Source organism: Emydura macquarii, unplaced genomic scaffold (genome assembly GCF_026122565.2).
Source record: "Emydura macquarii macquarii isolate MOO-44397 ecotype Brisbane River unplaced genomic scaffold, CSIRO-AGI_Emac_v2 contig_746, whole genome shotgun sequence".
NCBI lineage: Eukaryota > Metazoa > Chordata > Testudines > Chelidae > Emydura > Emydura macquarii.
Window position 1 is genome coordinate 291,915 of NW_027130883.1, and position 117,406 is coordinate 409,320.

The 117,406-nt window shown below is 64.0% G+C and overlaps 8 protein-coding genes across 9 annotated transcripts; 4 read left to right on the plus strand and 4 right to left on the minus strand.

Moving 5' to 3' along the window:
* The first annotated feature begins 326 nt into the window (after positions 1-326).
* Positions 327-13,934, plus strand: KIRREL2 (kirre like nephrin family adhesion molecule 2). The gene is made up of 15 exons (XM_067542973.1): positions 327-571; positions 7,226-7,375; positions 7,559-7,708; positions 7,847-8,004; positions 8,270-8,420; positions 8,535-8,640; positions 8,871-9,019; positions 9,421-9,548; positions 9,692-9,818; positions 10,124-10,224; positions 10,381-10,579; positions 11,069-11,179; positions 11,955-12,067; positions 12,347-12,430; positions 12,781-13,934. The coding sequence occupies exons 1-15, from the start codon at positions 520-522 to the stop codon at positions 13,186-13,188; spliced, it is 2,187 nt and encodes a 728-aa protein (XP_067399074.1). The 5' UTR covers positions 327-519; the 3' UTR covers positions 13,189-13,934.
* A 7,975-nt stretch (positions 13,935-21,909) lies between these two features.
* Positions 21,910-37,604, plus strand: APLP1 (amyloid beta precursor like protein 1). The gene is made up of 17 exons (XM_067542885.1): positions 21,910-22,347; positions 26,176-26,343; positions 26,925-27,054; positions 27,184-27,296; positions 28,116-28,294; positions 28,473-28,720; positions 29,250-29,380; positions 29,616-29,690; positions 30,123-30,281; positions 30,630-30,758; positions 30,871-30,970; positions 32,493-32,657; positions 33,164-33,187; positions 33,275-33,345; positions 33,715-33,783; positions 34,229-34,372; positions 34,689-37,604. Exons 1-17 carry the CDS (start codon positions 22,282-22,284, stop codon positions 34,785-34,787), a joined length of 2,070 nt encoding a protein of 689 aa, XP_067398986.1. The 5' UTR covers positions 21,910-22,281; the 3' UTR covers positions 34,788-37,604.
* A 1,202-nt stretch (positions 37,605-38,806) lies between these two features.
* UPK1A (uroplakin 1A) lies at positions 38,807-43,146 on the plus strand. The gene is made up of 8 exons (XM_067542887.1): positions 38,807-38,831; positions 39,727-39,823; positions 40,187-40,387; positions 40,654-40,728; positions 40,986-41,093; positions 41,720-41,899; positions 42,194-42,277; positions 42,586-43,146. The coding sequence occupies exons 2-8, from the start codon at positions 39,761-39,763 to the stop codon at positions 42,628-42,630; spliced, it is 756 nt and encodes a 251-aa protein (XP_067398988.1). The 5' UTR covers positions 38,807-38,831; positions 39,727-39,760; the 3' UTR covers positions 42,631-43,146.
* Positions 43,147-43,869: 723 nt separating this feature from the next.
* Positions 43,870-63,285, minus strand: ARHGAP33 (Rho GTPase activating protein 33). Its single transcript, XM_067542886.1, has 22 exons — positions 62,931-63,285; positions 60,410-60,504; positions 58,925-59,009; positions 58,313-58,399; positions 57,784-57,921; positions 57,440-57,532; positions 56,328-56,450; positions 55,920-55,997; positions 55,568-55,634; positions 55,146-55,214; positions 54,683-54,832; positions 54,349-54,451; positions 54,038-54,182; positions 52,687-52,769; positions 52,325-52,432; positions 51,961-52,106; positions 49,307-49,496; positions 49,014-49,129; positions 48,470-48,544; positions 47,517-48,164; positions 46,664-47,004; positions 43,870-46,214 (listed from the first exon to the last, which is right to left on the minus strand). Exons 1-22 carry the CDS (start codon positions 62,934-62,936, stop codon positions 45,027-45,029), a joined length of 4,134 nt encoding a protein of 1,377 aa, XP_067398987.1. The 5' UTR covers positions 62,937-63,285; the 3' UTR covers positions 43,870-45,026.
* A 7,760-nt stretch (positions 63,286-71,045) lies between these two features.
* On the minus strand, positions 71,046-79,102 carry PROSER3 (proline and serine rich 3). The gene is made up of 12 exons (XM_067542951.1): positions 78,932-79,102; positions 78,709-78,809; positions 78,199-78,449; positions 77,952-78,094; positions 77,714-77,757; positions 77,355-77,443; positions 76,357-76,487; positions 75,894-76,066; positions 72,786-73,679; positions 71,681-71,864; positions 71,255-71,336; positions 71,046-71,127 (listed from the first exon to the last, which is right to left on the minus strand). The coding sequence occupies exons 3-12, from the start codon at positions 78,375-78,377 to the stop codon at positions 71,046-71,048; spliced, it is 2,001 nt and encodes a 666-aa protein (XP_067399052.1). The 5' UTR covers positions 78,378-78,449; positions 78,709-78,809; positions 78,932-79,102.
* Positions 79,103-79,842: 740 nt separating this feature from the next.
* Positions 79,843-90,124, plus strand: LIN37 (lin-37 DREAM MuvB core complex component). Of its 2 annotated transcripts, none has more exons than XM_067542889.1 (10): positions 79,843-79,931; positions 81,314-81,368; positions 84,969-85,044; positions 85,347-85,397; positions 85,808-85,837; positions 86,696-86,781; positions 87,042-87,208; positions 87,599-87,745; positions 88,234-88,307; positions 88,452-90,124. In XM_067542889.1, exons 2-10 carry the CDS (start codon positions 81,335-81,337, stop codon positions 88,531-88,533), a joined length of 747 nt encoding a protein of 248 aa, XP_067398990.1. In that variant the 5' UTR covers positions 79,843-79,931; positions 81,314-81,334; the 3' UTR covers positions 88,534-90,124. The 2 variants fall into 2 exon arrangements, with proteins under 2 accessions (XP_067398990.1, XP_067398989.1); XM_067542888.1 differs by lacking the exon at positions 79,843-79,931 and adding an exon at positions 79,940-80,007.
* Positions 90,125-92,360: 2,236 nt separating this feature from the next.
* Positions 92,361-94,402, minus strand: HSPB6 (heat shock protein family B (small) member 6). The gene is made up of 3 exons (XM_067542974.1): positions 94,163-94,402; positions 92,690-92,812; positions 92,361-92,558 (listed from the first exon to the last, which is right to left on the minus strand). The coding sequence occupies exons 1-3, from the start codon at positions 94,358-94,360 to the stop codon at positions 92,361-92,363; spliced, it is 519 nt and encodes a 172-aa protein (XP_067399075.1). The 5' UTR covers positions 94,361-94,402.
* Positions 94,403-104,121: 9,719 nt separating this feature from the next.
* On the minus strand, positions 104,122-105,681 carry PSENEN (presenilin enhancer, gamma-secretase subunit). Its single transcript, XM_067542975.1, has 4 exons — positions 105,552-105,681; positions 105,362-105,449; positions 105,001-105,105; positions 104,122-104,471 (listed from the first exon to the last, which is right to left on the minus strand). Exons 2-4 carry the CDS (start codon positions 105,420-105,422, stop codon positions 104,332-104,334), a joined length of 306 nt encoding a protein of 101 aa, XP_067399076.1. The 5' UTR covers positions 105,423-105,449; positions 105,552-105,681; the 3' UTR covers positions 104,122-104,331.
* Positions 105,682-117,406: the final 11,725 nt, after the last annotated feature.

A 117,406-nucleotide genomic window follows, 5' to 3' on the forward strand; every position in this document is an offset into this window, starting at 1 on the left:
AATGAGAGCGCTCTCTCCACCAATCAGTGCCACCCTGGGCGGGGCCTGCTGGCTGCTGGCCTCAATGAGTTGCTGTCCCCAGAGCTGAAGGGCTCCAGAGCATCAGCCTGGCTGTGCAGAGCCAGTCCTTAGGATCGAGAGAGAACCCAGGAGTCCTGGCTCCCAGCCCCCCTGCTCTAACCACTAGACCCCACTTCCCCCAGGGCCAGGGATAGAACCTAGGAGTCCTGTTGGCCACCCTGCACCCCTCTAACCCACTAGACCCCACTGCCCTCCCCGAGCTGGAGATAGAAACCAGGAATCCTGAGTCCCAGCCTCCCCTGCTCTAACCACTAGACCCCACTCCCCTCCCCGAGCTGGGCTGGAACCCCAGCGTCCCGATCACCAGCCTCCCCCGGTGGATGCCGAGGAATCCGGAGCAGAGCCGTTGTGTGGATTTACCGATCCCAGTCCCAGGGGCAGCAGTGGACCGGAACCGGGAGCCGGATCCTCCCGGGGGCTCCCCACTCCAGCATAGAGATGTCAGCCCTGCTGCCCTGCTTCCTGGCCCTCAGCTGCCTCGCCCACACAGGTAGGAGCCGGGAGGGTGGGGACCTGGGCTTGTGGGGTGGGGATCAGTTGGGTCACCCCCCGGCCATATCCCCCATTACCTCCCCAATGGTTAGTGATGGCTGGTTTTGGCGAGGTCTTAGCCTCCCATCCCAGGACTCTGCACTCACACCCCCGGTGAGTGGTCAGAGCAGGGGGGGCTGGGAGCCAGGACTCCTGGGTTCTACACCTGGCTTGGGGAGGGGGTCTACTGGGGGGGGGGGGGGCTGGGAGCCAGGACTCCTGGGTTCTATCCCCAGCTCTGCCACTGGCATCCTGACCTTGAACGAGCTCCTCCACTCTTTGCCATTCAGGATGATGGTGCCAAACTGTGTGATTGTGTCTGTGTCTGTGTGTGTGTGTGTGTGATTGTGTCTGTGTGTGGGGGGGGGGGGGGGTGCCTCGGTATGTGTCTGGGCGCGTGAGTGGGGTGGGGTCAGTCGGGGGGACAGGAAAATGATCCTGCTCTCTGTGCCCATCCCACCCCCTCAGGACCTTTCTGGGAAGGGGCCCCCGGAAGCACCCCTGGTGGGGTGCTGTGATACAGCCCCCGTGGGCTGAGGAGGGGGGCAGGCACTGGAGAGCTGCCCCCAGCCTCTGCTCTGCCCTCCCTCCCCCCATGGGGCGCTCCAGGGAAAGAACCAGATGAGTCCTGAGAGCCTGCAATTTCCCGGCTTGTCCCCTACAGACTGTTACCGGGGTTGTGGTTGCTGGGTTTTGTCTCAGCCTGGGAGGGGGGGTCTAGTGGTTAGAGCAGTGGGGGTTGGGACCCAGGACTCCTGGATTCTATCCCCAGCTCTGGGAGAGGTGTGGGGTCCAGTGGTTGGAGGGGGGGGGGTGCTGGGAGCCAGGACTCCTGGTTTACACGCCTAAATCTGCCTCAGTTTCCCTCTTTTGAGCCCCTTCCAGAGGCCCAGAGCATTGTGGGCCATCCTGCACTGGGGCTGGGGATACAGAGGGGAATGAGGGTGGGAGCAAAATCTCAGATCCAGCCCCCCCTTTCCTGGTGCCTCTGTCAGATCCTCTCCTCCCGTGCTGACAGGGTAAGCAGCACATCTGCCCGCAGGGCAAGCGCAGGAGTGCCCAGGCATGGCTGGGTGCCAATCGCCCCCCGGGGGTGTGTGGGCGTCGGGGGGGGGGGGGTGGAGGTGTCGGGGGAGCCGAGCCGAGCTCACACTTACACGCCTGGCTGGGCTGCTGGGCCCCCCAGCTATGAACTCCCTTTGCGGAAACACTAATGAATCCTGAGAGGTTCGGGGCAGGGTGTCGGGGGGCTGAAGGGGGGGGGGGACTTTGCCTTGGGGCATCGTTTTCCATCCACTCAGCTCAGAGAAGCTGGCAGGGGGCTGGGTGGGGTGGGGATGAGCGGGTTTGGGGTCTGACAGAGGAGGGCTGTGGGCCCAGAGGTTGTGGGGGGGGGGGTTCAGGGGCTGAGGGGTGGGTTGGGGCTATGGGTTCAGGAGAGGGGATTGTTCATGTTCCACAGCAGCTCGCCATGGGCCCATCCAGCCCCAGATCTCCCCCCCACCCCAGAGCAGACCCACAGGCCCTTCCAGCCTGGCATCTGCCCCCTGCCCCTTCCCTGCTGCCCAGGGGCCGTGTGAGGGGCTCAGTAACCAACCCACGCTGCGGGGAAACCTTCTGCAAGGATCAGAACGCCTGGGTTCTATGCCTGGCTCTGGGGTGGGAAGTGGGGGCTAGTGGTTAGAGCAAGGGAGCTGGGGGCCAGGATCCCTGGGTTCTATCCTTGGTTCTGGGTGGGGAGTGGGGTCTGCTGGGTTAGAGTGTGGGGCGGGGGTTGGTTCTGGGAGGGGAGTGGGGTCTGGTGGGTCAGAGCGGGGGCGGGGGCAGGACTCCTGGGTTCTAATCCCGGCGTGGATGGTTGCCCTTCCTCTGGGCGTGGGGGAGGGGCAGGCTTTGCAGACACACGAAATTAACATCTGTTGGCTGTTTGGAAGTGACCTAATTTCTGGGGGCCGAGCTGGTGCCCGGCCCTGCTGGCAAACCCACCAGGGGTGCTGAGCTCCTTGCCGGGCAGGTGGGGCATGTGTCCCCCCATGGGGTTATCAACCATGGGGTGCCCCGCAGGGCCTGGGGGGTGTCTAATGCCAGTGAGGTGCTGGGGGGGTGGCCCTCTGCAGCTGCAAGCTCCCCCCCCCCCGAAGTAAAAGGGGGATGGAGGGGGAGGGGAGAAAAAGTGCAGGGTTTGTTTGTCCATCCATCCATCCATTATCTGTCTGTGCATCCATCCATCCCCCCCACACTTCCTCTCTCTCTGCTACTGTCCCAATTAACCAGTGCGCTGCACGGGGCCAATTCTGGGCTGTGGTTTAGGACAGTGGGGTCACAAGCTATGGGGCAGGAGGGACCAGGCTGGTGGAGGTGGTGTGGGGGGGTGCAGGCCATGGGGTGGGGGGGGGCATAGGTTGGGAGAAACAGGGGCCAGTCTGGCAGAGGTGGGGGGTGCAGGCCATGGGGCGGAAGGGGCCAGGCCAGCAGAGGTGTGGGGGCCCAGGCTGTGGGGCTGCCGGCCGGCCAGTCTCTGAGGCAGCAGGCGGGGGGTGGCCAGGACGGAGGAGGGGGGGGGGGCGCTGAATGAGCCCTGGCACAAAGGGGTCCATTGTCGGGCTTGGCGACTCCCGCTCTCACAAGCTGCCTGCCCCGGCGTTGGGCGCCCCCACCGCTCCCAGCACAACAATGCCAGCTTTGTGTGGGCCCCGCGCTGACCACACGGCCCCCCACGGCCTGCCCTCTGTCTGCCTGTCCCTCCACCCCTCCCCGCCCCGCGGGCCAAGAGAGAAGATACCAGCCCCAGGGCTAACAGGGGAATTGGACAGCCTCCGTGGGGCTGCCCCCTCTGCCCATCACTCTCATTATCCCCTTTATGCTGTTGGGGGAAACTGAGGCACGGAGAAGCAACAGGACTTGTCCAAGATCACCTGGGCAGTACAGTACACAGATGGCAGAGCCAGGGAGAGAACCCAGGAGCTCTGAGTCCTAGCTCCCCCGGCTTTAACCACTAGACCCCACTGCACTCCCAGAGCGGGGGAGAGAACCCAGGAGTCCTGGCTCCCAGCCCCCCCAGGAGCTCACATGGTGGATTCATGTCTCCTGACTCGCTGTCCCGTGCTCTAACCGCTAACCCAGCCTGCCTCCGGCTATTTCCATCCCAGGAGGCTCAGCGCTGGCTGGCCCTTTCCCCCTCCCGGGTGGGGTGAGGGTTTTTGAGCAGTGGGGGGGGGGGGGTCTGGCCGGGCTGGGGTCAGCAGGGACCCGGTTTCTGCACAAAGCTATTTGTTGTGGCTGCGCAGCTTCCAGCGCCCGCTCCCCAGAGCCAGGCGCACAATGGGCCTGAGATTTCACACCTCTGAGGAGGCTGGAATCTCACGCTTCCGCGCAGCTTCCGAGCGGATTTGCTGCCAAGTGTGGAAATGCAGCTGAGTGTCTCTGGGCGCCGGGGGGGCGGGAGAGCTGACAAGTGGGGAAAGAGATATGGGGATAGAACCCAGGCATCCTGAGTCCCAGTCCCCCAACCACTAGACCCTACTCCCTCCCAGAGCCAGGATAGACCCCAGGCATCCTGACCCCCAGAACCCTCCCCCCACACTCTAACCACTGGACTTCACTCCCCCTATTTCCAGCTGTGGGCCAAGAGCGAGTTCTGGCCAGGACTCCTGGGTTCTATCCCTGGATCTGGGAGGAGAGAGGGGCTAGTGGCTTAGGGCGGAGGTGGGTTAAGAGCCAGGACTCCTGGTTTCTATTCCCTGCTCTGGGTGCGCAGTGGGGGGCTGTAGCAGGGGGTCTTCCCCTATGGGGGGTTCCCTGAAGTGCCCTGTATCTGCTCCCCCCGTGGTAGGGATGTCCCTGCAGCATGCGGGGGAAGAGGAGGGTTTGAGAGGTTGTGTCAGGCCGCCTGTGGGCATCAGCCCAGAACGGTGTGACTGTAGCTGTGGGTCTACGTCAACATCAGGGCGCGGGAGGGTCTGCGTCGGGGGGTGCCCCTGTGCCCCAGGAGCCTGGGGGTGAGTCCGGGTCCATCCACAGAATGTGTGTGTGTCACACTCTGCCCTGGCGCCTGTGTGAGTCTGTCTGGCTGTGTCCGGGTGTGAGAATCGGTAGTCTTGTTGATGGCTGTGTGGCTCTGTGTGTGTGTGTGTGTCAGGGTGTCTGGTGTGTGCGTGGGGGCCACAGGGGGCGTGTGATGCTGTGTGGGTGTCAGGATGGATGAATCTGGGTCAGGGTGTGCGTGATTCCTTGAGTGTATCTGTGTATGTGTCAATCTGGCAATGTCACGGAGTGTGTCTGTCAGTCAGCATGTGCTGGGGGGTGGGTCTGTATCTGTGTCACCAGCTACAGTGGAAAGAGGGGGGTGTGTGGGTGTCAAGCGAAAGCTCTGTGTGTTTGTGTGTCAGTGAGAGCTCTGTGGGTGTGTATCACAGCCCTGTGTGTGTGTGTGTGTGGCCCTGTGTGTCAGAGTTCTCTGTGTGTGTGTGTGTCACAGCTCTGGGTGTGTCAGAGCCTTGCATGTGTGTCTGTGTGTGTGTCACAGCTCTGTGTGTGTGTCAGAGCTCCGTGTGTGTGTACATAGCCCCTTCTGCCCTCCCTGGATGACCCAGGCCCCCCCAGCCAGCTGGGCATTGCGAGCGGGTGAGAATTTAGCACCCAACTGTCCCTGCTCCGCCGGCTGCTGTCCATCGCCCTGACACCTCGGTGTGCAAAGGGGGGGGGGGAATCCCTCACCCATCCCCCCCAAGAAATCCCATTAACTCTCCCTGTAATTACAGAGCCACAAGCTAATTAGGGTGGGGGGAGATTCAATATCAGTGCAGACAAAAACCAGGGAAGGGGTGAAATTAACAAGGGGGGCTGGAATTAACCAGAATATCACAGCCCACCCCCAGCTGCTGCCTGACCCCTCGCCTGCCCTGGAAACTTGCTGGGAGCCGGGACTCCTGGGTTCTGGGGTCAGAGGAGGGGGGCTGGGAGCCAGGACTCCTGGGTTCTAGCCCCAGACCTGGGAGGGGAGTGGGGGCTGGGGTCAGAGGAGGGGGGGCTGGGAGCCAGGACTCCTGGGTTCTGGCGCTGGGAGGGGAGTGGGCTGTAACGGGTCAGAGGAGGTTCTCCTGGGGCCCGTGTGCCGGGGGAAGCTTGGCATATGTGCATCTCCCTCTGTTTTGTTTGGTCTCGCTCCCTCCTGCTCTGCCCGCCCCCGCCCCCAGCTCCTCCTGACCCTCCTCAGCGGATTATCCCCTTATTCAGATCCCGGTTTATTGGGTAAACTTGGAAACAATCGGGACAAAGGGGCGCGTTATTGGATTGGAATTAAGAAGGGTTTAGCCAGGAGATCAGAGATGAGGAATCTCAGCCGCGAAAGGATCTTTCACCCTTCAGCCTCTAGGCTCCTTCCCTGCACAAATGGAGCAGTTTTTGTCCCCGGGGGTCCCGGGGCTGGGATACGGGGGGGGGGGGGGTGGGGCTGTGTCTCGGTGCTGGGGGGTCCCGGGGCTGGGATACGGGGGGCGGGGAGGAGGGATGGGGCTGTCTCTGTGCTGGGGGGTCCCGGGGCTAGAATTCGGGGGGAGGAGGGATGGGGCTGTCTCAGTGCTGGGGGGTCCCGGGGCTAGAATTCGGGGGGAGGAGGGATGGGGCTGTCTCAGTGCTGGGGGTCCTGGGGCTGGGATACGGGGGAAGGTCATGTCTCGGTGCCAGAGGTTCTGGGGGGCTGGGGTGTAACGCGGGGGGACAGGACAGGGTCACCTCTTGGGCAAGGGGGCAAGGCCTGGAGGGGGAGAGTCTGCACGGCAATCGGGGAAAGGAGGGGGTATCTGTAGTGGGATGCAGGGGAAGTTGGGGGATGCTGGGGGAGGGGGTGCCTGTGGGGGTTGGAGGCCCAGGGGAGGTGGGTCAGTGGGGGCTGGGCTGGGGGACAGACAGCCCTGTGGACACTGGGGGGGGGGGCGGGCTCTGATATCTGTCCCCTGACCCTGGCATTGTTTGGGCCCTGGCGCCTGCGCCCCCCTGCCAGCCCCACACAGAGACTGGCTCAGCTCTGTGGGGATCCGCACCCACGACGCCTTTACAAATGTGCTCAAGGCACCTGGGGAAGAAGGGGGCAGAGACCCCCCTCACTCCGTCATGGACTCCTCTGGGGGGGCAGTGCATGTGGACCAGACCCCCACTCCGCCAGGACCCTGCCCTGGGTCCAGATTGCAGCCGGCGCCCCCAAGGAGGGAAATGTCCCAGGCCCCAGGCCCCATTCCCTGCCCCCCCAGCCAGGCCTGGTGGCTGGCCTTCCATGCACCCCTCCATCTCCCAGCCCCCCGCCCCATTCAGCCCCCACAGAAAGGCCCCTCCTGCTGGGCCAGCCCCTCAAACAGATTTACTGGGGTTCTCCCCTCTCCAGCTGCCAGGATCCCCCCATCTCCCACCATTCAGTGCCCCCCACGCTGCCCCCTTCCCCATCCAATCTCCCCCCAACTTGTGCTCCTGGAGCCTTCTATAACAAACTACTCCACTCCCCCCCGCCCAGCTGGGAGAGAACCCAGGAGTCCGGGCGCTCCGTCCCCCACTGTAATCCCCGAGGCCCCCCAGCTGGTGACCTGGTTGGTTAACGCCTTCCCTCTCCCTCTCCGGCCAGGCTGCGGGGCGTATTTCTTCCAGCAGCCCATGGACCAGGTGATCGTGGCGGGGCAGTCGGTGACCCTGGCCTGCGTGGTCGTGGGTTACCGGGGCATGGTGCAGTGGACCAAGGATGGCCTGGCGCTGGGCGGAGAGCGAGACCTGCCTGGTACGTACAGGGCAAGTGGAACCCCCCCCCCCATGCTGCAGGGAACAGGCGGGGGGCTCAGTGGGGGGGGGGGGTTGTGCTGCAAGGGAGAGACTGGGGGGGCTGCCACGCTGCAGGCAAGGGACCGGGGGTCCCCGGGAAGGCGCCGTGGCAGCCCCTGACGTCCGTCCCCCTCTCCCGCAGGCTGGGCCCGGTACTCCATCGTCGGGGACCCGGCGGCCGGGCAGCACAACCTGCGGATCGAGGCCGCGGAGCTGAGCGACGATGCCGTCTACGAGTGCCAGGCGACGCAGGCGGCGCTGCGCTCCCAGCGCGCCCAGCTCACCGTGCTCAGTGAGTCTCCCCTCCCCCACCCGGGGCACTGCCCGGGGGAAGCTCACAGCACGGGAGCCCCCTCCCCGCAGCTGGGTCCCTGCACCCGGGAGGCTCATCCCATTGCTGACACCCTGCCGTCTCCCGTCTACTCCCTAGTCCCCCCCGACGAGCCCGTGATCCAGAACGGCCCCATCGTCCGGGTCCAGGCCCGCGTGCCCTACAACCTGACCTGCCAGGTGTCCGGCGCCAAGCCCGCCCCCGAGATCAGCTGGTACCGTGATGGGCAGCTGCAAGACGCCGCTCTCTACACCAAGGTCAGGGACCAGGGTGGGGCAGGGCATTCAAGTGGCGGCACAGGGTGTGGGTGGAGGGACAGGGTGTTAAAGGGGCAGCCCGTGGTGTGGGGGGCAGGGTGTTAAAGGGGCGGCCCGTGGTGTGGGGGGCAGGGTGTTAAAGGGGTGGTGGGATAAGAGCTGCCCAGTGGGGAGAGGGGGGTTCTCTCTCCCCCTCTCCCAGCCCTCTGGGAGCCATTGGGGGACGGGCCGTAGTGGGGAGGCCTGACCTCTGTCCCACCCCCAGGCCCTGATGGAGGACGGGAAGCGGGTGGCGGCCATCAGCACCCTGCTCCTCACACCCAGCACCCGGGACATGGGCAGCGCCTACACCTGCCGCGTCGCTAACCCGGCCGCGCCCGCCGGCATGCAGACCTCCGTCACCCTCGACGTGCTGTGTGAGTGCAGACCCCGGGAGTGGGGGGGGAGGGGGCTCGGCACGGGGCGCCGTGGGTGATCCCCACCCCAGAGGTGGTCGCATGTCTCTGAACATCATCCCCTTTCCTCCCCAGACCCCCCTGCCGTGATCCTCTCCGTCCAGCCCCAGACCGTCCCGGAGGGGGGCAAAGTCAGCTTCCTCTGCACTGCCACCGCCAACCCTGAGGTGACCGGCTATCGGTAAGAGCCTCTGGCGGACCCTGGCGTCCGGGCCACTTGGGAGACCCCGCTGGCCCAGCTTGGGGGGAGGCGGGGGTGCACTGCCCTCTGGTGGCTGCAGGGGGAAGTGCAGGCCCAGAGTGGAATCGCGCCCTCTGGTGGGCACAGGGGGTAACTGCACCCCAGCTAAGGCAGCAGCAGGGGCTCCCCCTAATTCTGTGTCTCCCCCCCCCCCTCCGGCCGTGGGGCAGGTGGGCGAAGGGCGGCGTGGCCATCGCCGAGGCCAACGGGGACAGCTACGAGGCCACGGTCGATCACTCCTTCTTCACCCAGCCCGTGTCCTGCGAGGTGGCCAACGCCGTGGGCAGCACCAACATCAGCACCCTGGTGGACGTGCATTGTGAGTGGGGGGCTGGGGCTGGGGCAGGAAGGGGGTGGGGGTGGAACCGGCTGGGGCTGAGCACTGGGGGGGAGAATGTGAAGGGGGTTGCAGGGAGGGTAAGGGGGCATGGGCATTGAGCGGGGCTGGGAATGTGGGGGGTTGCAGGGGAGGTGGGGGAATGGGATGGAGGGTGGGGGCTGGGCAGGGGGCACAGGTTGGGGGGAAGGGCACAGTGGGGTGAGCCAGGCTGTGATTGCTGCGGGGGCTGGGCACGGAGCAGGGGGAGGTAACTGAAGGGGGGGCGCACACAGGTACAGGATGGGGATGGAGCTGTCGGGGGAGGGGCTGGCAGTGTGTGTGTGTGGGGGGGGGGGGACCCCCAGCCCCGCTCCTGCACTGACCGGCTCCTCCCCCTGCAGTTGGGCCCCGCCTGGTCTCCCAGCCCAAGCCCCTCACCGTGGATGTCGGGGCCGACGCCTCCTTCACCTGCACCTGGGCCGGGAACCCGCCCCTCACCCTGGCCTGGACCAAGAAGGGATCCAGCGTGGTGAGTGGCCTGCGCCCGGCTCCTGCCATTGGCCCCCACTCCCCTTCCGCAGCCAGGGATGGAACCCAGGCGTCCCGGCTCCCAGCCCCCCCCCAGGCGTCCCGGCCGCCCCCCCGCTAACCCCCGCCCTGCTGTGGCTGCAGGTGCTGAGCAACGGGAACACCCTGCACCTCAAGGCCGTGACGCAGGAGGACGCTGGCACCTACGTGTGCAAGGCCATCGTGCCGCGCATCGGCGTGGCCGACAAGGAGGTGACGCTGGCGGTCAACGGTGAGGGCAGGGGCGGGGCATTGCCTTGGGGGCGGGGCATTTCCTGGGGGCGGGGCATGCAGGAGAACATTGCCTTGGGGGCGGGGCATTGCCTTGGGGGTGGGACATTGCCTGGGGGCGGGGCATCCAGGAGAACATTGCCTTGGGGGCGGGGCGTTGCCTGGGGGCGGGGCACAGTGTGGACAGGGCCTGGGTAGGTCCATCCCTGCAGGAGGTGCATCTTGTGGGGCAGGTGGGGGGTGTCTCTGTGTTGGAGGAGGGGTACAAGCGAGTGCCCCCCCTAATTCTGCCTCCCCCCGTTCTAGGACCCCCCATCATCACCACCGAGTCCGGCCAGCAGACGGCGCTGGGGGACAAGGCGCGGCTGGAGTGTCTGGTGGGGAGCACGCCCCCCCCTGACCGCATTGTGAGTGCTGTCCCTCGCCTGCCCCACTGCCCCTCCAGCCCCGCCACCTCCCCTCCCGCTTGCCTTGTGAGTGCTGCCCCCACCTGCCCCACCCACCCTCCCCAGCCCCCCAACCTGCCCCCCGCTGACGGGGCCCGTGTCTCGGTCTTGTGGCAGGTGTGGGCGTGGGGCGAGCGGGTGCTGGACGGCGGCTCGGACGAACGCTTCACGGTGGACACGGAGCTGACGGAGCGGGGGCTGCTCTCGGCCCTGCTCATCCAGCCCACGCGCCCGGAGGACTTCGCCCTGCCCTACAACTGCACGGCCTGGAACCGCTTTGGGGCCCGCTCGGCGGTCATGGCGCTGCGCCGGCAGGGTGAGCCCCACCGCCTTGCTCCGCCCACAGCCCCACTGGCCCCGCCCACACACACGCCTGCTGCAGCTGCACAACCTGGCACCACTTAGCCCCACGCTGACAGGATGGGTCCCATGGGTTCCACTGCCTACACCAAACCAGCTACCATTTACCCAGCTGCCCCACCAGAGGTGGCTGCATTTCAGCATCATGTGAGCCATCCCAATGCGGCGTTATGTGTGGCTGTTCCCCAGCTGTCCCGCCCCAGAGGTGGCTGCACCTCAGCACCATGCGACCCATCCTGGTGCGGCATTATGTGTGGCTGTTCCCCAGCTGCCCTGCCCCAGAGGTGACTGCACCTCAGCACCATGTGAGCCATCCCCGTGCAGCGTTATGTGTGGCTGTTCCGCAGCTGCCCTGCCCCAGAGGTGGCTGCATTTCAGCGCTGGGTGAGCCGCCCCCCATGCTGTAGCATCACGGGCCGCTCTCACCCAACTCTTCCCCCTGCAGAGGTCCTGCCCATCATGATTATCGGAGCCTCGGCCGCAGCCGCCTTCACCCTGCTTCTGGTCCTGGCCATTGCCGTGTCTGTCTGCTGCCTGCGCCGGTACCACGGGAAAGGTGAGTCATCGGCTCGTTCCTCCCCTCCCCACTTCCACCCGTGATCACCCGCGAGGCTGGGATCGGTGCCTTTCCCCCTTCAGCGCAGACATGTTTCTAACACGTGTTAATACACACGGGCTGATCCCTCCACCCCCCCCAACATGGTAACACACAAACCCGTGCTCCTGTGTGTATGGACACATGAGGACACACACAGACACACCCGGTTAGATACAGGCACAACTTCCAGGGCGCCGGCTGACACTGATCCACGTGTTGACTCAGACACGCACCCACGCGGGTCAGCGTTAGCCGTCTCCTGATCACCTGCACAGCCATGATGCCCCCATGAACACGCCTGCACAGGCATGAAATACATGTCCCATGTGCAGGGCGCACAAAGGTACCCCCATGTCGGTGAGCGGCCCCTTTAACAAGTGCCCCCCATGTGCACCTGGAGCCATGCCATGTCTCGACGTGGTAACCCCTGTGGCGTGTCTGTTTTAACACACGAGCGTGACTGGATGTGGACAACACGTTGGCTAAGTGGAGCCTCTCCCGCCAGTGGCTGGCGCACTTACAGGATAACAGCCCTCTACCGCTACCGGTTCCAGGGGCGGAGGCTGCATCTCAGCGCTAGGCAAGCTGTTCCCGTGCAGCGTTACGTGCGGCCGGTCCCCAGCTGCCCTGCCCCAGTGGTCTCCAGGCTTCCCCCCCCCTCGAGCCAGCGGTACGTGGGGTGCGTTGGGGAGCCAGGAGAGGCTCACGCCCCTGCATCTGTCTGTCCGTCCAGCAGCCAAGCGAGGCACCAAGCTCTCCAAGGCGGACGTGCTGGTGCAGATCACCACGAGCGCCAGCAGCCCCAGCCGGCCCAGCGACGCAGAGGACGACGTCAAGGAGCCCATGGTGAGTGTCGCATGCCCCCCTGCCAAGCCCCCCATGGCACGCCCCCTGCCAAGCCTTGTTCCCTGTGTCCCGGCGCCTGCACCCCCACACCTCCCGCCCGTCTCCCCGCGGCACGGCACCCCCAGCGCCACGCTGGGCAATGCATCCAGGGTCGGTCGGTTCGGGAGGGTGGGTGGGGGGTCTCCCTGGAATCTGGCTGCAGGGAGCATGGGGGGGTGATGAGGCTGGACAACCCCCCCCCCAAGACTCAGCCCCTTCCTCTCCCCATCTCCCCTGCAGGCCACGAGCAGCGAGTCCCCGGCCACGTCGCACACCGAGCACAGCGAAATCCTGGAGGAGGAAGAGGGCGGCCAGGACGTTAAGGTGGGCAGCGCAGACCCCGCCCCTGACCCAGGCTCCACCTCCTCTCCCCCAAGAGGAGGGGCAATGCCATGGTGCCTCCTCCCCCTCTCTTAAAGGCACAGAGGTCCCCCCCTGTGTTTCCACTGGGCCCCTCCTGCCCCACATAGAGTGCCCTGCTGGCGTGGGGCTGGGAATTCACACCTCATTGGGATGCAGGCAGCAGCCCCTCCCCAAACAGCGATGGGTGCAGGCTCTCTGCAGACTCAGGCAGCATCGGTCACACTCCGGGCAGCTCCCCCCATCTCAGAGGGGCAGCCCCCCAATCTCCCGTCCGGCTCATTGATGTCTCGCTCTCCCCTCTCCTCCGCCAGGACCCCACCAACGGTTACTACAAGGTCCGGGCCCACGAGGAGCCGCACCTGGCCGGCAGTTTCTCGGAGTACGCCGGGCCCCACGCCACCATCTTCACCTCCCCAGGGCCGCCCAAACTGTACGACTACAGCCACCACTACACGCTGGGGGCACCCGGCGCCCGCGCAGCCTACGAGCCCCACTACCCGCAGGAGAGGGTGTACGGGGGGGGCTACCTCATGGCCCCCTACACCCGGGCCTTCACCAGCTACGTCAAGCCCAGCGCCTACGAGAAGGCAGAGAGCGGCTACGAACAGTCGGACCAGGCCAGCAAGGGGTCGGGCGGCTCCCGCTTCTCCTACACCTCCCTCTCGCAACAGTCGGACTACGGGCGACCCACCCAGCAGCGCATGCAGACACATGTGTGACCACCCCCCCGCCAGCCCACGTCGAGCGGTGGGGGGCAGACGCCGAGGGGCGACCCCACTGGCTGGGCGGGGGCGTTGGTGGAGGTTCAGCTTAACCAACGGACGCAAAATGGCCGACGGGCCAGCTGACTTATCCGGCCGGAGGTCGGGAGGAGTGGCCAGCGGCCGGGGGCGTGGGTTCAAAATGGCCGACAAACTGGGTTCAAAATGGCCGACAAACTGGGTTCAAAATGGCCGACTCCCCAGTTGACTTTCGCTCCTGGAGGCGTGGATGGAGCAGTGATTGGCTGGGAAGGAGTCAGGGCATGGGCTCAAAACGGTTGATGTGGGGGTCAGAAGGGTTGAGGACCCCATCGACTTCCTCCGTTGGCCCCGGGGCCGGACTCCCCTGGGGCAGGGGAGAAGTCAAGAGGGTGGTTACGGTTGCGGCCACCAAAAACGGGTTCAAAATGGTCGCCAGGTTGGGTTCAAGAGCCGAGGGCCCGGCTGCCTTCTTCGGTGGGGCCGGGGCCTGAACGGCCGGGGGCTGGGCACGAAGTCCGGCGTAGCCCTGGGCCGTGAGGTGGGCCCACTGACGTCCTGAAATCGGCCGGTTGGCTTAGCCGGGGCCGCCACGATGGATACAGAACGGCCACGGAGACAGGCCCAGCATGGCCGCCGCCGGCCAGCCCGCTTCCTGCAGGGGCCAGTGAGGGAGGGGCCAGTAGCCGCTGGATTTCCGACCGGCTTCCCCCAGGCCCCCCCTCTCCCCCCGCCGGCCCCGGATCAGCCGGGCCTGGATGCAAGAGGGCGGCTGATGGTGCATTGCCCTCTCAAAATGAGCTTCCCAGTGGGGCCAGGCCGTGGGGCGCAGGGGGAGCAGTGGACCTGTGCCTGATTCCCCCCTTTCCACCCCCACCACCCCTGCCTGAGACCCGGCAGCTGAAACCTAGATGCTGCCCCAGGGCTAAATGGGGAACCCCCCATGGTCCCACACAGGGGTGGAGGAGGGGCACCCCCGTGGCAGCACACCACCAATGGGGGGGCTGGGGCTGGGGCTGTGCCCTCTGCCTCACCCCCTGCTGTGGGGCTGGGAGCTACCAGCTCCTGAGGATGCTGGGGGCGGCTTCCACCTCTCAGCATGAGGGGTACAGGCCCTGCAGACTCAGGCACGGGGGGACGGGGAATGGGGCACGGGGGCCTTTCCCCTTTAGGGGGGGGCCGGCTCCAACTCCCCACTCCAAGATCACCCGGGGGTGAGATGTTGCTGTTATAGACAGGCCCTGGCCCCAGCAAAATTGATCCAAGGGGCATCTGGGTTTTCCCCACCACTAAAAGCACCCTGCTCCCCTTCCCCTCCGGGACCCTGTTCCCCCACCCCAGGGCCCAGTTTCCCCTCTCTGGGACCTGTTTCCCAGCCACTCCCAGGTTCTGGGGTCCCCCGGGGAAGTTGGGGGGTCTCCAGGGAACCCCCCCGCCACTTGTCAATCTCCCGTCGTGAGCACACAGAAACAAAATAATTTATATTTAATAAAAAACATGGAAAGAAGCAGCGAGACGTTTCTTGGGGACCAGCCTAATGCCCCCCAGATCCGACCCCTCCGGCCTGGTGCCTGCCTCCTCCCGCTCCCTGGATGAGACCCCTCCCCCTCCACCCCCCCACCCCTCCGGATATCCCACCCCCTCCCCATCCCATAGATCCAACCCCCTGCCCAGTACCCCTCCGCCCCGGTATCCCCACCCTCCCAGATCCAACCCCCCTGGTACCCCGCCTCCTCCCTGTCCCCCCCAGATCAGACCGACAGGCCCATCCAACTCAGTATCACACCCCCCCAACACCTGGCTCAGACCTCTGGACCATCTACCCCGATATCTCCCCTACGCCCCCCAGATCAGCGAAATGGGCGCGTCTAGCCTGTTATCCCACCTCTGTACCATGGACTCACAGGGCCCTCTCCCAGCTCTGTGTGGTCCCTGGGAGGAGCCCCGGCCCCGGCCCTTAGCGCAACGCCCCCCGCCCCCCCCGGGAGTCCCACTAGCTCTGGGGTTAGGAATAGGCCCCTTGGCTCGCCCGCCTCCTGGGGCCGCACCTCGGAGCCTCCCGCCACCTGGCTCTCGCCGGGACCCCCGCAGCCCCCACACCAGAGGGAGTCACACCACCCCGCTCCCCAGCCAGCCAAACAGACGGGTTAGCGGCCGTCCGGACGCAGCACCCATGGTTCCCTCGAGCCCAGCACCGTCCGTCTGGGTCTGGCCCAGACCAGGCGGGCTCCAGCCGCTCTTTGCCCCCACAGCAGAGACTCCCCCCTCCAGCCGGCCCCCGGATCACCTTCCCCACAGCCCCTCCTCCATCCTGTATCCTCCTTCCCAGGTAAACCTCACCTGGGTCCTCTCTCCCCCACGCCCCTGGCCCGGACCGGCTGCCTTCCAGGATGGGGTGGGCCCCAGTTGCTAAGTCCCACCGGCTGCACCGCCAGTCCCCTCCCAACCCTTCGCAGCACGGGAGGAAACTGAGGCACACGCGCAGATCCCCCACTTCGTCACACCCGGGCTCAGACCCTGGGCCCGTCCTCCACGGGGGCTCTCCCATGCGTCATTCGTGGGCTGCCCAGGCTGCAGTGGGGCCAACCCCAAATGTTCAGACATCGGGAGTTGATCGGGGTGTGCGCGGGGGGGGGGGGGGGGGAGGGAGGGGAAGCAGGGGCATGCCCCCCCCAATCATCCTCGCGGTGTAGAACTCCTCCTGCCCCAGGGCTGAAATGGGGCGGGGAGAGCAGGCCCCAGGCCTTGGCGGAGGCACAGAAAGGGGTCACGTGTCAGTTCTCGCACATAGCCCTGCGTGAGTCTGTACAAATACTAGACTGGGGGGGGGAGTTATTTGCCTCCGGCTTTGTGAGCAGCTCTGGGTGCCACACCGTGACATGGCCTCCACAGCCCCGAGGGCTAGAAACGGACTTGTTCTTAAAGCCCGACGGCTGAAATCATCACATCTCCCCTGACTCCGGGAGCTGGGGCTTTAAGGAAAACATGAATGATCACGCGACTCCTGACAAAACTCCTGAGAGTTGACAACACCGAGGCCTGGCCACGCTGGGCCTAGCCACCTAATAAATCCGCCTGCTTCCCCCTGCCGGCTGGGCATCCCGGCACATGCTGGGGGGGTGTATGATCCCCTTTGGGGGTACACGTCTCCCTTGGGGGCCCCTCTCAGGTGGACTCGCTGGAGGGAGCTCCTGGCGGGAAGCAGGGGGCTGGAGGTGCCAGGGTTCAGTCCAAGGGGGCTGGGAAACCGAGTGGTTTCCCCTGGTGACAGAGTGAGACCCTAACGGGGGGCTGGTCCTCTGACAGCCCTCTGGGCACCAGACCTGGGGAGCCAGGACAAGGGGGTGTCCATGGAAGCTGTGGCTGGGTTGGGGGAGAGAGGGAAAGGGGGGCAGGACTCCTGGGTTCTGGTTCTTCTAGAGCTAAATAGAACCCACGAGTGCGCTGCCCACTAGCCCCCACTGCCCTCTAAGAGCCAAGGATGGAACCCAGGAGTCCTGGCTCTCAGCTCTACCCACTAGACCCCACTCCCCTCTCCCAGCCGCAACGGCACCCCAGAGGGTCTCTAGCCTTTCACACTGTAGCTGGGATTGGTTTTGATACCTCATTACCCCAGCATGGGGCAGACTGGAGGTAAGGGCAGGGGCGGAGACATCTTAGCCCCGCCCCTAGAGCGCAGGCTATAAAAGGAGGCCCATTGTCCCCTGCTGCCTTTCTCAGGGTGGGTGGGGCCGGTGCTGGCTGCTGAGGGGCTGTAAGGGGGCAGGCAGAGGTTTTGGGGTGTAGCAGTTGGGGGGCAGGCAGGGTGTGCTGGGCCATGGGGGGGGGGGGGCAGCTCCCTCAGGACTGGGGGGCACAGGAGACATCAGCCCAGCTTCTTCCTCCCCATCCTGAGTGGGGGCCTGGCCTGTGATATTTTGGCCCGTGGGGGGCTGGGCCTGCTCTCTTGTGGGGGTGGGGAAGGGCCTGGGAGGGGCCCCGCTCTGATGGTGGCTGTGGGGCTAGTGCTGGGTCTCCATAGCCCCATCAGCCCCCGTCTAATGGCCACGCCCTGTGGTCTCTGGGCCAGGCAGGGGCCTGGTGGGGTCCCTGATGGCACTGCCATGACGGGGGGGGAGGGGGCCAGGTGCCCCCAACCGGTCCTGCCCCGTCCCATTACCCTGGCCACCATCCTGGTCTGGCGGCTGCTCTGAGAGTAGCTGGTGGGGAGGGAGGCTGGGAGCCAGGACTCCTGGGTTCTATCCTGGCTGGGGGAGTGGCCAGGGTCTACTGGCTTGAGAGGGGTGTGGGGGTCCAAGGGGGTGTGTGTGTGTGGGGGGGGGGGGTGGCTTTGGTGGCAGTGGTTGGGGATCCCTGTGCAATGCCCCCTGCCTCACCCCATCACTCTGTCTCTGCCCTCCCAATAAACTGGCCCCGGATGCCAGGGTTCCCAGCCCCCCGGCCCCTCCTGCCAGGGCCCCTCTGCTGTACAGGGGCTGGTTGACCCTGTCTGAGCTGGGCTACTCCCCAGAGCTGGAGGAGCCTGGGTCAGCCCCCTTTCAGGGGCTGGCAGACTTCCTAGGACAGCTGGTGAGTGGCACCTCTGCCCTGCCCCCTCCCAGCCAGCTCTGGGGTGGGGCAGCTAGAGAACAGCCATGCATAACGCCACACGGGGATAGCTCGCCCAGCACCCCCTGGCAGGGCTTGGCAGTAGCTGGGACCCTTAGCCTGCAGGGAAAGGCTGTAAGATCCCTGCCCCTAGAAGGCACCACCACCCCACACATCCTACTGTGTGCCAGGAAGAGGGGGGTGAGTAGTTAAAGTTGGGGGGGAGGGACTGGGAGCCAGGACTCCTGGGTTCTTTCTCCAGCACTGGGGCTGGACTCTGACCCAGCTTCCTGTCTACCTTGTCCCCAGTTGAATGATACCTGACGCAGGGTCTCCGGTCGGTCTGCCTTCCTCAGGCCTTCTGTTGCTACAGCCTGCAGGTGAGTTCCCCTGCTACTCCACCCCAGAGCTGGCTGCATCTGTGCTGCATCTATCAGTGCTGCCCCACCCCAGAGCTGGCTGCATCTCAGTGCTGAGTGATCTATCCCCATGTGGCATTATGTGCAGCTATTCCCCGGCTGCCCCACCCCAGAGCTGGCTGCATCTCGGATCCATCTCTCCCTCTGTCTCCCAGTGAGGGCAGCATCCTCTGCTACTTCTGGATGCAGTTTGAGGTGCCAGCACCTGCTCCTGACCTCCTGCCCCTGGTCACGGGCTCAGCTGGATGCCCTTTTGGACCCCCACCCCACAAGCCTGCCCAGACTCTGTGCATTGCCGATGTCAGCTCTCTGGTGGGTGGATGCCCGGGCAGGGCAGTGGGGCTGGCATGGGGCGGGGGGGATTTGCACAGCCTCTGCCCGCTGGAGCTCGGGCATGGGTGCTTTTCAGGGTTAATCACTGCACCAGGACAGGGTGCAGTGGGGGGACCTGAGGGGCACAGTGTTGGGGGTCTCAGAAAGGGGGGAAATGGGGGAAGGATGGAGGTGCTTAGACTGCACCAACTGGGGCCCTGGGAAAGGGGGGGTGCCCAGATTGTGACAGGGGGGTCCTCTCTGGGATAGAGGGTTCTTCGGGGTTGGGGCTCTGCCAGGTGTGTGGAGGCGGGCTTGGATTTCTCTAGTCTGTGCATGCGGGGGGCAGGTTTTGCCGGGAGGAGGGGGAGCATTGTATTTTAAGATGAGCGGGAGGCTGCACCAGGGAAGGGGGGGTTTCTGGGTTCCCCCAGCTGAGGGTGGGGTGCCCCTGATGCCCCCTTCCTGACTTGCCTCCTCTCCTCACTGCTGACCCCCACACAGGGACATGGGGGCAATTCTACCCTAGTGGGGGCCCCTCCACAGGGCTGAAACTCTGCAGGGCCCCTGCCCCATTGGAATTGGGGGGAGGGGGCCAGAAGGGAGCCCCTTAGGATCCGGCTGTGCAGTGACCTTCCCAATGGCTCCTCCTGCTTCTTACTGGGGAGTCCCTGACCTCCCCCTACAAGAGCTGGCTGCATCTCAGTGCCAGATGCGGTGTTATGTGCAGCTGTTCCCCACCTGCCCCACCCCAGAGGTGGTTGCATTCCCCCATCTAAGTGGCCCTCTCTCCCTTCTGCAGCATTCTGTCTGTTCCGGCACTGGGCGGATCCTGCTGGCCAGAAGGGGGTGTTTTCCTTGGGGGGTGTTTTCCTCCGCTACCTGTGGGTGGCCCCCGGAGACATTCTCCATGTGGCCCCCAGCAGCCTCTGCGTGGCCCAGGACTGCGAGGCTGCATCCGTGGAGCTGTACGACTCCCTGGGCCCCAGCACCACCTCATCCAGTTTGGTGGGGGCACTGTGCTGGTGGGGGCAGTGGGGGCTTGGCTGGGGGGAGCCGTGCTGGGGGTCACCGTGCTGGTGGGGGTGCAGCAGGGGCTCGGCTGGGGAGGCACCGTGCTGGGGGGGCAGCGGCGGGGGGCTCGGTGGTGGTTTAATAAGCTATAGAAACAAACTCCGGATGGCCTGAAATTTCAGAGCTTTCTCCCCAAGTGTCCCAGTGGGGACCCAGGTGTCCGGGCTGGACGCTAGACGGGGCAGGTCTCTGCTCCCTCCCCAGAATCCCACTGAGGGCTGTGATGGAGTCGCACGTCGGGCTCGGGAACCGCTCGGGCGAAGCCAGGCAGGACGCCAGTGACCAGGGTCTCCCCCCAGGGAAGCCCCTCACCAGGGCAGCCGCCTCCTGGGCCTGGCCTCGGGGCGTTCGGGCCCCCCTGGTCCGCTGTGAGCCCCCTGCATGGGACGCCCGGGGCAGCCTCGCATGCCGCAGAGGGGCCCGTGGTACCGAGATGGGGAAGTTACAGCAAAGACCCTCTGGGGAGCTCCACAGCCCCCATTCCTGGGGTCCTCTCCCAGAGACCCCCCACTGGGGACTGACTGACTGACTGACCCCTCCTGCCACCCTGCGTCAGACACACCCCCTTGCCCCTGCTCAGGCCATTGCTCCCCCCCCCCCCCGCAAGGTGGTCGCCTGACTCTCCTCTCCCCCCTCCAGCCATTGTCTGTGCACAGGCCGCTAGAGTCAGCCACACCTGCCCCGTGGTGGCCACTACAAAGATAACACCCCTTTCCCCCAACACCCGAATGCCTGAATAATCCATAGGGGAAACTGAGGCACGCACGCACACTATTCGGAGAGAATATTAGCAACATTCCCACTTCGTCACAGGTGCCTCCTTTGCTTCCTTTCCCAAACTCCAGGCAGCTCTAACCCAGCTGCCCTGCCCCAGAGGTGGCTGCATCTCAAGCCATCCCCACAGCCCTTATGGCATATTGCTCAGTGGCTCACACCAGCCCCTGGTGTGGGCCGAATCTGAGTTGCCACCTGACTTCCCCAGGCCCTGCAGGCAGCAGCCAGCCTCCGCGGTCCCCCTCTCCTGCCCCCCGGCCACCATCTCCTCCGGTAATGTAGCCCTGGTGGCTTTTATCTCAGACCAGGGTTGGTCTCCTGATTTCCAGGCTGGGTTCTGCCAGGGGTCAACCCCCAGGTGAGGAAAACTGGCTTCTAATGGCTTGGGGGGAGGGGAAAGGGCTGGGAGCTAGGATGCCTGAGTTCTCTCCCTGCTCCTGGGAGGGGAGTGGGGGGCTGGGCTGGGGTCAGGACTCCTGGGTCCCATGTGTCCATGTCCCTTCTCTGCTCTCCAGGCTGTGACCTCCCCCTTGGGTAACCTGAATTCCCCAGCACCTGTCCCCTCAACCATCTGAGTGGCCATGGGGGAGCCCCCCAGCTGTCTTTGGGCTTTATCTCTGCCCCCCACCCCCCCAGCCTGGGCTCTTTCTCTGCTGCTGGGGGAGCCTGGCTGATCTGCCAGCCCCTGGACATCAGGACCAGGTGGGGCTGGGTTGCATTTGGGAGACCTCTCTGCTGGGGCTTGGAGTCAGGACTCCTGGGTTCTATCCTCGCACTAGGAGGGGAGTGGGGGGGGGTCTAGTGTGTCGGGGGGGGGGACTGAGGGGCTGTAACCCCCGTCCATAAGGCCGCGGTGCCTGTCACCTGCCAGGCTTTGCTCGGGTTCTTGGGCACAGCATGGAGCCATGCTGGCCTGTGGAACTCCCTGCCACAAGGTGGCTGGGCCGTGCTGGGCGGGCCCCGTTGCAGTGTCTGGGGCTTGTGGCCAGACTGCCCTGCTGGCCGGGGGGAGGGACATGTCCTGCCGTCTGTCTGGGCTGCAGGGCCTCCCCCAGCTGCCGGGCCGAGGTGGGACTTGGGCTGTGGTGCTAGGAGCTGCGTCCCTAGTTCCCAGCCCTGGGTCGGGTGGGGCTCAGGCAGCACCCCCTCCCCCCCCGCGGGAGGGGAGGGGAGGGCAGCAGTGTCTGTCTGTCTATCCTGCACAGGCGGGGCAGGTGTGTCTGTCCTATAGGCCCTGCACTGCACCATTCCCCGGCCTGGGGCTTGTCCCCTGTCTGTCCTGCTGTGTCCTCTGGTCCGGGGGCGCAGCCTGTCGGCGGGGGGGGGGGCTCTGCGTGTCTGCCCCTGCTCCCCGGCTGTGGGGCTGTCCCCGCCCCGGTCCCTGTCTGCCGGGGAGTGGGGGAGGCGGGTCCGTGCGTCTGTCCCTGCTCCTAGCGGGGGAGGGTGGGGCGAGGACGGTCTGTCTGTGTGTCTGACTGTCCCGGTCTGTGTGTCGGGAGGCGGAGTCTAGAGGGGGGCGGAGCCTTGGGGGGGGGGGGGGGCTGCAGCGGGCGCAGCTGGCGGCCCTGGCTCCTCCTGTCACCACCCGGCCGAGAGGGAGCCGCAGCGCCGGGGCTGGTGCGTTCGCGGCGAGCCTGGGGGAGAGAACCCGGAGGAGAGCGCCGCGCCGAGCCGAACCGAACCGAGCCGAGCCGAGCCGAGCCGAGCCCAGGCCGGGGGAGAGCGCCGCGCCGAACCGAGCTGAGCCGAACCGAACCGAGCCGAGCCTAGGGGAGCGCGTCGAGCCGAGCCGAGCCGAACCGAGCCCGGGGCGGGGACACCCAGCGCGGACGAGCCCGGCCCGAGCCCGGCGAGGCGAGCTTGCGGCCGGCCCGCGGGGGGGGGGAACTCGCCGGGGGCCGCGGCCATGGCTCTGCCCGCGGGGCTCTGGGCAACCTGGATCCAGCTGGTGCTGGGCGCCGGAGCCGCCAGCCAGGGGAGGGGGGGTCTAGGTGGGGGGGCAGGACCGATGGGGCGGGGGGCTGGAGGTGGGCGTGGGGTGAGCTATGTGGGGAGCTGGGGGGCGTTGTTACTGGGCACCCCCGGGAGGCCCGGAGTTGTGGGGGGATGGGGCAGATGGAGGTGGGGGGACAGCGAAGAGGGGTGTTAATCACCCCACTTTCCTCACCTGGGGAAGGCCACGCCATGGGCTGTGCCCCTCCTGCCCCCTGTGTGGTTTGGGGGGGATGTGTGTGTGTGTGGGGGAGGGGTTCTTACCTGGGGCTCTCCAGATGCGATTTTTATGAAGGTGGGGGGGGGGGAAACTGAGGTACAGAGGGATTTACCAAGGTCACCCTGTGGGCAAGAGAGAGAACCCAGGAGTCCTGGCTTCCAGACCCCCTGCTCTAGCCTACCAGACCCCACTCCCCTCCCAGAATCAGGAGAGAACCCAGGAGTCCTGCCTCCCTCCCCCCCACCTCCCGGGGCCTGCTGCCCCATGCCCTGTGGTGCCCCACTAGTGCTCTGAGATGTGATGGGGGCAGCAGTGGGCGACGCTCCAGACCTCCGGCTCCAAGCCTTATGGGGGCCCCCCCCCACCCCTGGGCGTTCCCACATCTCCATCCTCAGCGCCTGCACTTGGGCCCTGCAGACCGATAGCGTAGGATGGGCCCGGCCCAGAGCTGCCCTCTTGCCCTGCCTGAGACTTTCCCCAGGGGCCCCTGTACCCCATATCAATGGGGCAGCCTGGTGGCTGGGGGAGGGAAGCTGTAGGGAGGGGCCCCCTCTGGCCCTTGGGGGCCCAGCCCTGCATAGGGGAGCCCCCCCTCCAGCTCGTGCCCCCAGGAGCCCCCCATCTGCGGCAGTATCCCTGGCTGGACCCCAGGCCGGCCTGGTGAACGCTCATGTTCCTGGTGCCACCAGCTGGCACGGCGTGTGGGGCAGCGCCACGCTGGCCCTGCTTGTCCTGCTGCCACTGGGTGGGTGTGAGGGCCTTCTTCCTGCTGAGCTGTGGGGCCATCGGGGGCATCTGTCCCCCCCACACGCCCTCCTGGTCCCCCAGCTCTGCCCGTGCCAGCCACTGGCTCTGGCTTAAGCCGGGCAGGACAGAGGCAATCAGGGCCCAGGGAACATAGTGTTGCCCCCCCGTACCCATCATGTAAGACAGTGCCATGGGGCAAAGCCGCAGCTGCTGGAGGGGGGAGGGTGGGGAGCCCTCACTAGTGCAGGATGGGGGGTCCCCATTCCCTGCTCCGGCCCACTGGGCCCCTCCAGGAGCCAGAGAGAGAACCCAGGAGTCCTGGCTCTGAGCCCCCCTGATACCAGAAAGACAAACTGGAGAGAGGTGAGGAGGGCTGGGAGCCAGGACTCCTGGGTTCTATCTGCAGCTCTGGGAGGGGAGTTGGGTCTAGGAGTTAGAGCAGGGGAGCTGGGAGCCAGGACTCCTGGGTTCTATCCGCAGCTCTGGGAGGGGAGTGGGGTGGAGTGCCCATAGACTCCATTCCAGATGCTGTGTGGGTGGCAGGTGGGATGTTCTCCTATGGGGGGGGGTGCTGCCCCCCATTGCTACCTCTGATCCCCCCCCCCTAGATTTGGAGAGATCCCTCTGTCTGCCCCTCCATCCTGTGTGGTTGCCAGTCGTGTCCCCCCCCCCCCCCCTGCTTTTAGCCCTCACGACACAGGCTCTGGCATGCCAGCTGGTGCCTTAATGTACTGATGAGCATGGATAATTCATGGGGTGGGGAGAGACAGGAGCAAGGATGGTGCGGGGAGGATGTGGGGGATGGAGGGTGGTGGGGGAGGGGGAAGGGTGGGGTGGGTGGGTGGGAGGCATGGGGGGGAATTTTTGGGCCTGGCAGCCTCCGTTCCTTCTGTTGTCCCCTTCCTGCTGAAGCCCCCCCCCCCCCCCATCGGCTGCCCCATGCAGTATCTGCTCCCCACCCCCGCAGTCTCCCTCCACGGTCCCTTGCTGGCTGGGGGGCTGTAGAGGGCAGCAGCCCCCTAGGTGTGGCTGCAGCAGAGTCTGATTCTCCCCCCCCGAGCCCCCACCGCTGGGCGAGGCTGGGACTGACGTAGCCAGTAGCCCCCCCATCTCATCTCTGTAAGTGGGGGGGATTAGCCCAGGGCTCTGGCTAGTTTAATCTGGCACCAGTTGAGTGGATTTGTGGGTTGCCCACGCCCCAATGTGCAGCTTTGGGGGCCCCAGGCCCTGGAGGGGAACGGGGGGGGGGGGGAGGACAATGGGGAGGGGGCCCTCTGCAGCCAGAATCCCCCCCCTCACTGCTGTCTAACCCCTGCCCCCCTGACGGGCACTGGGCTGGGGGGAGCCGGCCGGCCGGAGTCGGCCCAGGCAAATTGTGGCAGCTGCTGAAAAGCCGGGAGTGAGCGGCTTAGCCAGGGAGAGCTGGGGTAATCCGGGCTGAGCCAGGGGGCAGCCCCCCCCCCGATAATCCCCCCCAGTGCCACGGCACAGGGCGGGGAATCCCGACCCACAGCCCCTTGCTAACCCAGCCCTGCCCCACCTGCTCTGCCAGTGCCCCATAGTCCTGAGCTGCAGCCCCCCGCTAGCCCAGCCCTGCCCCCCCCGCTCTGCTGGTGCCCCTCACTCTGGACCCGCAGCCCGCTGGCTGCCCCGGGGGGGGCCGAGAATGAGCCCTTTGTTGTTGTTTTGGTTGGGCCGGGTGAGGTTGTGAAAGGCGGTTTGTTAAAGGCCGGGCTGGCACCATGCCTGGTGGGGTGGGGGGCAGGGACGGCACCTGGCTCCTCGGCCCCAGGGCTCCGGGGGGGGGAGGAATTTCTACCCTCAGGCCCTGCTAGGAACCTTCCTCCCTGGGGCAGATTGGGGGGAGTATCAGGGGAAATGGGGGGCAAGGATCCCATGTTCTCAGCATTGAGGGGGGTAACAGTGGAGGATGGGGGATGAGGAGGTGAGGGAGCTGTGATGGGGTGTGAGGTGGAGGGGGCTGGGGTGGGGAGGGGGTTAAGTGGGGGGCCCAGTGGGGGGAGGGAGAGGATGATGGGGCGGAGGGTTATTTAAAATTCCTTCTGGGAGACGGTCTCCATGGCGACCAGGAAGATCGGGCAACTCCATGGGGAGCAGTTACCGCGGCAACAACATCCCAGTGGTTGCTGGGGAGAGAGAGATGGATGCTGTGGGGGGGGGATGGGAGGTGGGGGTGCAAATGTGTCACTGAGCCACCCCCCCCAGGGAACCTCCAGCTCTGCCAGTGTCCCCAACGTTGACCCACAGCCCCCGAACTGCTGACCTAGAGGGGAAAGGCCCCATGTCCCTCCCCCCCGAGCCAGCCAGCCCTCTGCAATGGGGCAGATTGGAGCCGATGCCCCCCAGAACGGAAAGGCCCCATGGTCTGCCTGCCCCCATCTCTGAATTGCTCCATCTCTGCCCGGGGGGGATGATTTTGGGCCCTCCCCCCAGCCGCAGGGAGTCAGCATCTCCTGCTCTCTGGGATGGCATGTCCTGGGGTGCAGACAGCAAGTGGGGCCGGGGGTGCAGTGGGATTGGGTGCTCAGTGGGTGCCTGGCAGGAGCAGGCAGGTTTGGGGGACCAGCGTGGATCTTGCCTGTTCTCCCCTTCGTCACCATCCCTGCTGGGTCCTGGCAGAAGCTGGGGGGAATCCCGAGGTCCCCCACTGTCTCCAGGAGCAAGGACCCGCCCCCTCCTGGGAATTGGGGTCATGCTGCCAGAATCACAGCCTGGGGCTGGGCAGGGAGAGATGGGGGCAGGCTGGGCTCTACCCCTCCCCCCATGGCAGGCACTGGGTGTGGGACAGGCCGGGCACTGACCCCTTGCCTTGCCCCATGGCAGGCGCTGGGCGTGGCGGGGGCGCCCGTGGCTGAGCCCCAGGTGGCCGTGTTCTGCGGCAAGTTGACGATGCATCGAAACCTGCAGACGGGTGGATGGGACCCTGATGCCGCCGGCGCCCGCAGCTGCTTCCGCAGCCGCCAGGAGATCCTCGCCTACTGCCAGGAGGTACCCGCCCCACGGCCCCCTGCCCCACAGCTCCCCCACAGCCCATGGCCCCCCCGCACCCATGGCCCAGTGCCCCACAGTGCCCCGACCCCTCACAGACCCCCTGCCTGCCTGCCCTCTGCCCTGCCAGCAGATCCTCACCTACTGCCTGGAGGTACCTACCCTCTGCCCCCCCACACTCCCTGATACCCTCCCACCCCACAGTGGGACTTCCTGACAGCCAGCCCCCCCCCCCCCACACACACACACAGCCTCACATTGGCCCCCTCCCTCCAGCTCCTTTTCCATGGTCTGTCTCCCCCTCCCGCCCAGTGCCAGGAGAGGGAAGGGGTGAAGTCTCCTTGTGCTGCGCTCCTCAGACAACTTTGCCAAGAGCTAAAAGATACTGGGGGGGGGGGGGGAGCAAATCAAGGGGGTGAGGAGAAAGGGGGGCAGACCTGTATTCAATCCCTGCTGCCCCATAATCCCCCCTCCCCCACGGTCCCTGCTGTCTGCCCCATCTGCAGTGGGGGGGAGTCCAGGGGGTTATACCCCTCTTGACCCCCTGAGGGTAACTCTGCCTGCCCCCCTCTGCCCTGCAGGTGTACCCCGAGCTGCAGATCACCAACGCGGTGGAGGGCACCCAGCCGGTCACCATCGACAACTGGTGCAAGAAAGGGCGTCCCCGGTGCAAGGGGCATCGGCATATCGTGGTGCCCTACAGGTGCCTGGGTGAGTAGGGGGCGGGCGCAGGACTCCTGGGTTCCATCCCCTGCTCAGGGAGGGTGAGGGGTCTGGGGGTTCTAGCAGGGCGGAGGGGCTGTGCTGACCCTGTGTTGTCCCGTCCCCCCTCCCCTGCAGTGGGTGAGTTCATCAGTGAAGCGCTCCTCGTGCCCGACACCTGCAAGTTCCTGCACCAGGAGAAGATGGACTCGTGCGAGAGCTACGTCTATTGGCACGGCGTGGCCAAGGAGGTGAGCACGGGTGGTGGGGGACCCCCATATCAGCCCCTGTGCTGCCACTGCGCCCCCTGCTGGGGGTCCCCCATATCACCCCCCGTGCTGCCACTGCGCCCCTGCTGGGGGAGAGCATCCCCTGCAGGCACCACTGCATCCCACTGCCTTCTAGGAGAGCTTTTTAAGGGGGAATGTCTAAAGAGATACCACTGCTATGGGTGGGGGGAGGTCTTGGGAGATACCATTGTCATCCGGGAAATGGAGATACCATTGGTATGGGGAGGGTGGGGTAATTCTCAGGAGATACCATTGCCACCTGGGGAAGGGGTTTTCGGGAGATACTATTCCCGTCTGGGAGGGAATTCTTGGGAGATACCATTGCCATTTGGGAAAGGTGGTCTCAGGTGATACCATTGCCATTGGGAGCAGGGAGTTTTCAGGAGATAGAGCATTGCTGGGGGGTGCGGCGGGGGCAGTTCTTGGGAGATACCACTGCTATTAAGGGAGAGATCTAGGGAGATACCATTGCCATCTGGCAAAGGTGGTCTAGGAGATACAGTTGCCATCAGGAAGGGTTGGTGGGGGAGTAAGTCTCAGGACATACCATTGCCATGTGGGGGGGGGGGGCTGTTTGCAGGACATACCATTGCCATTGGGCAGAGGGAGTTCTTGGGAAATATTACTATTGGGGGGTTGTCAGGAGATACAACTGCCATTGGGAGGGGGGAGTTCTCAGGAGATACCACTGCCCTAGAGGTAGGTGGGGGGGGGTGTGTGCTTGTGGAAATACCATTGCTGGGTTTTGTAGGGGTGTCTGATGTTCCCCCCCACCCACAGGCTTGCAGCAGTGAGGGGCTGGAGCTGCACAGTTACGGGATGCTGCTGCCCTGTGGGGCCGACCGCTTCCGGGGTGTGGAGTATGTGTGCTGCCCCTCGCGCCCCCTCTCCGTCCGGCTGGAGGAGCCCACTGCGGCCCCCCACAACATGGCCCACCTGAAGGAAGAGCCCAAGCGCAGGTGAGGGGATCTATAGGGTACTGCTATGGGAGAGCTCGCACCTTGTCCTCTTTGCTTGGGGCACTGCTGTAGGGGAAGCTCGCAGCACCCCCCTCCCCTGCAGCTTGGGGCACTGCTGTATGGGAAGCTCGCAGCCCCTCAGGCCATGCCTGACTTTTGCCCACCAACCCCGCTGTAGCGAGAGGCTCCCAACAGGCCGGGCCCCCACAGAAGAGGAGACGCTGGAGGCAGATGGGGAGGAGGAGGAGGAGGACGCAGAGGAAGAGGAGGAGGATGACGACGAAGGCCCTGGGGACAGCGTGGCCGACACAGACCCCTTTCCCGCCACCTGGGACGACTATTTTGTGGAGCCCGGTTACTATGACGACAGCATCACCCAGACCACCATCACTACAACCACACGGACCACTGAGGAGGAGGGCAAAGGTGAGGCCCCGACCCTGGGCAGGGCGCTGCTCAGGGAGGGTGTGGAATCCCCTCGGCTGGGGTGCTGTGGGGAGGGGGTGGGGGCTTCCCAGAATCCCCCAGGGCAGGGCGCTGCGGGTGGGGTAGCTGATGATTTGCCACATCCCCTGAGGTTGTGCACTGCTCTGCTGACGCTTTCGGGCGGGGAGGGGAGTTCCCAGGCGCTGGGGGGCTGGCAGAGCCTGGCACGGAGCTGATGCACCAGCGGGAGGGGTCGGGGGGGGGGGGCAGCTCAGCTGCTGTTTTCATCTCCACCCCATATCACAATGGGGCGTTTGTTCTGCGTGGCTCAGCACCCAGTCATGCCAGGCTCAGAGGCAGCTGCGGGAGACCAACCACCTCACCCAGGCTCAAGAGAAACTGCACGTGCCAGGGGGTGCCGTGGGGCGGGGGGGGGGGGGGAGGAGGGATGCAGCAAAGGGCGCGTGCTGCGGGGTGGGGGGGAGGGGCTCGTTAGGGGGCGCCATGCTGACAGCTGCTCTCCCCACAGCCACCCCCAGCCCGCGCCCCACGGACGGCGTGGACATCTACTTTGAGATGCCGGGCGACGGGAGCGAACACGCCAACTTCCTGCGAGCCAAGATGGACCTGGAGGAGCGCAGGATGAAACAGATCAATGAGGTGCGGGGGGGAGGGAGGGGAGCAGGGAGGGAACCCCGGCCCCCCACAGTATTCATTAAGAACAGTCCCACTTCCCCACATGCATGTGGGAGCGTGTGGATGGCGTGTCCCTGCATGTGGGGGCAAACAGGGGGAATGGGCCCCATCTCCAGCAGGACCATGGAGCTCAGGGCAGGCTGACGATTAGGAGGGGCTGGGCATGGGGCCACCCCATTCATCCCGGGTCCCCCCCCAGGTGATGAAGGAGTGGGCCGAGGCGGACAACCAGGCCAAGGAGCTGCCCAAGGCCGACCGGCAGGCGCTGAACGAGGTGAGCCCCCTGATCTCAGGAGGGAGCGGGGTGCGGCTGCCCCCCCTTAGAGCTCCTGACCCCGCCCCCCTCTCCAGCCGCTCACTCCTGACCCCCAAGGCCGCCCCTGCCTCACAGCCACCCTACGATGGGGCCAGGTCTGCCAGACGGGTTGGGGGACCCCACTCAGTTGCCCGGACCCCACTGGGGCCTCTGTTCCCTCCCTTGTGGGTTCCTAGTCCTGCCTCCACTGACTGGCCTCACCCCCGCTGAGCCCCTGGCTCCACCCATTCAGGTTCCAGGCCATGGCCCCACTGGCCCCCCCATTGAGGGTTCCTGACCCCACCCCCAATAAACCCCAGATTCTTCCCCCTGGGTTCTCAGCCCCACCCCTGCTCCAGCCGAGTACTTTGCCCCTCCCGCCCCGCTGACCCCCAGCCCTTCCTCGCTCAGCATTTCCAGTCCATCCTGCAGACGCTGGAGGAGCAGGTGGCGGGTGAGCGGCAGCGGCTGGTGGAGACGCACCTGGCCCGGGTGGTGGCCCTGCTCAACGACAACCGGCGTGTGGCGCTGGAGAGCTACCTGAGCGCCGTGCAGAGCGACAGCCCGCAGGTGAGCCGGGCAGGCCCCGATCCGGGAGTACTCAGATCCTGAAGGGGGCGGGTCAGCCTAGAACGGGTTCTAGAGCGGGAGGTGTCAATTGGCTGGCTCAGACACCTCCTGTCCCCTGGGATTGGCTGCCTCAGCTGGGGCAAGCATGGGGTGGGTTGGCGGGATGGGCTGGTCTAGAACAGGTTCTAGAGTAAGGGTGCCGATTGGCTGGGTCTGACTCCGCCTCTCTCCTGCGATTGGCTGGCCCAGCGGGAGCAAGTGCTGCATGGCTTGGTGGGGGTGGGCCAGTCTAGAATGGGTTCTAGAGCAGGGGTGCTGATTGGCCGGCTCTGACTCCGCCTTCCCCAGCCGGAGCGGGTGCTGCAGGCGCTGAGGCGGTACGTGCGGGCGGAGCAGAAGGACCAGCGGCACACGCTTCGGCACTACCAGCACGTCAGCGCCGTCGACCCCCAGAAGGCCGAGCAGATGAAGTTCCAGGTGGGGACCCGCCCAGCGCCCCCTCCCCCCCTCCCCGGCTGTCGGGGGAGGGGAGCGCCATCCTAACAGCCTCCCCCATGTCTGTTCCCCTCTCCCCCCCGTCTGTCCCCAGGTGTACACCCACCTGCACGTCATTGAGGAGCGCATGAACCAGAGCCTGGCGCTGCTCTACAAGAACCCCCGGCTCTCCGCGGGGCTGCGGGACCAGATACGTATGTACCCCCCCGCTGGCCCCCCGCTGTGACAGCCCGTTCCTCCTGCCCCCCTCCCCCCAATAACCTGCCCCAGCTATGTATGTACCCCCCCCCCACTGGCCCCCCGCCACGACAGCCCCTCCCTTCTTCCCCCCCCCATCCTCCCGACTACCTGCCCCGGCTCTCCACAGGCTGCGGGACCAGACCTCCCCGCTGGCCCCCCACCGCGACAGCCCCTTCCTCCTGCCCTCCTCCCCCCGACAACCTGCCCTGGTTACGTACGTACCCCCCCCCCGCTGGCCCCCCGCCGCGATAGGCCCTCCCCCCTAACCCCCTCCTCCCCCCGATAACTTGCCCCGGCTCTCTGCGGGGCTGTGGGACCAGATACATACGTACCCCACCTGCTAGTCCCCCGCCGTGACAGCCCCTCCTTCCTGCCCCCCCTCCCGCAGACAACCTGCCCCGGCTCTTACAGGGCTCTGGGACCCGATACCATCAGTATATACCCCAACATGCACCCCCCGTGACAGCCCCTCCCCCTGATAACCCCCCCCCAGCTTTCCCCGGGGCTGTGGGACCAGATATGTATGTACCCCCACAGTCCCCCCCATGATAGCCCCTCCCCCCGATGGCTCCTCCTCCCCGACAGCCCCCCAACTCTCCACAGGGCTCTGGGACCGGATACCTATGTACCCCAATGGCCCCCCGCTCCACGATAGCCTCTCCTTCCAATGCCCCCCGACAACCCGCCCCGACTCCTCACGGGGCTGCAGGACTGGATACAGACGTATCCCGATGACCCGCCAATGGCCCCCCCTCCTCGACAGCCCCTCCCCTCTGGCAACCCCCCAGCTCTTCGCTGGGCTCCAGGACCAGATACCGATGGACCCCGATGGCCCCTCCCCCCTGACAGTGCCTCCCCCTGAAAACCTCCCGGCTCTCCACAGGGCTCCAGGGCCAGATACTACGTAGGTACCCAGACAGCCCCCCCGACGGCCCCTTCCCCCCAGCAGGTCCCCCCGGCTTTCTGTGAGGCTGCAGGACCAGATACATGCATACCCCAATAGCCCCTCCCCCGATGGCCCTCCCGACACCCCCTCCTCCCTTCACCCACCCCTGGCTTTTGGAGGGTCCGTGGGACCCGTATGTATCCCCCTGCCCCCGACAGCTCCACCCCCCATCTCCTCCCATCCCATACGCTCCTCCCATCTCTCCCCGAGACACCCCCCGCCCCCCGCTCAGCTCTATGGGACCAGATGCATGCGTGTGTGCCACCCCGTGCCCCCAGTATGGCCCCCCCGGCTCTCAGATGGGCTGTGAGGTGAGATCTGTACGTACCCCCCCACACCTGCAATACCCCGAGCCTCTACCCTGCCCTGCCCCGCCCTGCTCTCGGAGGGGCTGTAAGAGGAGATCCAGATATACGCCCCCAATACCCACAAAGCCAAGGTGGGAGCGGAGTGGGGTCAAGGGATTGGGGGGGGGGGGCGCTGGGAGCCAGGACTCTCCTGTGACCCATGTCCCCCCCCGCTCTCCCCAGAGGAGCTGCTGCAGGCAGAGCGGGCAGGGGCCAGCGGCTTGCTCACCACGTCCATCTCCGAGACGCGCACCACGGAGGAGTTTCTGCCGCTGGACAGCAACGAAGACCTGGGCCCCGAGGACCACCCTGACCCCTTGGGGCCCGTGGACTTCTTCCAGGGGGAAGGTGAGGGGGCGGGGCCACAACCTGGGGGCGGGGCTACAACCTGGGGGCGGGGCCAGAACCTGCGGAGGGGTGGATTTCACTGGGGCTGAGACCAGAGCCTGTGGGGGTGGATCTAATAGGGGTGGTGACAGAAGATGTGGGGGTGGGTCCAGAACCTGCGGGAGGCGGGGGGCGAGGCAGGACGAGAACCTACAGGGCTGGGACTGGACAGGTGAAAGGGGCGGGGCCAGAACCTTTGAGGGCGGGGCCAGGACCCAAAGTAGTGGGACAAGGGTGGGGAGGGGGCTACAGCTGGTGGGGGAAGTGCTGTGGGGCAGGGAGAGAGATTTGAATGGGAGATTCCCCCACCCTCCAATGTGCTGGGCCGTGGGGGGGACAGGGTGTCTTGTTCTCTATGGGGCCCCCCCAACACTTCGGTTGTCTCTGCTCTGTCTCTCTTCCTATGGCTCCTCCGCCCCCCTGCGCTGCCTCCTTCCGCCGCTCCTGCGGGACCCCTCCTCGGGCAGACTCCCAGCCAGCCGAGAAGAAGGGTGAGTGCCTGGGGGTGCCCCGCTGCCCCTTACACACCGGGCCGCCTTCCCCCGCCCCCGCCCACGGGACTATTTCCTTTCCCACAGCCTCGGGGCCGGCGGCGGAGTATGACTACCCCGCCCGTGAGGAGACCCTGCCCGACCAGGACCAGCAGAGGGTGAGCAGGGCTGAGGTTCGGGACGGGGGGCCCGACTCGGGGGGTGGGAGCTCTGGGGCGGACGAGACCTTCCCCCGGGATGGAGTGGGGGCACCGGGCAGGCTGGGAGCCGCCTGGCATCACCCCTCTCGGCTGGGGCGGTGGGTGCAGTGCATGATGGGAACATCTTGATGTGACAGACTCCCCCTGAATGGATCGAGGGCACAATGCATCATGGGAGACATGAACTTCTCCAAGGCAGTATAATGGCAGGGGGAGGGGAATGCAGCTAAGCATCATTTACCCACAATGCTTTGCATCCCATTGCCATGGGGGGGCAGGCAGGTGCCCCCCATTCCAGCTTTAATGTCTGTGTCTCTCCCCCCCCAGGTGAATGTCTCCACAGGGGATGTCAAGGGAGTGGCCTACAAATCCCCGGAGATCCAGCGCGATGAGCTGGTGAGCAGCTGCACCTCCCCCCATGGTGTCCCCCTGCAGCAGGCCGGCCTCCCCCCATGGCCCTGTGTTTGCACCCCACATCTGTGTCCCCTGCAGCGCCATTTCCCCCCATGGCCCTGCCGTGTGCGCCCCACATCTGTGCACCCCACATCTGTGTCCCCTGCAGCGCTGCCTCCCCCCATGGCCCTGCCGTGTGCACCCCACATCTGTGTCCTCTGCAGCGCCATTTCCCCCCATGGCCCTGCCATGTGCACCCCACATCTATCCCCCTGCAGCGCTGCCTCCCCGATGGGGAGTGAGACTAGCCCTAACCCTACACTGGGGCTCCTCCCCCCTGGGGCTGTGGGACCCACCCCCTCCGTGTAAGCCTCCTTCCCCCCCAGCCTCCCCCACTGGGGCAACCGAGCCGGGGGAGGGGGCCGACGACTCTCTCTCTCCCGCCCAGGAGCCGGACACCCTGGTAACCATTAACAAGGGCGCCCTCATCGGCCTGCTGGTGGTGGCGGTGGCGGTCGCCATGGTGATCATCATCAGTCTCCTGATGGTTCGCCGGAAGCCCTACGGGACCATCAGCCACGGCATCGTGGAGGTAACAACCCCCCCAGCCCCCCACTGGGACTGCTGCCAAGGGGGACAGGTGGGGTGGCACAGCCAGGCAGAGCCAGAGATGGAACCCCGGCGTCCTGGCCCCCAGCCCCCCGCCCTGCTCTGACCCCCTGGCCCTGACTCCCCTCCCAGAGCTAGCTAGAGAACCCAGGCGTCCTGGCCCCCAGCCCCACCGTACTGCCCCCTATTGGAGGGGTTTGGGAGCAGCAACCCTGAATCTTTTCCTGGGTGGGGGCGGGGGGGCAGCACCTTCAGCCCGGGCGCCCCCTAACCCCTGTGTCTGTCCATCCCTGGGGCAGGTGGACCCCCTGGGGAGCCCCGAGGAGCGGCAGCTCAGCAAGATGCAGAACCACGGCTACGAGAATCCCACCTACAAATTCTTTGAGGAGATGAACTGAGAGGCGGCCGCACCGTTGGGGGAGAGAAAGGGGGGCAGTGGGGGGGGGGGGCGCGACGTGAAGCATTCACACACAGCTACCCCTCCCCCCAACACCACGGGAGGGGGTTAAACCCGCTTTCCCCCCACGTCCTCCAGTCCCGCTGCCCCTCCCCTCTTCATCCACTGCCTCCCACAATGCTCCCCAGCCCCCCAGTGCATCCACCACTCCCCTCCAAGGCTCCCCAGCGCCCCACAACCCTGCCTCTCATGCTCTCCTCAGCCCCTTTTTCTCCCCTACCCTGGTTGCTAAATAGCCCACCCCGGCCCCCATGGAATCACATCCCTGCAAGGAGCGGGGTTCTGGGGGGGCAGTAGCGGGGGCAGGAGGGTTGGATCACAGCAACTGGGCTGTGGGGGGTCCAGGGAGGTGAGTTTTCTAGGTGTTCCGTGCGTGCGTGCGTGCGTGCGTGCACAACACAATAACTACACCCAGCAACCCTCCAACACGTGCCCTCTTGTGTGCACAACGTTGTAACTCCACACAGCGACCGTCAAGTCAGCCTCATGCACATCCACCACTGTAACTACACACAGCGACCCTCCAACACGCACTCTCGCACACACAACACCGTAACTACACACAGCGACTCTCCAACACGCACTCTCGTGCACACAACACCGTAACTACACACAGCGACCCTCCAACACGCACTCTCGCACACACAACACCGTAACTACACACAGCGACCCTCCAACACGCACTCTCGCACACACAACACCGTAACTACACACAGCGACTCTCCAACACGCACTCTTGCGCACACAACACCGTAACTACACACAGCGACCCTCCAACATGCACTCTCGCGCACACAACACCGTAACTACACCCTGCAACCTGCCCATGTTCAACCTCTCGCATGCACAACCCAGGAACATGCACCCCTGTGCACGCACACCATAACTACACACAGAAACCCACCAACATGCACCCCCGCAGGCACGTAACACTGTAACTGCACACAGCAACCTGCCAACATGCACTGTCACGCACCCACATCCACACAACACAGACATGGCACCATCACCTACACCCAACACCCCAGCCTACACGCAGCAACGTTTGCGTGCCAATCCACACCCCGTTAGCTCGCCACTTGGCTATTAGGTGCACACATGCCCCCGCCCCTCGCTAGTTGTACTGCATGATTTCAAGGCTGGACCCGGGGGGTTGAATGGACACACACACTCCAGCAGGGGGCAGCAGGGACGGACACACACACACGTGTGCTCCTCCCCAAATCCCCCACTTCTCTATTCAGCTGCACTTTAACAGCCTGGGGGGGGGGGGGTTCAGGGGGTCAGTCCATTCAGTTGCTGGGATATGAGCTGCCTGGGGGGGTGCCGCGTTGGTGGGGGCAGGGGGATAGGAGCCAGGTGGGGGTACAAGGGGGTCACATGGGGGGAGGGGCTAAGGTTCGGATAAACCCACATGCCATCACTGGAGGGCACCACAGGGGGGAGTCGGGACCAGGCAGGGCCACTCTGGGCTCTCCAAATCCTCGACCCCCCTCCCCAGCTGCAAGTCTGAATTAACACGTGTGTCCCGCACACACGTGACCCTGATCCCCCCCCCCAACTCCCCAGTCACTAGAAAGGCTGAAATGGGATACACCATTGTATCCCCGGCAGGTGGGGGGAGGCGGAACTGGGACATGCCATTGTACCCCTTGCAGGGGGGGAGTATCGGGGCTATACCATCATTCTCCCTGAAGGTGGGTGGGTATATTTGGGATATACCATCTTACTCCCTGCAAGGGGGGAATATGACGGAGGGGAGGTTTAACTAAATAAAAAACTAGGGTAATTTATTTTCCCTGCATAAAACTCCATGAACGCCGGTTAGCTGATCGGTAATGGGTCGTTAATTTTCCCAGGGATGGTGGGTAATTTTCCTTTGTTCATTTGCTCTGGTCATCTGGTTTCTGTTGTGGGACTAGCCGAGGAGGGGGTCCGCTGGAAGGGGGAGTCTGACCGGCTGTACCACCTGCCGCATGCGCACGGTGGGGGCTGGGTATTGGGGCTATAACATGGTGCCCCCTGTAGTGGGGGAGGGGCACAGATTGATACAATCCAGATCTGCCATTTTACCATCTGCAGGGACAACACCCCACTCCACCCCACCCAGAAGAGTGCCTTTGGGATATACCACCTTACCCCCCGCAGCAGGGGGGGGTTGCACTGGGGATATACCATCTTACCCCCTGCCGAGTGTTGGTGGGGGGATTGGGGATCTACCATTTTACCTCCTACAGCAGGGGGGGGTGTCATCAGCTGGAGCTGCACCATCTACATCATTGGGGTGGGGGGAGTGCAGTCACGTTGGCACCCCACATCTGCACTCTAGGTGGGGGGCGAACCAACAACCATCGGGATTTACCACACTTCACCAGTGACACCCCAGGGAAGGGTCCCCTTGATCATTGCACCTCCCAATTTACCGCCCCCCCCCCGTTGGCGTGACCCCATTTTGCATGTCTGTGATTAGAGAAGGGAGGGGTAACAGGAGGGCGGCATTGATTCCACCCCCCAACACACATCCCCCCGCCCCCCCGCAGGTCTGTGTATGTCCCACGCGCTGCGGGCGTCTCTTGGGTCCCGTGCCCTGACGGCAGAGCCCCCCGGGGTTTTCTGGGGCCCGCTCGCGCTCTGCGTCGCTCTCTCCTCGCGCTCACACGGCTGTGACTTCGAGATGCAAAATGTTAACAACCGGGAGCGGAGGCGGGGGCCCGGCCCCCCCCCCGCCTAATAAAATATTGTCACTTCCTGAAACCCACCACCCGGCCTGGACTCTGTCTGCTGCGTGCACGGGCGGGGGGGGGGGGCGAGGAGAGGTGCTGCCACGTGGCTGTTAGAGCTGGGGGGCTGTGCAGGGGGCACCGTGCTGCAGGTTGCCGGGTCTGCGGGAGGCAGCGGGGGGGCGGGGCAGGGTCGCTCACCACGTGCTGGCACTAGGGGGCGCTGTGCTGCAGGTTGCTGGCTCTGCGGGAGGCACCGGGGGGCGGGGCAGGGTCGCTCACCACGTGCTGGCACTAGGGGGCGCTGTGCTGCTCAAGCGATGGGGTGTGTGCCGGGTCCTAGGGGAAGGTGCTCTGTGCTGGGAGCCCGGAGTCCGGGGCTCAGCCTAAGGCCAGGGGGGTCATCACAGCCCCGTCACTGACAAGGCCCTGCCCCCGCTCGAAAGGGCAGCCATGGCCTATGGCTCTCCTAGCAGCGGTCGCCCTCCAGGATGGACTCGGAGCCACCTGCACATGCCGCCTTTCGGATGGGATGTGCTCTGAGCTCTAAGTCCCAACGCCCAGCCCCCCGGCTCTAACCACTAGACCCCACTCCCCTCCCAGAGCTGGGGCTGGAACCCAGGCATCCTGAGTTCAGCAGCCATGAATCTTGGCACTTATCCTGCCACGGGCCTCCTAGGGTCACTGCCCTCTGCTCTGATGTGTGATGAGTTTACAAGTTGGATGCATCCCCATTCACACAGCACCCCAGGTTATCCGAGAGCCCCCCAGCCAGCTGCAAACAGGCCTGTACCTGAACTGTGGTGTGTTCTGTGTCAGGGTGAAAGGATGAGGCATGGGCCTTTCCCCCCTGGGGGGTACCAGCTCTGATCTGGCCCCATGGCAGGGACTGGCTGGCTCAGGGGGTGCTGGGGGCACAATAGGGTACCAGGCCATTCCCCGAGATGCTGGGTACAGAATGGGGCATGAGAACCCGGTGTGGGGTGTGGGAGGCTCCCTAAAGCAATGCCCCCCACCCACCAGCCCCGCTCCCAAACACAGCTCCCCTCCCCAGCTGCAGGAGGGACCCATTAACACTGTGGGGGCTTCAGGGCTGGGAGCGGAGCCTGGCTGGAGTAGGGTGGGGTGGGAGTCCCGGAGCTCCTGCCCCCTGGCAGCTGCTCAGCCCAGGCCTTCCCTCGCTGGCTCCGCCCAGCCAGCTGGGTATAAAGGGGGCGGGCGGGGCTAGGTGCTGGACAGGTGCTGCAGGAGGAGTAGGGCAGTAGGTGAGTGGGGTCAGGTTGTGGAGGGGGGGGGGGGATGAGGAAAGCAGGTGTGTGGGGATCAGGTGCGCAGGGTTGGAGGTGCTAGGTGGGGTGATGAAGAGCAGGGGTTGTATTGTGTGTGTGGGGCTATGGGGTGTGAAACAGGTGCTGGAGGGAATGGGGAGGGTGCAGATCTCTCATTTCTGAGGGTCTGTGTCTGCAATGGAAATTCTTGGCTGAGAGCCAGGACTCCTGGGTTCCCTTCCCTCCCTGGCTCTGGGAGGCTGGTGGGGTCTGGTGGTTAGAGCAGCGGGGCTGGGAGCCAGGACTCCTGGGTTCCATCCCTAGCTCTGGGAGGGGAGTGGGGGCTGGTGGTTAGAGTAGGGTGGGGCTGGTGGTTAGAGTAGGGTGGGGCTGGGTGGGCCTGAGGAGGGAATCTGTAAAATGCTGGGGGGGGAATCTGGGGCATCTGGAAAAACCTGCCAAGCTCCCCTGGGTGGGAGGAATCTGGCTGGGTGAGTCCCTGGGGGGTGGGGTGGTTGTGGGCCTGGGACCCCCCCCCCTTCTCCATGGGGTGGGGTAGGGAGGATCCAGATGAGATCCAGATCTCTCTGACTGTGTGGGAGGCTGTGACCCCCCCCCCCCCCCCGGCCAGGGCTGGGCCATGTGCGGGCTGACCCAGTCTGCCCTTGATGCATCTGTCCCGCCCGTCCTGCCAGGCCTGGCTGTGTTCGGGGCGGCTGGTTCTGGACTCGGTGTGGGCTAGCCCTGGTTCTTGCAGGGGGCAGAACTCCAGGATCAGTTTGGGGGGGGGGGGGCTTCTGTTTACATAAATTAGCCTGCCAACCCAGAACTGCCCCCGGCAGGGTTGGGGGGCTGGGCTCTTTCAGTCTCTAACCCCCCTTGTCCCCTGCAGGGTCTGAGCTGGCAGAGCCCCCCAGACACAGAACATGGCGGAAAAAGGAAACCTCCTCGTTGTGGGGGTGCTGATTCTGGGGAACATCATCATCCTGGTGAGGGGGCTGCTGGGCTGGGGGATGGGTTTGGGGGGCTGTAATTGGGGGAGCTCTGCTCAGCTGTGGCAGCTCTAACCCCCATTCTCTGAAGGTTGGGGGTGTCGGCTGCTCTGGGAAGGGGGGCAGGACTATTTGGAGGGTCTGGGGGGGTGAATTTCTAGAGGACCCCCACATATAACCAGTGCTGTGCTGGGGGGAGTTGGGGTGGGGCTGGGCCAGACTTGGGGGTCCCATTGACCGCTCAAACCTCCCCTAACCCCCTGCCCCAAAGATGTGCGGCCTGAGTGCTGGGTGGTGGAGCTGTGTGAAGAGGGGTTTGGGGTCCTGGGGGCTCACCCTTCCCCCTCCCCTGCCCCCCAGATGTGCGGCATCGCCCTGTACGCGGAGACGGTGTGGGTGACGGCCGACCAGTACAAGGTGTACCCCATCCTGGGCGTGTCAGGCAAAGACGACGTCTACGCGGGAGCCTGGATCGCCATCTTCTGCGGCTTCGCCTTCTTCTGCCTCGGCGTCTTCGGCATCGTGGCCCTGGCACGGGGCAGCCGCCTGCAGCTCATGCTGGTGCCTGGGCGGGGCCGTGGGGGGGAGGCATGCTGGGGGGAGGGTGGTGCCATGGGGCAAGTGCCTGATGTGGGGGGCAGCCTCCTGGTGTCACTGACCTGGGGGGAGGGGACGATCTGTTGGGAGGGGGTGGTAATGGGGCAGACTCTGCCCCCCATGGCAGAGGCAGCCAGGGCAAGGGGCTGAGGGGACTGGGGTCCATGTTCCAATGAGGGCCCCTCCCCCATGGCAGGGTCTCACTGGCTTCCCCCTCCCCCCCCCCCCAGTACCTGGTGCTGATGCTGATCGTCTACATCTTCGAATGCGCCTCCTGCATCACGTCCTACACCCACCGTGACTTCGTGAGTGCAGCGCCCGGCCGCCGGGTCCCTCCCTGCCCTGCCCTGGGCGTTCGGCGGGCGGGGGACGACTGGGAGCCAGGATGCCTGGGTTCTCTTCTCCGCCCGGGGAGGGGAGGGGGTGGGGGGCAGAGGGGAGAGCCGGTGTTAGGAGGCCTGGGTTGGGGAAGTGGGGTCCGGTGACTCGCTGGGGGATGGGTCCGTGGGGGGGCTAGGCCTGGCCCTGCCCCCACCCCCCATGTGTCCCTCCTGCCCCCCAGGTGGTCTCCAATCACCGGATGGTCACCAAGCAGATGCTGTCGTTCTACGCGGCCCCCACAGCCCAGGGCCGGGAGCTGACCCGCATGTGGGACCGGATCATGATGGAGGTGGGTCTGCCCCGCTCCGTGACACCCCCACGCTGCCCCTGGGACCCCGGCCCCCCTGTAGACAGGCAGCTGGTCCCCAGCCAACCCCGCAGCCCCCTTCTGCGGCTGTGATGCCCCCATCTCCGTGGTGTCTCCTCCCCTCCCTGCAGAGTGTGTTGGGGGGGGCTCAAAGCTGCCATTTTTGTGGCACCCACTGAAACGACTTGGCTCCTGTGAGTGCCCAGGGCAGCCTCCTGCCTGCAGGGGGTGCTGTCTGGCTGGGCTCATTCACCCCCTCAGTTTCCCCGGGGGGGGGGCAGCCAGGAGGTCGGGGGGGGGGGGGGGCTCTGAGTGGCTGATGCACCCCCCGGGGTGGAAACCTGGCTAGGAGGGCTGGATTAACCCTTTCTTCTCCCATTTGCAGTCAATGGGAGGGTTGATCCTGGGTCAAGGGGTGGGTGGCAGGGCAGGATTTTGGGGGGATCTGGGGGGGCCATGTTCAGCTATATGGGTTCCAGCTGCTGTGGGTGGGAGCCTGCCTAGGGAGGGGAGCATGGGGGGAGCAGCCTGGCAGAGAAGGGGGGACCAGGACATGGGAGGGGGCCGGGCTAACAGACATGCATCATCCCCCCCCCCCCCCCCCCCAGCAACAGTGCTGCGGCGCGACGGGGCCCCTGGACTGGGTGAACCACACGTCCACCTTCCGCTCCTTCTACCCCGAGGGGCTGGCGCCCTGGCCCTTCCTCTGCTGCAAGCGCGACGCCAACTTCGTCATCCTCAGCCCGGAGGGCTGCCGCGTGGGGCACGTGGACTACATCAACACCAAGGTGAGGGGCGCTCGCTCCTCGGCCCCCCATTGCCCCAGCTCTGCCGGTTCCCCTCACTCCTGACGTGCAGCCCTGCCCCTCCCCCTCCGGCACCCAGCTACGGCACTCTGGCTTCTCCCAGGCCCCCGCTCTAACCACTAGACCCCACTCCCCTCCCAGAGTCGGGGGGAGAACCCAGGCATCCCGGGGCCCCCCTGGCTCTAACCACTAGGCCCCACTCCCCTCCCAGAGCCGGGGGGGAACCAAGGCATCCTAAACCCCCTGCTGCCCGTGGCTCACAGCCGGTCTCTCTAGGGCTGCTTTGAGCACATCGAGAACGCCGTCAACAGCTACACCTGGGGCATCTCCTGGTTCGGATTCGCCATCCTCATGTTCACGGTGGGTCCTGGCTCCTCGGGCTGGGGGGGGGGGGGGGTTACCAGGCTCCCAGGTTTTTAATCCTCTTCAGTTTCTCCATCCCTGGGGGCGGGTGGAGGCTCAGACCCGGGGGTCCCAGTGGAGGCTCCAGAAGGGGGCTGGGGCCAAGGATCAAACCTGTGGGTGCAGCACTGGGCAGTGTGGGTCGGCAGGCAGGATGCCGGGCTGGGGGGATGTGGGGGGAGGGGTTGGCAGGCAGGATACTGGGGTGGGGGGGAGGGATCGGTGGGGCTGAGCGGAGGGGCTCTAACCCTTTCCTCTCCCCGCAGTGCCCGGTGATGCTCCTGGCCATGTACCACTACACCACCCTGTGACCCCGCCCCCCCACGCTGCCGTGGGGCAGGCTCCTGTGACCCTCCGTCTGCAGAGCCGCCAGAAGGAGTGAGCCAGCCAGCCCCTCCCCCACTCTCTCAAATGTGGGGAGACCCCCCTGCACCCCCCACCCAGCCTGGTGACCCTCCAGGACCCCGGCAGCCCCGCTCCTGACACCATCTCACGGGCTGGGGGCAGCTGAGCTGGGGGGGAGCACCCCGTGAGCTGCTCGCTGTGTAAAATGCCCCGCCCCCCGACCTGGTCACTTTTTAATGTCTCCATTAAACACCCTGAAACCCCCCCCTTGGTCCATGTGTTCTTGGGGGGCTGGGGGGGAGGGGGAATGTCCCTGCAGCTTGGTTCAGGGGTCCCTGCAGAAAGCCTTTGGCGCCCCCCCGCAGCAGCACAGGCCACCTGCCCTCGGGGGTGTGTGTGTGGGGGGGGAGGGCAGCTTTATCCCCACCCCCCCGGCTGGCTGTGCGGTGCGGCTCTGGGCAGTAGCAGGCGCCTCCTTTACTGCTGGCAGCTCTGCGTAGCCCCCAGCCCCCCATTCCCTGGGGGAGCGGCTGGGCCTGTGGGGGGGGGGCCCTGCCAAGGCCCAGCCTCCTCCCCACAGAAGGGGGTCAGGCTGGGGGCTCCCAGGAGCTGCCAGCAAAGGGGTCCCCCGCTACTGCCCGAAGCTGCTCATCCTTTGCTTGTGCTGCAGCCCCCCATGAATGAGAGAGACAGGAGCAGTTTGGGTTTTTTCTCTTTATTAGTTAAGGGGGTTTGGTTTACACCATTTAGTACAGAATCGGGGGGGCAGGATCTTCAACAACTACACACACGGGGACAGTCACAGCAGCCGCCCCCCCCAGCCAGGGCCCGGGGCCCGGGGATGGGGCTGAATTAGGTGAGCCAGGATGAGCCCCCTCCCCACCCCCCCGGGCCTCTGGCCAGGGGCTGTTATCGGGTTAGAGGACTGAGGGCAGAGGGCAGCACTCCCAGGAGAGCCCCACCCTCACTGGGCCAAGCTGGTCACAGCCCCCCATGGCCCCCCCTTTACCAGCGGGATGGGGGCGGGGTTACAGAGCCGAGTGGGAGTTAATGCAATAAAAGCAGCTTCCTGCCGCCCTCCCACGGGAACCACGGGTCTGAGCCACTGGGGTGGGGCCAGAAAATGGGGCTACCCCCACCCCTGGTGCCTGCACCTACCCCATAACATACACCCCCGCACACACCCTGTGCGGTACTGCCACACACAGCCAGCCCTGCACACCCCCACTCCTGGACACGGGCCAACACGAGCTGCAGGTAAATACCCCCCCCCCTCCCCGCCCCCCACAAGGAACCAAACCGTGCCTCTCTCACACAGAGCAGAGCCCATCCTCTCCAGCAGGGGGCAGCTCGCGCGCACACACACACACACACACACACACACACACACACACAGCCCAGCCCCAGCGCCCCAAAAATCCCAACACACACCCCGGACCGAGCCACAGATATCTGCCCCCCCCCCCCCAACCAATGTGTCATGCTGCGTGGCCAGGCCAGAGCGGTCAGACAGGCACGGTTGGGGGGGGGGGGAAACCCTAATTCCTTTAGCCCGCCCACCACCTTGTCACCCCCCCGGGCAGCCCCCCCCCCCAGGGGAAATCCCACCTCGGGGGGGGGGGTGAGTTTTAATTGGGTTATGAAGGGTTAAAAAGTTAGAAATCTCGCTCAGCTTCAACAGCTGTATAGAAAAGCCCCCGTCCCTCCCCCCACATAGGGGAGGGGGGGGGGTTGGCCCTCCCCACACCCACACACACACAGGGGAGGCATGGCAGCTTTCTCCCCCATCACTAGAGCTGGCCCGGGGGGGGGCGAGACCCTGCTAGTTTTATGCCCCATGTGGGAGGGGCGGAGTCAGGTTGTGATGTCATAATTGGCGCTGGTGACGTCACCAGCACCACCCCTCGCCTCCCCGCATCACACTGAGGCAGCTGGTGGGCAGCAGCGGGCAGCGTCCTAGCCAAGGGCAGTGATGTCATAGTGGGCGTGACGGCGCCTGCAGCCTGGTGATGTCATTCTGGATGTGGTGATGTCGCTGGGGGGCCCTGAGTGTCACTGCTGAGCAGGTGTGACATCATCAGGGAGCAGTGATGTAATTGGGCTGCCATCATCAGATGCTTGGCCCAACACCTCTTCTGTTGCCATTGGTGGCCTCAGGGTGATGTCACAGTGCCCGTCCTCCTGACATTGGTGGCCCTGTTGTGATGTCACGCTGGCTCTGCCGCAAGACAGGTGCATCCTACCGGCCCTGGTGATGTCATCAGGCACCTCCCGTGATGTCAGAGCAGTCAGAGGTGACTCAACATGGGTCCCTCCAGCCCCTGCACCAGGCTCTCTGGGGTCCAGCCCAGGCCCCCCCCCCTCAGCAGTAGCTCCGGGTCTGCCCCTCGGAGCGCACCGTCCAGGTGGGAGCCAGGCCCCTGGGTGCCTGGGGGGGCCCCTCCTTCCTCTCCACGTTGCCGTACTGGGGGGGCGGGCGCTCGGCGTAGGGGGGGTCGGGCCCCAGCCGGTAACTGTCCATCAGGCAAGGGCTGAGGAGGGCGGGGGGCCGGGGTGGGGGCTCGTCGTAGGCGGCGAAGCGGGGGGCGTAGCCGGCAGCCGGTTCCCAGCTGGGTGGCATCGGGCGGTAGAACCGCAGCATGGTGCCACTGCAGGGCAGCACGTCCAGCAGCTGGCGGTAAAGTCCTGGCATCGCCCGCGGCCCACAGGCCCAGCCGGGTGCCAGCTGCGGGCCCAGCCTCTGCTTCTGTGGCAGGGCCGGCTGGCCCGGCGCCGGGGGGCGGCCCGGGGCAGCGCCAGGGTCCGACCGGCTGCGCTGGTGCCCACCCTCCGGCGAGGGGGAAGCCGAGGCGGAGGAAGAGGATGAGGGGGGGCTGGCGTCGCGGTGGTGCCCCCCGGCCTCTGGCCCAGCCGGGGCGCTGACGAAGGGGAAGTTGACGTAGACGGGCTCCGGGGACTCCGGCAGCTCATAGCGGACGCGCCCGTCCTCGAAGACGGCCCGGAGGGGCGGCGTGGGTGCCGAGGGGCCGGGCCAGGGCCGCTGGAAGACGCCGTAGGAGGCGTTGAGGGCGGCCAGGTACTCGGGGGGCTCTGGGGGACGTGGGGGGCCCAGGGGCCAGGGCCGGGGTGGGTAGACAGGCGGCTCCGAGACTATCTCATAGTACAGGTTCTCGGCCGTGGCCTCCAGCAGCGGGTGCCGGGGGGGCGTGGCAGCGCCAAGGGGGCGGGGAGCCGGGAAGCTGTGGGGCTGGTGCAACTGTGGCTCAGGGGGACCCAGGGGGCCGGTGCGGGGGGAACCCAGCCACGGGGGGGCGGCAGCAGTGTAGGCTGGGGGTGGGGGGTGGAAGTGCAGGGGAGCAGGGGGCTTGGGTGGGGCCAGCGGGCGGTGTGGGGCAGGGTCCAGGGCTTGGGGGAGGGGCGGGGGCCGGGGCTGGCAGGGCCGGGGGTCCCAGCGTCGGGGGTCGGGTGGGGCTTTGCCATAGCGGGGAGGGGCTGCCGAACTGGGCCTGCCCCGCTGCCCGCCCGGGACAGGGCCCTGGACCAATGGGATCTGTGGGGAGAAAGAAGGGGGGTCAGCGAGGGGGGGTGACACACACACACACAATCCCCCCATCCGCTGACCCCCCCCAGCCTCCCATCACAGCCCCAACATCAGCAGTCCACTGCACCCCAATACCCCACTGAACCCCCAATTCCTCCAGCCACCAGAGCTCACCCCAACCTGCCCACCTATCTGCCTATAGCCCCCCTTCTCCGCCCCAGCGCCACCCACTGCCCCCCACCATCTCCACAACCCCCAACCTCTTCTTTCCTGCCCCACTGCCCCCCAATCTCCACCCCAGATCCCCCCCCAGCCCCACCACTGATCTGCCCTCCTCCCAGCCCCCCCAAGCCCCTCCCTCGCTTGAACCAGCAAGCCCCCCTGCCCCCCCAGCCTCCAATTCCCCCACCCCGAGAGTCCAATGCCCCTAACTTCCCCCCCATTCCTCCCCCACTCACCTGGGGGGCCCCTGCCCGCTCCCGGCGCTGGCCCCAGGCCCCCCCCTCGCTCTGCTGGCGCTGCAGGGAGGGACCGGGGGGCTGGGTGGCAGGGGCGGGGCGCACCATGGAGTACAGGGCCCCCGCCCCCTCGCCCCCGCCCTCCAGAGACAGGGAGCGCCGGAACTGGGCCCGCTGCTCCCTGTGCAGAGCCCCCTGCTGCTGCCGGGCGGCCCGGTGCGCGCTCTCCGCCAGCGCCAGCGCCATCAGCCGGGCCGGGTCCTTCGGGGGTGGCGGGGGCGGCAGGTGCCGGAACAGGGACAGAGCCCCGGGCGGCATGGGGGACGCCTCCGGCTCAGGACCTGGGCAGGGGAGAGGAGAAGAGAAGAGGGGTCAGTGCCGGCCTCGGCCAGCGGGAGGCGCTGTGGGGGGGGGGTGGGACAAGGGCGCTAGCTGTGGGGGGTGCTCCCGGCTACTCCCGCCCCGGCCTTGCCCAGCGGGGGGCGCTGTAGAGGGCTGGGGCTGTTGGCTGGGGCGCACTCCCTATCTGCCCCAGCAGGGGGCCCTAGGGGGATTCCAGCGGGGGGGGAGGCGGTCCTGGCTGTGCCGTTCCCGCATGGGGGGTCCTGGCTGGGGAGGTTCTCGCCGGCGGAGGGTTTCTGGTTGGGCAATTCCAGATGGGATGGGGGGGTTCTGCCCGGCGGGTTCTGGCTGGGGGGGAAGGAGAGGGGGGCAGGGGTTCTGGCCAGGGGGTTCAGGCAGGGGGATTGTAGCTGGGGGAGGGGGGGTGGTTTCTGCCCAGGGGGTTCAGGCAGGGGGATTGTAGCTGGGGGAGGGGGGGTGGTTTCTGCCCAGGGGGTTCAGGCGCACTTACTCTGGGCCAGGCTCCCGCTCTCCGCCTGGGTCAGCTTCCGCCACACCTCACGCTGGCAGCCGTCGCTCAGCTGCCCATCGCCGGCCTGCAGCAGCCGGGAGATCATGTGGGGGGGGCTGCGGGCCCCCCGGGGCCCTCCGGGGCTCAGCACCCGCCCGGCCTCGCCCCCCCCCAGCATTTCCAGCACCTTGGCAGGCAGCGAGACGGCCACGGGCTGCGAGATCTCCAGGGGGGCCGCGAGGGGCTCCGGTGCCGGCGGGGGGCTGCGGGGCGACAGCGCCCGGGCCACCTTGCGGGCGAAGGGCAGGCGAGTCGGGCTGGGGGCCACGTCGGAGATCCAGGGGCACCGGGGGGGGCTGCGCCGGCAGGGGAGCGGGTCCAAGTCCAGGAAGCCGGGGGGGCTGAGCTCCGGGTCCGAGTCCAGCTCGCCCTCGTCGTCCAGCCAGAGGGAGGCGCGGCGGCGGGGCGCCCAGTCCGGCAGCACCTCGGGGCTCGCGCTGTCTCTGCTGGAGGCCGAGTAGCTCAGCGACTCACAGGAGTGGCAGGGCTTGAGGGACGCCGGCGGGGAGCTGGGGGGGGCCCCGGGCAGGGCTGGGAAGGCGTCGCTGCTGGAGCGCGGGCGCCGCAGGCGGTGGAGTTTGTGCAGGCCTGGAGGACAGATGGACAGACAGATGGCAGGCAGCCAGGGAACAGCCACATATAATGCCGCAGGGGGACGGCTCACCGGGCGCTGAATGCGGCCACCTCTGGGGCGAGGCAGCTCAGGAACAGCCGCACGTAATGCTGCACAGGTTGAGATGCAGCCACCTCTGGGGCGGGGCGGCTGTGGAACAGCCGCACATAACGCCGCATGGGGGTGGCTCACCCGGCACCAGGACACAGCCACCTCTGGGGGTGGCTTCTCCCCGAATGTCCCCTCCCTGTCCCCCACCCCTCGGCGCTGCCCCTCGTACCCATGGTGCTGGACTGGGACGTGAGTGACTCCTCACTCTTGGCGGATCGCAGGGTGACGGTGTCTGTCCGAAGCCCTGCAGGGAGAGGGGGAAGGGTGAGGATATTAGGCCCCCCCCCACTCAGGGCCCTCCCTCAGCTCCCCCCCCCTACATATCCATCCCCTGCTTGGGCCCCATTGACACCCTCTATTCACAAATCCCTGGCCCCCTATCCCCACCTCTGCTCCCAGGAACAGCCTAGACAGGTTCCCCCAACACCCCTTCCTTCCCCCGGCAATATACACCCCCCAGCCCAACACCCAGTGCCCACTCCGTGGGGCGGGGCGACAGGGAGAACAAGAGACATACTGCTGGCAGGCTGGTGTGGAACCGGTTGGTTTGTGGGGCAGGCTGGAAATGTGGAGCTGGGGGGGCTCTGTGGGGCAGGGAGGAGCTGGGGGGCTGGGTGGGACGGGGGACTGTGTGAGGCGGCAGCTGGGAGGCTGCATGGGGCCGTGTGGGGCAGGGGAAAGCTGGGGGGCTGCGTGGGGCAGGGCTCACTCACCCGTCTGCCCGTCCCCGCCGAGGAGCCCGGCTGGGCGCTGCGATCTCTTGCGGCCGGCGGCCGGCGTCTTGCCCAGGGCAAAGAAGGTTTTCCAGCTCCCACCCCGTGCCCGGCGCCTGGGGAGAGACAGCGTCAGCCAGACCCACGGCCCTGCCTGCCCCCCACCTTCCCGGGGTTGGGGCCTCCTGGGGGGACAGGCCCGGTGCCCCATTCCCCACCCCCTGAAGCCAGCCAGTCCCCCCCCTGGGGCTGGATGGGAGCCGGCGCACCCCTGAGGGGACAGGCCCCGTTACCTGTCATGGGGCGAGTCCTGTGGGGCCGGCAGGACTGAGGGGCCCCGTCCAAGCTCGGGCTCCGGGCTCTTGGCCTGGCCGGGGGCCGCGTGCTGGGCCTGCGTCCGGGCCTGGGCCTCCTCCAGCGAGAGCAGGCGGGTCGAGGGGCAGCTGCCGAGCAGGGACTTGGGGCGCGGGAGGCAGGAGCGCCCTGGGGGGACAGACGGGGGGTGGATCAGTTGGGCCCCCCTGCACAGGAACCCCCAACCCCTCCCTGCAGCACGGGGAGCCCCCAGCCCCTCCCTGCAGCACAGCGATCCCCACTGAGCCCCCAGCCCCTCCCCGCAGCACAGCGCCCCCTACTGAGCCCCCCCTCACTCCCCACAGCACAGCGCCCCCTACTGAGCCCCTCTCTGCAGCATGACCTCCTTACTGAGCCCCAAGCACCACAGCGCCCCCTAGCACCAGAGGCAGGACAGGGTTTACGGCCCCGGCAGGCTGCAGGGATCCCACCGCTGACACCAACAATACAGCGGCCAGCACTGGGAGCCCACGGGGGGCGGGCTCGGCCCCCCCCAGAGCGAAGCAGCAGTGCAGCTGGGTGCTGGGAGCTGTTACCTGGGCGAGGGCCGGGCACCGTGCTCCGCAGGTCCCAGCTGGTCGGAGGCAGCAGGCGGCTTCCCTGGGGTGTCGTGGGTGGGGGGTTCATTCCCTGCAGCTCACGTCGGCCTCAGCCTCTCCCCCCCGCATCCAGGCCCCGTCACTCTACGAGCCCCCCTGGCCCCCACCCCACTGCAGCGGGTCGCAGGATTGTCAACCTCCCCTCTCTGCCCCCCCCCCCCCCCCCAGGGCACCCACTTCCCCAGCCTGCCTTGGAACCCCTCCACCTCAGCAACTGCCCCCGCCCCTGCTGGTGTCAGGGTCCAACCTCCCCAGGCCCAGCCAGTCTCAGAGCCCCCCCGACAGGCCCCCCCATAGGGCGAGCCACTGGGCATCAGGCACCACGAATCACCAAGGCAGGGCATTGCCAGCTAGGCGTTTAATGTTCTCTCTTTCTCCACAGGAGCCGAATAAGCCCAAGGCCTGAGTCTCCCTCCCCAGCCGGGCACTGCCCCATCCGGCCCCCCTCTTAGCCCTGAGACCCCATTGCTGGGACCCCGAGAGCTGCAGGGTCCCGTGCAGGTAGAGCCGTACCACCCAGCCTCTGCCCCACAGCCAGTGAACCCCCCCACCACTGCGCACAGCCCCACTGCAGTGTCTGGGATCCGTGCTTATCTGGGAGGGCCATGTAGGGTGGCAGGTGGCTCATCCTCCCCTCCTACCCCACAGCCCATGCCTGGGCACGGGCTCCTTCGTGGGGCCGAGAATTAGACAGGGCAGGATACAGGGCTAGATGGGCCCAGGGGCGGTAGGGAGGTGGCGGGATACCGGGGTAGAGGGGCCCAGGGGCGGTAGGGAGGGGGCAGGATACCGGGGTAGAGGGGCCCAGGGGTGGGATACTGGGCCAGATGGGTCCGGGGGCAGTAGGGACTGGGCGGGATACTGGGGTAGATGGGTCCGTGAGCGGCAGGGAGGGGGCGGGATACTGGGGTAGAGGGGCCTATGAGTCTGATCCAGGGGGCACCAGGCCGTGTGGACGACCCTCCCGCCCGCCTCAGTCCCCCTGCGCCTCCGGGGCGCCCCCCTCCCCGTCTTGCTGCGTCTCTGGCTCCCGCTGGGACTTGCTCAGGGCTTCGGGCAGGGTGAGCAGCCGGCCGGTCTCGGGGGGCCGGGCCAGCTTCCGAGGCGCCGGCTGGGGGACTGGAGAGAGAACAGGGTTAGAGGGAGGCTGGGGGACAGCGTGCCAGAGCTGGGGGTGCCCCCCGTGCCCAGAGCAGGGTCCCCTTCTGCCCGGGGCTGGGATCCTGACACACAGCAGGGGAGGGGGGACAGCCCGGAGGCCAGAGGTGGGGGAGGAGCTGCTAAGAACGGACCAGCTCGCTACACAGATAGCAAAGCATGGGAGGACCCCAGCCACACCACTAGCCCGCCCAGACGCCACTGCCCCCAAACTTCCCCCTGCCCCACCCCCCAGGCCCCACCCTCCCAGCTCCCTCCACTGCCCCAAACTTCCCCCAGTTCCCCCCACCCCTCAGACTGCCTCAGGCGTCACCCTCCATCCTTGCTACCCACCCCCCCGCCGGACATGAGGCAGCGAGAAGGCGCGAAGCATAGAGGGGTGTTGGGGCGAGGAGAGGAGACCGTACCCCAAATCCTGCAGACAACTCCCTCCCCCCCCCAGGCACCCCGGTGCCACTGGGGGCAGGTCCCCGACCTTCGGGGCAGCAGCCCCCACCCCAGCTGCACCCCAACCCCGCTGCCAGGGGGGCAGGTCCAAGTGGGGGTGCCCAGAGTTGAGGGGGATGCCCACAGTTGTTGGGGGGAAGCCCCACGGCGCAGCATCACAAACAAGGCAGCAGACGAAGATCCCAGCCTCCTGCAGGGCAGAGCCCTCCCTGCCCCCCCCCGTCAACCAGTCTGTGTGTGCGTCCTCTGCCCCCCGCCTGCCCCCCATGCCTCCCCCCAGACCTGTGCTGCCCCCTGGGGCCGAACCGTTAGCTACGCTGCCCTCCCTCAGGCTATCCCCCACACCGTCCTGCCCCCCCCCACACCGTTCCACCCCCCCGCGGCCTCACCTGCGCTGTCCTTGCCGATGGAGGTGAACTTGTCACTGAAGAGCAGGTGGACGTGGGTGAGCAGGAACTCCACCACCACGGACTGGACCCGCACCTCCTGGAACGCCTCCGCCCCGCTGAGCCCCACAGCCTCCAGCTCCAGCGACCTGGGGGGCAGAGGTTGAGCCCTGCATGCCTGCTGCTACCTGCCCCGCCACAGGAGGCGGGATGGGGGCAGCGCTCCCTGCAGCACTTGGGGGGAGTGTAACTGGTGGGGGGGGGGTACAGAGGGAGCTGGCAGGAGGCGGGGGTTGGTGGGGGGGGCTCTGACTGGAGCAGGTGGGGGGGATTGTAGCCGGCGCAGGGGCTGTGGGGGGGCGCTCACCGGAGCAGGTTGGGGGCCCACACGATGGCCAGGTTCTTGACGTGCATGCTGGTCTCCGGGCTGTGTGTGGCCACCCGCGCCAGGTGCCGCAGCAGGAATTCCAGGGTCCTGGGGGGAGAACAGGGGGGCAGCTGGTGAGGGGGGCCCAATCCCAGCCTACTCCCCAATTACCCACAATCCACAGGCCCCCCCCAACTGTTACCCATGGTCCCATGGAGACCTCTGGCCATCACCCACCACCCCGACCCCCTCATGGCCCTTACCCACAGCCCCTCGGGGCGCCACCCCCCAAGTGTCACCCACAGCCCCACAGGGTCCTGCCCCCGCCCCGGCCGTCACCCATGGCCTCGTGGGGCGAGTACCTGTAGTGGGGCGGGGGCAACTGCTGGATGACATCGTGCACCCGCACCAGGCGCTCCTCCTCACCGGGCACTGCCATGGCCTCCTGCAGGGCAAAGGGGGCGTCAGTGGGGTGGGGGGCACATGGGGCAGAGTCTGCGATGATGAGGGAATGTTTTCTCTGAATACTGTGTGCGCGCCTCAGTTTCCCCCTGTGTCACTCTGGTGTCTAGGTGCAGGGTTAAGGGCCTGTGATCAGTGCAGAGACCCCCAGGGAGCAGGGGGTGGCTGACGACTGGCTGGGCCCAGACACGCTGTAGCCTGGGGCTTGTCCTCTGGGCCAGTGGGAACAGGAGGGAGGTGAAGGTCAGGTGACCTTGCCTGGACTGAGAAGGGCTCTGAGGCTGGGCGGCCGGAAGGGGTCTGTCCCCAGTTGGGGGTCCCTGGGGTGGAGCCCAAGGCTGGGCTCTGGATAACCCCCAGATGGACTCTGCGAACAAGATCTGTTCTACGCTGTGCCCCCCACGACTAGGGCCTTGTCTACACTGCAAAAATAAGTCAGCCTGAGGTAGGTCAACCCACAGCTGGGGCAGTAATCACTGCCATGTCTACACACCCCGCACCGCAGCGCTTCCACCCACCTAAGAGGGGCAGCCTGGGAGCGGAGACAGGAGCTTGGCTGCCCCACAGGCTCTGGGTGAGAAGCCGCCTGGGGCTTCTCCCCTCCCGGTTCCCCCCTCCCGCCTCCCAGCTGGGCAGCCATGTCAGTTTCAGGGCTCAGCCTGAAATTGACAAAGCTGCTCTGGAGAAGTGGGGGAGAAAACAGCTGGGGGTGAAACTGACAAGAGCACCAGCCCATGTAAGGGATGCCCTGTCTACACTAACACTGCCTAGCCCCGGCTACGCTGCCATGAGCCCAGCACGGTGGCTCGCTGAGGGGGTTTTGTTCTGTCGCCATCACAGTGTTAGTCCGGCACCTCCAGCCATGGGTTGACAAAAGCTGACTCTCCAGTGCAGAGACCGGCCCTGATCAACCTGCCCCTTTCCCAGCTGGACGAGAGCCGAGCTGCCTGCAGGCGGGGCGCAGGGCCCTTCCAGGGGCGTGCGAGGCTCCCCCGGGCGTCCCATGCAGGGGGCTCACAGTGGGGCTCTCACGGCGGAGCAGGGGAACCCGAATGCCCCGAGGCCGGGTCCAGGAGGCGGCTGCCCCGCTGAGGGGCTGCCCTGTGGGGAGACCCATGTCTCTGGTGTCCTGCCTGGTTTCACCCAAGCGGTTCCCGACCCCGGCCTGCGGCTCCGTGACAGAGCTGGGAGGGGAGCAGCGGGATGGGCGGGGATTTGGGGGCCAGCCAGGGGGCAGGGTGGGGGGCTCACCGCGAACTTGTGGTAGAGCTGGTAGGTGAGCAGCGGATTGGGCAGCTCCCGGAAGTACAGCTTGCAGAGGGAGCTGACGCAGTGGATGTCCTGCAGGTAGGTCGCCCGGCCCAGCTCGGGCACTCGCTCGCTGTCGAACTCATGCCTGGGGGGGCCGAGAGAGAGGGTACGGCTGGGCCATATGCCTCCCAGTCCCCGTCATGTGGCCCCCATGCCCGGCCATGAGTCCCCCGTTCCCCTGTGCCCCACCGTGTGCCCCCCGTTTCCCTTCACATGCCCCCACTCCCCTGTACCTCACCCCAAAGCCTCACCGCAACTTCTGGATGTTGGAGGAGACGCCTGAGAGGCGGTAGATGCCGTCCACCATGCCGTGCTTCTCGATGAACTCGGAGCAGCAGCGCAGGACCTGGGGGACTGCGGGGGCACAGGGTGAGAGGCGGGAGCTGGGGCAGGCAGTCCTCGGGAAGGGCTGGTTGCACGGATACCTCTAGCGCCAGGCCGGGGGATGGGATGCCGTTGGGGACGGAGGGCGGCGGGAGATGGGGCGTGGCTGGGGGGTATGGAGCTGGAGCACAAGGCTGGCAGACAGGGCACGGCTGACGGGGCAGAGGCTGGCACCCCATAGTGACGTGGTGGGGGGCTCACCATCGTGTCCCGAGTTCAGGAGGTGCTCCCCCAGGTCACAGCCGAAGACACGCTCCCGCAGGATCCCGCGCTGCTTCAGCCGCTGCTTGCTGGGCCGCGACTTCATGAAGGTGCGAAGGAAACCGAGGAGCTTCCCGTGCTTCTTACACACTGCAGGAAGGAGACCATCACCAGCCGGGACTGCAGGGGGCTCACCCGGCGCTGGGATGCAGCCACCTCTGGGGCATGGCAGGTGGAGAACAGCTGCACATAACACCGCATGGGGACGACTTGCCCAGTGTTATATGCAGGCACCTCTGGAGCAGGGCAGCTAGGGAATAGCTGCACATAGTACCACGCGGGGATGGCTCGCCTGGTGCTGGGATGCAGCCAGCTCTGGGATGGGAATGTTATTGTAGGGTCTCATGCACCTTCACCCCTGCCTCCCTTGTTTAGACCCCACCCCTGTGTCAGCCGTACGTACCTGATGTGGGGGAGAGGGGCCCCTGAGGCGCGAGGACCCCGGGGATGCTGGCGCCCGTCCCATCTGCATCTGTTGGGGGGAGCAGAGGGGAAGGGATGGGATTGGGGAAGTGGATCACAAGCGCCCAGGACGCATGGCAGGGTGCCGGAGACCCAACTAGGGGGATGTGACATCCCCACACCCAGCACTTCCTGCCCCACCCCTACACCCTGTCCCCTGACACCCCAGCATCCCCTGCCCTGCACCCTGCCTCCCCTAGGCACCAGCACCCCGTACCTCAGCACCCCATCTCCACCCAAGTCCCTGCACCCCACCCCAACTCTCCCATACACCTGCACCTCCTCATCCCATCTCCCCCTAAACAACCTGCCCCCCAACCCTCCAGGGGGAGCCGCACCCCATCTCTGGGGCCCAGGCATCACCTGCTTTGGGCCCCGGTGCCAGGCGGTCTGGGAAGAGCTCCACGCACTCACTGGGGAAGAAGCCAACCTGGAGAGACGGAGACACAGATGGGCAGCTAGTGAGCAACGGCTAATCCAGAGTGACTCTTGTTCCGTGACAGCCGGTGCTTTCGGGGGAGGAGGCGGGGGGGGGGGGGGGCGAGTTAAGCTGGAGCCAGGACCCCCAACCCTGAAGCAGCTCCCCACCCTGCATTCCCCAGCCTGTTCCTGCCCCCCTCACCATACCCCTGGCTCTCCCATGCAGTGACCCGGGGGTAGGGGTGCAGCACCCAGTGTGTCCCCTCCCCCCCTCCCCCCCGAGCCCCGCACCCACCTGGAAGCCATGCTTTCCTCGCCACCAGCTGACCTCCTCCTTGGGGGGCATGTCGATCACCGACACGATGTCACCGACCTGGGCCGAGCACAGGGAGTCAGGAGGGCACCCAGTCCCCAGTCCCATCAGGCTGTGAGCATCCCCGGAGCAGTGCCCCAACTAGGGGGAGGGGCCTGTGAACTTCCCTAGGGCAGCGCCCCAGTCGGGGTGGGGGAGGGGGCTCCAGAGCTGTGAGCTTCCCCGGAGAAGTGCCCCAGATGTGGGGAGGGGGCCTGTGGGGCTGTGAACTTCCCTAGGGCAGTGCCCCAGCCGGGATGGAGGAGGGGGTTCCAGGACTGTCAGCTTCCCCTGGAAGCTGTGAGACCAGGAAAGGAGGGGGTCTGTGGGGCTGGCAGCACCCCACCCCACCTCAAAGGACAGCTCGTCGGGTGCCTGGGCCGTGTAGCGCTTGACGACGTGGGCGGCTGCGATGGCCGGGACGTTAATCGACGCCTCCTCGTTCACCAGAAGCCGGTTGCCATGGTTATCAATCTGCAACGGGATGACAGAAGAATGAGCACGTGCCAAGGGAGGCCTGGATGGGCCCGTGGGTCTGATCCAGGAGACGGGGGCAGTAGGACGAAGTGGGATTTTTTTCAGAATATTTGGTATGATTATTGCGTGCGCCTCAGTTTCCCCTATGTGCTGCGTGACTAACGAGGTGGTGGGGGGAGGGGAGGGGAATGTGTTTTCTTTGTAGAAGAATCCAGAGATCCAGGTGGGGTCTGGGCCCAGACAGTGACCTGGAGATTTGTCACCTAACCACTGATGAGCCTGGCCCTCTGGGGGAAGCCAGCCGGGAGTGGGGGCAGCTGGAGACCCAAGATCAAGATCAGAGGGGACCAGGGGACCCTGTTTGCCTGGGAAGAAGAACAAAAGACCGGGGGGACGGGGATGTGTTGGCCGTGAACTGCTGGAGACCCTGGGGGCAAAAGAGGGGCTCTACAGAGGGGTCTGAGCCCACCAGGATTTTGCTGCGAATTTTCTGTCCTCTCGGCTGACCCAAGGATTTTCTGCGCTGGCTGCCAGACGTCTGAGAAACCCTCCCGCTGTCACCCCCCGGCTGAGCCGCTCCAGCCTAAGGAAGTGGGCAGCCCGGCTCCCTTTGGGCTGCAGCCTTCCCCAGGGCTCCAGTTCCAGTGGACTCGCTGAGGGGGCTCAGGGCGGGGGCGGAGGGGCTGGAGGCTCTGAGGTGCTGTCCCGGGAAGGGGGGGGAGCCAAGGGGCTTCCCCCAGTGAGGGTGACCCTACAGGGGTTGACACTCTAAAGGGGTTGCTCCGAGGAACCGCTACAGAGCCGTGAGAGCACACCGGGCCGGGAATCCGTGACAGGTGAATACGGGGCTGGATGGGCCTGTGAGGTTGAAGGGGGGGTGGATACTGAGCTAGACAGAACTGTGGGTGTGAGCGGGGGGTGGGGGGGGGTACTAGGCTGGATGGCCCCTGCTTTCCTCCCCCCAACCCCCAAACGCATTATCTCACCTCCATCCAGGTGAGGACGGGCCCACAGTTGATGTTGCTGTCCACAATGGCGGAGAGCTTCTCCAGGTACTGCCGCAGCATCGGGGCCAGCATCTGGGGGGCAGAGTCAGGATCAGGGCCTGGCAACCACCACCCTCGTATCAGCCCCACAGCACCATGGGGACAGCTTGCCCAGTGCTAAATGCAGCCATCTCTGGGGTGGGGCAGCCAGGGAGCAGCTGCACATAACGCCACCCAGGGACGGCTCGATGGGCACTGAGATGTAGCCACGTTTGGGATGGGGGAGCCAGGGACAGCCCCACGGCGACTCCCACTAGCTGTGCCCGGCGCCCCCTGTGACTTACCTCGGCCTGTGCCCGGCCCTGGCAGGGGGGCGGCAGCTCGGGCAGCTGGGAGAAGCGGCGATCAAAGATGCAGCGGTGCAGGTGCCCATCCAGGGTACAGAACTCCTCGTAGCTGCGGTGGACTGGCCACGTCTTCCCCTGCAGGGCGGGGGGCAAAGGGGGCATCAGCTGAGGGTGGGGCTGCAGGGTGCTCAGCAGGGGAGGGGGATGCTGGTGAGGTGGGGATCCTCGGGAACCCTGGGGGGTGCTGGGGCAGCTGAGGATGGAGCAGGGGTGGAACTAGCGGGGTCTAAAGGAGGAAAGGGGGGAGCATGGTGTAGTGTGGGGGATGCCAGGGTGAGTCTGCCCAGAGAACTGGGGTAGGTCTGCGGGGGAAGGAGGGGATGGGCCAAGTGGGGCTGCAGAGAGGTATGGGAGGGGGCAGGTTTGGGGTGCTGGGGTCCCCTCTTCCCCACAGCAGTTGGTGTGGCAGAGGGGACCCGGAGCAGTAATGGGGGGCCCTGGGGTGCAGGAAGGGGGGCCCACTCACCTGGCAGGCAACCTGGACGATGAAGAGCAGCTCCCCGTCGCCCGGGGCACCAAGCGGCCCCTCCCCTTGCTCCGAGGCCAGCCGCAGCTGCGGGCACACAGCGGGTGAGACGATGCCTTCGTGGGACCCAGACGTCTGGGGCAAGCTCTCGCCCCGGCATCACTCGCTGCAGGCTCAGCCCGGATCCCGAGAACTCTGCCCCCATCCACCCGGGAGGGAACCCAGGCATCCGGGAGTTCACTCACCAAACCCACCTCCCACTAGTTCTGATCCCCAGTTAGGACCCGATGGCTGGGGAGCGCCCCCCCCCCCCCTCCCCGGGCAGGAGCCAGGTGTCCAGGAGACAATCCTCCCATCCAAGGACCCTGTTGTCCAGAGATGATCCCCCCACCCGCCCCCCGGACGCAGGACCCAGGCAATCAGAAGAAATCCCCCCAAGTTGGACCCAGGCATCTGGGTGAGAAGCCATCCCCGCCCAGAAATGACTGGGGCAGCATCTGGGAGGAGGGCTCTGCAGAGGGATGGACCGGGGCAGGGCTCAGCAGTGGGGGGACCCAGGCGTCCAGGAGTAGGGCTCCGCCAGGGGGGGCGGGGGACAAGGCGGGTGCTCACCTGGATGTGCCCGAAGTCCACAGCCTCGTAGTGGAAGTGGGCGCATTCGGCCAGCTTGGGGAAATGGGCTCGGGTGATGGACAGCCTGGGGGGAGAGCAGGACACCCGCTGTACCCCTCGCAGCACCTGGTGCCCGATCCCTGACCTCCCATAACCTGCCTGCCCCTGACCCCCCGACCCCCTGTACCCCAGATCCCACAAGCCCCATACCCACGACCCCCCATACCCCACACAGCACCACGTACCCTGACTCCCTATACCCCACATGGCCCGATACCCCAACTCCCCGTTCCCCACATGGCACTGGGTACGCCAACCCTCACCATACCCCACACGGCATCACGTACTCCAACCTCCCACTGTACCCCATACTGCCCTGGGTTCCCTGATTCCCCCACCATACCCCACACAGCACCGGCTACCCTGATCCCCACAAAGCCCAGAGTCCCCCAACGTGTCGTGGTACCAACTATAAATAATCCCAAGGACACAAATAAAATGCTGGGGTGTAAATGAGAAAGAGCCGGGCAGACACATGGGTCGTTCTCTGTCTCGACCGGTCACGCCTGGGACATGAGGGGCCAGGAGAGCTCATGGGACGGAAACTTTCCTAGCGCCACCGTATAAACCCCTGGGATGCCCCCCCTCGGATCCTGCGTGCAGAGCGGGGTGCCCCAGCTCCACATTGGGAAAGGCGCAGAGAAGGGGATGCCAACGATCGGGGGGGGGGGCCCAGCTTCCGTAGGAGGAGAGATGACAAAGCCGGGGACTGTTCGGCTTGGAAAAGAGCCGCCGGGGGAGTGAATATGACAGAGGGCTATAAAATCCTGCCCGGGGGGGGGGGGAGAAAAGTGTCATTAAGACAAGAACCAGGCCCCCCCCCGAGGGAATGAACGGGCAGCAGGTTTAAAACAAACCCAGGGCAGCGCCCGGCCACCCAACACACCGTCAGCCGGCGGAGCTCGCTGCCAGGGACTATAACCCAACTCCCAGGGTCCCCTGGCACCCAGACACGGCCCCATCCCACAACTCTATCCCAGCCATGGGACTCCCAGCACCTAGACACAACCCCCTCGTCCCCCCCTATTTCCCAGCCCCCTAGAATCCCTTGGCACCTAGACCCCCCCCCACACTATATCCCAGTCCCCAGACACCAAGACATGGCCCTGTGCCTCCCACCATACCCCAGCCCCTGGGACTGCCCAGGTATTAGAGGACGGTGTCACCTCTATTGTCCCTTTAATTGTCTGTTTCTCTACCTGGATTCCCATGGGGCACATGCCCCCCAAGGGGGCAAGCCTGAGATCTCAGCCCTCCCATCCCAATGGCGACCAGCCAGCCTATGGGGACCCCGGCTGAGACCCACACAGTCCCCGACCGCATGGACGGGTCAGGCATGGGTCAGGCATGGGTCAAGCAACCCACACACCACTAGGAGTGACAAAGCAGCTCCTGCCCCTCCCGGAGCAGGGCGCCCCTGCTTACCTCTTGGGGGCTTTGCCCTTGACGCTGGCGGTTGTGTTTCCCAGCGGGCGGGGCGGCCCCTCCCCTGTCGCATCCAGACTGTCCGTGCTGCGGGCCTGCGGGAGTGAATCAAACAGACGTCAGCCCCAATTCACCGGCCCCCAAAAGGAGCACAAAGCACTCGCCCAGTGCCTAGGTGCAACCACCTCTGGGCCAAGAAACAAGGGAACAGCTGCATATAACGCCACACAGAGATGGTTCACCCGGTGCTGAGATGCAGCTGTCTCTGGGGTGAGGCAGCTGGAGATCAGCCGCACACAGTACCGCATGGAGATGGCTCACCCCATGCTGAGATGCAGCCAGCTCTGGGGTGGGGTACCTAGGGAACAGCCACACATAACGCCACATAGGGACAGCTTGCCCAGCACCCGAGATGCTGCCCCACCCCAGAGGCGGCTGCATCCTGCCCTGGGCCATCAGTCCCTGTTCTCTCCCCTGCGCTGTGTAGTCCCATCCCCACCGGGGTTAGCAACCTGCAGAGCAACAATCTCCATGGATCAAGTTTCCCCATCAATAATTCACACCCTGGCTGCCTGCTTCACTATTGCCTGCCATGACCCCCCCTCAACCCTGCCTCTCCCCACAGCCCCTACACTGTACCCCCGGAGACTGGCCTCCCCTCTGGAGACAGCTCCCGTCACCCCCACAGTCATGGTACTGCCCAGAGAGATTGGGGGGCTGCTGGGAAAGGGACATTTCCATCCCCCCAGGAGAGATGTGGGGGTTGCTGTCTTGGGGAGGGGCATGAAGGGAGAAGGGGGCGGCACCTGGCTGAGGGGTGCGGAGGGAGGGAACCAGGCATAAGAGGGCAGCTCACATGGGGTACAGATCACCTATGCTCCAGCCCCAAACGTACACAGAGCCCCCGACAGCCTGCACCCCAAAATCCAACCCAACCTGGGGCCAGATCGGAGCTGGCGCCCCACAGAGGGGAAAGGCTTCCTGCCCCATTCCTGGCCCTGAGGCCGGATCAAAACCGGCGCCCCCTCTCCGGCAGTTGCATGGTGGCGCCAGTTACTGATCTGGGGGGGAGGGGAGGGGGTGTGGTAGCCCCAATGGCTTCAAAACGGGATCAGCCCGGAACCCCGGCCCAGCCCCCAGGGGGGATGGGTGAAAATGGGTGAGGGGGGGGAAGAGGGAGTGGGGGTGATGCCGTGGGGGGAAGGAGGTGCCTGGGCTGGAGGGCGGGGGGCAGATTCCAAATGACCAGGTCCAGGGGAGGGCGAGAGGGACAGGAGTGTAAACGCCGCCCCCCATGCACCTTCCCTTCCTATCCCCCTGCTGCCGACACCGCACAGGGAACCTGCCCACCTCCCCGCGCCCCCACTGCCTCCCGTCCCCCCCCCAGGGCTGCGCAGGAGACCCCCCCCCACCTCCACATGGGGGGGGGTGTCAAAGGCACGTGGGGGGTTATGTAACAGCTTCTTGCAGTGGCCCAGTTCCTCCCACGGGGCCCCAGGAAAAGCACAAGACGTCCCCCCATAACCCAGCTCCCTCCCCCACAGCCTAGCTACCCCGATCGCACCTCTCCCAGCCCAGCTGCCCCCCTCATGCCCCACTCCCAATTCCTGCCCCTTGGTGAGCTGCTCCCCGATAACCCACCCCCAGCCTAGCTGGCCCCCTTATAACCCACCCACATACTTTGGGGTTGGGGCTCTCTCCCCCCACAACTCTGGGGCTACCCCCCCCCCACCTCCCAACTAGTTTCATCATTCAGGGCTAGGGGGCTGAATATCCCCCCACTGGATTAATCCAGACCCCCTATTTCCTCGGCAAAAGTGCGGGGCATGACCCTCCCCATCTCACAGGGGCTGAGTGAGAGCGGGGTGAGCCCCCAAACACATCTTCTTGTGCCAGGTGATTTCCAGCAGAAAGGGGCCGAGATCCACAAATCCAGAGCAAGACACCCGCCAAACCGCTAAGGGGAAACCAGGCGCCCCAAAACATATACAGTGCGGGGGTGGGACTGCCAAATCGCTGAACATTTATGGAGGCAATTCCCCTGGCCACCCCAAAAGAGGATTTGACAGTGTGGGGGGCATGTTGGAACTAGGATTCCCAGCTCAATCTCCCCCCCCGAAAGAAAAAGGGGGTGGGGATCCCCCCAAAATCTTTATCGTCAGGGAGGTTTACGGGGGAAGACACCCCTGAAACTCCATACCCCCTATCTGAGAGACTCCCCGATGGGGGACAGAGGGTGCAGGGGGGAGGGGACCCTAAATACATATTGGTATAGATCCCTACTCTGAGAGATGCCCCGATGGGGGTTGTGGGGTGCAGAGGAGGGGACCCTAGATATATAGATGGGGGTTGGGATGCGGGGGATTGGAGCTAAAGAACAGGTGCATGGGGGGGTGCTGGCTCCAGGACCAGCGGGGAAGGTGGGCAGTATTTTGGGGCGGCTGGAGGGATAAACAAACATGGGGGGGCACAATCCAAGGGGGACCCCCGCGCCAGCCCAGACAATAAGCCCCCCACTTACCACCATTGTGTCTCTGGTCGGCTAGGAGGAGCCGGGGGTGGGGGCCGCAGCCATGCGGAGGGAGGCGGCATCTGGGGGGCGCAGGACCCCCATCCGCAGCCCCCCCCAGGGAGGTAGCGTGGGGGGGGGCGGTCAGCTCCCAATAGCCATGGGTTGAGCGAGACACAATGGGGTGAGGGGGGGTGGATGGAGAGAGAGGGAAAGAGACAAACACGAGGGGAGGGGGGGGGACACACGAGACAGACAGACGGACAGAGAGAGGGACGGGCGCTGGGTCAGATCCGACCCCGATAAGAACAGAGACCCCGATAAGAACAGAGACTCCCCGGGACTGAGGCGCCGCGGAGAGGGGGAAGGAGCCAGCCAGACAGACGGACAGAGAGAGGGAGGGGCGTGGGGGTGGGGACGGAAGGAGCGAGGGAAAGACGGATGGAGGGGCGTGGGGGGGGGGGGGGCGGACGGAGGGATGGGGGGGGCGTGGGAGTGGGGGGGGGGCGGACGGGGGGAAGGAGACGGACACACGGACGGAGGGACGGAGCTCGCTCTCTGACAGCTCCCCCCCCCCCGCGGGGAAGGAGAGAAGAGGCAGCCCCCTGGGAGAAGAGAGGGGGGGCGGTTCTAGGGGGGCGGCTGGGGGGCCGCAGGGAGCGCCCCCGGGGGGGCTGGGAGGGCGGCGGGGCCCCGCGCCCGGTGGTACGTTCCCATTGAGATGCAAAGGGGCAGAGGCACAATGGGCCGGGCGCCAGCAGCTGGGCAACCGCACAAAGGGGCTTCTGTTAGCCCGGCCGCGCGGCCCCCTCCCCCGCCGCCAGGCCCACGCTCCTCCCCCCGGACCCAGGCGTCCTGGCTCCCAGCCCCCCCCTCCCCGCGCTAACCACTGGGCCCCACTCCTCCCCCCCCCACCTGCCGGAGAGCGAACCCAGGCGTCCTGGCTCCCAGCCCCCCCCCCGGCTCTAACCACTGGGCCCCACTCCTCCCCCCCCCACCTGCCGGAGAGCGAACCCAGGCGTCCTGGCTCCCAGCCTCCCTCCCTGCTCTAACCACTAGGCCCCACTCCTCTCCCCCCGCAGGAGAGCGAACCCAGGCGTCCTGGCTCCCAGCCCCCCTCCCCGCGTTAACCACTAGACCCCACTCCCCTCCCCCCCGCCTGGGAGAGAACCCAGGAGTCCTGGCTCTCCTACTCCCCCCCCAACCACTAGGCCCCACTCCCCTCTCAGAGCTGGGAGGGAACCCAGAAGTCCTGGCTCCCAATCTCCCTGCCCCACACCACACTCCCCTGGTGGCAGAGTGGGGGGGGTGAGGGCACAGGGTGGCGGGGGTGAGGACAGCTCAGAAGTCGCTGTATGGGCAGATGTGCTCAGCACAGGACACAGCAGGAACCGCCCCCCAGCCCCTTCACCCCACAGACTGACCCCCATACACTCCCCCCTCTGGATTGACCCCCCAGTTCCTCCCCTCCCCGAACCCCCACAGCCACTCTCCGCCCAGCATGAGAGGCAGGACGGGGGTCGGTGCCAGGGGTATTTGGTGTGGGGAGGGGTTGGGGGCTGCATGGGGGGCGTGAGGGTTGCGAGGGTGGCTGGGCCGTGGGAGGATTGGGGGTGTAAAATGGGTTGACTCGGAGTTGTTGGGGGCTGTGTGGTGCATGAGTGGATGGGGTGTCTGTGGGGGGCTGGGTCAGGGTGAAGGTGGGGGAAGGGACAATGAGGGATGGGGGGGGGGGCTGTGGGGTGGCCAGGGCATTCCATGTGGAGCTGTGGGTTGAGGCAGGTGAGGGGGTCGTGGGGGGCTGTGACAGCGTGGGATGGGTGGGGGGGCCTGGGAGAAGGTTGAGGATCAGGAAGGTTTGTGAGGGAGGGGGGCCCTGTGTGAGTCAGTCTGGGGGCATCCCTGCGGTGTGTGTTGTGGGGGTGTGTGTGTCTGTCTGTCTAGGCGTGGCTGTACTGAATCTGGGGGGTATCCTTGGGATGGGGGATGGGTCACTTGGTCAGGGTGGAGGAGTTGGGGGGCTGTCTCAGGGAGCAGCGTATCTCAGTGGGTGCTGCCTGGGGGCTGGGGTGGTCCCAGACTCCTCTAGGAATCCCTGCCTTGCCCCCAGCACCCGCTGTGCCCCCCCCCCCCGACCCTGCGGAGAAGCCCTATGGGAGGGAGGGGGATGCTGAGCCCCTCTCCCCACTCCCTACCATGGAAAGGGAGCGCAGACGGGGCATCCACTTCCGCTGGCTCTCATCCACCGAGGAGAATCGCCGCAGCACAGGGGGGTCCATCGCAGGGGGCAGGTGACCCTGAGCCAGGGAGCAAAGAACGGGTCATTGGGGGGGGGGGCCAGCTGCAGCCAGGGTCCCTGCCACATGGGGGTCTAGGGAGCTATCACCGGGTGGTGTTATGTGCAGCTGTTCCCCAGCTGCTCTGCCCCAGAAGTGGCTGCATCCCAGCGCTGGTCAAGCTGTCCCGGTGCAGCGTTATGTGCGGCTGTTCCCCCCCACTCTCCCTCGACCCCCAGAGGTGGCTTCACCTCAGAGCCGGGCGAGCGTCCTTGTTGTTCTCCTGCAGATGCTGCTTCTGCTTCCTGCCCTCATTCAAAAACTGCAGCAGCAGGAAGTGGCTGAGGGCAGCCAGCTCCCATCAGTGCTAAATCTGGTGGCCAAATTCTTAGCTAAGGGTGAGCTGGGTGCAGGTTGGCATGGCTGCGTTCATGCATGCTTGCCTGCAGGCCTCACACCAGCACCTCCCTGCCAGCATGCTGGCCTGGGCCCTGTGCACCTACCTCCTCCCGGGCCCGCTCACCTGAGCTCAGTACGTAAGGCTGTTCTATTTGCCGTTCGTGCTCACCTCAGCTGTCCTCCTTATCAATATTCCTGTCCGACTAGCAACATAGATGGCTCACCCGGCACTGAGATGCAGCCACGTCTGGGGTGGAGCAGCCAGGGAACAGCCATGCCACTCTGGGGCTAGACCTGATTGCAAGGGGAGAGCACGACCTGCTGATCCCCTGCTCTGCTCCCTACAGTCCCCTGCCCATTCTGGAGGTTTCCCACCCGCGTCCCTGCCCGGCCCAAGGCCGTGAGATCGGTGTCAGGGCAGCCCTGGCTGGAGTGAGACTCACCAGCAGGGCATTGGGGATCAGAGAGCAGGATGGGGCCGGGCAGCCCTGTGGGGCTGTGCGGGTGCATCCAGCTGGGTCTGTCCCAACATCCCGTGCACAGCACCCCCAAGCACCAGGCTGGGAGATGGAGCAAGGCTAGGGGTGGGTGGAGGGCAGCACCCCCTAGCACACCGGCCATTGGAGGGAAAGGCCCCACGCCCCAATCCTCATCCCCCCGAGGCAGCTGGCTGTCAGATTCTCTGTGGTGAGCTGGCTCCGTCGCCTCCAGCGTGCGCTGGGGCTCCCTTGGTGCCACCATGGCTTGCAGAGCCCCAGCTTTCCCAGGCTACAAAAACACCTGGCCTTGGTGGTTGGGACCGATGCTGCCTGGGTCTGCCGAGAGCCTGAGCCTGTTGCCAGGGGTGGAAATGGCAGGGGAGAGGGGAGCAGTGGTGATGCCACCCTGCCCTCCCCTGATTTTAAAGCCCCTGCCCCCGCATTCCTGACATTAGCTGTTTCCCTGCTGATGATCTTGGCAGTGGGGGCGGAGGGGCGGGTGTGTGTGCGTGCAAAGACTGGGGGGCAGGGAGGGAAATGCAGAAGGAAGAGACAAGCCAAGGGGGAAGTGGGTGAACAGGGAGGGTGGGAAAGGAGGGAGCGAAATGGTTTGTGCCTGGAAGGGGGTGTGCAAAGGATTTCCCCTCTCCCCCTTCCCGGACCTGTTGGGAAGGGGATGGGCTGACAGTTGGGCTGGGGCTTTCCCAGGCAGCTGGAGGAGGAAGGACCCCACGCGGTGGGGGGCTGGGTCCCTGCAGGCCTGGAGTTCAAGCTGGGAGCAGCGACTGTGTGACACTCACCCACACACGGCAGGGCTCAACCCACCCACCCACCCCCAGAGCTCAGCAACCCCACCCCCCAGCAGGGACAGAGACACACACACAGAGCGGGGCTCATCCTCCCCCTCCCCCCACACACAGGGCCACACACAGGTGACAGCCACATTGTTGGGGCGGGGGGGAAACGGGTGGAGGGAGACCCCAACCCTGGGGGAGCAGTGCCCCACCCAGCAGGGGGAGGCAGTATGAAGCTGCGTAAGGAGCCAGAGTGGTGCTGGAAGCCAGAGGTGCGGGTGCAGATTGGGGGTGTGTGGAAGGATGAATGGGTGGGTGGGGTGCATGTGGGGCAGGGTGGATGGAGAGGCGGGTGCAGGGGTTGGTGTGGGGTGGATGGGGGGGGGCTCACAGCAATGCACTGGCCCGCGCTCCCCCCACCCGCAGGGAGTTTTTTCCACTATCCGCTCAGTCACCCCCCCAAGCACTGCCCCTTTGCTCGGTGGCTGCAGAGATCTGCTCCCCTCATCCGCACAACAGCCCGGCTGCCTTCGCTTTGTTGGCTCTGGCCGCACAGCACTCGGGGGCAGGCGCTCTTGGCTCAGTGGCTCCAGCCCCTTCCTCCCCTTGCGCTTGCCTGGATGTCCCCATCTTCCCCACCCCATGGTGCTCAGAACTGGACCTGAGACTGCAGCCGAGGCCTGGCGCGTGGGGCGCAGAGCAGCCGAATGACAGCTTGTGTCTAGCTCCCAACGCTCCTGCTGCCCCGCCCAGCCCCACGGGCGCTGGTTTGGTTCATGTTGACCCCTATCTAGTTTGCAACCCCCTAGAACAGTGGGTGTTCAGCCTGTGGCACCCTGGGGACTCTGCAGACGGGGACCACGCTTTCCAAAGACGGCTGCACCACCCGTGAGCATTGTTTAGGGTCTGCAAATTAAAAAGGTTGAAAACCCCTGGGCTCACAGGCCCAGCTCCTTCTCTGGCACCGGGGAAGCTCTGGTCATAGGAGCACCTTCACTGAAGCACCACGGCGCACCGGGTCACGTCAACCCGCCCTGAGCATCGTCCTCTGCATTTGGCCTCTGGGAATTTCAGCCCCCTTCTCCAGCTCATTTTGCTTTTGAATCCTGCCCTCCAAAGTGGTCACGAGCCTCCCCGTTGTCCTTATCCCGCTCCCTGATGTAGATACTGATCAGAACTGGCGGCAGGCCCCAACCCAGCGGGCCCCCTACTCGATACACCCTTCTAGCTAGACGCTGCCCCCCTGATGAGTCCCTGGGAAGCGTTTGCCAGCCAGTCGGGCACTCGCCCCATAGCAGGCTCATCTAGGCTGTGTGGCCCTGGCAGAATCAAAAGCCTCACTGCAGTCGAGATATCTCAGGTCTACCGCTTCCCCCTGCCCCGAGGCTGGGGGCCCCCTCGGAGAAGGCGACTGAGTCCATGCCACTCGTTCTGGAGAAAGCCACGTGGACCATCACTTATCACAGGCCCGGCTTCTCGGTGCTTCACGGGAGGGTTTGATGGGTTGCTCCGTTATCTCTCCCGTACAGAAGGGCAGGTGGCTGGTCTAGGATTTCGTGGGTTGTCCTTATTCCCCTTTTCATCCGCAAGTGCGAGATTTCCCTTTTCCAATCCACTGGAATCTCTCCCGTCCCTCCCCAGTTCGCAAAGATGGAGAAGCAGGTGGGGAGGGAGGAATGGAGGGGTACTTGTGGAAGTGGTGGGGAAAGGTGAGCAGCAGGAGGGGCAGCTGGCAGGATGGATGGGTAGATGGGGGGACAGCAGAATGAAGGGGTGGGGAAAGGGGTACATGTGGGGAGGGGTGGCTGGAAGGGAGCAAAGGGCTGCATGGGGAGGGGCAGGAAACCAGCCAAGCGCTGCCCCAGCAAGGGCCCCCCAGGGCAGACGGGCATGAGGGGGCATGTGGGGAGGGGCTGGAGGTCAGCCAGGCACTGCCCCTGCTAGACAGACGGGCACGGGGGGAGGGGCAGGAGGCCAACCAGACGCCGCCCCAGATGGCCAGCCAGACGCCGCCCCAGATGGCCAGCCAGAGCCCCCGGGGGCAGATGGGCACAAAGGGGACATGGGTAACCAACCAAGTGAGCCGGGAAGCACCAGAGCGAGAAGGCCCCGCTGAATGAGCGCGCCAGGATCTTGAACCGAGGTGATGTCTCCGCCCCCTGGGGACTCTGCAGCTGGCGCTGCCTAGCTCATGGGCCCCAGCTATCCAGGGCACCAGCGGGATTCCCCCAGGCCCTAGGAGTGGGGCCCCCCTACCTGTGGGGGCTCAGAGCCCATGTGCAGGGGGCTCCAGCGTGGGAGCCAGGGGCTCTGGTGGGGCTGCGACTCTGCACCGTGTCTGGTCGCCCAGCGCAGGAAGCTGGACTCCACAGAGTTAAACCACAGCGTCCTGCTGCTGAAAGGGGAAGTCGAGTCGCAGATTGGTTCCTCCAGGGCTGCCTGCAGGGATCTGCCCTGGATGCCACGCATGATGTGGGGGCAATGGAGTGCACTGGTACATAGCACTGAGCTTCCCAGCCCCCCACCCTGGGGCTAGTGCCCCTAGAGGAGCAAGGCCCCATGCCCTGTTCCCTGCCCTCCCCGAGCAAGCCAGTCCCCCAATTAGAACACCAATGGGTGCTGTGGGTCAGGAGTGAGAGGCAGTGGCAGACCTGGGGCAGGGTGGGTGGATCAGGCTTGATGGGAACTGGAAGAGTGGGGGGGAGGGCAGGGGGCTATGGGTCAGGAATGAGGGGCGGGAGGCTGGGACAGCAGGGGGCTGCAGGTCAGAAGTGAGGGACACCGGCAGGATGAGGGTGGGATAACATGGGGCTGAGGATCAGAAGTGAAGGCACCAGCAGGACTGGGGGAGAGGCTGTGGGTCACCCTATCCTTCTCCCCCCAGCCATGGGGATGGGAATTACCCCGACCCCTCCCCCAGTGCGCTGGCTCCCACTTCCTGTTGGCGAGCAGCTGGGGCTGAAGCACCCGGAGCCCGATTTAGCCTCCAGCTCACGCTCACTTCCTGAGTGCAGGGCCGAGGTAGGGCCAGCCCCAGAGCATTGGGGGGGCCAGGGATCACGCTGCTGGCCTGGGGAGAACCCCCCCTGCCGCCAGCCAGCCAGGGTGCAGGACACAGAGGAATGCAGCTGGCATCCCGGCTAGCAGTGGGGTACACCCTCCCCGCTCCCCAGCAGGGGGCAATGTTTCACAGCCCCCCTCACTCGCTCTACCCCCTACTAACCAACTGCCCTCCCAGGGAAGCTACCCTGGCAGGATGCAGTTGGCTGGGGGCAGGGAACGGGGTGTCTGGCTCTGCAGCATCGGTGCCCAGCCCCGTGGGGCACACAGCACACACAGCCATTGAGGGCTGACTACACAAAGGGCTGATTATGAGGGGCCGGGGGAGCCAGGAGCCGGCGCTCACCAGCCTGACACGGGCGCTGGCCCCAGGCCAGGGAAAGTCAGAGTCGGGCACAGGGGGCTGGGCAGGGGCCAGGCTGCCTCACCTGGGGGTCTGGGCAGCGGACATCAGGCTTCCCTGCTATGGGGCACCAGCTCCTTCCCGGGGGCAAAACACCTAGAGGGGAAGCCCCGTGCCCCGCCCCGAGCCAGCCAGTCCCCTGCCATGGAACTGGACTAGAGCTGGTGCTCCTGAGACCCCATTTCATGTCACAAAGCCCAGCCTTGCGCCAATTAGCAAACCCACTTTTATTACGTTTCCTCTCAGAAAATAGCACAAACCATCCACGCACAGCCAGGGAACAGCTCCCCCCAGCCCGTGCCCCACAGCACCACAGGCTGGGAGCTCCTCCCATAGCCAGCACTCCTGCCCCACTCTCCACAGTGCCCCCTGCTAGGAGATGCCGGGCTGGAGTGCAGGGAGCTCCCCCCTCCAGCGCATCCTGTCACAGGCCAGTGTGGGGGTGCCAGGGTCAGGCTGGGCAGTGACCCCCTTCCAAGGGATGTGAGGTCCCGGCTGAGGGGCAGGTGGAGCTAGGCAGCCAATCCAACCCGAGAGGAGCTGGCAGATTCGCCCGCCCCGGCTCTGGGCTGGCTCGGCCCTGAGAAGGCCACGCCGGGTGACGAGATGGGGTGAACGGACTCACGGCTAGTCTCCCCAGCTCAGGCATCATTACCAGCCCCCCAAAGCCAATTCCAGACAGGGCAGGGCCAGGAGGGAGGGAGGCCCAGAGACCCTCAACGGGGGCGACTGGGCGGCTCCGACATTGGCTCGGCCACACCCTGAGACACGAGCTGGGCAACTGCGACATCGACGGCCCTGGGGGGTGAGAGAGCACAAATTAGCACTGGGGCTGCCCCACCTCTGGGGCAGGGCAGCTGGAGAGAGCGTCCCCATCCTGTACCCTGCCCCACAGAAACCCCTAGTGCCATGCCATGGTAATTACCGGAGCTGGCTGCGCAGATCCTCCCGCTGGCCCCGCAGCACCTGCAGCAGTGGATCCTCCTCAAACTCAGCACCGTCTGATTCTGGGGGTGACAGGGACAGCACAGCTCAGACCCCAACCAGGGCCCCCAAATCCTTCCTGCCTCCACTCACATTCCCTGTTCACATCCCCCCAAATCCTTCCCGCCCCTGCTCAGAGTCCCTATCCCAACCCTGCTCACACCCCAGCAAAATCAGCCGCCCCCGACCCCATCTAGCCCCCTCCCCAGCCCCTCATCAGCCCTGCTCAGAGCCCCTCCCACCCACCCTCTAACACCACCTGACCAGATCTTCCTCCTCCTGCCGCCATCCCCCCACTCCCCACTCAGCCTCCTGCCAGCCCTCCGCCCCCTGCCCGGGCTGCCAGCCACCCCCTGTGCCCCCTCACCCTCTGCCTCCTCCAGCAGTCGAGTTGCCAGCTGCAGCAGCTGTGGGTGCTGGGAGCTGGGGGCCGGGAGCTCCGGTGCTGCATCCTGCTCTGGGGGGGAGCCCGGCTCCACTCCCTGTCCTGATTGGTGTTCCCTGCAGGGTAGGGGTGACACCGGAGGGGAGAACATCCTCTCGGAGATCACCTGGGAAAGAGAGAAAGACAGGGGGGCACCTGCTGTGACAAAGTGGGGATGTTCTTAATGAATATGCTGTGTGCCTCAGTTTCCCCTTATGTATTATTCAAGTATTTAGATATTGGGGGAAGGGGGTATGATCTTTGTAGTGGCCACTAGAGGGCATGTGTGGCTGACTCTCACTGCCTGCACACAGACAATGGGTGGGACCCCTCACTCCAGGAGGGGGGCGGATGTGAGGGCAAGGCAAAGGGAGGGGCAGAGGTGTATCTGAAGCAGGGTGGCTGGAAGCTATGTCCTGAGAGGGCCCCAGGAATGGGGGCTCTGGAGCTCCCCGAGAGGGTCTTTGCTGTAACTTCCTGATCCTGGTGCTAACAGATCCGCGCTGCGCGCCCAACAGCTAATAAATCTGCCCTTTTCCAGCTGGCAGAGAGTCCCTACAGCCTGCAGGTGGGGCGTAGGGCCCCTCTCGGGGCATGGGAGGCTCCCCCGGACGTCCCATGCAGGGGGACTCGCTGCGGGAGGCTCACAGCAGAGCAGGGGGGGCCCGAATGTGCTGAGGCTGGGCCCAGGAGGCGGCTGCCCCAGTGAGGGGCTGTCCTGAGGGGAAACCCATGTCACTGGTGTCTGCCTGGCTTCGCCCGAGCGGTTCCCGAGCTCGGCCTGCGACTCCATCACACCTGCCCTGCTCCCCGCAGCCCCCATCCAGAGCTCCTGCCAGCACCCCTGCCAGCTTCCACTTCCTGCAGCCAGTGCCCATACCCCACAGCCCCCCACACCCCATAGCGACCCCACACAGTGCCCCCTGCTGGGAGACCAGGAGCTCCTCTCACACCCAGCACCCCTGCTCCCCACTGGGAGAGGAGCTCCGCCCACACTGCCCCTTGCTGAGGTACAGCCCCATAGCCAGGCTCTCTCTGGGTACCGTACCTGCCCCAGGGCGCTGTGGATGGACGACTCCCGCTTCCTGTTCCTCCTCCTCCGGCTGCGGGTGGCCTCTGGATCTGGGGCGCCCCCTGATGCTCCGCCTCGCAATGGCTGAGGCTTGGAAGGCCGTGGGGTCTCTTTGGGTATGTGCTGCGCTGTCCCCACTACCCAAGCTCCCCGCTGAGCATCATGGGAGCCGGGCCTGTCCGCCGGTCCCGCGCCCCGCTGAGCATCATGGGAGCCGGGCCTGTCTGCCGGTCCCACGCCCCGCTGAGCATCATGGGAGCCGGGCCTGTCCGCCGGTCCCGCGCCCCGCTGAGCATCATGGGAGCCGGGCCTGTCCGCCGGTCCCGCGCCCCGCTGAGCATCATGGGAGCCGGGCCTGTCCGCCGGTCCCGCGCCCCGCTGAGCATCATGGGAGCCGGGCCTGTCCGCCGGTCCCGCGCCCCGCTGAGCACCATGGGAGCCGGGCCTGTCCGCCGGTCCCGCGCCCCGCTGAGCACCATGGGAGCCGGGCCTGTCCGCCGGTCCCGCGCCCCGCTGAGCCTCAGGGAAGCTCCACATCTCAGCAGCTCCTCCTCCACCTCCCTCAGGTCTTGGTGTGCTGGAGGGGGTGGTAGCAGATGTCAGCTGTCCTAGGACATGGACCCCTTTGGGGCTCTGTGCCACAGCTGGCTCAGCACTCTGGAAGGGCACCTCAAGGGGGTGCCCTGCCCAGTACCCCCCGGGGTGCCCCATCCCTTGGTGAAGCATGGCGGGTGTTGGTGCCCACTCCGGGTTGGATCTTACTTCTGGCTGCGCAGTGGGCGATGGGAACGCAGTGCCCTCTCCACTCCTCCATGTTGTTGTGCCGGGCACGAGCCCAAGGCCAGGACGTACCGGGAACGCCCTGTCACCCTGCAGAAATAAGAAGAGAGATGTGATGATGAAGGGGGAGGGGGGACGACAGAGGGGGCAACTTCCTGCAATATCCCAGAAGGATATTAAGTGTTTCCAGAACTGGCTGCATTAAAAATGCAAATATTTGTGCATCATCGCGGGAGCGTCGTAACTTGGCTGGGACACACAACCCTGGGAAACATGAGCTTCAAGGCGCCCTCTGAATCAACGGGCCAGCCAAACCCAGCTCCGAGTGGTGCCTAGGCGACACTTGGGCGGCAGGGAAGGCATCCTCCGCACCCAGCCTGAAGAGAAACCCGCTGTCAGCTGCTCACCTGGGACGGGAAGAAGAGCCCAGGGGCCCAAGCTGGACAAGGGAGGGACTCACAGATTGACAGGGTAGCTTGGCTGACAGCTGTTACAGATTCGTAGAGCTCCAGACCAGAAGGGACAGTTGTGATGACCTAGTCTGGCCCTTTGTGTAACACAACCCGGAGAACTGTACCAAAGAATACCCAGAGCAGCGTGACGTGGGAATTTTCTGTAATATTTTAATGATGCTTACATGTGCCTCAGTTTCCCCTACATGCTGCATTGTTATGTGAGGGGAAGGGCTGTTTGCTCTCAGAGTGGGCTGGGAGACAAAGGTATGAACGTGCCCAGCTGGCTGAGTTGTTCAAAATGACCGGCCAAGGCAGACCCATATCAATGGAAAATCCTAGAAGACGCTGGCAAGGCTGGTCACCACTACGCTGAGGCCTACAGGCCGTGCCTCAAAGGAGAGAGATTTCCCCGCCTCTCCACAGGATGCGGGGAAGAGACCCAACTTGAGAACAAAGGATGGAAGGTGCAAGGCGGGGGAATAAAACAGAGGGGCTGGTCAGACGGACAGACAGACAGGGCCGGAACGTGGGGTTCACTACAGTGTTGCTGGGCTTGAGCTATCCTTCAACCCTCAGCTCTGTGCGCTGGCCTAAAGCCGTCCTGGACTGCAGCCAAGCCTGGGGGAAGAGCGAGGGTTAGACATGGGGGTCTGGCACATCTGTGGCTAGCAGGTGTTTAGTAAAACATCCAATCTCGATCTAAAAGTTGTCGGTGACAGTGAATCCACTGCACCCTGTGGGAAATCGTTCCAGTGGTTAATTACTCTCAGCGCCTCATTTCCAGGCTGAATTGGTCTAGCTTCACCACCCAGCCATTGCATGGGGTCAGACCTCTGTCAGGAGCCCAGGCTTTAATGTTCGTTTCCCATGGAGACACTTACAGAGTGGGATCAAGTCACCCTTCACCTTCCCTTCGTTAAGACTCAGGCCACATCTACACTATGAAATGTCGTCGACTAACTGATGTGGGTGTACAGCCGCCAGTTATCGAATGGCTTGTGTGCGCACGTGTGGCTCCTTGTGTCAGTGGGAGCCGGCCTCCCCAGGAGCGCTCGGACTGATCGTCCTGTCAGTGTGGGGCATTGTGGGACAGCTCCTGGAGGACCAGTTGCCGCCAACAGCACAGTGTCTACACAGGCCCAGCATCAACCTAACTACACCGACCGCGACTCCTCGCCACTCAGGGTGGTGGGGTGACAATCAGCACAGAGAGGCACTTATGGCAGCAGAAGCCAAATTTAAGTGAAGACACTTCAACAGCTAGGTCGACCCAACACAGCCTACATCGACCTAGCTGAGTAGCATAGTCCAGGCCTCCATCCGTTGCTATGGGGCAGGATTTCTAATCCTTTAACCCTTCTTGGAGCTCTTCTCTGGTCCCCCGCCTGCTAATCCCCATCCTTGAACAGTGGGCCCCACAGCTGGACAGCGAGCTACGGCACACAGGATACAGGGTGGACAGTGCTGGAAATACATCGCACAAGAGAGCCAACCAGAAGGGCTCCAAGCAGTTGGTGGCTAGGAGAGGCAGGAACAGGATAATGCTGTCACACGTAAAAGCTCGCCTGGGAGCGTTGCTGGCGCAAGAGTTGGTGTGGGGAGCTCTGAGTGGGAGGCTATGCAGAGAGTGAAGAGTGACCCAGAGTGCTTTGACTCACCCGGCACTGTGATGCAGCCAGCTCTGGGCAGGGCAGCTGGGGAACAGCCACACATAACACCACACAGGGATAGCTTGCCCAGCACTGGGATGCAGACAGCTCTGGGGCAGAGTAACTTTGCCTCCATGATCTCCACTGGGAGAGGCAAGCCTCCCAGAATAGGCCCCCCCTAGTCACCCCTGAGCTCCTACCATCCTTGGACCCCAGGCCAGCTGAGTGCTCCAGCCCATCAGGGGCAGCGACCCGACAGCCTGGCTCGCCTGCTCCATCTTCCTGCGCAGGCGCCACTGGAACAGGATGTCCTCCTCCGGTGAAGTGGAAGAGGTGCACGGTGGGATACGAGCAGGAAGCCTGCGGGCAGGTTCTGGGAGGAGACAAAGGGCATCATGGGGAAGGTGGTGGTGGTGGTGGTGGTGGTGGTGGTGGGGGGGGGGGGGGGAGGAGGAGACACACACGACAAGAGACACTCCCTGGAGCTGGATAGGAGCCGGTGCCTCCTAGAGGGCATTCCCCATCCCCAAGACAGCCAGTCCCCCACCCTGGAATGGGATTGGAACTAGCGCCCCCAAGAGGGGATAGGCCCTGTGCCCCACCCTGGGGCTGGATGGGAGCCGGTGCTCCCTTAAGGGAAAGGCCCCGTACTTTGTTTCCTACCTGAAGATGGCTCCAGCAGGGAGAGGTGAGGAGGGCCGGGCAGTGGCTGGTCCGAGTCCGGGGTGCTGGATTCGGGGGTGGAGTGCAGCCCCTCGGAGCTGACAGGGACAGTGCTGCTCAGGGAGGACTCACTGCAGGGAGAGCGGGCCAGCTTAGAGGGGGAGAGGGTGTGACAAAGTGGGAATTTTCTTAATGTTCTATATGAATATTATGTGTGCCTCAGTTTCCACAGTGTATGGTACAAGTATATAGGTGGTGGGACAAGGGTGTGTGATCCTTGCAGAGACCCCTAGGGGGCAGGTGTGACCGGCCCCAGCTGCCTGGGCCCAGACAGTGGCCAGACACTCTGTATCCTGGCTACAGGTGGCTGGGGCCCACCCTCTGCAAGGAGCCAGCTGGCCCAGGAGAAGCTTTGGAGAACAAAGCGAGAGGTGACTGGTTTGCCTGGGAAAAAGAAAAAGGACAGAGGAGGGGCAACCGGACGTGGGTGGTGGCTGGGAGCTTGGCATGGGCGGTCTCCTGGTTTGGGACCCGGGGGGGGGGGGGGGGGGAAGGAAGGAAGGAAGGACACACGACGGGAAGGGGGCCCAAGGCTCTAGGTTGCCCCAAGATGGACTTTGCTGTAACTTCCTGCTCTCGGTGCTAACAAATCTGTTCCACGCTGTATTCCCTACGATTAATAGACCTTCTGTGTTCCACGCTGGCTGGGAATCACTGCTGACTGCGAAGCTGGGGTGCAGGGCCCCTTTGGGGGCCACATAAGGCTTCCCTGGATCATACTATAAGAAGATCCTGTCTGAATTTCATTCAGCACAGTTCCAGAGCACCAAGCCTGTGCACCTGCAATGGATGGTGTCATGTGGGGCCAGGTGAAAGGGAAATACCGAGCAGGCCAGGCCCGTTTGGGGGAAGGGAGGGGGCCAGACACCTGTCAGAGAGTCCTGTGGCAGGGAGGGGGAAGATACCCGGTGGGCCAGGCACTTCTCAGCAGCAGGTACCTTCTCAGCAGCAGCCGGGCGGCTCTCTCCTGCAGGCTGTGGATGTCGGGGTCAGGTGGCTCTGGTGGGGAGATGTCCGCGGGCCTCCCCTGAAAGAGAGCAAGCAAGCGAACAGTGCAGGAAACAGCCCCTACAGTCCCACTACAGGGAGCTGGCAGCGCCAGGGACTGTGCCCCACAGGGCCAGCTGGGGGGGGGGTCCCCTGCTGCCCCAGAGAGAGCCCCTAGAGGTGGGAGGTTCATTAGAGATGAGGCTGGGCAGGATCCTGGGGACTCCCCAGGGCCAGCCTGCCCCCCTCTCTAGCTATGTGGCTGCCCGGTGCCCCCCGGCTCCACCCTCCCTGCAAGCGACATACTGACCCTGGAGCACAGCAGGGGGCTGGCCTCTTCCAGCAGGGCACCGTCTGTATGGAGAGAGTCCAGTTAGAGGAGGGGCCACAAAGCCAGTCCCTTACCCACCAGTGTGCCTGGCCCTGGCCCCCCTCTGGGCAGGGACTCCGAGTGGGGTAGATGCACGGCCCTCCCTAGTCATTCCCTCCCTAAGCATTCCCCTGAGCAGAGACCCTGAGCAGGGAACCCCTGTCCAGCAAGGGGGTACCTGGTGAGGCCCCCCCTTTCGGGGTGGAGCTGTCAGAAGGAGGCACCGGCTCCAGCCACCAGAACTCCCTGGTTGGGGGAACGGGGGGCACCCGGCGCTGGCTGCGGCTACTCGGCTGCCCGTGGCGGAAGCGTTCGATGTACCTGCAGGGAGAGGAGATGGTGTTAATGGCCACCCAGAGCCAGGGCTAGAAGCCAGGAGTCCTGGCTCCCAGACCACCCCCACCCCCACCCCGGGAGCAGCTCACTTGGCAATGACGGACTCTCCATCCTGGGCTGAGGCGGGTGCCCCCGGGGAGGTGCTGGGGGAGCTGCGCTCGGTTGAGGGCCATGATTCAGGGAAGGGGTCGGTGGAGTCGGAGTCCAGGGCTGTTCCTTGGCAGCTGGAGTCCTGCAGGAAGCTGAGATCTGGGGGGCTGGAGACCATGGGCGCCGGGGGTCGCTCTGGGTTGGGGGCGGCAGCAGGGCTCCCGGGCAGCAGGCGGGCTGGGCTCAGGGCCTGCAGGGGGAAACAAAGAGCTCAGGTGCGTGATGGGGGGCAGGCTTGGCAGGCTGCACCGCCCTCCCCCCCTCGGACACAGCCCCCCCCCGCCACCAGCCCCTCCCCCCACCCATACAGGTGCCCCCCACCCTCAGCCAGCTACTCCCCACACCCCTCCCCGCCCAATTCAGCTTCCCCTCGCTCCCCCCCCCCACACACAGCCCGACCCGGCTTCCCCCCGCCACCCCCTAACCCGACCCGGCACCCCCCCCCGGACCGTGCGCTGGTGCTGCGGGGCGGGCGGGCGAGGGGTGATAGTGGCTCCGGGCCGGGCTCCCTGCGGCGAAGGGGCTCCCCTGGGCGGAGAACAGCGCCGCGCTGCGGGCGAAAGGGGGCGGGTTAGCGGGGCCCCCTCAGCCCCCCGCGACCAGGCAGCCCCGCCCCCCCCGGCCCGGCCTGAGCGCGGGGGGGCAGCCAGCTCGGGGGGGGAGGGGCCCTACCTGGACTCCATCCTTCCCGGCCCCTGAGGCGGTCCCAGGCGTCCGTCCCGGCAGCCCCTGGGACCCCCGCCCCTCCCCAACCGAACTTGCCGCCCAGCCCGTCACCTAGCAACGGCCGCCAGGCATGTCGGGTAGAGCCGGCTGAGGCAGGGGTGGGACGGGAGGCGTCTCCCATAGTGCACCGCGCCGTCGGGGATTTCTCTCCCTCTCCCCGCTCAAAATGGCCGCCAGATGCGCGGGGGAGGCCCGGCCCTGACTACATTTCCCATGAGGCGCAGCGCCACCCGCCTGGGATTCCCCCCAGAGCGCACCGCCTCACCGTCCACCCGGGTCAAAATGGCCGGCGGGGCGTTCTCTGCGCCGCGCGCCTACGCTCCCAGAGTGCACCGCGCCCATGCCGCCCTGTTCAAAATGGCCGTCGCCCAGGCGTCTGTGGGTGGGTTCTTCCTTCCCATGAGGCACAGCGCCACTTGACGATGCCCCCAGGGTGTCCCGCGCCTCTTTTAAGGAGCCCACCCTCGGCCGCTGGGGAAATGCTTTAACGACATCCACGGTGAGCCATTGCGTCACAGACTACAACTCCCATGGAGCAGCGCGCCACCCGCCACTCAAATGGCCGCCGGGAGCGTCGGCGCGTCCTATGACTACATATCCCATGAGCCATGGATGACGTCGCACTGTGACTACAACTCCCGTGGCGCTCCGCGTCCAGTTCGACCCGTTCAAAATGGCCGCCGGGCGCGCTTGCGCTACCCTTCCCAGGAGGCAAAGCGCCGGTCGGCGGACACACGACGCAGACTACAACACCCAGCGTGCCTTGCCAGAGAGGCCGGGCCGGCGACTGGAAGCTTGGGCGCTCGTTGGCTGAGAGGCAGTGATTGGCGGTCAGGTTCACCAATGGGAGGGCTGCAAGGGGCTGGGCCTAGGGGCGGCCGGCGTTGGGTGGGGCTGGGGCTGTTCCGAGGACTAGGAGCTGGTTTCAGCCCGGCGGGGGAGGGAGGTAAGAGGGGGGATGTGAGGAACGTGCCGTGGGAGGTGTCTGTCGAGGGGGAGGAAGAGGGGTGTGCGGGATGAAGGTGGGGGTTGTCTGTGGAATGGGGGCGGGGAATGTGGGGCGGTGTCTGGGATGTGGGGTGGGGTAGAAGGTGAGGGGGGTGGGTTGTGTGGGGGAGCTTAGAGGAGTGGGGTGGGGGTGTCAGGTCTGGGGGACGTGGGGTTGGAAGCGAGGGTGGGGGTGTCTGGGGCATGGGGAATGTGTGGGGCGGAGAGATGTGGGGCGGAGAGATGTGGGGAGGAGCTGGTTGAGGTGAGGTGAGGGGTGGTGGGGATGTGGGGTGGGGTTGGGAGTGAGGGTGGAGATGTGTGGGGAAGTGGGAACGGAGGGGTGGGGGTGTCTGGGCTCTGTGGTTGCAGGGTGGGGTGCAGATATCTGGGGGGTGGTGGGCCGGGTCTGCATGAGGCTGTGGGGTGGGGCTGAGGGGAGTGCATGGTACCAGGCTCTGGCCTGGTCTGCGTAGGTCCGGGGAGGGGGCGGTTTGTGGATGGTGCGTGCGTGGTACCAGGGCTGTTTGCATTGTATGGGGGTGCGCGCCCCGTCGGCGGCATTAGATTGGCTGGGGAGGGAGGCTGTGTGCAGGCCAAGGAATGGCAGGGCCGCTAGCCTCCTCTCGCTGCCCCCAGCGCACCCGGGAGCTGTGTTTGACGTTCAAAATCCGACTGCTTCCCAGCAGAATCCTGGGCCTTACTGTCCTCCAGCTGGCATTTGGGTTTGTCGGAGCAGACGGGTCTGGACATCGACCCGCGCAGTGACGCATGGCACTGTCCTCCGCTGCAAGCTAGGCCGGTTCTGGTGTTGCTGCTGTGTTTGGTAGAAGAATGGCTTGTGGTTCCCTGTCCCTGAGGAAATGAGTCCAGAACAAAAAAAGATACTGCAGGGAGAAAAAGGGCCCTGAAATCTTGGACTGTGCCCATCCATGTCCATTTGCCTGGCTGCTAACGTGAGGATTGTGCAGTGTCCTGAGGTGGAAAAATACCCACAAAATGCTGCTCCATTTTCCCTGCTGCTAGCGCGTTTCCTCTTAAGTCTGTGTCCCCATCAGCTGAAGCTGAGCATGGCTGGAGAACCTGGCTTGCCATGTTATGCACTCAGGCCATTCAGCCCATCCTGTCAGCCAGCTAAGCTACAAAGAGCAGGGAAATGACCAGGGTTTGACCAACTACAAGAAAAACAGTCCAAATAAAACCTCTGTACCATGTTGTATTGGGCAGTTGGTCCAGTCATCGCTGCTGTTTTGCATTCCTGTAGCTTTTACCATATCCCGTCTTGCTCTCCATGCCTATGTCCCCATAGCTCACTCTCTGATTTCCTGTCTCTCTTTGTAGGGTTCCCGGCTCCAGGTCACCATGCTGCCCACAAAGGTGGAAATCGAGAAGCAGGGTAGGTTCTAACACCTCTGTGGATCCACTTGATAAGCCTGGGTGGTACTGGATGGCAAAGCAGGTGCCCCCAGCCAGCTAGCCTGCGAGTCCAGCTGCCCCCTGGCCAGGCAATGAAAGACGCTCCCACTCCACTCTGGCCAGTGGCTGATCTGTTCTAAGGAGGCCACAGAACCTATGCTCCATAGGCCAGGATTACCATGGGGGCTGAGACATGTAAGTGGGGGTTGGCGGATAGGTGCCGGTCCCTGCCTGGACTCTACCCACTCTGGGCATGTTTTGATCCCCAGAATACTTTGGGTGAGAGAGAAAAGGGGAGGGTCCCAGCCACTCGCCATCCAGGATCTTCCGGGCACAGATCCAGGCCCATTCAAAGGGGAAAGTTCTGTGACGGTCCGGTCTGAGTTCGGGGTGCAATCCAGCTCAGTGAGGGATTTCCCCACAAGCAAGCTGACCCCAATGTGCTCCCAGTCCTGAATTTTCCCCAGGTTTTTCTGTGCCATGTCCAGCCCTCTCCTGGCCAGTCCAGAGAGATAATATGGTTCCTTTGCTCTTTTAATGACACACACACACATCACATCTTATTAACTTCACTGAGGTAAATACACCCACCATTTTAACAAAGCACTGAGTTGGTTTGTAGTAAGAATAAAATCAATTTATAAACAATTGGATACAGGCTAAGCCATGCTAAGTACAAACAATCAAGTAAGAAAGGAGTATGGGCAAAACACAAGTGAAAACATGCCTCTAAAACCATCTAGCAAGATACAGCCATTGTTCAAGGTGGTCTCTCTCCCCAGTCATTCTTCCCAGCCATGGCTGACTCTCCCTCAGTCAGGATTGTCACAAAAGCACAGGATGCTGGCTTCCCTGGTTGTTTTAGATGAAAGATCTTTACCTAAGCAGGTTTCTCACTTGTATTCAGTTCGAGACTTCAACCTTGCAAGATTTTTGGTCTCTTGTGTCTAGTGACAGGTGCTGAAGATGTCTTCTGTCCTTGCCTTATAACTTCAGTGAATTTGTTTCAAGTGGCAGGATGACCTCAGGCTGCTCATCCCTTCCTGTGGGCTTCCCACCCCCTGATTTCTCTGTAAGCAAGGTGTGACTAGCTCCATTTAATCCAGGGGTGGGGAACCTCCGGCCCACGGGCCGCATCCGGCCCGCGAAAGAATTTGATCCGGCCCGCGGGCGGGCGGGAAGTGCGCGCCGCCGAAACCCTGCCTCCGAAACCCTGCCGCCGTTTGCCCATTTTCGGTGGCGGGGGGAGTCCGGAGGCGGTTATTGCCCCACGGAACCCTGCTGACACTGCAAAACCGCGCCGCCGAAAAGGCGGAAACGGCGGCGGCATTTCGGCGGCGGGCACCGCCCCACACGTAACTGTGCCGCCGCCGAATCCCCCCATGCCGCCGAATCCCCGCTCGCCGCCAGGGCCACCATCAGGCCCTTGGCAACAAAAAGGTTCCCCACCCCTGATTTAATCTCTGAGAGGTAGATAGGTAGCTGCTTTCCCTCCTGGCTGGGAGGGAACTGTTTCTCCCTTTGGATACAGGCTTAAAACAGAATATCACTAAGTGTCCATATTTCCTCCTATAGTGTTAATACAACATCGCCTCATGATATTAATCACCAAGTGTGTCGGAAAAGACCTCACTCTCTGTGCATCTGGGTTCAGCGACATTGTAGCTGCGATCCCAGCCGTATGTAAAAAGCCAAAGTTAGGTGGTCACAGGCATGTCAAGGGGGCTTTGACACGGGACAGAAAATCTCGGCTAAGAAGCCTGTTCTGGCTAGCCCAGACTTTGACAAAATGTTTGAGGTGCGCACGGATATCGCATGCTGGGTTAGGGGCTGTACCGATGAAATAGGGACAGTAACAAGAACCCCTTCCCCCGTCGCTTTCTGAAGCAAGAATCTGTCATCCCCTGAACAGAATTATTCTGTCATGGAAAGAGAATGCTGTGCTGGAGCGTGGGCAGTGCAACTGCTCCGGCCTGATCTCTTTAACAAGACATTCAGGGTCCTAACCGGTCACTCTGCATTTGCATGATGGCGCCAGTCCCAAAATGCTATGATGGAACATGATGCTCCAGGAACATGATATGGAAATTGTACATATAAAGGGAAAAGAGATCCTGGTGGCTGATGCTCTGTCCAGGAAAGAGACCTCCGGGTCAGCCAGTGGGTAACTCTCCGAAGCATTGTAAGGGGGTGTGGGGCTGACCCGAAGCAGTCCTGGATTCACACCCTGCACACTATTGTAACAATCTTTGTACAAAATATGTCTTGTGAGGTGCCAATGGAAAGCTCATGACTCACTGGTTATTAATAGCCTTGTGTAATGTAACTGCAGGCAACTGGTGCAAAATTCTGGACGGAAACTAATTGGCAAGTGTTTGCCAGCCAGGAAGGAGGTACCCCACTCTAGCAGGAAGTGTGATTCTCCCACGGAGGAGTTGCTACCGAAGCACTCTGAAAGATGATGAGATGTTTACAGGTCGTCTTAACAGGCCCACCGCGCTAACAAGGGGTGGAGGCGAAGTGGGGAGAAGATTGCCAGTCACATGTCTAATGTTCATTCGAAGTAAATGATTTACGTCTTAGCAGACAACCCGGGCAGAGGGGCCCGCAGGGCAGCAGCTGGCTGCTTCCTTCCTGACAGACCCCACAGTGCCCACCTCAGAGCTGGAAATAGACTTTTGTCATTGACGTTTCCGAGGGGCGAAGAGACCCCAGGTGATCTAGCTGTCACCTAAGACAAAGGGTCTAGCCCTCTTTGACTTTGGGGGATCAATCCGAACCCTGGGGCTTGGTCAGCCAGCTTGATGGGAAGGCTTTTACCTTCCACCATGTCTCGCTTGTTAAGTTTTGGCCACTAGACAGTGTGTTCTCTTCATTTCTCTTATAACCCTTCCTGACACCTGAACTCATTGAAACTCTCTTTGGAATTACACGAACCTGGTTTATTTTTAATCACGACCTGTCCAGTGCTGGGTTTGAACTCAGCCCTTGGGGAACTCCAGTTAAAGTAACCAGCTCTTGGATATTGACTCTGTAAAGGAGTAACGGACCTGAACATAGCTTGATTGTCTCAGGATGGGGCTGGACCGCTCAGAACAGACATCCCAGGCAGACAGCTACAGTAGCAAGGTGGGAGACACTCAGAGTTACGGGGTGACACAACTCTGCCCAGGTCTGGATTGCACCCCACGACGTGACAGGTTTTGTCACCTCCTGTCCCAAAGCAATGGTTAGAGCTCCTGAGTTCTGTCCCCAGCTCTGGGAGGGGAATGGGATCTAGTGGTTATGGCAGCAGGTGGGAAGAGCCCCAAGACACAAGCTGCTGACCTGTTTGCTTCGGCCGGCTGTAGTTTGTGTGTTTAGCTGTTCTCCAGCCTCCCCACCCCAGAGGTGGCTGCATCCCAGAACCAGGTGAGCTGTTCCTGTGCGTGGAGTCCTTTGGGATGTGCAGAGCCAGGGGGTGGGCGGGCTGTGGTGCAGCTAGCCACGTGGGAAAGTGCAGGTTCCTCTCCTGCCATCGCACCCAGAGATCTGGGTGTCTGGCGGGACGTGTCTGAGTTACTCCCTCTTCCCACCGCAGATCTGGAGACCACCAATGCCCGGAGCCGCCTTGACGCTGTTCTGCAGTGTCTGCTGGAGAAAAGCGATGTGGACCGGTGGGTGGAAACGCACGTGGACTGGTGGGGAGTGAGTGTGGGCTGGGAGCTGGGTTTAGAACAGAGCTGGGGGTGAGGGGGCTATGGGACCTTTCCCCTATGGGGGGCACTGGCTCCCATCCAGTCCCAGGGTGGGGGACTGGCTGGCTCAGTGGGGCAGGGAATGGCACATGAGGCCTTTTCCCTCTGGGCTGGCTGGCTCAGAGGGGGGAATGGACTCAGGAGCTGGTCCCCCAGGGTAGCATGCTATGGGGGACGGGACCAGGGATTGGCTCTGATTTGGACTGATGTGCTCCTTGCAGGGAACAGATGGACGAGGATGCTGGGAAGACGTCTAGTGACCCACTCAGCAAGTAAGGAGCCTCTGGGGGAGGGGAGGTGGGCAGGCGGGGGAGCTCTCTCCTGTGGCCCCCTGGGAGACTGAGTCAGAGCTGGGACAGGGCCCATAACATTCCAGCACTGAGCTCCAGGGTGGCAGGATTGTCCCCTTCACTCATCCCCCTGTTACTCCAGCCCTCCTTCCCCAGCAGGGTTCAGCTCCCAGCCCTTGGTTCTCCCCCACACACTCAGCTGGGCAGATTTCACCCCGTTGACCCCCTCCACCTGCCGGGCCATGCTCCTCAGACCTCCATTCCCTCCCGGGTCGGGCTGTGGGCAGGATCAGAGCAGGGGGCGCCGTGTCTAGCAACTGAAGCCTGCTGCCCCTGGGAAGAATGGGGGGTCTTGCATCCTGGGCCTCACCTCCCCTCTTTTGTCTTTTCAGGGACTCCTCTCCCTCCGCGGCTGGGAAGAGGTGGGTACCTCCAGGGGCACAGTGTCTCTGTGCGCCATAGGGCCGCCAGGCCCGGGCACCCCCGACAGGAGATTGACATGCATTCTGGACCCCCCGCCTGCTCCCTGGCTCCCAGTGGGGAGTGGTTAGAGTGGGGGGCCAGAAGCCAGGACTCCTGTGTTCTATCCCTTTTCAGCCCCGTGCCCTTATGCACGTCCCTTCGCAGTCAGCACCTCGGTTCTGTCTGGGGAGCGGAGGTGGTGCCCCCTGCTCTTTGAAGAGCGTTATGAGGCTGAAGTTGTTTGCTGTTAAAGGACTTCAAGCAGTGGTCCCCAAACTGTTTGTCACACCCACCGCTTGCCCCTGTCTGCACCTCCTTGTGGCTTGGGCCTCGGCTAGGAGCGGGGCCACATCTGAGGGCAAGGCCGGAGCAGAGCTGTGGGCAGAGCGGGGCTGGGTGACACTCACTCCCCATGGGGGCTGGTCCAAGTCCTGTTATGTCCCTCTGAATATACATCTGGCCCTCCCTCCCCGGGCGGCGTAGCTCCACAGTTTGGGGACCTCTGGTTTAGAGTGTGTCAGCCAATAGTCTGTGTGGCTGTTCCCCAGCTGCCCCGCCCCGGAGCTGGCTGCATCTCTGCACTGGGTGAGCCGTCCCCATGTATGGAGCCCTTTGGGACATCTGGCAGGGTGATGCTGGGATGGGGATATCTGTGCGGGGAGGGGCTGGCTCCTCTCCCATGGTCACGCCCAAGGCTCCATGTGTCTGGTGCCCCATCCTGCCCCACGGCAGGGAGTCTCTTCTACAGCTGGGCCTCAGTCCCTGGAGGTGTCAGGGCTTGGCTGTCCCCCATGGATCTGTCCTCTCCTCCACGGCAGGCCCTCAGCACGGTTCTCACATCACCGGCGCAAGAAGAGGAAGGAGACAGATGAAGGATTGACTGAGGGCGGCCAGCAGAGACAGAGTGAGTGCGGTGGGGTACAGGGCATTTCCCCTCTAGGGGGCGCCAGCTCGGATCCTGGCTGCGGGGACTGGCTGGCTCAGGGTTAGGGAAGGGGACCTGGGGCCCCTCTCCCCGGGGGCCAGCGGATTCTGGGCGTGGGGCTGGCTGGCTTGATGGGATGGGGAATGGGACTCGGCCTTTCCTGCCATGGGGCACTGGCTTAGATCCTGGGTGGGGTTGGCTGGGCGGGTTCCCACCTGATGGTTCTGCCGCCCCCCTAGACACTTATATCATCAAGCTGTTTGACCGGAGCGTGGACCTGGCGCAGTTTGCGGAGAGCACGCCGCTGTACCCCATCTGCCGGGCCTGGATGAGGAACAGCCCCGCCGTGCGCGAGAGGGAGCGCTCGCCCAGCCCCCCGTTGCCCGCTCTGCCTGAAGATGAGGAGGTGGGGGACACGTGGGGGGAGGGGCTGTGCGGGGTCCTGTCTCCCCCTCCCCTTGGCATGACCCGTTCTGTGCTCCTAGGGGGCCGAGGGGCAGGGATGGGGTAGGGGTGTGTGGGGTCCTGTACCCCCGCCTTAGTGTGACCCGCTCTGTGCTCCCAGGGGGCCGAGGGGGAGAGGCTGTGGGGTCCTGTCCCCCTGTCTTGGTGTGACCCGCCCCCGTGCTCCGAGGGGAATGAGGGGCAGGGATGGGGTAGGGGCCATGTGGGGTCCTGTCCCCCTGCCTTGGTGTGACCTGCTGTGTGCTCCCAGGGAGCTGAGGGGCAGGGATGGGGTAGGGGCCGTGTGGGGTCCTGTCCCCCTGCCTTGGTGTGACCCACTCTGTGCTCCCAGGGGGCCGAGGGACTGAACGGAAAGAGCCAGGACGTGTACAAGCTGCCCCCGCCGTGCGCCGGCCCGGAGAGCGTGGGTGGAGAGTCCGTGAGCGCCAGGATACCCTCCCCGCTGCCGCCCGAGGAGGGGGCATCGCCCCCTGACACGGTGAGGGAGGGGTCCTGGGCGGCCGTGTCCACCCCAGCTGGGCTTTGGCCTCTTCCCTCACCCGCCTGCAGGGGGCACTGCAGCGTGCACCTCCCCCATCTGCCCCCATGCACTGCTCTGCTCTCATGGCCTGGGCTGCTCCACCCCTCGGGATCCCCCCGACACTGCTCCCCACCCCCGCAGGCACCTGCTGAGCAGCACTGAGCCTCCCTGCCCTGCTCCCCCTGGGCTCCCGCCCCCGATGCTCTTTTCCTCCCCACTTCCCCTGGGGCCCTGCCCAGCCGCCCATCTCTTCCCACACACTGCTCCCACCCCATGGCACTGCCCGTCCCCCTGGGGTCCTACCCTCGACTCTCCCCCGCCCCTGGCGGCCCCCCACTCTGCGTGGAGTCCCCCTGCCTCTGTCGCTTCTCACCCCTTCCTGCTCCCCCCAGGTGTCCCCCCAGCTTCCCACCCCCTGACATTCTCTCTCTCCCCCCCCCATGCAGCCCCCCGACCCGGCGCCCTCGATGTCGTCTCTCATCTATAAGAACATGGAGCGCTGGAAGAAGATCCGCCAGCGGTGGGTGTGCCGGAGGGGATGGGGATGGGGGGGGGGGTTGTCACATTTTGTCAGGGGGGGCAGTGAGGCCATGGGGTGGGAACCGGGGATGGGGGGGTTTGTTCTCACCCCTGCCCCCATCCGTGCTCTCTGCTGCCCCCGCAGGTGGAAGGAGGCGTCACACCGGAACCAGCTGCGCTATGCAGAGAGCATGAAGATCCTCAAGGAGATGTACGAGCGGCAGTGACAGGCCACGCCCCCTGCCACGCCCCCTGTCTCGGCTGGGGGGGGGCACAGCCCCAGGCTCTGGTCCCTGGGCTCAGGGGTGAATAACCAGCAGGTGGGGGGGCCCCACATGTCCTTTCACACTGGCTGCTGTCCCCTGGCTGGGCTCTGGGCGGGGCGGGGCTGCCCCCTAGCATAGGCAGCGGTTAGTGCATGTAAGGGGATCCTGCCCCCCATTCCACCCCCCATCCTGCCCCTCCCAGTCGCCCCTGTACCAATGCAGCCAATAAATGGAGTCCCTGGCGCCCAGCTCGCCTGTGTCATGGGGGGACATGACACCTCAGGGCGGGGCAGAGAACAGCCCCCTTCGTGGGGGGGGGAATTCAGGGCTGGGGGCAGTGCAGTGAGCAGGGCCGTCCCTAGAGGGGTGTGGGGCCCGGGCCAAAGCACCCTGGGCCCCCGCCCGGCTCCACTGGCGCATCCTCGCTCTCTGGTATGCGGGGGCCAGGCCTGCATTGGGGCCCCCCCGCCCGCAGGGCAGGAAGGGTCCCCGGCTCCCACAAGACGGTGCCAACCCCCAGCTGCTCTGGGGAAGGAGGTGTCCGTACCTGCGGGGGGGACGGGGGACATGCTGTTTACCTCCCCTCCACCCGCAGTTACCCGCCATGCAGCACCAGGCTCTCCCGCTCCATCCCCACAGCCCAGCCCCTCCGCAGGCTGGCGCCCAGGGGCCCGGTCCCCTCGGTACACGACTGCCCGGCTCCTGCCAGGTTTTTGCTCCCAGCTGGGAGGCAGGCTGAAGCCACCCGAAGTCGCCCCGATCCACCCTACCCTAGGGCCGGCCCTGGCAGTGAGGGAGGGGAGAGGGGAGCAGGGGGTGGCTGAGAACTGGGGTCCTGCCTCTCACCCCTGTGTGTAGAGGGGCTCAGGTGGGGCCAGAGCCCTGTAAACCCAACTGGGGGCTGCCCCCTAAAGGGTTTATTCCCTTGATGGTCCCGTCTCCCACAAACAGAGGGGCACCTTCCCGTGATGTCATGCTGCTGCTGGGTTCCCATTGGCTGGCTCTGGCAATCATCCTCATGCGACCACGGGGAGGGAGTCCTGCAGGATGTGGCTCTGGAACCGCTGGGGCGAATCCAGGCAGGACTCCAGTGGACGTGGTTTACGTCCAGGGCCCCTGCTCTGCAGTGAGCTCTCTGCAGGGAGTCCCCCTGGGAGGGATGCCTGGGGAGCTCTGATGCTCCCAAGGGGGCCCTGCCCCCCACTTTCAATCGGAAGCAATTCACAGCCGGCGGGGAGGTGGCAGGGTTTATTAGCTCTCAGGGACACAGCGCAGAACAGCACCTTGTTAGCAGAGGAATCAGAAAGTTACAGCAGCGACTGTCTGGGGAAGTTCCAGAGCCCTGGCCTTGGCCTCTGCTCCTGGGGATCCCCACAGGGTCGCGTGTGGCCCTTTCCCCCCATCAGCCTTAGACATGTCCCTGACCCCTTCCCAGTCTTCAAGCTCTTTCCCGGGCAAGGGGATCACTTCTTGTACCTGTTGCCTAGGCTCCATATTTATTAGAGCCTCTTTCAGGGCGCAGAGGGTTCGTCCACAGGCCCCTGGCCCTTGTCTGTGTATGAGCAGCTGGAGGAAGGCCCACCTGCCCTCTAGTGGTCTCTGCAATGATTACATGCCCTAGTCCCATCACTGAAATACATGAGTAACACAGAGGGGAAACTGAGGCACATGCACTGTATCCCAAGACAGCTTTAAGACTATCCCCACTTTGTCACATCTCTCCCCCCGCGAGACTGAACCCAGCAGGCTCACTGCAGCTGGTGACCTGTTTCCGTGACAAAGCACCAGCTATAACGCACTCCCTATAATGTGGACCCCATCCACAGCGTAATCGTGGGGGATCAGACTTCATCTCATGAGCCCGGTGCCATCTCATGAGCCCCTTTCATGTGGTGTAGCCATGTCAGCGGCGAGTGGTCCTTGTACAGTGAAGCGCCAACCAAACAGGTATGGCTGCAGTTTCTTAAGTCCCCCACAGGGCCAGGCACTCCCTCTCTGACAGCCTCGCTGTGTCCCCGGGCAGCTGCTTCTTGCTCAGATACGTGATGGGGTGTGTCTCCCCCTTAGCATCACTTTGCATCAGCACTGTGCCCAACTCTGTGGCTGAGGCGTCTGTGAACACTGTAAAGGGCTTGTCAAAATCTGGATTTACCGGAACCGGCACCTGTATTCGAGCCTCTTCCAGCGCACAGAGGCCTTTCTGGCACGGCTCAGTCCAGACCACCTTGTGTGGCTTCCCCTTCCTGCATAACTCAGTGATAGGGGCAGCTCTGGCGCCGAAGTGAGGCACAAACCTTCAGTAGTACCTGCCAGCCCGATAAAGGCCTGGACCTGTTCATCAGGCTGGGGCACAGGCCTGGCCCTGATCACCTTCACCTTGGCCGGCTCTGCCCTTAGGCTGCTGCTCCCACCTTGTGGGCCGGGTATGAGAGTTCAGCCATCTCCACCTTACATTTCTCAGTCCTGCCCCCTATAGGCGACCCAGCACCTGGGACACGGGGTCCTCCCAGGTCTGGCTAAAGATGCAGCTATTGTCAATGTAGGCCGGGGCAAAGCCCTGCATTCCCCTCAGTAACTGGCCCACCAGGCGCTGGAAAGTGGCAGGTGCCCCCTTGAGGCCGAAAGGCAGGACCATGCCGGTGTGAGGGGTGGAGCTTTGCAGTGAGCGCCCCTGGTGGCTGGGCGGGAGAGTGCTGGCCAGCTGGCCTGTGTCAGTGGGGGACAGAGTCCCAGGAGCGCTAGTGAGGGCGTGCAGCATGTGGGACCATGGGGGGGGTGTCTGATCTCTTCCCCATGCCTGGGGGGGGGGGGGGGGGAACATGAGGGGAGACAAAGAGGGAGGGTGATTCTGAACATGGGCACATGTGTACCCCCGCACAGTGCCCCCCTCCTCAGATACACTTATAGGTACACCAGCAACACCCTGCCTGCCACACAGCCCCAGGCAACTGTTACGTTGTGAGGTGCAATCCCAAACAGGCACAGGCCAGCCACCCCACACAGCCCTAGACAACAGGTGCACTGACACACAACCCCAAACAGATGCAACCTGCTGCCGTGCACAGCCCCAGGCAACCAGCATTCCCAGCCCCAGACAATAGGCACACCCCAAACAGGCACACCCCAACACAGTCCCGGACAACAGGCGCGTTCTGCCTGTCCCCCCGCCACCTGCCCCCACCATCACACAACCCCAAACGTTCACTCCAGCCCCCGTGCACAGCTCCCACCCTGCACCCCTCTGCCCACTCCACCCCCACCAACCCCTGCCCTCCTCCCAGGCAGCACCCCAGGCTGAAATACCACCCTGCCCCCTAAATGGCCCCCAAAAATAATCAGAGGGAGGTGCTGGTCCAGCGGGCGAGTGGCGTTTATTGGCCGAGCTCCCAGCTTCATACAGAGCAGGAGCCTGAATCGAACCAGCAACAGCCGTAGAAAATAAAAGACACCGCAAAGCAGCTGTGGGGGGTCAGGAGCAAACCCTAGATCTCTGCTCCCTGGGACACCCCAGATCTCTACTCCCCTAGGCCTGGAAGGAGGATCCCCTGCATCTGTGCTCCCCCAGGGCACCCCATATCTTTGCTCTCCCAAGCCAGGAAGGGGGATCCCCTGCATCTCTGCTCCTCCTGGGACACTCCCAGATCTCTGCTCCCCCAGGCCTGGAAGGGGGGACCCCCTGCAATTCTGCTGTCCCAAAGGGCTGGGGGAGGGTGATGCACCATGGGACATGGGGGGGTGTCCCTGGCTCCAGCAGGGGGTGGGGGTAGAGGCGGATCCTTGCCCTCCCCCTATTTCCCAGTGACAGCAGGGCTCGATTGGCGGGCGATGGGGACGGAGCGTTCCTGGGCCTTGCCCTCAGCCTTGGTGGGCGCCGTGATGGAGAGGATGCCGTCGGGCGAGAGGGCCGAGGTGATGGTCGCGGGGTCCACGCCCCGGGGGATCCCGTAGCGCCGGTGGAACTCGCGGGAGATGTAGCCGTGCTCGTCCTGGGGGCGAGAGAGAGAGGTCAGTGGGGGGCAGAGCAAGAGGGATGTTGGGGGGCCCAGGAGAGGAGAGGCAGTGGGGGAAGGGTAGTGGGGGGGCTGGAGGAGATGCCCCAGGATCGGGGGGGCCGTACCGGGCGCTCCTCGTGCTTGGCGTGCACCTCCACGTAGTCGCCCACCACCTTAACGCTCAGCTCCTCGGGCGAGAAATGCTTCACGTCCAGCAGCACTGAGAATCGGTCCTTGTCCAGCGACACCTGCCGGAGCAGAGCAGAGGGTGAGGGCACTGCTGGGGGGAAGCTCACAGCGCCGGGGGCTGGGACAGGCAGAGTCGGGGGTGGGGGCAGGGGAAGCTCAGTGTCGGGGGCTTGGCACTGCGGGGGGAAGCTCACAGCGCTGGAGACTGGGACCGGGCACCCGTGGGGGGAAGCTCGCAGCACCAAGGGCCGGGCACTGCTGTGGGGAAGTTTGCAGCGCTGGGGTCCCACCCCTCCCGTTGAGTGCTGCCTCTGCCAAGCCCTGAGGATGCTGGTGTGAGGGGCACAGAGCCTGACGGAGGGTGGAATAAGGGGGTGCAGATGGGGGGGCCTAGGGTAGGGGGCTCTGGCCAGACCGCCACCCTCCTCATGGCAGGCAGCCTGGCCAGCTGGCAGCAGGCACCACATGGCCCAGGAATGTTACCATAATAGGGCAGCCGTCACTTCCCTCGCCACCCCCTCCCCTGCTCGCCGGTGCCCAGAGGGGTGGGGGGCACCTGCACCCCGATACGCCTGTGTGCAGCAGCCCCCCACTCTCAGCATGGCTCGAGCACTGACTGAGGATCTCTGGTGTTTGGGGGATGGGGACAGCAGAGCAGAGTTTGGGGGTGCAGAGAGGGTGCTGGCCGTGCATGGATTTGGGGGTGCAGGGAAGCTAGTGCATGGCTCTCGGGTGCAGTGAGCGCAGGAAACACCTGGATTTAGGGGTCTGGAGGATGGGGGGTGCAGGGAGGGACAGAAGGGGTGTGGATTATGGAGTGCAGCATGGCTAAGGGGACATGTCCAGAACTGGGGTTCAGGGTGGGGAGCTACGCATGAAATTAGGGGTGCTGAGAGTGTGAGGGACATTTCTGTATTGGGGGGGGCCAGCAGTGGGTGGGGCCTGGATGTGGCTGGGCAGGTAGGTTGGAGGCCAGGCCGAATCTTGGGGGAGAGGACAGTAAGGGTGGGGCAGGGCTGTGTGGGGGCAGGGATTTGAGGGGCCGAGGGGGGCAGGGAACTGGGCATGCAGGGAGGATGAGGCATGGATTTTGGGGTGCCACAAAGGTGGTGCAGGGATTCGGGGGCAGCAAGGGTGCTGCAGGGATTTGGGGGTACAGGGGCTGGGGGTAGCAAGAACGATGAAGCATGCAGGGGCTGGCAGAGCGAAGGGGTGCACGGTGCAAGGATTTGGGGGTGCAGAGGGTGATGCAGGGGCTTGGGTGGGGACTGGGATGGGAGCCGCGAGGCTGTTGCAGGATTTTTGGGGTGCAGCGATGGTGATGCAGGGATTGGGGGGCGCAGGGATGGGGAGCAGCGAGGGTGAAGCAGAGATTAGGAGCAGCAAAGGGACTCCAGCCCCTGACCCACCTCGGAGATGCCGGTGTCGGGCAGGGTCACGCTGGGGGGCCGGCCGAAGGCCCCAAGGCCCGTGGGGTAGGCGGCCGCCAGGTCGCTCTCCAGCAGCCCCTCGCCGAAGCGCTGGTCAAAGAGGCGGTTGGCAAGTAAGGGGCCGAAGCCGGGGCCCAGGGGCCGGCGCAGCCAGGGGTGCTGGATGGTGACATCCATGGCAGCCGGGTTGGGGTGTCCGTCTGCACCCGCCCCGCGTCTGGGGCTTTATATCCCACGGGCGTGGAAGGCGCTAGAAGCCTGGGCGAGGAGGGACGGCCGGGCACTGGGCCAAGGGGAGGGCTGGGCTGTCAGCCAGGCCTGCGGGGCCGGGCGGGACCAGCACAGACGGACGGACCGACCCGCGCTGACACGGACGGACGGACGGGGTGGGAGACCCCCCCCCAGCCCTGGCAGCCGGAGATGGGCTGCACGGCTCAGGGTCTGGAGCAGGTCGCAGGCCTGGGTCGCATGGGGGAATCCAGGGGGCCCTCCTGGCCTGGGCAGTGGGGCAGCTGTGAGTACAGACAGACAGACACACAGAGCAGGGCTCAGCTGGGGGACAGACGGACAGACACATAGCCCCACACGTGCACACATCAAAACACATGGGGAGACCCAGAGGGATACACACAGGTTCAAACAGAGAAACCGAGACGCACAAACACAGGGCGTGTGTGTGTGTGTGTGTGGGGATTGGTGTGTGACTCTCACTGTCCCTCCACCAGTGTGTGCCTCCTTGTGTAGCTGGGGATGTAAGACTCGTGTGTGTGTGTGTGTGTGTGTGTGTCCCTGCCGCCCCCTGCTGGAGGGGCTGCTCTGTGCACACCCCCACCATGACAGCTCCCCTCGGGGGGGACCAGCTGCCAGACAGAACACTGACCCTACCCCTCTCCCCCAGTGTGACCCTCCCACCCCACCAGGACCTGGCTCCCATGGCTCTACCTCCCCCCCCCCCATGCCATACCCCACGGGACCCTGGCTCCCTGCCCCCTCCACCCAGCCCTGGGAGCACCCGCCCCACACGTCGTTGTGCCACGGCCCAGGAGCGGGGGCGCAGTTGCATGGGGCATCCTGGGGAGGGGCAGGGGAACGGCTGTGGGATACCGGACAGGGTTGGGAGGGACGGACAGACAGAGTGGTGGGGTGGGTGCCCCGGCAACCAGGAGACATGGGCCCATTTGTTTCCCATCCTCCCCTGTTCCCAGATGGGGAGCTGCACCCCAGACATGGAGCCAGGCTGGGCTGGGCATGCTCGGACAGGGAGCTGCCTGCCGGGCACAGACACGTGGGTGATTTGGGGACGGACCGGACCCACGGACACAGAACAAAGGAGCATCAGCCGGCAGGTTGTGCTGCCGGGGCCGTGTGCAGCCGGACGCTGCTGCGGAGAAGCCGTCAGCACCGGAGTCCTGCCCAGCTGGGCACTGCCCCGGGGAAGCTCGCAGCGCTGTGTCCTACCCATCTGGGCACCGCTGCAGGGAAGCTCGCAGCAGTGAGTCTGCCTTGGCTGGACACTGCTGGGGGGAAGCTCGCAGCAGTGAGTCTGCCTTGGCTGGACACTGCTGGGGGGAAGCTCGCAGCAGTGAGTCTGCCTTGGCTGGACACTGCTGGGGGGAAGCTCGCAGCAGCATCCCAAGCTGGCTTGAAGAAGCAAAAACACTGTGTGAAGTGGTTAGAGCCGGGAGGGGAGGGGGGTGTGGCTGGGAGCCAGGACGCCTGGGCTGTACCCCCGACTCTGGGAAGGGAGTAGGGTCTAGTGGTTAGAGCGGGGTGGGGGGTGTCCCTTTAAGGCTTTCTGTCCCAGGTACCACCCAGCGAGATTCGGTGCCCAAAGCCTGAGGCCAAATGCGCTCATGTTCCTATCTCAGGAATGAGTCCATGTGTCAGGCATCCGCCAAGGGACTGTGGCTAAAGTGCGCACCTGCTACGCATAGCGAGAGACGTGTGTGGGTGTGTGTGTGGGGGGGGGACTGACTGGTTCAGGGGGGCAGGGAATGGGGCACAGGGCCTTTCCCCTCTGGTTGGCCCTGGGCTGGTCTCTGCCCAGCTGGTGGGCTCTGTGTTACGAGCGTTGTGGGTCTGAGCCCGGCAGGCAAGTTGTGCGTTGATTGTGTTGTATTTGAGAGAGGCGAACACTTGCCCGGTGATGTGCGCAATGTTCTCCGCAGGCTCCCCTGGAGGGCACAGCCCAGCAACGGTGGACACAACACCCCGCGCCGGGGCGCACCGCCGCCGAATCCTGCACGCTGCCCAGCGCCCCCGGCATGGTGCCTGCTGGCAAAACGAAACACAGCTACACAGCCACAGCCGGACACGAGACACCGGCCCACCGGCTCGCAGCCCCGGACACGGCTAGAGACACCCCAAACATTGACCCAGCCACAGCCTGAGCCCCACAACAGCTGCAACCACACACACAGCCAGACACACGCAGCCGCAACCACACCCACAGCCACTAACACAATGAGAGAGACACACCGAGCAGCCACAGGCCGAGCCCCACAACAGCCGCAAACGTGCTCACAGCCAGACACGCACACACAAAACCCAGCCACACACACAAGTGACAAGAGAACTGAAAATGCCAACTCCTGTCCCAGCTGGAGAGCGGGACCCCCCAGCGCAGCCTCTGGCGCCCCCAGGCCTGGGCGGTTTTGCCTTCCCCCACCGCAGCCAGTCCCGCAGCAGAAGCAGCAATAACCAGCGAAGCTCTGCCCTGCCCATCCATCCTGCAGCCTCATTCTCCGGCCATGGGCACGGTGGGTGTCACCCAGAAGTCCTGGCTCCCAGGCGCGCCCCCCCCCCCGCTCTAACCACTAGACACCACTCCCTTCCCAGAGCTGGGGCTAGAACCCAGGTGTCCTGGTTTCCTCTTTCTAGCAGTACATTCTGGCAAAGAAAGGGTGTTTATCTCTCTAATGCAAAGCAGCTGAACTAACGCAGCTCAGACACGGGGCCATAAAAATTGACCTGCGGGCTGGGATGTTTCACTTACAAAATAAATGTTGTCATGTCAGTCTCATGGGGTTTAACGCCCCCGGAGCAAGGGCTCTCCTGACGCTCAGACACAGACACCTCTAGGGTGGAGCAGGCAGGAAACAGCTATATGGGGACTGCTTGCCTGGTGCTAAAATGCAGCCACCTCTGGGCCAGGGCAGCTGGGGAACAAACACACATAACACCACATGGGTATGGCTCACCTGGTGCTGAGATGGAGCCACCCCTCTGGTCCCGGGCAGCTGGGGAACAGCCGCACATAACGTCCTGTGGGGAGAGCTTGCCCAGCAGTGAGATGCAGCCACCTCCAGGCCAGGGCAACGGGGGACCAGCCACACATAACGCACAGGGAGACAGCATGTCTGGTGCTGAGACGCTGTCACCTGTAGGTGGAGCAGCTAGGGTCCAGCTGTGGGGCTGTGTAGGGCGGAGGTCTTTGGAGCAGGGAGCAGCGAGACAAGGCAGGATATTACACCGTTTTCTCACTTTGATGTGTCAGGGCCAAGCCATTGTCTCACCTGTTCTGAACGCAGGAGCTGGAGGGACCCTGTAATTAGCACCAGCCTGACGCCCGGGACCTGTCTGAGCAGCCGGGCCTGGAGAGCAGGCTGGGTCCTGCCGCCGTCTGCCCCAGAGACACCCCACCCCAACCCCCAACTGCCACATCCTCCTGGAGCCAGGGGATTGTCCTTTAGGTTAGGTACTAGCCCCAGCTCTAGGCAGGGAGTGGGGCCTAGGAGTTAGAGCAGGGGGCTGGGAACCAGGCCACCTGGGTTCTATCCTTGACTCTGGGAGGGGAGTAGGGTCTAGTGGTTAGAGCAGGGGGGCTGGGAGCCAGGACTCCTGGGTTCTGACTCTGGGAGGGGAGTAGGGTCTAGTGGTTAGAGCAGGGGGGCTGGGAGCCAGGACTCCTGGGTTCTATTGCCGCCCCACTGCTGAATGACCCTGCCGGGGGGGCCTGTTGCCCCGCTGTTCCTGAGTCCCCCGTTACAATACGGGACCTCCACAGCCCTGGGGGCTGTTCCTCCCTTCTGGACGGGGCTTTGGGGGGAGCAGTGGGTCACTTAACGCCTGTGACTCAGCGCCGGCTGCTGGTGATGTGAGCTCGGCTGCTGTCTGGCAGAGCAGCTGTGGCACGTGTACCCGGCCCACGCTGGGCATCGGCTGGGCCGGCCTGCAGCAGACGCAGGAAGCAGCGGGCAGTGGCAGTGGCTGGGTGTGGGGGGTCTTTGCCAGCTCCGGGGGCGGTGAAGGAAGGCTGAATCCCGAGCCCCTGTGGCTGGGTCCAAGCCGGTGGCTGGGAAGGGCGGGGGGAGGGGGGCGGGGGCACTGGGGAGGCCAATCCAAGGCTGGGCAGCCAGATAATTAACGCCCAAAATAGATGAGTGGAAATTGACGACTGCCACCGGCTCCATCATCCTGTGCGTGTGCGCGCCTGGGGGGGGGCGGGTCATGGGCATATGTGTGCACAGGGGAAGGGCGTGTGTGTGCTTTCATGGGCGCGTGTGTGCACTGTCAGGGAGTGTGTGCAGGCACAGGCGTGTGCGCATGGACACCTGTGTGTGTGTGTGTTGTCGGGGGGAGGTGCCATCGGGGGCATGGGTGTGGGAATGGTCACGTGTGCCGTGGCAGGGTGTGTGTGTGTTTGCTTGTGCATCTGTTTTGGGGGCACACACCTGGCCCGGGTATTTGCTTGTGAGTGCACCTGTGTGTCTGCGCCCCCCGCCCCCCAGGCTCCAGCTCTGACCCAGGCTGGGAGCTGGGGGCCCAGGCTGGCAGCCTGGGGATGCTACGCGAGGCTGGGCCTGGTTGGTGGATGGAGGGGAGACCCCCCAAAACCCCAGGCAGGGGAGCTATGGGGGAGGGGTGCTGGGGGGATCCACAGGGGTGGCAGTTCTGCAGGTGCAAGGGCTCATGGGAGCTGCTCTCCCACAGTAACCGTTCGCCCCCCCCCGCCAAATATGAAAAGCAGGTGGGAGCTGTTGTCCTCGTACCCACAATGCACCCTGGGAAATGTAGTACTTACCCTTGACCCTAAATTGTTCTCCCCCCCCCCCGTTGCAACCTCCCCACTCCTGTGACTGCTGGGGGTCGGGGCTCAGCCCCAGCCCTCCCCCCAGAGGCTGGGGGTCAGGGCTAGCATGGCTCTGACTTGGGCAAGTTCCTGGGTGGGGGAGGGGATGGCTGCCCTGAGCCGCATGGAGGTGGGGGGTGGACCCATGGGGTCCTGTCCCCCGGGCACACTCACCAGGCCCCCCACCACGGCTGCTCTCCTGGCTTGCGGCCCAGTGGGGGCAGGTGGACAAGGCAGCCCTTCTCAGCCTGCGTTGTGCCCGGCCGAATACGTCCCGGCTGTCCAGGCTCCCCCGCGCTCAACCCCAGCATGAATCCACCTGTCTGGAACGGGGGGGTGGGGGCCCGAGCTGCACCCGTCCAGCTGAGCTGGGAGCCGCTACTGGGCCAGCGGCGCGAACCCGTCCCCGTCCCACTCCACTGCCGAGCCCCTGTCAATCCCCACCGGCAGCCCCACATCCCTTTTCTGCCCCTGCCACGGGCAAGGTCACGCAGCGCTGATCCTGCTCTCTGTCGATGAGATACCGCCACCCCCCCGCCAGCCTCCCACGTAGCATCAGCAGGTTTCACCCACTCTTGCTGCGCCAAGCTCATTAACGAAGAGATTAAAGAAATCAGACACCAGCCGGAGCCAGGGGCACGACACCCCGCCCTGCTCGGAGTCAGGGCAACTCCCTGGCGGAAGGAGGCACCTGTTTGCCAGCCTGCCACGCTGCCCCGGGGGCGACTCAGCCTCTTTCCACCAACGGCTCGCGTGAGACCCTCCCCACCCCTTCGGAGCCAGCCGCTCCAGGGACGCTGGTTTGGGCAGTAGGAAAGCTCCCTAATCCCCTCACCTGCCCCGCGCTCCCTAATCCAGAGCGGTGGCTTCTCCTGGGACGGAGCCAGGCCCGGCAGAACGCCGTTTGGATTTGTCATCAGTTCCCGAGAAGAGCGACGTGGAGTTTTAAGCCTCTTCCTTCTCACGGGGCATAAAAGGATATTTTGACAGTGGGTGGAAATTGGGGGAGGATGGGGGGCGTCAGGACCTGTTGAGGTTCAAAAGGCTAAAGCCCTTTCAAGTGTTAAACACAAATTGTCCGCGCCCCACGTCCAAACAGACCCAGGAAAGGACCTGCAGTCCCCCTGGACGCAGCTCCCCAGCCGCCGTTTTCTGACTTTGCCTCTCTGTGCACGGCGCTGACAAGCGAGGCAGATCTCGCCGGGCAGGTTTGCGTGCGTCCTGCGCCATCAACGCTTACCGAGAAACCCCTGCTCCGTCTGTGCCTAGTCACAGAGGCCCCGTCTCGCTCCGGCCCCATTGCTCAGTCGGTCGTTATCCAACGGGGAACAGGAGAGAATCAGCCTGGAAGATTAGGGGTTCTCCCGGGAGGGGGAAGATGGGTTTTAAGCCCAGCTCCAAATCAGGCAGAGCAGTCACGTACGCACCCCCCAGCTCCTCTTTTCTGGGGGCTGGTGTTCTCTGCACATGGCTCAGGCCCACACGGCCAAGACAGTTCGGGAACAGCTGGTTTGTGAACCCCAGAGCTCGTCTCCTAGCACCTCAGCGGTATCAGAATTTGGGCATCGGGAATTTTGGGGATCACTGATCCTGCCTGCAGGACTTCGGTGCCTGGGTCCCTTTGTGGATCTCGCCATCAGGGGCTATTTGCTGAAGAAACCTGATGGCTGCCACATCTGGGAAAACCTGGGCTTTTATTCATCACCCTGCGCCTGCAAGCCATAGAAATGTGGGACTGGAAGGGACGGGGAGAGGGCAGCCAGTCCAGCCCCCGACACAGACACAAAGCCAAATAACCCTAGACCAGCTCTGACAGGAGTTTGTCCAACCTGGTCTTAAAACCCTCCAGGGACCGGATCCCACGACCTCCCTTGGACGCCTGGTCAGAGCTGAACTCCCCTGAGAGTGAGCAAGTATTTCCTAGTATCTAACCTCAATCTCCCTTGCTGGACACGGAGAACAACTGATCCCTGTCCTCTTTCTAACAGCCTGAAACATAGCCTCGCAGGGCTGGGTTTCTAAACCTCTGATCGCTTTTGTTGTTCTCCTCCGGACCCTCTGCAGTTTGTCCCCATCTTTCCTAAAGTGCGGCCCCCAGAACTGGACATTGTATTCCCGCCTCGGCCACACCGGTGCCGAGCAGAGCGGGACAACGACCTCCTGTCTCTTGCACACAAGACACCCTTTAACACGCTCCAGAACAGCATTAGCCATTTTCACAGCTGCACCTCACTGTCGACCCATTTTCAGTTTGTGATCACCTCGTCAGCCCCAGATCCTGTTCCACAGCCCCACCCCCTCACCACTCATCCCCTGGGTTGTAGCTGTGATTTTTCCTCCCTAGGCGAAGTACTTTGCACTTCTCTTTATTTATTTGCCAAGCTGCATGGAGGACATCGGAGTCGCCCCTAATGACGTCACTGAAGTATTTCTCTCTAATAATACGAGAGATCTCACTCCGCATAAATATCTGATGCTGCTAGGGGGGCCTAAAGCAGAGTCCTGATACTACCTCCGTAGGCCCTCTGTTGCAATTCTTCCCCAAGGCGATTTCTGCCCCACACCACTTCTGGTTTATCCATACTATCATTTCTGATTCCTCTGCAGCCTGCCCCATCAGTACCGTACAACAAGGCTTGGAAGGATTAGATTTTTATCGGTAAACGTGAGTTTCACTCTACACCCCCCGACGGAAAAATATTTCCACCCCTGACGATCAAAATTTACAGGCAGGCCAAGTAAGGAAAATGCTGCCAAAGTCTAGTGCCTTAGACAGTTGAATAAGACTGTTACAAACGGACGAGGCCCTCAATAGTCAAAAGAGGTACAATGGGTTCTCTAGGAGGTGGTGGAATCTCCGTCTTTAGAGGTTTTTAAGCTGCGGCTTGACAAAGCCCTGGCTAGGATGATTTAGTAGGGGTTGGTCCTGCTTTGAGCAGGGGGTTGGACTAGACACCTCCTGACATCCCTTCCAACCCTCATCTTCTATGATAAATAAAATGCTTAAATCCCCTAATTTCATGCAACTGTGAAAATGTAAATCAATAAAAATCTAAATTAAAAGCTTAAAAAGCAACTGATGTTCTCCATCAAAACTATTAAGTAAAAATAAAATCCTGCCAATCCTGTCAGGCTCCCCCCCCCAACTCTACCTTTATTTCCATTGTTTCTGAACAGTGCGTTCCCTTCAACATCCCTGTTCCCATCATGATTGCCAGGCCCCCCGATTTCTGCTGTCCCTAGAATCAGGCCTGGCCAAATCCAATTTTTATTTCCAATCGTTTTGACAGATAATGTTTATTTTTAAACATTTGAAAAGAATTTTATATCTTAAATTTTCAGTTGGATACAATTAGGGGGTTTAAGCCCTCCCCATTTTTACGGAGTTAAATTGTCACCGTTGCAGGAAATTGGAGGGAAGTCACACGACGGGGAGGGAGTCAGACCATCGTTTAATGACAGTGACAGCAAGATGCAAAAAGCTGAAGTTTTATACCTGCTAAAACCCCGCTGGGCAACATCCCATGGCAAAAGACCAAGTAAATCACCTGAAATCCAAGTCAAACCATTTCTCAAGCCCTGTTTTCCTTACGTTGCCAGGCTGTAAATGTCACTTGTCATGGATGGAGACATTTGGGCTGTGTGCAGAGAAACCCACATTTACCCATGATAATGTAACCCTTGCCCGTCCACCTGTGATACCCAGCGTCAGTCCCGCTCCCGAACTTCCAGTTCCTTTCTGGCACCCAGGCTGCAGCTTGGCATTCATGTGCGAATGTCTCCCTTGTTTCTCCCCGCCCACTCGTTTCCCGTCCATGCCCCTACCCTCACTCTCTCCTTGTTCTGTAGTTGGGCCCCTCCCCAGCTCCAGGCCCAGGGCTCCCAGGTGCCCTAAATAATCATCTTCCTCCTGCTTCTCAAAACCAGGTGCGGAGATGACAAGTGTCTGCCGCTTTCCTCTCCTAGTTTACAGCCCTGCTGATCACTCGTGCCAGCCTCGAGTCCAGGAAGCAGCATCCAGGTACGTGGGTGGAGCCCTGCCGGCGAACACAGGCCAGTTTTGTGAATGCCACTCCACGCTCAGATGGTCCAGGGCCTTCGGCACAGCGCCCGGCCTCCAGAGCGCTGCTGCTCGTCATTGTCCTCACAGCCGTGCCCTCCTTCTCAGCAAGGGGTGCTGTGCTGCGAGGGGCTTGGCAGGGGGTGGCCCGAGGAGGGGTGGAAGGTGCTGTACCCCCACATGGCCCCCGCCTGCGTTGCGCTGCTTTTCATGAGGCTTGATGGTGGAGGGACGATCCCTCATCATCACGGGCGAGGCCAAGGCTCCTTCCTGGCCCCTGCAGTTTAAATTGTATGGAAAGTGCTCGGCTCCCTTTGGAGCGTCGCTGTGCGGCTGCTCCCCCGGCTGCCCTGCCCTAGAGGTGGCTGCATCTCACCCCTGGGAGAGCCGTACCGGTGCGGCATTATGTGCGGCTGCTCCTTGGCCGCCCACCCCCCCAGAGGTGGCTGCATCCCAGCACCCCTACCCCCGCTCCAGAAAGGCCCAGCCGTGGCTCTGGTTCTCACCCAGGCGAAGCTGTGTCGCACCCAGTACAGCGGCCTTCGTGCTTCTTGGCTCTCCACCCCTGCAGTGAATCCACCCGTCCCCCAGGAAAGGTAGGAGCCGAGACCTGCGGGGTGGAGGTGCCCCGCTTTGTCACAATACCCTCCCCCCTCAGCCCTCGTAGGCAGCCTGAATCACTGCAGCGTCCTTGTCCGTCCCCAGCGCCCACCGCCTTTCTGGACCTAGATAGGTGCCAACTTCTCCCGCAGGAATTTACCCCCCAATCTCTGACCCCCGCCCCCGGCAGCCACAGAGACAGCGGGACAGGGTGAAAAGGGCCTCGGCTTTATTCATTCTCCGGGAGTGGAGGGCACAGCCCAGCTGGATCACGGGGCAAAACCAGGTACATGTAGGGCAGGCGCCCCGGCCAGCTGGCTGGGAACAGCAGCTTCGGCAGGAGGGGCAGGGACATGACCCCTGCTGGTCCCAGCTGGAGGGTGCCCCCTGGCTGCCCTCTGAGCACGACAAGCATCATCAGGGGATGCCCAGGGGGATGGTGAAGGACAGGTAGTCACCCAGCTCGCCCCACCGGGCCCGGTGCGTCTGGTAGATGGTGATCCACGTGGTCAGCACAACCACCCAGAACAGCAGCCCCAGAGCCGAGCGCTGGACATCTGAAAAGGACAGGGGGGCTCAGGGTGGTGCCCGTCATGCCCGGGCCTTGTCCTCTCCCTTCTTCTCCGGGCCTGCCCGCATGCCCCCGGCCACCCACCTCCCGGGGCCCTGCCCCCCAGCTCAGCTCCCAATACCCTCTCCCAGTTCCCTGTGCATTGCCTTCCATGCCCTAGGCCCTGCCCCCTAGCTGCACCCCCAATGTCCGCTCCTGCCCCCCACCAAGCTGCCACGCTTCAGGCCCCTCCCCAATGCCCCCATCTGCTCCCCCAAAGGGACTACCTGCCATGCCCCTGCCCCCTAGCACAGCCCCATGGGCTGCCCCCTCGGTCAGTTCCCAACCTACTGCACCAACCCCTGGCACCGCCCTCCATGCCCCAGGCCCTGCCCCCTTGCCCCACCCCCACTACCCCCTCCCTGCCTCTAGGCCACGCCCTGGGACCTGCCCCCTAGCACCCGCCCCAGAGCCATCCCCGGCGCCCCCTCTGCCCCATACCTAGCCCAGCCCCCCACGCAGCGCCCCCCACTCACAGCTCTTGATCTGCGGCTGCTCGGTGTAGGCAGGCGCCAGGAAGGCCTCGCGGCAGAACCACAGCACGTTGACCAGCCAGAGGAAGGGCAGGAGGGCGAAGCCGCCTGGGGCAGGGCAGCAAAGAGGGGTCCGGCTCGGGGGGTGGGGGGAGGGGAGTTGACCCCCCCCTCCCGCCCTACCCCAGGCCCCCCAGCCCCCTGACCCCCTTCCCTCTGCCCCCCCTCCCCAGGCACCCCGGTCCCCTGCCCCCCAGACCCCCTGCCGCTCTGCCCCCCCGCCTGCTGCGTCCCTCTGCCCCGCCCCCCAACAACCCTTCCACGTGGCCCCCCCGGCCCGGCCCGGCCCGGCCCCCCCGCTCACCCAGGTAGTATTTCCGGCACAGGTTGAGCTTCTCCTCGTTGGGGACCCGCTCCAGGTTCATCCCGGCGCCGCCCCGGCCCTACGGCAGCTGGGGGAGGAGCAAAGGGGGTCAGCCTGGGAACCCCGCGCGCCCCTCCCCCCACCGGGCCCAGGGGGGAGCCCCGGGTACCCCCGCCAGCCAAACACTCACCCGACTTCCCGTTCCCGAGCCCAGCTCAGCGCATGCGCCGGCCCCGCTGCACGCCGGGAGTTGTAGTCCCGGTGGGAATCGGCTCCGCGGGGCGGCCATTTTTTTTTGGCCTCCCCTCCCGCGGTGCATGCTGGGAGGTAGAGTCCTGCACAATACAATAGGGTGGGCGGCCACCAGGCCGCGGTGCATACCGGGAGCTGTAGTCCGCCTTTTAGGACACGAGGTCGGCGGCCATTTTGACGCAGTGCATGCTGGGAGCTGTAGTCCCTGTCAATGGGGGAGGGGATGTCGGGACTCCTTGGCCCCTACAAGTGCGAGGCTCAGGATGGGCCGGGTGTGGATCCCGGGTGGGGCTGGCTTTTGGCTAGTGGGGTGGGGACTACAACTCCCAGCATGCCCTGAGGTGAGGGTCAAGGCTGACAACACAAGAGGGGTTAGAGGTCAGCTCAGCTGGACCAAGCTGGGAGCCAGGACTCCTGGGTTCTCTCCCTGGCTGGGAGGTCTAGTGGTTAGAGCGGGGGCTGGGAGCCAGGACTGCTGGGTTCTCTCCCTGGCTGGGAGGTCTAGTGGTGAGAGTGGGGGCTGGGAGCCAGGACTCCTGGGCTCTGTCCTGCTTGGGCAGAGTTTGTAGGAGACAAAACCCTGGGCTCGCTCCCAGTTCAGATCCAAGGCCCAGGCTGGTTTTGGCCCCGGCTGCCCCACCCCAGTTGCCAATGTGGGGGCACAAGCCCACGGATCCGTAGCGCGGCCACAGCGCGACGGCTGCTGGCACGCCAAGCCTGAAGTTTCAAACCATTCTTTGGCACCCAGAGCGACGCCCGACGTCCGTCACCCTCCTCCCCTCCGGTTCGTTAGGTACTGATAGCCGTGACCAGAGGCGACACCCCCACTCCCCGCTGGAGCCTGTAATGTGTTTCTCTGCCTGCTGGCAACAGCAAAGCTCCTAACCTCATCATTTGACAGGGGCTTCCCTGGCTTGCCCTGATGGTGCTTCCTGTGTCTGTACCCAACCAGGGACATCCCACAAACGCAAGAACGGGATCTTTAGCGCACCAAGAAGGCCTCCCTTGCACTCCTGCCCGAAAAGGTTATCAAAGGGCTTAGCAACCACATGGCCAACAGGGATATTGTTTATATGTGACCCGTTAAATACACTTAGGCCCTTCCCATCTTACATGAGGTAAGTTCACCTAAGGGCTGTTTCACTTACTTACCTAGACCAACCCCTGGCGATGAGTTCCACAGGTTGATTGTGCGCTGGGTGAAGAAGGACTGCCTTTTGCTTGTTTCAAACCTGCTGCCTAGTCATTTCATCGGGTGACTCCTGGTTCTTGTGATCTGCGAAGGGATAAATAACACTTCCCTATTCATTCATGTTTTATAGACCTCAATCATGTCCCCCCTCAGTTGTCTCTTCTCTAGGCGGAACAGTCCCAGTCTTTTTAATCTCTTCATATGGAAGCTGTTCCATCCCCCTCATCGTTTTCAGTGCCCTTCTCTGTACCTTTTCCAATTCTACTATATCTTTGTTGAGATGCGCTGACCAGACATCTTCCTTGAGTCTTCCATCTTCTCTCTCTTGGCTCCAGGGGGCTTTCTTTGTCAGTGCTTGCGAAGTAGAAGCAGGGTCTGAAGCATGCTGAAATATCACCCTTTACTCCAGGAACTTGGGTTAAAGGGCCAGGTCTCCCGAAGGCGACCTGTAGAATACAAGTAACGCGCACAGCTGCACATTCTCTGAACATCGCACAGGGCCAGGCTCAAACGCCTAGTGTGTGAGTGCTATTCAAGTTCAACGGCCCCGGCATGTCACCGTGAGCCACCCCACTGCAGACACAGCAGACTCGCTGGTTTGCAAGAGAGCTCCCGTCTTGCTGCACAAGACGTGCATTTCAGCCTCTTTGGCTCATCAGTTCAGTTCGGCCTATGCTGGAGATCCAAACGTCATCTGAACACCTTTAACCACTAATAGACCAGACAGAAATCTCAGAATCGATCTTCTGTAAGGGGCTAGATTATTACAGTAGTGTGTAGGGTGTGAATATGGGGTGCATGTGATCAAGGGGTCCAGAAGCTGTTTTTGTCAAAAGTTTGGAAGTAACTTTTTCTAATGTCATTTGAAGCTTCTGATTTTGAACATGGCTGTTACCAAGATGAATTTTTGGTGTTTAAACCCACAAACTTGCATATACGTCTGGCTACCAAAACTCACCAGAAATGTTTGATTTGTCAATTGCGCGCGCATGAACCTGTCAGCAAAATCGAAGTGTCGGTGTCACTCCTTTTCAGCCCATTCAGAACAGAAATGAGAACGTTTCATAGCATTTAGTCACCCACCTTTCACAACATTCAAACTACATTAATCATGACACGGAAGTTATTTTTCCTGTAATATGTAAAATCATTTTCTCGTTTTCTTGCATGCTTAGCATTTGTTTTATTGCACACGAGGCTTTGTAGTTAGACTAGAATTAACAGAGAAGTGGTGGGGATGGTATTTTTTACAAATAGAGCAACAGTAATTTTAGGTGGTGATTTATGACACCCGTTTTGGGTCCAATTGTAGGTAAACCATGGAGCAGGCAGTAAATCTCAAGAGATCCACACCAGTTTCCTACAGTCACTGCATTATTTGTCAGGAATCAGGTAAAGAAGATGTGTGTGAAGCAGATGAACCAGGATTACGTAGAAGGAAGCAACAGCCAATAGAAAGAAACTGCATGATGTCAAATGCAGAGAGATCACTGACAGAACCGAATCCATCCTTCATTCAGAACAGACAGTATCAGCCGTTTGGCACAGAAATTTCTGTGCCCAACTCACTGACAAAGGCAAAATCTAGAGGTTACAGAAAGCAATTGTCTCTGGAACCGATGGCTCACATCTGGCAAGCTGTAGCGATTCCAGGAAAAGACACCAGCGTCCGTCTTACGAGAGAATCCAGTTCTGTGAAACCGACGGGCTGAAGATGCTGCATGGTTTTGTCAAGAAATGCGCCCTTAACAGAGACTCCGTAACTACATTCGCGATAAGTGGACAGAGAACAAAGGCGGCTGGATTTGACCACAAAATAAGTGTTTGTTTCGCTGGACTGAATTACCAAATAGCTGCTGACAGGAAGAACCACCTGACGTATTACCTCCCGTTTGTGAGGCCTGTGATGAAAAAGATGGAGGGCATCAGAAATCACTGACCCAGCAATGCTTTGGCTTCGATGTGAGTTTAGTCAGGCAGCCAATGAAGGGCATCGCTTGGCACGGTCACAGTGATCTTGCAAAGGAAACTGGCATTGCAATTCCACATGCCTACGCCCGTCATAGATCATCACTCAAGGAAAAATCTCCAAGCTCCTATCGGGGTTTTATTTCAGTTAATTTCATTGCCTGAATGAGGGATTCTTGCCGAGCCTACGAGACGGCCAACCCCTGTCCCCATCCCAACAAAGGCGTATTTCTGTCACTGGGACATGTTGGATTGAAAATTTGGGCAGATGCTTTGCCAGGCCAGGCACAATGGCACAATGGGATGTTTTGAAACAATGGTCTTCCAGTGCAGCATGGATCTTCACCAGAACAGGACACAGGATCCCTGCAGCTGTCACATGATGCGTCCCAGGATCGTCTTAGTGCTCTTGGCCTCAGCGTCGCCCTGGGAACCCATGTTCAGCTGATTAGCCACCATGGCCTGCAAATCTTTTTCAGAGTTGCTGCTCCCCATCCCGTAAACCTGGCCGGCCGTCTTTGTTCCTAGTTGGACACGTGGACCTTTAGCCGTATTAAAACACGTATTGTTTGCTTGTGCCCAGTTTACCGAGATCGCTCTGTGCCAGCGACCTGCCCTCTTCGGTATTTCCCACTCCCCCAGTTTTTGTGTCATCTGAAAACTGTATCAGGGATGATTTTACGTTTTCTTTCAGGTCACTGATAAAGTTGTGAAATAGCACGGGGCCAGGACCTGATCCCTGCAGGCCCCCGCTGGAAACACGCCCGCTTGCTGACGATGCCCCATTCTCAGTTATATCTTGACGCCTATCAGCTAGTTTCTAATTCATTTCCTGTGGGCCACGTTCGCTGTGTATCGTTTTAGTTGCTTAACCAAAATGTTGTGCGGTACCGAGGCAAAAGCCTTTTGAAGTCGTCTTGTACCTCAGCACCGGGGTCTTTGTCGGCCAAACTCGTAATCGCATTAAAAAAAAAAAGCCAGCAAGCCGGTTTGGCAGGATCTATTTTCCATGTTCATTGGCATTAATTGGAATAGATCATCCCCTTGAATTCTTTATGAACCCAGTCTGGGGCAGCCCTTCCATTATTTTGCCCAGGATCAATGTCAGACTGGCTAGCGTATAATTACCCCCGTGGTCCCGTTTACTCTTTGGAGACATTGGCACGAGATTTGCTTTCGTCCTGTCCTTGGTGTCCCGCTGTTCCAAGATTTATTGGCAATTGACGGTCACGGCCCAGACAGATCCTGCCCTGTCCCTGCCAGAGCCTGGGAAAGCCTAGGGGCTGACAGCAGGAACTGGTAGGGCAGGTATCAGAGCTGCAGTGCCCTAGGGGGAACGGGGCCAATCAGCCAGCATGGGGCAAGATGGGAAATGTACTGGCCACTGCTAGCACAGCTGGGCAGCACCGGGAATGGCCTTTGGTCACTGATAAAAATATCCCCTTGAGGAGCCTTTCCAAGGGCAAGAGCAGCTCCCGTGGATGTGGGCAAATGGGTCTCAGGGCAGAGAGGAGGCCAGGAAATCACTGCAGAGACTCAAGGCGGGAGAGGGGCAATGCTCCTTGGGAGCAGGAGACCGGGAGCAGGAGAGCGAGGCGGGAAGGGGAGGAAGGGCCCCACTACACTGCAGAAGAAAGCTCAGGGAGGGGGGTGCAGGGCAAGGCCCGGAAGGGACCCAGGGACTGGAAAAAACCGTTCCCGACAGCGAGAGCTGGAGGAAATGGCGGGACGGGGAGTGGGATCCCGGTGCATCCGTCTGTCCCCAGGGAGAGCGCGCCAGCTCCCCAGGGCTCTGGGATCAAGGGGGAGAAGCTGGCCAGGAACGGAGAGCTGGGCGGACAAGCCTGGCACGACTCTGGGAGCGGGATGGGAACGAGCCAGTGGCACAAACCGCACAGGCACCCGGCTGGGGGACAGAGCCGGGGGAGTCACACGTGGGTGCATTTAACGGGACATCTGGAGCCAGCTGTTGTTCCCCAGGGTATCCACAAGAGGGAGCCAGGGCTCCACAGCAGCCATCGACCCGGCCTCATCCTGCAGCGCGGCCGGTGCCCCTCGCTCCCGACCCGCAGCCCCCGGCTAGCCCAGCCCTGGGCTGCTCCCGCCCCCAGCTCTGCTGGTGCCTCTCGCTCCCGACCCGCAGCCCCCTGCTTCTGCTGACAGGGTGCCTGCGCCACCCATCACCGCCCAGAGCCAGGCGGCATTTCCTGCCCCCGCCCCTGCCCCAGTCCCACGGCGATGCCAGGTGATTCATCGGCCAGGCAGAGGGGCCGTTTCCAGGAAACGAAACCCCATGAGAACCATCTCGCTGACCTCCCCGCCCAGCACAGCCCCCCCCTGCCCACCTTGGGGTTTGCTGCTCAGGCCTCAGCCCCTGACCCCTCCCCACCTGGCTAGGCCAGCTCTGCACCGCTGCCCCGGGCACTCTGCGGGCACAGCCCCACGGCAGTGGGGTGGGGGGCGCGCGGGAGGCCCCACGTTCCTGCGGCAGGGGCTGGGGGATCGTCACCGTCCCAGTGCCAAACGCTGGCCCTAAATTGCCTTGACATGTAAGGCAGACGGGTTCAACCGCCCCATTCCCCCAGCCAGCCCCCTGCCCTGGGGCCGGATTGGAGCCAGCACCCCTCTAGGGGGGAAAGGCCCCCTGCCCCATTCCCTGCCCCCGCCCCAGCCAGCTGCTCTTCAAACCCTTTGCTGGGAGCCCACGACTTCAAGGGGGGACGAGAAAGCGGCGGGGGGTTAGTGGCTGTCGTGGGGGGTGGGGAAGTCCCTTTCCCAGAGAGAATCCCCCAAAGCGATGCACCAGGGACCCCCCCATCTGTGGGGCCCTGGGGCTCCCCCTCCTTCCGGACAGGTACTGCAGGGGGCAGTGGGGGGGAGACGGGCGACGTTTGCCGGGCACAGCAGTGACTCACCCGGTTTCTGCCTCGGGACGGTCCCCGAAGTGCCTGGTGAAAGGGACTGTCAGCAATGAGGGGCTACGGGCCCAGGCGTGGGTCACAGAAAACCCAGCACCAGGACAGTGCGGGGGGCGGGGGGGGGAATGAGCCATGGGTCAGAGCCAGCCCCACGGTGCGTTGTTGAGGTTCTGACTCTCCCCCCGTGTTTTCCCCTTTGCAGACAGTTACGTCCCCGCCTCTTCGATTTGCATCTTCCTTTCGCTATGAATCAGCCCCGTGAGTCGCTGTCCTGGCCCAGGTCCCTGGAGCCCTCACCTCCGTGGGGCTGGAAACCCCAGCGCCCCAGGGGTTCACACTGAGGGGCAGTGACTGCCTGGCCCCCCTTGTCCTGGCCCCCATTTGCCACAGCTGGCCCGCTGCATGGGGGAAACTGAGTCACAGAGAGGCAAGCAACTTGTCCAAGATCACGCAGCAGAGTTAGGGAAAGGAGCCTGGTGTCCTGGGTTCCAGCCTCCCCCGATCTAACCACTAGACCCCACTCCTCTCCCAGAGCCCGGGAGAGAACCCAGGCGTCCGGTGTTCCCACAAGACAATTCTCTCTTTGAACTGGGCTCGTGCTGCGCTCGGCCATGTCACGCCGCGCTAACGTCAGCTCTGAGGCTGAATATCGATGGCCCGAAATCATAAATGGGACCCGGCAGTGGAGAGAAAAACTCACCTCTAGGGCGGGGGCAGGTCCCCCCACCCCATCATCCCAGCCCTGAGGCCCCGCCCCTCACTCCCGACCTGCACCCCTGCTACCCCAGCCCTGGGCTCCCCCCTGCTCTGCCAGGGCCTCGCGCCCCACTTCCCCCCACTGATCCAGGGCAGCTTGGCCCCTGGGAATGTGTCACCAGGCGCCTACCCTGCCTGGTGGAAACTCGCCCCGGCCCCTCTTCCCACAGCCCCAGGTGCTGATTCATCCCCAGGCCCCACGGCATCCCCGACCCCCCCTTTCACTTTTGTTTCTCAGTAAAACGAGAACCAGCCCCTCTCGGTTCCTTCGTGGTGGGGCCGGAATCGCCGGATCGGTGTCCCCCCTCCACCCCCCCGCCAGCCCGTCCCTTGCCCTGGGGACAGATGGGAGCTGGTGCCCCGAGAGGGGAAAGGCCCCCTGCCCTGCCCCATTCCCTGCCCCCCAAGCCAGGCGGAGGGGCGTAAGGACACGGGTGGGATGGGGCAGAGATCACAGCTGGGGCGGGGTGTCGGTGTGGGGTGAGGGCACAGATGGGCAGGGGAGTCAGGCTGTGGATTAGGGGCTCAGGCTACGAATAGGCAGGGGGGCCAGGGTGAGGATGGGGGGTCTAGGCAGGGGGGCAGGGAATGATGTGTTTTGGGGGCAGCCTCCCCAGGCAGCAGGTACCCCCCAGCATTGGCTGCCATATGTGGGGCATGAAGCTGTCGGGCATCGGCTTAGCCTGGCACCCCCAAAGAGGGGGACAAGATCCTGCTGTGGGGCAGGGTGTGCAGCAATGGGACAACGCAACCCCCCCCCCCCCGCACACACACTGCCATGTGGACTCGCCAAAGCTATGGGGGGGGGAGGTCAGGAGAAACTGGACCCCAAGTTCTCACGACAGGATCATATCATCTGCCCCTCCCAGTCACTGGGAGAGGGGGGGTGTCAGAGTCACATTCAGCCCCCCACATCTAAAATCTGTTCCCCAGCTGTCCTGCCCCAGAGATGGCTGCATCCCAGCACCAGGCGATGGCGTTATGTGTGGCAGCTCTTGGCCTGCCCCAGAGGTGGCTGCATCCCAGCACTGGGTGAGCCGTCCCTGTGCAGCGTTATGTGTGGCTGTTCCCCAGCTGCCCTGCACCAGAGCTGGCTGCATCTTAGCTCAAAAAAAATTAAAAAATCAAACTTCCCTTCAAAGAGAACCTCATTATTTTTCTCTGTGAAGTCAAATCCCTCTGGGTGGTGCCAGATTGGTCCTCACTGACAGCTCCCCTTGTCCAATGCGAGCTCACCAGCCATCTCCCCCAGCCAATGGCAGGGCGTGGGTGGGTCCCCTGGCCCATCGACGGGACCCAAGACTTTGACACCTGATTGACAGGGGCCATCAGTGGAAGAGGCGTCTGCCAGGGTGAAGGATGGACGGACCTGGCTCGGTGCTCCTGAGTGGGGTGAGTGGCTCAGCCTTGGCTCTGGGGAGCTGGGGACGGGGGGGGGACGGGGACCCGGGGACCATCCCCCCGCAGGAGGCGACCGCCCGTTTCCACAGTGCCTTGCACTTTCTCTTCCATCCTCTCTAGGTTCTTTGCACGTCTGTTTCCTCATGTCACGGCACAGGATGTCCCACGCTCACCGCGGCGTGCGTAACCCTTTCCACCGGGGGCAGCCCCTGTGGGCCTTGGGGAGGGGGAACCCGGGCACCAGGGGCAGCAGCGGGGTGAGATGCCGGTGCCCCTGCTGCCGTGCCCCGAGGGAGACCCCCCCCGGCTGGTCCCCCCTCGGCTCCGGCTGCTGAGCGAGAGATCTGAGAACGCGGCAACTCATTTCTCCGATGTCTGCGGACGCTTGTGGGTCATGCCACCGAGTGAGGGATTTGCATCCCTGGTCTGCCCTGCGGCCGGATCGGGGCTTAGCGGGGGAGGGCCCCGTGCCCCATTCCTGGCCCCCCCAAGCCAGCCAGTCCCCCGCCCTGGGGCCGGATCGGGGCTGGTGCCCCCTAGAATACAAAGGCCCCATGCCCCATTTCCCGCCCTCCTGTGCCAGCCTCTCTCGTTTTCGCAGCACCTGGGTCCCTGCTGAGGGTCTCTACCCCCCTCACCACTCACCTTCCCACCCAGGTCCCCACAGCTGCTCCGTGGCCCCTGTCTCCTGGCCGGCCGTCATCTCACCGGCAGGGAGAGGAAATCGGGGCACGGGGCCCCCCGTGGGGTTAACCCGACCAGTGTAATTAACTCACCGAGGCCCCCTCCCCCCGGCATCACCAAGGTGCCAGCCGCGGGTCCCGATCTCGGTTCCCAGCAGACCTTCCATCGGCGCGTGCCCTGGGCCGGTGTCCTGCCCCCTGCCAGCTCTGATCCTGCCCTGGCTGGGCGGCGCCAGCTGCTCTGAATCTTGGCATTGCTGGGCCATCGCTTTAAAATACCTCCCAAGGGGCCGCACTGGTGCCTCCCCTCCCCGGAAGAGGGAGTTGGGTTAAATAGAGAAATAGCCCTCGTCACATTCAGGGTCCCTCTCTCGGTTGCACTATTCCAGTGGGGGGGAATCCTCCACTCCCCATCCCCCCAGACCCTCACCGAGACCCCAGCCACAGCCCTGGGCCCCGCTGTGCCGGGTGCTGGACAGACAGAATGGAAAGTCAGGTCCTGCCCTGAAGACAGCCCTGGGGGTACCCATCAACTTAGGCGCGCAGCCCCTTCCCTGTCTTGGGGAGTTCCAGGTCGGATTGACGAGGGAAATCAGCCCCACTGACCTAGGAAGCTGCTCTGATTTACACCAGAGCGAGAGGGGAACAGGCAGAAACCCAGCGCGCTCGTTCCCCCAGGGCGCTGCCCCGGACCAGCCCCATGGGCCCATCCAGCCCAGTGTCCCCCATCCCCGTAGCCCATCGAGACCCGTTATGAAGATTCTCCGTTTGCTCTGCTAGTGTGGCCTGGTTCACCTGTGTCATGTGCCCTATACTGCTGATTCCCAAGGGGGATTCTTTCAGGCTAATGAGGCTTCTGGCAGGGGCTCTGGGATCTACCCCAAACGTCCTCATCCGAGTGTCCGTGGATTAGTTACACCCACCTTCCTCCCGTCTCCTTGCTTACTGGGGTGCTGGGAAAAGAGGGAGGGATTTTTGCATCCAAACAACTAGGAATTTACCGAGCCGCCAGCTGCCATGGCTGGTGCGCAGATGCCACGCAGAGGCCACATGGCCCAGACGCTCTCCCTCCGGGGCAGGGCAACGTTATGTCGCCTCGAATGTGACCTGGAACGTGGGACGGGTCTGGGGAACATGAGGGGCGCTGCCCGCTTTTCCTGGGGCGGTCTGGTGGTGGCTGGGCCGGCGCTGGCATTTCAGCTTTCCACCAGCCCTGCTCCGGTTTTCACCCGGAGGGCTCTGCGGAGGGTGGGTTTTGCTTCCAACGGTTTTGCAGGCGTCTGAGTTGGGTGGTGGGTTGGGTGGTGGGGTTGTTGTTTGTTTTATTTGTTTAATTAATAACCAGAACGGTGAGTTTGGGATGCACCCCACCTAGGGCCAATTCCCAGGTGCCACGGATTCCCCGTGGGACCTTTCGCATGTCACCCAAACTGCCTCAGTTTCCCAACGGCGCGCATAACCCTCATTGTGTTCACGTTGCCGATTTGAATTGTAAATCAGCAGTGGGAGGAATCGCTCACTAGGTATCTGGGCAGCACCCGGCACAACGGGGCCCTGATCTCGGTCGGGGTCTGGGCAGCGCCTGGCACAGTGGGGGCCGATCTCAGTGGAGGCCTCTGGGTTTTCAGCCATCCAAGCAGGGTCACCCTGCTGCAGTGAGCGGCGAAGCAGTTTGACGGGCTGGAAGCTGAGCATTCAAACCCAGCCAGATCCCACCTCCCACTCTGCAGAGTCTCGCTGTGAGAACAGCAGAGGGACCGGGGGGGCACCCACAAACCCAGGAGTGGGGGTGCAGGGGAAGAGCTGGCTACTGGGGTCCCTTTAAGCAGGGACCCCGTTACAGCTTTGCCCTGCAAACGGACCCATCTCGCTCCCTTCTACCCTGTCCCATGCGTCTGGGGGGGGAGCACATCTTTTCCAGAGGGGCTAGTGGTTTTGGGGTGCCCAATGCATGACACTTTAAAGGGGCCGTGTGTCCAGGAAGTGCCCAGTCCCCCGTCTCCAATCAGGCCTCGTTGAGACATCTGGGCACCTGGAAACCTTGGATCAAATTCCTGGGGACCTGAGGGGAAGAGCGTGCTCAGGTACCTTTTAAAAGTGCGTCTGTGTGGGAGCCCGGACTCCTGGGTTCTCTCCCTGGTGCTGGGAGGGGAGTAGGGTCTAGTGGTTACAGCAGAGGGGCTGCGAGCCAGGACTCCTGGGTTCTCTCCCCAGCTCTGGGAGGGGAGTGGGGCCCGGTGATCGCACCGTGTGTGCAATGCTGTACTGAGAGCTCAGGAGTTTGAGGGCAGCTCTCCCCAGCCGGAGATGGGGCAACCGGCCGGTGGGGGGGGGGGGGTTTCAGGATGCCCTGAATGGGGGAGGGGATGCCTGCATTGGCTCCCAGCCAACCTTCCCCCTCCCCCCGACCCGGAGTGCCCCACTCCCCCCCCAGCGCTCTCTGATGGGGCCACCTCTTTCATGTCCGCTTGCGGCGCTGCCTTTGTTGTGGGAGCAGAGCCGGGAGGGGGGGGGGCAGACACTTCTCATGCACTCAAGAGAGCTGGGTGCCTGCCCCCCCCCAGCTTCCTGCCTCGCAGACAACAAAGTGAAAACCCCAAATCCCACAGCGCTGCGCCGTGGAGGCCCTGCCCCTCACAGGATGATCTCACGGCCCCCCCCTACACCCTAGGGGATGAGCTCACGGCCCCCCCGCCAACCCAGGCTAAAGCAAGGGACCCCACACGCACCCGCTGAGCCCCTGCTTCTGCCAACCTCCACCTCCCCCCCCCCCCGTCTGCCCCCCTCCTGCCATCCCCACCCCCAACACACTCTTCCCAAGCCCCCCACTCTTGCCGGTCTTCCCCCGTCTACCCCCCAATGTCCCCCACTCCTG

Bases quoted from the DNA above. Each gene is read 5' to 3' on its own strand.
- KIRREL2 (XM_067542973.1), top strand. From the start codon at position 520: ATGTCAGCCCTGCTGCCCTGCTTCCTGGCCCTCAGCTGCCTCGCCCAC. The intron at 9,549-9,691 runs GTGAGTGGCCTG...CTGTGGCTGCAG, and splicing joins CCAAGAAGGGATCCAGCGTG to GTGCTGAGCAACGGGAACAC. The intron at 11,180-11,954 runs GTGAGTCATCGG...CTGTCCGTCCAG, and splicing joins GCGCCGGTACCACGGGAAAG to CAGCCAAGCGAGGCACCAAG.
- APLP1 (XM_067542885.1), top strand. From the start codon at position 22,282: ATGGCTCTGCCCGCGGGGCTCTGGGCAACCTGGATCCAGCTGGTGCTG. The intron at 28,721-29,249 runs GTGAGGCCCCGA...CTCTCCCCACAG, and splicing joins CACTGAGGAGGAGGGCAAAG to CCACCCCCAGCCCGCGCCCC. The intron at 32,658-33,163 runs GTGAGGGGGCGG...CTCCTCGGGCAG, and splicing joins GGACTTCTTCCAGGGGGAAG to ACTCCCAGCCAGCCGAGAAG.
- UPK1A (XM_067542887.1), top strand. From the start codon at position 39,761: ATGGCGGAAAAAGGAAACCTCCTCGTTGTGGGGGTGCTGATTCTGGGG. The intron at 39,824-40,186 runs GTGAGGGGGCTG...CCTGCCCCCCAG, and splicing joins TGGGGAACATCATCATCCTG to ATGTGCGGCATCGCCCTGTA. The intron at 42,278-42,585 runs GTGGGTCCTGGC...CTCTCCCCGCAG, and splicing joins TCGCCATCCTCATGTTCACG to TGCCCGGTGATGCTCCTGGC.
- ARHGAP33 (XM_067542886.1), bottom strand. The intron at 57,533-57,783 runs GTAAGTCACAGG...TCTGCCCCCCAG, and splicing joins AGGGCCGGGCACAGGCCGAG to ATGCTGGCCCCGATGCTGCG. The intron at 54,183-54,348 runs GTGAGGCTTTGG...CGGCCCCCCCAG, and splicing joins TCCAACATCCAGAAGTTGCG to GCATGAGTTCGACAGCGAGC.
- PROSER3 (XM_067542951.1), bottom strand. From the start codon at position 78,377: ATGGTCTCCAGCCCCCCAGATCTCAGCTTCCTGCAGGACTCCAGCTGC. The intron at 71,865-72,785 runs GTACGGTACCCA...TCTCTTTCCCAG, and splicing joins TCCACAGCGCCCTGGGGCAG to GTGATCTCCGAGAGGATGTT. The intron at 71,337-71,680 runs GTGAGGGGGCAC...TGTCACCCCCAG, and splicing joins ACTGCTGGAGGAGGCAGAGG to AATCAGACGGTGCTGAGTTT.
- LIN37 (XM_067542888.1), top strand. The intron at 85,045-85,346 runs GTGGGTGGAAAC...TGCTCCTTGCAG, and splicing joins GAGAAAAGCGATGTGGACCG to GGAACAGATGGACGAGGATG. The intron at 85,838-86,695 runs GTGGGTACCTCC...CCTCCACGGCAG, and splicing joins CCCTCCGCGGCTGGGAAGAG to GCCCTCAGCACGGTTCTCAC.
- HSPB6 (XM_067542974.1), bottom strand. From the start codon at position 94,360: ATGGATGTCACCATCCAGCACCCCTGGCTGCGCCGGCCCCTGGGCCCC. The intron at 92,813-94,162 runs GTGGGTCAGGGG...CTGCTCCGGCAG, and splicing joins CCGACACCGGCATCTCCGAG to GTGTCGCTGGACAAGGACCG. The intron at 92,559-92,689 runs GTACGGCCCCCC...TCTCGCCCCCAG, and splicing joins CCAAGCACGAGGAGCGCCCG to GACGAGCACGGCTACATCTC.
- PSENEN (XM_067542975.1), bottom strand. From the start codon at position 105,422: ATGAACCTGGAGCGGGTCCCCAACGAGGAGAAGCTCAACCTGTGCCGG. The intron at 105,106-105,361 runs GTGAGCGGGGGG...GCCCTGCCCCAG, and splicing joins GTGCCGGAAATACTACCTGG to GCGGCTTCGCCCTCCTGCCC. The intron at 104,472-105,000 runs GTGAGTGGGGGG...TGTCCTTTTCAG, and splicing joins GCAGCCGCAGATCAAGAGCT to ATGTCCAGCGCTCGGCTCTG.